The sequence below is a fragment of the Bubalus kerabau genome, chromosome 5 (assembly GCF_029407905.1).
Source record: "Bubalus kerabau isolate K-KA32 ecotype Philippines breed swamp buffalo chromosome 5, PCC_UOA_SB_1v2, whole genome shotgun sequence".
In the NCBI taxonomy this organism is placed as follows: domain Eukaryota; kingdom Metazoa; phylum Chordata; class Mammalia; order Artiodactyla; family Bovidae; genus Bubalus; species Bubalus kerabau.
This window is the reverse complement of record NC_073628.1, coordinates 423,787-545,682: the sequence shown is the minus strand read 5'-3', so window position 1 is coordinate 545,682 and position 121,896 is coordinate 423,787. Positions and strand designations below refer to the sequence as shown.

The window sequence follows — 121,896 nt, the reverse complement described above, 5'->3', positions numbered from 1 at the left end:
AGACTCTCAAGGTAGCTGAGCCTGAGTAGCTTCATCAACATGTCCGTTTATGGCATTTTGGGGTGCCAGCATTCAACACATAAAGAGCAGATTTCTATGAAAAATAAGAGCAGCGTGAATACGTGTCTTTACGAATCTCCCTGACGTCGGGCTTCCCAGCAGCAGCTGGACCTCATCCCCGTGCCCACCTTCATTCTGTTGGGGACACCATCCTGGTCGAAGCATCCAGAGAAAACCCGGCCTCGCCCGGACTCGTAGCTAGAAACCAGGAGCAGGTGAGCGGCCTTTTTGGGTCATCGAAGACGTTCTCCCCCGATCGACACTGAACCCCAGCTCGGGGTGTCTCTCCGGGCGGCTGCTGTCTGGACGGGGAGCCCACCCCGGGCGCAGCTCACTGGGGCCCCGGGGACTCATGGTCCCTCCTGCTCCAAGGACGGGTCTCTGGCCCCCATGACTCTGTAACATCGCGCATCGGTTGTTGGAAAATGCGGATTCAGAGCCTCCCTTTCCACGTCCACGTGGGACTCATAGCAGCATCGCATGCTCGGAGAAGGGCCTGCAGGTCGGGGAGCTGTCTCGCTGATGCTGGCAGGCTCTAAAACTCTAATTTCCAGTAGAGAGCTCGAATTTACCATGGCAACAAAACTGTCTGCTGTTTCTCTTGTTTGGGGGCAAATGCCTGCCAAGACCCCAGGTGTGAACAGCACGGCCGGCCCAGCGTGGGTCGGGGTTCACCCGTCGCCCGAGCGAGCGCTGCAGGAGGCTGGCACCCGAGGGCTCTTGCCGAGGGCCCAGACTGGAGTCCGCTGTGTCAGGGGCATTTGCCAGCTCACCCCGAGGCCCCGGGCTCGCTCGGGCACTTCCTCCCGGGGGTGTGTGTGAGGGGGTCCTGCCATGGCCACACCGGGATCCTCGCCGAGGAGCCAACAGCTTCACCCCCCAGGGCTTCTGCACCATCCGTGCCCGCCGGAGCCCCGTGGAAAAGGCGAATCACTCTGTACTAGTTTCTGAGGCTGTGGTAACAGAGGACCATAGCCCGTAAGGCTTCAACACCAGGAACTCGTTGTCTCGAAGTCCCGGAGGCTGGAAGCCCAAGACCAGATGTCAGCAGCTTGGCTGCGATCTTTGAGGCTCCTCGTGTTGTAGAAGCAGCAGCCTGATCCCCGCCTCTGTCTGCAGGTGACCTTCTCCTTGCGTGTCTATGACCAAGTGTCCTCTGTTGGTAAGGACAGTAGTCACGTTGGGTCAGGACCCATCCTAATGACCGCGCCTTATATGAACTGGGGGATACAGTCCAGCCTTTAACATTCCGCTGTCTTGTTATGACGCTCGTCTGGAGTTCAGGGCCCTCCAGGGGCCTGCAGACCCCGCCCGGGGGGATGCTCTGTGGGGGTCACTACGGAACAGGCCAGGTGCTCTTCAACTTTAATTCTGCCCCTCACGTTAGCCTAGCAATTCCCACAGCAAGCACTTTTGGGGGAGGGTTAATAGGGATCGTTTTATGTTTCTCCACACGGAGCTGTTCTCAGCAGCAGCGCCACCCGTGAAGCCGCCCTGCCAGGCGCAGCTTCCCCCGCTGACAGGCACGCGTTGTGCCTCTACTGTGATCCCGGCAGCTGACATGGGTGTGAAGACATCTTGCCTCCTGTGCTAATTTTGTACAGTAACCTTTCAGGGAGTCAAGTATTTTGAAAAAGTCAGAAAGAAATGGAAAAGAAGAATCTCCACCCAAAATGGCATTGGGCCCCACTGGCCTTTTGGCCTGGCCCGAGTCGGGGAGGAGACGGGGGGGAACCAGAGGCCCACGGGTGGGAAGGCGGCCACAAAGACAGCCTGTCCACAGCACAGAGCCGGCCTTGTTGGTGGGGACATCCGTGGGCAGCACAGCTGGGCGGGCGCTGGGCGAGATGGCCCGCTCTGCCTGTGGTCAAACCTCCGCAGCCCCCACCCTCCGCCCCAGGCTGTGCCATCAGACCCCACCTCTCCCCTGCGTGACCAGTGTGGGCTGGGGGCCTCCCAGGCTCTGCCCCTCTCTGGGGCTCCAGGCAGGGACCCTGGCCCTTGTGCCTTGTCTGTGCCTGCTTCTGGGGCCGAGATCGCTAGGCCCCAGGGAGGGAAGTGCTCAGTTACCCCCTAACCTGGCAGCCCTGCAGAGTGACGCCCTGGGGTAGGAAGCACAGGGATTCCTCGCAGGGACCTCAATAGCTGAGTGACCTGGGCCCTGCACGTGTCTGTCCTTGGGGGACAGGGAGCCCTGCAACCTGAGCAGACCCCTGGGGCGGGGGCGCCTCAGAACCAGCAGCTCCTGGTCAGGAAAGGGGGGCCTGGGAGCTGGGGGAGTGGGGTCCCCTCAGGCTGCCCAAGAGGCAGGATGGGCCAGAGGGGGCTGTGGCGGGAGGTGGCCTGTGGGGGGAGGAGGGAGGCTGGGCAAGGAGGCAGGTGTAGGTTTTGGGGCTCCCAAGAGACAACTAACCCAGCCTAGAGGCAGGGTCCCCAAAGTCCAGGCCATCCAGCTGATGACAGCGCCTGGCTGGGGGGGACAGAGGGTGCGCTGGGGCTGCCCTCTGACCTCCAGGTCTAGCGTGGGCACCCCTGGGCCAGCAGAGGCTGCCCCGGGAGCCGGGGGGGAGGGGGCTAGGGTGCTCAGGCTTGCTCAGGGAGGGTCTCAGCCAAGCAGGGGGGCTGGCAGTCCTGGCCCAGCGGGGGCTGTGCTTTCTGATGGGAGGGTGGATGCCCAGTTCTCCCCTTTTCCTCTTGAGCTCCTTGTCTGTGGAATCTTGCCCAGGCATGGGAACAAGGACACTCCTCTCAAGGCCTGGAGCTGGAGGGAGCACCTTCCTTTCCCAGGAAGAGGGCTCCGTGGTGGTCAAGTCTTGATATTGCCCAGAAGGCACCAGACACCCCCAGCTGCCCTTGACCCGGCCGGGCTGAGCCCGACAGACGTGGCCCAGCATGGCCCAACAGAGCTGTGAGTCATCAGGGCTTCTGAAGCCCAGCCCGGCAGGGAACAGCCCCCTACTACCACCATCTCCCACCCTGAAAGGCATAACCAGCCTCTGTGCCCAAGCGTCCTGTGGTCGCCCACCAGGCAGAGACCCTGGAACCCCGGGGGGTCCTCCCCCAGCTTTAGGGGTGCAGGGGCAGGTAGCAGGTGCACGCCCCCTCCTGGCCTGCCGGTTCGCAATGCGCACAATGGCCAGCAGAGGGCACCACAGGCCGTCGCCGAGGGTGGGCCTGGTGTGGTCTCGCCGCCGGCCAGGCGCCCTGTGCGCGCCCCTGACCCCTGCCTTCAGGGCCCGCAGTCCCTGCATCGGCCCCACCCTCGCCGGCTGCCTGCCCCGCCCCGCAGGCCCCACGCCCTCTCTGGGGCCCCTCCCGTGGCTTGGGGCTCACCCTCCGAGTCTAGTTTCTAGTTTCGATCTTGACCCCGTGACTCATGCCCCCTCCCTGCTGGAGGTTTGACAGACCTGCTCCCACCCCTCCCATCCGGCCTTCCGGACCTCGGGGCTGGGAGAGCTGCGGCCCTGCAGTGGGCACACAGCCACAGCTCTCAGGAGTATCCTCTGGGCCCTCTCGCCCGGGTGTGGAGGGGTGAGCAGCCTCAAGGGAACGTCCCCAGCCCGGCCTGGCCACTGCCTGCCTCTGCCCAGCAATTCTTCCAAACGTGCAATCCCAGGGGGGCTCCAGAACCCACAGCGACCCCAGCGCACCTCCAAGACACAGACACGGGGCTGCTGGGAGACTGAAGTGGTTTAATGGTGTGGATCCCCGAGCCTTGGTCACCTCTCCTCCTTGGGGTGTGATCGCAGAGTCCAGGGCTCCGAGACTCACCTCCCACTGCACAGCAGGCCAGGCGGAGCAGGCCTAAGACCGGGTCAGAGGAAGCTCTGAGCGCCTGAGCTACGCGGAGGGCTGGGGACAGGTGTGGGGGGGAGGAGGGGGCCCGCTGGGGACAGGTGTGGGGCGTTGAGGGGTTCCCAGGGCCAGTCCTCTGGTGAAAGGGGTTCAGTCCGTCCTCAGTCCTCCAGGCGGTGAAGGAGTGCCCCAGGCACACCCCACTCCTGGGGGGAGCCCCCCAGGCCACCCCAGGAGACCAGAGGACTGGGTGAGTGCTGAGGCGGTCTAGGCCCTCAAGGGGCACCAGCCTGGCCAGCTCAGAGCCAAGGGCAGCGGGGTGGCTGAGGTCTGCTGCCCTCGGCCCGCAGCCGGCCTTTGGGGGGCGGGGAGGGGGTGCGGGGGCGAGGCCTGAGGAAAGGTCCCTGACGGCTCTGGGGATTCCTGCGGCCTCGGGAGCAGGGAGTACGGGCAGCGCTCCGGGGTCAGGGGGCAGGCGGAGGAGGGGCTGGCACCGCCTGGCGGCAAGTTTGGCTGCGGTGAGTGTGGGGGCGGCCCGGGGGGCGTGCGCGGGGGCAGCGCCGAGCCGAGGTCAGGCCCCAGGGGCCCCAGCCAGCGTGACTGTCCATCCGAGTCCTGGGTCCGAAACACGTCAGCGAACAAAAATAACACTCCAGCCGCGGGGCGCGTCCCCAGCCGCAGGCCTAACTGTCCTCCTCTGCGCGCCTCTGGGTCTTGGAATGGAACTTGCTCATGAGCTCCTCCAGCTCCGACCCACCCTGCTGCTTCTGGGGGAGAGGGGACGTCGGTCAGGGTCCCGCCAGCCGCCGTCCCGGCACCGCGGGGCGGACGGGCTCACCTCCAGGAAGGCCTTCTGCACGGTGAGCTGGCTGTACACGCGGGCGCCCTCCTCCCCGCACACCTTCCGCAGCTCGTCCTTGTTGAGAGAGAAGAGCTGCGGGCCGGTCAGGACGCCCAGGTGCTCCACGACCCTGCGGGGCGAGCGCCAGCGTGAGCGCGGCGAGGGCGCGGCCCCGACCCCGCGCGCCGAAGGCCTGGGCCTCCCTCCCGGCGCGGACCTCGCCCCACCGCTCACCCCACCCCCGCTCACCGCGCGCTGAAGGCCTTGGCCTCCAGCCAGGCGCGGACCTCGCGGGGCCCGGACGCGTGGGTGAGCGGCGGGGCCGCCGGCTGGCTGCGCTCCACCCGGAAGGGCCGCGCCGGCTGCGCGCGGATGTTGCTGATCTTCTTCACCAGCTCGTCGTTGACTTCATCCATGTGCTGCATCAGCTCTGCGGGTGTCAGGCGCTCAGACCCGCGCCACCTGACCGAGGGCTCCCCTCCCCCGCCGCCTCCCGACGGGGTGCGGGCCGCTGGGGTCCAGGGGCCCCATCCCTCACCGTCTTTGTTTCCGGCAAAGCTGGGGGGCAGCTTGTGGGTTGGGCTGGCAGGACCCCAGTATTTCACTCCCTGCAGGGGGAGGGGGGCAGAGCACGGGGTGGGGGCGCCGTTAGGTCAGCTCGGCATCCCTCCCCAGGCCTCTCTCCCCACTCCCCGTTCCTCCCCCCACCCCCAGGACCTGCTCGGAAGCCCCACCTTCCCACCCTGGGCCCAGACCCGGGAGCTTTCATCAGTCCCCGCAGGGAGGAGTCCGAGCTGGGTCTTTCGCGACCTCACCCCGCCCCTGCCGACCGTAGTGGGACAGGGCAGACCTCCCCTCACCTGCTCCTGGGGGGCGTCCTCCAGCCGGGTCTCTGCCAGGATGTTGCCGGGCACGTAGCCTGCCTGGCCGCTGCGATTCCGAAGCTCCCACCACTGGTGGCCGTCCTCCAGCACCTGCAGGCCCCGCATCCCGCCATCGCCCTGGTCCTCAGCCCCCGCCCCCGCCCAAGCAACGGGGACCAGTGTGGGCTTTGGGGACCACCAGGGGGAGCCCCTTTTACCAACGGGCCAGAGCGGGTTCTGCAGTGCCCCCGAGCCGGCCCATGCCCAGTCCCGTGATGATGACCACATCCTGGCCAGCACCCCTGGCCCCTGGCCTCCCACTCTGCTTCCAGTCCCCCTGGGGTGTCCTGAGCCTCTAGCCTGACTGTGGATATAGATCACTCCCCGCCCTGAGCCGCTCCACTTTTTAGTGGGTGGCCTGGATTCAGGACTGGCACGAAATACGGGAAGTGCCTTGAAGGGGCTCCCGGGTGGATGTGAATGACAAGGCTCTGCTGGGTTGGGGGGTTCCTCACCCAGCACAGGGAGAGTCCTCCTTTTTCCTGAGTCCTGCCCAGCTCAGGGGCCCTTAACACCCCTCTGAGATCCCCAAAGGGGATCAGCCAGGCTGTGCTGGGGGTGCCAGGCTGAGGACCCAGAGTGGAGCCCCGGGGCCAGGCAGACGCCTTTTCTGAGACACCCCCCCCGTAGCCCCCACTCACCTCCAGGACCTCGTCCCTGAGTACCGACAGTTCGTTGGCATTGCGGGCCGTGAAGTCATAGAGGACCTTGACGTACTTGGCCATGGCTGGCACAGACTCGTAGCCTCTGTGTGGGACAGGAGGGACTGAGGCCCTGCACTGGGCTGGGGTCTCTCCTCGGCCTGGGGCCGGGCCGGGCACAGCTTCCCAGGTGCGTGGCTGCCTCCCGTCTGCGGCGCAGAGGCTGCGGCTGTCAGCTGGGCTGGAAACTGTGACAGCCGCGTTGCGTCTGGGGCCCCCTGCGTGGGGGGGCAGCAGAGGCGGGTGGCACGCGGGGGCCTGTGGGCACAGCAAGGCCCGCCCCAGCCCAGGCCCCCTCAGGAGTCTCCAGGTCCAGCCCCCAGGGGACACAGCATCAGCTGACCATCCGGGGCCGGGCAGAAGCTTTCAGAGCCACAGCCCCTCTGGCGCTGCAGACAGCGCATGGACCCGCACCACACGGGGTGTCCCGGCCCCTGGAAGGAGCAGGCCTGTGCCTGTCACCCGTGCTGGGCCATCCCTCCTGGACAGCCTGCTGCTAGGGCACAAGGGCACCGCTCACACAGGTGTGGGCTCAGGACCCGGGCACGTGGGGGGTGGGGATGCGGTGGCTCCTGGGGCCCTGGCTGGGGGTGTGTCAGGATGGGCTCGGGTGGACCAGCCAGAGGCTGGAGATCAAAGGATGAAAATGTTTCTTAAAGGTGACCCTAGGCCAGGGACCAGGGGCATCAGGCGGCTGATGTGGGGCAGAAGGAGGGGCACACTTGTCTAAACATGGATTCCAGCTCCTCCCTTCCTGAGACTGAATCCTGGGGTCTGGGAGGTAAGGTGCTCCCCACACAAGTCTAGACCAGGACTGAGAACAGAAGAGGAGAGGAGGGGAGGAAGGACGGGGACTCCCCTAGGCCCTGGGGCTGGGAGATGTGGTCCATGGAAACGCGTATGGAGCGGGGAGGAAGGCTGTCCCCATGGGGACCCTAAGCCTTCTCCTCGGGCTCTGAGGCTGGGTCTAAATCAGCCCCGACTGGGTGGCTGGGATCGGTGAGACCACTTAAGTCCAGTGGTTTAGTACGTTTCTACAAGTTTCTAAAGCATAAACATGGAGACGGGAAAAGGTGACGTATCAGGTGGTGGATTTACACGTGCTTTCCACGTTTTCCCAACCGCACACAACAGAGCTGAAAGGAAACGCTGCTCCAGTGCGGAAAAGGCTGGTGGTCGGGACGCGCCTCTGGCCGCCATCTGGTGGCAGGAAGCCACCGCAGTCGTCCAGTCGCTGTGAACCGCGCACACCAGGCTTCCCTGCCCTTCACTCTTCCCCCAGTCTGCTCAGACTCCTGTCCACTGAGCCGGTGATGCCGCCCACAGCAGAGCCTCGGTGACTGGAGGGGTGAGCGGCGCCCCGCCTCACCCTGAGGGGAGCTTACCTGTGAGTGTGCTGGGAGCTGACCTGGGGGAGGACGTCTCCTGGGGGCGTGGGCTCCGGTACCAGGCCGTGCTTCGGGGAGTTTCTAAAGGACGGTCGGCTCACCGGAGCCGGCTGTGGGGAAGCAGGCGCCTAGGTTTGGTGTGCGGCAGGGGCTGAGCCAGGAGGGCGGGCAGTGAGCGGAGGGCAGAGGTGGGGTCGGAAGGGGCTGCAGGAGCTCTGACCTCGTCGCCAGGAGCTGCCAGCCCCTCCACCTCCCAGGGGGCGTCCTGCAGCACGTCCAGGGGTGGCTCCCAGCCACTGTGGAACCTGGGCACGTATGGGGGCGCCTGCGGCTCCCGTGGCCACTCAGAGCTGGGGCGGAAGGGCCTGGGGTGAGCTGCGCCCGCTGACCGAGCCAACCCCGCTCAGGACCCCATCCTGGTGTGCCCCGTGCAGCTGCCCTACCGGGGGCGTGTCCAGGTCTCCCCCAGGGATTCCCACAGTGCCATCTCCTTGGGGACCAGGTGGCCACGCAGGAAGCCCACAGCGTCGCGGGACAGCAGGGGCCTGGACACAGAGCGAGCGATGTTCGGGCCACCGCAAGTGCTGACGATCTGGGGGGCACAGCGGGGCTCAGAGGGGGCTGCTGGCCGATTCCCCCCTCCCCCAACCCCTCCCCCACTCCCCTCCCCTCATCTCCCAACCCCTCTATCCCCGGCAGCGCTACAGGCTGGCCCACTGTGTCCGCAGCTCTGAGCGTGGATGCCAGCCCCAGCCAACTGCCCAACGTGGGCACCTGCTTCTCCCAGTCACCGGCAAGCCCCCAGGTCCCCGCTTCCCCCAGCCCCAGGCACCAGGTCCAGAGGTCCGAAGAGGAAGTGCACCAGCTCAGCCGCGCTGGGATTCTCGATGTGCTTCTGCAGCTTGGCCTGGGGGAGGGGAGCGGGCACACGGGTGGGGGAGGGCAGCGGGCACACGGATGTGGGGGGAGGTGGCACCGCGGGCAAGCGGGACCCCATCCCCCACGTCAGCTCGGCGGGACGGGGCGCCCCTTGCCCTCACCAGCAGGTTGAAGGCCAGCTTAGTCTTCTGGAAACAGTCCACAAACTCAGCCTCCGAGGGGGGCCGCGCCCGTAGCGTGAGGACGCCCTCTGGACGGGGGCCGGAAGTTAGCCTGGCTGGCCCGCTGTCGCCGTGCCCGGCGGGTCTGGCCTCAGCCTGAGGCTGCCCACCAGCTCGGCCGCACCTTCCTCTGTCAGGGGTCACTTTGCCCCCCGCCCCGCCCCCGCGCCCGCCCCTGCCCCGCACCTGCCGGCCCCTTCTTCCCCTTCTTCTTTCCCTTCTTGCGCTGGTTCAGCTGCTTGAAGGCCTCCGCCGCCTTCTGCAGCCGCGCCACGAACCACTCAATGTCGTCCAGGGCGCAGTTGAGGATTTGCTGGGGTCAGATTAGGGCAGGGGTCAACCTCAGGCGGCCCGACCCGCCGCAGGGACACCCCCACCTGCTGCCTCTTGGCCCCCGGGCCGGGGGAGGGTGTGGTTGGGGGGCTGGTCGAGGGGCCCGGAGTGCCTGGGGCGCCCCGCGCGAGACCCACCGTCTCCTTCTCAATCCTCTGCGCCAGCGCGGCCCGCGGCTCCTCCTCCAGCGACTCGCGGCGGCGGAGGCCTGCAGGGGGCAGAGCTGCGGCTGACCGGCCCGCTGCCCCCCCTGCTGCCGCCCCCAGCCCCGCCCCGCGGGGCCCACCTAGCTCTCCCAGCGGTGTCAGCAGGCCCACTCGGTTCTTGGTGGAAGGGGAGTCCCCGCCGAAGCGCTGGAAGGGGATGGGGGCCGGGCCCGGGGCCGCGGGCAGGATCGACCGCCGCTGCCGGATCTTCTCCAGGTGGCCCCTGAGGCGGACGAGGGGCGGCTCAGCCCGGTGCAGCCCCCGCCCAGGCCCGCCGCCCCAGTCCCTCCGAGCCCCTACTTGAGGGTCTGCGGCCGCATCTTCTTCCCCAGGCGGCAGTCAGCCAGCGCGCTCTCGATGTCCTCCTGCACGAGCTCCGCCTGCGGGGTGGGGCGGGGGGGGGGGTCGTCAGGCCGGCTCTGAGGAGGGACGCGTGCCCCCGCCCCACCCCCGAGCCCACGGCCGCCCGCCTCACCTCCACCTCGTCGCAGTGGAAGAAGTGGACGTCGGGCTTGCTCTGGTCCGCGTCCTGGCACACGAGCAGCAGCACGGACGGGTAGCGCAGCTGGTTGAGCACCGTCTGGCTGTGCCGCACGCTGGGCAGAGGGAAGTTCTCCAGCTCCTCCTGGGGGACAGGAGGCTGGGACCGGCTCACGGGGGCGGGCTCAGGGAGGGGGCGCCACGGACACGGGCTGGCTGGCCTGGCCTGTAGCCTTCACGCCACAGACACGGCCCAGAAGGGACCGGCGCAAAGACGCGGCCGGCACCGGCGAGGTCCACACCACTCGCCCGCCTTGGTCCAGCCCTGGAGGGCTCTGGCGAGAGGGGCGTGGCCCTGTGGGCGGGGCTCCCCTGACTCCAGCCCGGCCTGGTCCACCTGGCCTCTGCTCTCCGCCTTCAGGTTCCACAGACAGGCTCAGCGCGCCTGGGTCGCTGCCGCCACCCGCCTGGCAGAACCAGCCCGCGCCCTCCTCCCGCCGAGGTACCTGCGACTCCATATCCAGCAGTCGCAGCGACTGGTCGTTGACCTGCAGCAGCATCTCCTGTGTCCAGATCTTCTCCTTGGAGCTCAGCTGCACCAGCTTCCGGATGGCGTCTTCCACAGACGTGATGGCCTCACTCTTGTCCATGATGAACGTAGCCAGGTGCTGGGTGGGTGGGCAGGGTGTCACCCTGGGTGCAGCCCTCCTGGTGTCAAGGGCCAAGGGGCTGTGCCTTGGGGTCTGAGGGGGCCACGCCAACCCTGGGGCTCTGAGGGGAACAGCCCTGACCTGGGGGTCTGAAGAGACAAAGCCCCACCTTGGGGCTGTCTGTGGAGGCCACAGACAGGCTCCGGTGAACCCCTTAGCAGCCCTGCACACATCCCCCGCAGCCTCGTCCGCCCGTGGCTCGGGGATGCAGGCCCCCTGGTCCCCTGCAGCCGGGCGGGGCCTCCACTCCTACTGTCTCTGCCCACCTGGCTGCTCCCAACTCACTCTTCCTTCCAGACGCTCCTGGGGCGCTTTCCTCCTTGACTGCCCAGCCACAGCCTCCCTGTCACCACCTCCCTGACCTGCCCTTTTGTTTATCGTCCTGATTTACGTGCGGTACCACGCGCTTCTCTGCCGCCTGCCCGCTGTCTCCCGTGACAGGGCCGGGCCCACGGCAGGCCCCCGGGGAACGTGTAGGGAGGAAGTGAGCAGCCCACAGGGGCCCCCGGGCGGCCAGCCCTGCCCACCCCCTCCTCTCTCTGGAAGCCTGGCTCAGGTGCCTTGTCCTCCCAGGAGCCCCCGAGTGTCTGTGCCAACCTTTGCTGAATTCAGGAAATGGTGCTGAGACAGCTGGGTGAACACTGACATAAACTCTTAAGCAGGCAAGGCTTAGCCACAGAACTGGATGCGTGAAGGGTGACTTCACATAACCTCAGACAGGCTTCTCCCCCAGGGGACTTTGCTAAGCCAGGAAGAAAACCCAGATACTCAGAAGATCAGGACTTCCCTGGGGGTCCTGTGGCTAAGGCTGTGCTGCCGCTGCAGGGGCCACAGGTTCGATCCCTGCTTGGGGAGCTAGGATTCCACGTGCCACACAGCATGGCCACAAGACAAAAAAAAAAGGAAATAAAAAGACAAAACCCATAAATTTGACCTAAAAAAACATTCTGCTTGTGAAAAAAATACCACATACAAAGTTCTAAAAAAGTGAGAAAACACAAAATAATAGCTATAATAGATTTGATGCAGACTAATTTTTTTTAAATAGAAAAAGATTGATCTGTATTACAATGATAGTTCTTACTTTGTTAAGAGCTCTGTTTTGTTTAATAATTAAGAACACCAACAGTAAATGAATAAATAATGAAAGCATACGTAAATAAGTATAAAAGATTAACGGCCCGATTGAAAAATTGACACAAGGCATGGACAGGGAGTCTACAGGGAAATAGACATGGAGGAACCCTTTGGTTAGAAAATTATATGCCGGGGACCCCCCTGGCAGGCCACTGGTTAGGACTCTGAGCTCTGACTGCCGAGGATCCAGTCCCTGGTCTGGGAACTTAGATCCCACAAGCTACATGGTGCAGCCAAAAAAAAAAGAAGAAAATTTTATGCAGACTCATTCAATACCAGAATTGCAGATTGAAGCCTCATGAGACTATTCCTTTAAGAATGAGTTTCCCCCATTCGGTTGCTCTTGTGGGCGACGCTGGCCGGTTAAGATGTGGAGAAAGGGGGCCTCGCCTGGCAGCTCCGGGAGGAGTTGGTGACACCGGGCCGGGCCAGGGGCTTCCCTCTCATGTCTCCACCCAGGCAGCCTGCACACGTGCAGCTGCAAGCCCGCTCCCCGCACAACCCAGAGGCCGGGCTACAGGGCCACGGGCAGCTTCGAGAGGGAGCAGAAGCATGCAGAGACTGTCAGGCAGCCAGTCTGTCTGCAAAGCATACCAAGCATACCGCCCGTGCGTTCCGATCCCCTGAAGACACAGCCTGTGTCCTCTGACACAGTAGGGTTAAATCAGCAATCAATATCAGACTCAACTGAGAAACCTGCTAACCAGAAATTGAGCAACATCTTTCTAATTACTCTGGGTCCACATCTGTGGAAACTGAACAACACACTTCCAGACAGCAAGTGAGTGAAAGGGAATCAATCACCAGGAAAATAAAATAGCCGGTGACCAAGAACAGACACGAAATGTACCCAAACTTATGGGATGTAGCAAAGGCAGCGCTAGAGGGAACTCACGCCCACAAATGTTTACATTGTTAAATGCTTAAAAAGAAGAAAAATCTAAACAACCCATGGGCCAAAGAAGTCACAAGGAAAAGTAGAAAATATTCCAAGTTGCATCAAGGTGGACAGGGTTAGAGATTATCACAGTCAGTGAAGTAAGTCAGACAGTTGTCTTATGATGTCACTCATATAGGACTTCCCTGTAGCTCAAGTGGTAAAGAACCTGCCTGCGAAGGAGACCAGGGTTCAGTCTCTGGGTCAGGAAGATCCTCTGGAGAAGGGAATGGCAACACACTCCAGTGTTCTTGCCTGGAGAATCCCATGGACTGAGGGACCTGGTGGGCTACAGTTCGTGGGGTCTCGAAGAGTCAGACACGACTGAGTGACTAACACACATCACTCATATGTGGAATCTAATTTTAAAATACGATACAAATGAACTTACTCACAAAACAGAAACAGACCCACAGATTTCAGAAACAAGCTATGGTTACCAAAGGCAATAGCAATGGTCTGAGCATTCTTTCTTCTTTCTTTCTTTATTTTATTTTTATTTTTTTTAGCATTCTTCTTAAGAAACTAGAAAATGACAACCAAATGAAACCCTGTGGGACTTCCCTGGTGGCCCAGTGGCTAAGACTCTGCAGGGGCGGGTGTTCAATCCCTGGTCAGGGAACCAGATTCAGTGAAGATGGAAGATCCCACGTGCTGTAGCTAAGGCCTCTCACAGCCGCGAAAATAAAAAAAGGAAACCAGAGCAAGTGGGAAAAAGGGAATCACAGCCGCAGAAATAAATGTTAAAAAAGGAGACCAGAGCAAGTGGGAAGAAGGAAATTAAGAGCAGAAATCAACAAACTAGTAAAACAAACAGAAAAATCAACAAAGCCCAAGGCTGGTTCTGAAAGGATTGATGAAATTGATAATCGCTTAGCAAGACTGATCAAGACAAAAATGGAGAAAACACAAATGATCAATAACCAGAAGGAAGGAGGGGACATAACTAGAGATCGTACAGGCATAAAAGTGAATTCATAATAAAAGAAACCTTGCCAGAAAGAAAACTGTATATTCAGGGCCTCACAGGTGAATCCTAACAAATACTTAAAGGAAAAAGTCACAACCTTCCATTAACTGTTTCTGAGGACGAGAGGAGCAGCAACATCGCTCCACTCATTTTATAAGGCCAACATAATTCTGATACCAAAACCTACCAAGGGCTTTGCAGGAAGAGAAAACTATAGACCAGTGTTCTAATAAATATTGGTGCAAAAAATCCTTAACAAAATATTAGCAAATTAGTCTTGCCAACACATAAAAAAGATAATAAACCATTAATAAATGAAATGTATCCTAGAAATGCAAGGCTGGTTCAACATTTTAAAAAAACAGAGTGATTCAGGACTTTCCTGGTGGTCCAGTAGTTAAGAACCTGCTTGCCAAAGCAGGGGACACAGGTTCCATCCCTGTTCCAGGAAGATCCCACACACCAAGGGGCAGCTAAGCCCATGTGCCCCCGCTACTGAACCCGAGTGCCTTAGCCCGCGCTCTGCAACCAGAGAAGGCATCAGAATGAGAGGAAGCCCATGTGCAGCACAGCAGACCCAACGCAGCCAAAACACCCAAAAACCCAGCACGATTCATACGTTAACAGGACGGCAAGGACATCTCAATTGAGGAAGCACTTGATAAAATTTGACAACTTTCGTGATAAAAACTCTCAGCAAACAAAAGAATGGAAAGGAACTCTCCCATTCTCGTAAAGGGTACCCACAGAAACAGGCAGCTTATAAACCAGGGAATTCGGAACACTTTCTCCTGGACTGGACACAGGCAAGGCTGCCACTACCATTATTCTGGAGCGCCATCCTGAGGGCTCTAGCAAGGGCAACAAAGTAAGAAAGATGGAGTGCTTAAAATTAAGAAATTAAGTACTGTATTTGCAGACAAAACGACTCATAAAAAATCCAATGAATCTACGAGCAGTTCCTGAAACAAATAGACGAATTCAGCGAAGTCTTAGGATACTCAATCACTTTACAAAATTCAGTTGTACAAAACAAATGCTACAAGACAACTGGAAAATTAAATTTAAAAAATGATATAATTTATAACAGTATATCAAAATCAAACACCTAAGGAATATTTTAACAAAGAGCTGTGAGACCTCTGCAGTAAAAATCACAAAAAAGGCCTGAGAGAAATTAGAGAAGACCTTTAAGTGAAGAGCCGCCATGTTTGTGGGTGGGAAAGACTCAATGTTAAGTCTCCCTAAACTGATCCTTGGACTTGACTCAGTGCAAATCAAAATTCTAGCAGGCTTCTGGGGGGAGGGGTGAAAATGGACAGTTTGATTCTAAAATGTAAATGCAAGCCCAAAGAACTTAGAATAGTCAAGAAAACCTTAAAGAAAAAGAACAAAATTGCCTGGTTTCAAGATGGTTAATAAGTAGGAAGAGGTAAAATTGTATGAAGCACAGAGAATCCAGGAACAGACCCATCCAGACCCAAATAGTCGATCTTTGACAAAGGCACCAAAGTGCTTATGAGGGAGAAAAAATAGCTTCCTTGGAACTGCACTTCCCTACAGCGAAGGTTAGCCTTGAGTCTCAAACCAAAAAATGAATTTAAAATGGGTTATAGCTCTAAAAGGTGGAAGTGGTGACAGAATCCCTCTTCGTGGGCTCTAAAACCACTGCAGATGGTGACTGCAGTCATGAAATTGGAAGATGATCACTCCTTGGCAAGAAAGCCATGACAAGCCTAGACAGTGTGTTAAAAGGCAAAGACATCACTTTGCCGAGGTCTGTATGGTCAAGGCTGTGGTCTTTCCAGTAGTCCTGTACAGATGTGAGACAGGACCATAAAGAAGGCTGAGCGCCTAAGAATTGATGCTTTCAAGCTGTGGTGTTGGAGAAGACGCTTGAGAGTCCCTTGGACAGCACGGAGATCAAACCAGTCAATCTTAAAGGAAATCAACCCTGAATACTCATTGGAAGGACTGACACTGAAGCTGAAGCTCCAATACTTTGGCCACCTGATGGGAAGAACTGACTCAATGGAAAAGACCCGGCTGCTGGGAAAGACTGTGGGCAGGAGGAGAAGTGGACAGCAGAGGATGAGATGGTTGGATGGCATCACCAATGCAATGGATATGAACTTGGGTAAACTCCGGGAGATGGAGAGGGACAGGGAAGCCTGGCGTGCTGCGGTCCCTGGGTTCTCGAAGAGTCAGACGGGACTTGGAGACTGAGCAACAGCAACACAGATCTAAATGTAACAGCCTCGACTACAAAGTGGGGCTTTCCTCGTGGAGCTAATGGTAGAGTCTGCCTGCCAATGCAGGAGACGCAAGAGGCCTGGGTTGGATCCCTGAATCGGGAAGATCTCAGCCCGTGGGGTCACAACGAGTTGGACATAACTGAAGCGACTTTAGCACACACACAAACTACAAAGTATCTATAAGAAAATGCAAGACGTTTTCAGAGCCTTGGGTCAAGCAATGACCGAAGCAGATAAGACTTCTCAAGCTCCCCAAAGCAACCTGACCATGAAAGAAAAAAATGGATGTGACTGGAAGTCATCAAAATTAAACATTTCTACCCGCTTCAACACAGTTAATGCATGTGCGTTGACAAGCCAGACTGGGAGGAGGTATTTCTTATCCATACACCTTTAGCTGAATGCGAAGGACCCCCCACTGTTCAACAAGGAGCCTATACATCTGACGTGGACACAGGCAGCACCCCACGAAGGTCCAGGGGCCAGGTGGGGCTTTGGACCTGGAGAACTCTTCCGTACACACAGCATCTTTGAAATAAGTTTACCAAGCAGAAGAGCAAAGATGCTTGTAAACGCTAACGAATTCAGTTTTAGAGGATTCTCAAAAACGCGGAACTGCAGGAATGGAGGGCGGAGCAATGCGGGGTGGGGGCGGGGGCAGCCACAAAGGACAGGGCCGTCCGGTGTCCTGGGCGCGCTGGTGCAGAACCTCACGCTCCAACCCCCGAGGCCAGCTTCACAGGCTGCTGCTGCTAAGTCGCTTCAGTCGTGTCCGACTCTACGCAGCCCAAGAGATGACAGCCCACCAGGCTCTCCCGTCCCTGGGATTCTCCAGGCAGGAACATTGGAGTGGTTGCCACTGCCTTCTCCACACGGTGTGTTAGTTTGGAATAAAGAAACAAATCCACAAGCCTTGGGCACCCCCTCCCATTGCCAGGGTCGGTCTGATCTTGTCGCCACCTCTCTCGGCTTCAGTTTCCTCATCTGGGTGGTGGTTTAGTCACTAAGTCGTGTCCGACTCTTTGCAACCCCATGGACTATAGCCCACTAGGCTCCTCTGTCCCTGGGATTTTCCAGGCAAGAATACTGGAGCAGGTTGACATTTCCTTCTCCAGGGGATCTTCCTGACCCAGGGATGGAACCCATAGACCCGCATCTCCTACAGGCAGATTCTTTCAGTTCTGAGCCACCAGGGAATGCAGGCGGGGCCACAAATCACCCACTTCCTCAGCCCTGCTGGCTGCTGAGTGGGCAGAAGAGGTGTCCTGAGCTGGGGTCCTTCAGAGGCTGCTGCTGCTAAGTCGCTTCAGTCGTGTCCGACTCTGCGCGACCCCATAGACAGCAGCCCACCAGGCTCCCCTGTCGCTGGGATTCTCCAGGCAAGAACACTGGAGTGGGTTGCCATTTCCTTCTCCAATGCATGAAAGTAAAAAGTGAAAGTGAAGTTGTTCAGTCGTGTCCGACCCACAGCAACCCCATGGACTGCAGCCTACCAGGCTCCTCCGTCCATGGGATTCTCCAAGCAAGAGTACTAGAGTAGGGTGCCATTGCCTTCTCCGCCTTCACAAGCTAGTTTGGACTAAAATCTAGGAGAAGGGCTGGGAGGCCCCAGTGACCAGGTGGCTCCTCACCAGGAGGGCAAAGTCCCTCTGCGGAGGGCTGCCCTGGGTGCTGAGCCAGCAGCAGGCACGAGCTGGCTGAACAGAGGCCTCCTGGGCAGGCTGGCACGAGGGGCTGATCACAGCACAGCCCCGGGCAAGAGCCCTAGGACCCCCTTGGCTCAGTGGACCCGCTCTCTAGACAAGAAGGCTGAGGCTCAGAAAGCAGTGACTCCCATGGCTTCTGGGGCATGGAGGGTTCTATGGGGAGGAAGGTATTTACCTTCCTGCTTCAGGGTCTCCCCCATCTTCTTGCTCCAGGACCCCCCTACCTTCCTGCTCCAGGGTCCCCCCACCTTCCTGCTCCGGGGTTCCCCAACCTTCCTGCTCCAGGATCCCCCACCTTCCTGCTCCAGGATCCCCCACCTTCCTGCTCCAGGACCCCACCCTCACCTTCCTGCTCCAGGATCCCCCACCTTCCTGCTCCAGGACCCCACCCTCACCTTCCTGCTCCAGGGTCCCCCCACCTTCCTGCTCCAGGACCCCCGCACCTTCCTGCTCCAGGACTCCCCCACCTTCCTGCTCCAGGGTCCCCCCACATTCCTGCTCTGGGTCCCCCCACCTTCCTGCTATGGGGTCCCCCACCTTCCTGCTCCAGGACCCCATTCTCACCTTCCTGCTCCAGGACCCCCCCCACCTTCCTGCTATGGGGTCCCCCACCTTCCTGCTCCAGGGTCCCCCACCTTCCTGCTATGGGGTCCCCCACCTTCCTGCTCCAGGACCCCACTCTCACCTTCCTGCTCCAGGTATCCCCCACTTTCCTGCTCCAGGGTCCCCCCACCTTCCTGCTCAGGGTCCCCCCCACCTTCCTGCTATGGGGTCCCCCACCTTCCTGCTCCAGGACCCCACTCTCACCTTCCTGCTCCAGGTACCCCCCACTTTCCTGCTCCAGGGTCCCCCCACCTTCCTGCTCCGGGTACCCCCCACCTTCCTGCTCAAGGTCCCCCCCACCTTCCTGCTATGGGGTCCCCCACCTTCCTGCTCCAGGACCCCACTCTCACCTTCCTGCTCCAGGTACCCCCCCCCTTCCTCCCTCCTCATCCTTTCCCAGCCCTCTTGTCCTACAGGTTTGGACAGTGACCAGGAACCAGGAACTTGCCAGCTGCCAGGAACAGGAAGGTCATTTAAAAAACATGTTTCCTGGGTTCTAAATGTGAACTAAAACTGACCCGGGAGCAAAGGCCTCCTGAGCTGTCAGCTGGTCTAGAGCTCTCAGATGGTGCGGTCGCCCATCCTTCCCAGCTCCATGGGAGTGGCTGTCAAGGCCCCCAGGAGGAGCTGAGAAGCGAGTCTGATGGCTCCACCCTCCCGCTCCAGCCTCCGCTGTGGGGCCAGGAGGACAGTTTTCTCCCGACCTGGCCCTCCGTCTGAGGGCTGCAGGGGCACCCAGAGCCCATCCTCTCCCTGACGCAGCCCCAGGGCTCCTGCGGCTCTCACACTGGGAGCTCCCAGGACGGGAGGGGGGCCCCCCACTTGCTGGGAGCTCAGAATGTGGCCTGCTGCCGGACCATGCCTCCCGGGGCTTCCGTTTCCCTACTGGCCTGGGGACTTGGGAGTACAGAGCAGAGGAGCGCCCTGCGGGGTGGGGGGCTCACCTGGACGTGGTACTGGGAGGTCTCGTGCATGATTACGTTGGAGTTGGAGTACTTCTTTCTCTGCTCTGAACAGGAGACGCTGTCATTCGGCCCAACAGGCAGGACCCGGGCAGGGCCAAGGGGAGGCCAGAGCGCAGGCTGCCTGTGGGCCCCTCATGACCGCCAGGACGGACGCGGGCACGCAGAATAGGGGGCGGCCTCTCCTGGCAGAACCTGGGGTTCCCTCTGTCCACAGGAGGGATCCCCAGCTCCGCGAGGTGAAGGCACGGCTGTGCCCAGGTCTGCCCTGGAGCGGGTGTAGGAGGCTCAGCCTCTCCCCGCGGAGGCCACGGGCCCACCTGCCTGGGGAGGGGTCTCGTCCAGGCCTTGCCCCGATTCTAAGAGCTGCCAGAGACCATCTCCCTGCCCCTCCCGGGGCTCCTTGCTTTCCAGGGCCTGCATGACTGGGGGAAGGTCAGAGCTGGGGAGGGGGCTGGCCAGGCCCCGCCCTCCAGGAGCAGACACCTGGCACTCAGCCCAGCAGGAGCCCCGGCACCCTCCCCCCCGGAGGATCGGGTGGCAGAGAGGAGCGCAGAGAATCAATATTGATGCTCCCTGAATTATTCCTAAGGCCTCTCCCCTTACCGGCCCACTGGGGGAGGGCTGTTCTGTGGCCAGAGTTTGGAGGCGGGGCCTGAGCACCTGTTGGTTGGTTTGGGCCCAGGAGCCTCCTCTGGGGGCCCAGGCTGATCTGTCTTCCCCGGTGGGGGCCTGGCACAGCCCTGGGGAGGGCCGTAGGGGAGACCCTCCCCGCTGAGCTGTCCCCAGCCTCCTGTTCTTACACCTCACTCACCAAACAGGTCCTTGGCACTCATCTTGGGCACACCGTCAGACCGGCCCAGGCTGCCACTGCAGAGGAGGGGCTGGTGAGGGTGGGGCCATGCCACACCCCTCCCTTGGGACGGCGGGGCGGGTGGGGGTGTTGGGGGGGGCGGGTGGGGCGGGGGCTCACTTGGCGGCACCCGGGCAACAGCTCACGGACCCTGCTTGGCTCATGGTGTCCTCGCCGGTGGCTGGCGGGAAGAGGGCAGACCTCAGTGTGGCCGGAGTCCAGGGCTTGGTGCCCGGCCCACACCTGAGGGGACAGGGGAATCAAGCGACCCCTCGGCCGGACCCGGCCGGGGCCCTGCCGCTCCCATACGGGGCCTGGGTCTCCTCCTCCCCACCCCCCAGGCCAGGGCCTGGCCAGATTCCGCAGGGTGCCTGGGCAGGTGGTCCTCAGGGAGCAGAGCCCAGCCTTCTGGACACAGCAGGCCCAGTCCTGCTCCACGTCCCGGCTGGTGCTCAGGGGCCCCCAGGGTGTGCCAGCAGGGGGGCCCCAGCCCCAGAGGCTGTCTGGGGTAGAGTTTTGAGGAAGATGTCCCGGGGCTCTGCAAGGGCCTCAGGGGAAGCAGGCACCTTCCAAGCAGAGGGAATAGCAAGTTTAAAGGCCCTGAGGCAGGTCAGAGCCAGACAAGGCAGCAGAGACTGAGGCGATAGCCTGGCGAGGGAGGCAGGGGCCTAGGGACACAGAGCCACCCCCTGGGTGCCAAGCACAGCCTGGCATCCCTGGGCCAGGATGACGTGCCCTGTGGGATTCTGTGCTCCGTGGGGACACCGGGGCCCACACTTGCACCCAGCAGATGTCACCGGTGACACCATCCATCTGTGGCTTTAGTGTTAGGGGCCTGCAGGGTCGGGTCACAAGCCAGGGGTGCTGGCATCCAGGGCAGGGACTGCCTAAGACTTTCTGGCTTGACCAGGTTCTACCTACAGAGAAGCTCCCAAGAGGGTTGAGGGACTGGGGGCTTCAGGTCACCCCCCCACATCCCCAGGGTCTGGACTTGGCAAGATTCCTCTGCCCATCTGTCTGTGGAGAATGTCCGGAATGCTTCTGACCTCAGTAGGTGAACCGGAGTGTTTGCTTAGTGGGATTCCTGGCGGGCTGAGCTGAGGGTGCTGGGCACGTGTGTCCAATACACACACACACACACACACACCGCTGGGTGAAACCCAGGCCTGTGGGCGGACACCTGGGTTGTTCTCTGACTCCCTGGGGTGGGGTGGGGGGCTCAGGGCTGGCCAGGAAGGTGATTCTAGGCGCTGGCATCTGGGCTGGGGAGCAGCTGGGGGAGGGGCTGCCTACAGGGCGGGAGTGGGGAGCACGGGCTTCGGCCGGCTGGGGTGGGGCCGGCACTGGCCCTGAGGGCCACGGGCTGCACTTCGGTTGCACTGTGGCCATTTTCCGGGTGCACAGGGATGACCGCATATTGTGCCGGTCAGGCCTGGAGGGGAGGAGGCCCCAGCAGGGCAGGGAGGGCGGAGGGACCAGCTCCAAGTTCAAATTCCAGCTCCCAGAAGAGTGACCTTGGGGAGGAGTCAGCTTGAGGCCAGGGAGCCAGGTGGGGCCCTGGGACGGGGGAGCCCCTCCGGCTGGGCTGTGCCCAGGTCTGGACGCTGCGGGCACTGCTGGGTGGGGCAGGAGTCACTGCTGCCATGGGCAAGGCTGGAGCGGAGTAGGGGGTCCCAGGGTCAGCTGCCCTAGCGGAGGCCGGGGCAGAGGAGTTGCCCGCCAGGCCCTGCCTCCCAGCAGAGCTGGGGCTGACTATCTGGGGGCAGGGACACAGGTGGTCAGTGGGCACTTCAGAAGCCCGGGAGCCCTGCCCACCGACCTCCCCTGCCATGGCAGACACCTGAGACACAGGGGCTGCCCAGGCCAGGCCAGCACAACCCAGACTGGAGGCACATGGGCCGCACCACGGGGCCCCCAGCTCCCCCTGCCCTCCACCTCCCACACCCTAGACTTGACCGAGTGCCTGACCCTGGACTGGGGCTCACTCCCCGGCTCCCACACCCAGGAAGCCGGCCCCAAAGGAGCCCCCAGCCTGCCTGGCATCGGGGTCGGGGGGCGGGGTCCAAGGCCTTTGAGGGGCAGGAGAACCCCCTCAACACCTTCTTCACTGGAGGAGGGGCTTCCTCCTACTGAGCCCAAGGTTGGGAGGGGCTGTCTGACTCAGAAGCCACTGGCGTACAAACATCCCCAGCTCACGGCGCCGCCCCAGGACCAGACGGGGCAGGCCAGGCCGCAGGCCCCGCTCCTGGCCGCCAGCCCAGGGAAAACCCCGCGGACCCGGCGCGGCCCCTCTCGCCTATGCCCCGCGCGGCCCAGCCCGGCCTGTAGACCCAGGCGGAGCCCCGCGTCGTGCCGCCACCTGGGGAAACCGAGGCCCGGGGACCCGCCGTCCGTCGCTCCAGCGCCGAGCCGGTGCGGGCTCCGAGCGGGGTCGGGGCGCTCACCTGCTTTTCTCGCAGCCCCGCTCCTGGCCGTCCGTCCGCTGGTCCCTTCGTCCGCGCGTCCGCCCGCCCGTCTGTCGGTGCCTGGCTCGGAAGGAGGGAGGGGCGCGCGGAGGGGCCGGGGCGGGGCGCGGGGAGGAACCTGAGCGGCAGGTTAGTCACCTCGCGCGGGCTGGCCCTGGGCAGGGGCGGGGGCACGCGAATGCCCCGCCCCCGAGGCTCCCGGGACAGTGCCCCCACCACACACGCCTTCTACCTGCGCAAACCCCACCCGGAGAGCGGGGCTGCCGGTGGGCGCGCGGGCGGGGCCGCGAGCCCGTCCCTCGCGGGGGGTGCGCAGGAGGGCGCACCTTGAGGTTTCGAGGTCCTGCCGGCAGGCCGAGCTGCCTGCAGATCCCCGGGGAGGGCAGACGTGCCCCTGCTAGGTGCCCCCAGCCTCAGGGCCCCAGGACTCGGGGACCGAGGCCCATTCTCTTCGCCTGGTGCCCCTCTGGTCTGGAGGGGGCGCCAGGGCCGTGTTTCAGTCTATGAGTCTCCAAGGTAGGGCCATTGGCCAGAGACCCTGCAGTCCTGTGCCCTGAGCCGGCCAGGTGGGGGGTGGAGAGGCGTCCTCCTAAGTCTTTCTTCACGCTGCCCAGCCCAGGTGGGCACTCCGTGAGGGGTGGGGTTGTTCCTTGGCGGGGGTTGGGATGCCTATGGCCCAGGCTGTCCTTGAGTGGCCAGGCAGTCGGTGTGAAGGCGCTCCAGGCAGCAACCCCTGGCCTCAGGCCAGGCCCCAAGCTCTGCCGGTAGTTGTCTTTCCTCCTCCTGAGCTGACCCCCCCAGGATGCTGCTGCCCACCAAGCTGGGTGAAGAGGAAGTGAAGAGGAAGGCAGGCACCCCCAGGGCTCTCCTACTGTTTCTGGGTGGGGGAAGCAGGAAAGCGTGTGTGAAGCGTCGGAGTCCCAGGGTCGAGGAGAGCTGGGCAGCTTGCCAGGAAGCCCCGCGGGAGGAGGCACCCTGTCCTGGAATGTCGGTGGCACTGCCCCTTCCCACACTGTGGGGACCTCCCTGCCCATGGCCTGGGGTTCCAGGCGAGCTTGCACAGGGGCGCTGGGAGTGGCTTCATCCTCCAGCCCAGCCCTGCCCCTGAGCCCTGGCTTCCTGATTCTCCCCATCTGCTGACAACCCCGAGGGGAAGGGAAGCCTGCCCTCGCCTGCTCTTCCTGGAGGCTGAGCCTGAACAGGCAAAACGGGAGAAAGGAGCCGCCCAGGTGGGCACCCTCTGCTCTTCAGAGCAGGAGAACTGACCCCCTCAAGGATGCTGCTGGGAGCCTCGAGTCCCAGACTGCCTGTGGCTACCTCCAACATGGAGTGACTTGTGGCCAAAGCGATGGGGGTGTCTAGGGCCTGGCCCAGATCCTTGGGAGGGTCGCAAACCCGAAAGGCATCTTGCCACAGGGAGTGGCTGTGGCATCCTTGGAGGCTTCCGGAGCGTATGCGGGGTGCAGGGGGTGGGGCTCCGCTGGACGCAAGGAGGGCTCCACAGGAGGGCACCTCGCCTGCCCTCGGGTTACAGGTGCTCACGGGTGCTGAGCCCAAGGAGTCAGGGGGCAGAGAGGCGCTCCCGCGCTCACTCGGCCCTGAGGACAAGACCAGTGGGATGATAATTCGGCCCCCCTCTCTGAGGCCAACCCCGAGGAGGCCCAGGCCGGTGGAGTGCTGCTCCAGAGCTGCTGGGCCTGGGCCCTGATGGACCTGAACTGGGTGGAGGGAGAAGCCTGGAGGCAGGTGGCTTCAGTCAGGAGTAGTTCAGGGAGGTATAAACGTTCCTTTATTCTAAAGATACAATGAAGAGAAAATATCTAGATATTCAAACACAGTGTTATTCGAAACAGAGAAAATGTGCAACTGAAACAAATGCAGGAAGGTCACTAGAAAACACCAGCTCAGATTCCTCCCGGGAACACTCACCGAGGATCTGTGAATGGCACAAATCCCCAGAGAACGCTGCCGCCAGCTCCCGCAGGTCTGCAGCGTCCAGATCACCTTTCCTCAGCACCTCCGGGGAAAGGGGGATTAGGCAGCCTGCGAGTACCTCCTCTGGGAGGCAGAGCCCAGGACCCCCAAGCTGCCCTGCAGCTGCAGGGGGAGCAGAGAGCCGCAGTCCCTGCCTGGGGTGGGGTGCCTTGGACCCCGGGAGGCTCTGACCTGGCCGCCTGCTTTCCGAAGGGCCTCAACCCCCTCCGCACCCCAGGGATCACCAGCCAGAACCAGAACCCTCTCAGGTTCCACCCCCACCCTACCCCCCGAGCCTGCCCAGGGCCCCTGCCGCAGCACTCTGTTCTGTCCTGGTGCCCAGCCCCACCTCTGCCGCGCACACCCCACTGCAAACACCCAGTCTCTCTAACACTGGGGCCGGTGAGCACGAAGATGCCTTTCCTGCTCGAGGGGACAGCGGGGGACCATCTGCCCTGAGGAGGGCTCCTGTCCAGGGCTGTCCCACGGGGCTGGCACTGCTCACCTAGCTGACGAAGGCAGCAATGGCCACCACCTGCAGGACAGCCTCCAGGCCGTGGACTGCCAGGAGCGGGGCGCCGAGGGCCGAGTCTGCACGCAGTACCAGGGTCTGCCAGAGCAGGAAGTAGGCAGACAGCAGGGCGCTGCCCACGGTGAGGACCAGGCTGGTGGCCAGTGGCACCTCAGCCTCCATCAGGTTGCCCATGGTCCCTGCAGAGCAGAACTGACGTGATGGGCGGGCAGGGCCTTCTGGACATGGGCGCCTGGGAGGGCCCTGGTAGCGCGGCTGTGAGACCAGAGCCAGTTTGTGACTGTCATGGGCCATCTGAAGGTGTCAGGGGGCGACCCCGAGTGACCATCACGGGGGACAGGAGTGCCCGCATGAGGCCCTGCTCTGGATGACCATCAAGGGGACGGGAGTGCTCTCACTGAAACCCTCCTGAGTGACCATCACGGGGGACGGGAGTGCCCACATGAGTGACCATCAAAGGGGAGAGAAGTGCTCTCACTGAGGCCTAGCTGTGGGTCTCCAGGTCAGCAGTGGTGGGGCAGCAGCAGTCTCGATCTCTGAAAGTGATCCCAACTGTTTTCTGACAGTTTTTCCTAATTCCACATGGACTGAGAGAATTTTCTTTAAAATTTCCAAAACCGTTTTCCTCTACGCTGTCATTCTGGAAGATGTCACACACACTCACAAGACGACAAAGCGGCTGCACGTCTCACAAACCAGCGGCAGGCACTTAAGATGCTCACCTCCAGCTGCCCCAGGTGTGAGGGGCACACAGAAGATGCCCAGGGGCCCCGGGGGTGAGGGGCACCGGAAGACGGGCGGGGGCAGAGGCCGTGTCTCGCCCGCCCCCTCCCGCGTCACATGCCCGGGGCCCCGGGGGCGAGGGGCACCGGACGACGGGGCGGGGGCAGAGGCCGTGTCTCGCCCGCCCCCTCCCACGTCACATGCCTGGGGCCCCGGCGGTGCCCGCTGTTCTCTTGTATCCGCCGCTCTGGCAGCAGGAGGGGAGCACCCTAACCCTAACCCTAACCCTAACCCTTTAAGAGACGTGCTTGTGTCTGTGTGCCTGCGATCGGAGTGGGGAGGCTGGGCGCTGGCGGTGAGCTGTGAAGCGGGCAGGGGGACACAGTTCTATCAGGGCTTCTACACTGTGGGGGCCTTAGGGGATGAACTGTGATACAAAGTGACGAATGTTTAAAGGTTCCGTGTGAAGCTAGCAAGGCTGGTGTCTCAAGTACTATATGGTTTTCAGTCAACTCACCGAAGTATAACCGAATCGCTTCCAGAATCCCCATCAGAAACAGCAGAGTCAGGTCGAGGACCAGGCAACTGTGAGGATAAGTGAAAACCTGACCTGGAGACAAACCAGCAACAGAGCAGAGATCTCGTCACAGGCGCCAGGGCGCCCACACCTTCGCACTGCCTCTTCCCACATGACTCACTTTTATACATGAGCAGCAGGAACGTAGCTAGGAAATACAGGGCGTAGTACGTTCCACTCAAATAGAGCAGCATCTGCAGCGGGAGCGACGAGAGCTGGCCAGCGGTTAAGGACTCTCAGGCCCAGGAGACAGCCCTGCCGGGGCACCCGCCCCAGGGAGGCCAACAGGAGGCTCTGACGTCTGTTCGGAGGCCCTGTGGGTGGGTAGGTCCAGCCCAGGCCCCTGTGGGTGGCCATGGACACCTGACCACCGGCCCCTGCCAGGCTTCCAGTGCCGCCTCGCCTGGCAGGGCCCCTGTGGGATGGGGGGCGGGGCTGGGCTTCCCTCCCAGGACACCGTCGCCTGAGGACCCAGCACACCTCTGGTGACCGTAGGCTGGAAAGCCTCGGCTTCCTGGGCTTTCCCAAGTGCATCACCCTGATCTGGGTCCCAGTTATAAGACTGAAAGCAGAAAGTGACTTTTCCTCATTTTCTTCAAAGAAAATGTCTTTCTTTGAGGGATGGGGGCGGGGTGGGGGGGACAGTTAAATTTTTTGCCCAGAGCTTTGCTCAGCTCCAAACACTTGTCGTTTCTCTAAGTGTCCCAGGCGAGGGTTTTCAGCTTCCTGTGCCTCCTGGGTGGGAGTCAGGCAGGGCCAGCGCGGGGCTGAGCAGGAGGCAGCGGTGGAGGAGGTCTGTCAACTCTTTCCACCTGGCAGAGGATGCCCCCCCAACTCAGAACCCACAAGAGAGGTGGGGGTGGGGCTTAAAGGAGCAAAAAGCAGGAGCCAGGAGCCAACTGCAGGTGCCCTGTGTGGAGGCCTGGGTCCTGGGCTGACACAGGGCCAGGGGACAGAGCAGCAGGATACCACCGTGGAGGAAGCTTTCCCTGGAAGAGAAGGAACCAGTCAGGGAGGCCCCAGGTCTTGGCCTGTTCTGTTGTCCAGCATCACTGGCCCACAGCGAGGCTCCTTTCCGACACCTCTGCACCTGTCATCCCTCCAAGGAGGATCTGACCACCTGCTGTGCTGAACCTGAGGCGGGGAGGCAGGGCGTCCTGACGAGATGAAGCCTGGACGCACGCTCGACACTAAAGGCCAGGACAGGGGGATCTGCTCCATCGCCGGGGAGGAGCCAGACATGCAACTTTCTTGTCTCCTGTGGCTTCTGCACCTGGCCCCTCGTGTGCAGACGAAGACCTTTTCTGATTCAGGTCTTTGTCGTTGATAAGAGACATTTGCTTTTCTCTGGAATTTTACTCATAAAATTAAATCTCTCCCCAAATAAGCATTTCCTAAGCTAGCAATCCAAGTTCTTTCCACCCACTCCCACCGCACAGCAGTTACGCATTCTCCCTGCATCCTGAGATGAGCGTGGGCCTCAGAATCTGCCAGCAGCAGGTGGGATGGTGCTCTCTCCCACACCACATCCTCCTTAGTCCCAAGCAGGCAAGAGAGAAACCTTTGGCCTGACTGAGCTCTGGGGGTACGTCAAAGGGTTAGACCCTGCTTCCTGGGCAGATCCGGGGTCCTCTAGCGAGTCTCACTTGGGTAGAGGTCTTAAGTGGTTGGAATGGGACATGGGCGACGGAGAGGCAGCAGGTGCTGAGTGCAGGGGGCCAAGGTGGGTGCCAGCCCCATCATTAATAAAACCCGCGTGGCCATACAGGAAGAGTGGGCTCTATGCCGGATGCGCTCTTTTCCAAGCCCGGGGAAGCTCGGAGGCCTCACTACCTGTCACCATTTGGGTGGACTTCTCGCTAATCAGGAGTTTCCTCTTTTCCGACCCTTCTCTTGACACTGTGCTGCAGAACTTCAGATCTGCCGCCTGATCATTGTTACAGACTGAGATGGTGGGGCTCAGGGAAGATACCTGTAGAAAACCCGTCAGCTATTTGGGATTTAAACAATGAACGGCAAGGGTAGCTACAATCAGATACGGTGTTCCAATGATTTCGGATCTACAGAAAGACGCTCATTCTGACAAGACAGCCGGGGCTTTTAGGACTTCACATTTTTGTCAATGATCTAATGCATTAACAATGCGGCTGTGAACAGGTGTCCATGTTAGTCACTCAGTCGTGTCCGCCTTTTTGCGACCCCATAGACTGTGGCCCACCAGGCTCCTCTGTCCATAGGATTCTCCAGACAAGAGTACTGGAGTGGGTTGCCATTCCCTTCTCCAGGGGATCTTCCCGACCCAGGAATCGAACCCGGGTCGACTGCAGGCGGAGTCTTTCCAGTCTGAGCCACTTGTCAGAAGTGGGATGCAGAAGCAAAGAGAACACACGTCTTCCCTTTGGTGACACAGGAAGGGTGTGAAGGGACCGTGCCCTGGTGGGAACGCGATTTTCACCGCATGAGAACGTGCAAACTTCACACCGGCGGCCCGGCACCAGTCCGCGCTTTGGAACTCCGCGGCCGGGAAGCCCGGCGGGCGCTCAGAGCACGGACAGCGCCGCCGGCGGGCTCGGCGCTCCAGACCCCCGGGCCCGGACGGCGGTGCGGAAACGGCTCTTCCCTCGCTCGGGTCGAGCGCCCCGGCCGCCGGGAGTTCGCACGGGCCCCCGCGCAGGGCGCCGCCGGGCCAGGCTAAGCCGAAGCGGGGAGCCCCCGCCTCCCGGCCTCAGACCAAGCCGTCCCGCTCGCTGCTGGCCGAGACGCACAGCGGCGCCCGTCTGGGTCGAGGGGCGCCGCGCGTCGCCCGGGGGAGCCGGGACCGCACGGCCGCGGGCCCGGGGCGGGCTCTGCGGGCGGCGGCCTCCCCTAGTGAACACGCTGAGTCCACTGGTTAATAACACGCGCGAGGTGTCCCCGCACCGCGAAGAACCGAGCCAAGCGGACCGCTCCCCCGGGGGCCCTCTGGGACCTCCCGCCCCCGCCCCTCAAGCGCCGCCAGCCGCTCACCTCGCCGCGGGGCCGCCATCCTGCCCCGGGCCCCGCCCCGCTCCCGCCCGCCCCGCCCGCCGAGTCCGCCGCGATCCCGGCAGCCTCTCGGCGCGGGGCGCGAACGGAATGCCTTCGGCCATTTTCGCTTCTGCTCCCGAAGGGGCTCGACGGCGCCGCGTTTCGGGACTTGATTCCGAACCGTGGCCGAGGCCCGATTAGCCTGTCCGACAGCGCTCGGGCACTTTCGGCCAGGAGGAGGAGGCGAGCCGAGACGAGAGAGGATCCCGGCTCGGGAGCGTTCGGCCCCTCTCGGCTCCTCCTCGGGCGGGCTCGGCTCCCTAGGCGGGCGGAGCCGGTGGCGCAAGGGTTTCTAGGCCGGGCCGCGCCGCGTCGGAGGCCGGCAGAGGCGGCCTCACAGCGGTGCCTTCGCCGGCTGAGGACACGCCGGCGCGGCCTCCTGAGCGCGGAGGAGGACTGGCGCGGAGTCGCTTGGAAACCCTCGGGCGGCCTCGGGCCAATTCGGGCTGACTCGGCGCCACACTTCGGCCCACTTCGGCCCAAGTCGGCCCTCGTCGTTTCTAGACTGCAGGCCTCGGCTTGGCTCGACCGGGCCGCTTCGTGCCGGTTCGGCTCCCGTTCGGGTGGCGCCGGCTCGGCTCGGCAGCCGGCCTCGGGCGGCCTCGGCTCGGCTCGGTTCAGCTCGGCTCGGTTCGGGCGACCCTCCTCTGGAAGGCTCGGCTCGGCTCGGCCCGGCTCGGGCGGCCTCCTCGGGCGGCGCGCTTCGGGCCCTGTCCCGGCCTTCGGGCGGCCCCGGCCGGAGCTTTCGGGCGGGCTCGGCGGAGTCCGGATGGAGGACTCGGACTCGGCCGCCAAGCAGCTGGGCCTGGCCGAGGCGGCGGCGGTGGCGGCCGCGGCCGCTGTGGCGGCGGCGGCCGCGGCCGCGGCGGGAGGCGAGGCGGAGGAGCCGGTGCTCAGCAGGGACGAGGACTCGGAGGAGGACGGAGACTCGGAGGAGGAGCGCGAGACGCGGCGGGTGACGGCCGTGGCGGTGATGGCCGCCGAGCCCGGGCACATGGACATGGGCGCCGAGGCCCTGCCGGGCCCCGACGAGGCCGCCGCGGCCGCCGCCTTCGCAGGCAAGTGCCGGCCGCCCGCGGTTCGCGCCCACCTGCCCGCACCTGCCGCGCGCCCGCCCCGCTCTCTCGTCCCCCGCGCACACCTGCCCTGCCTCCGCCCAGCACACCCGCGCACGCACGTCGTGTGCCCCGTGGTCCCTGCACACCTGCCCCGGGGAGCGCCCCGGCCCTTTCCTGCCGCACACTTGCTCCCTGAACGCCTTTACCTCCTTTCAGGATTGCGTTCCTTCCGGAACCTTCTTAGCACCTGCCTCTTGCCCTGCCCGTTCTCCCCTCCTTATGTCCTGGTTGCTGGTGACACGGGGGTCAGACCCAGGTCCTGTCCTGGAGGAGCGCGGGGATGGGCGTATCTGGTCACCTAGAATCCTGCTGGCCGGGTCCAGATGGGACTCGAGCCCTGGGGAGTGAGGCGTGCTCAGCCAGGGAGAGCCCGCAAGCGTTGGGGGCACTGGCTCTAGAGACCAGGACCCTGTTCCTCAGTGCCCCCTCTGGCCTGTCCCCATGACCCCCCCCCACCCCGCCCATTTCCTTGATGGGTCTTCCCTTCCACATTTTTGTTCTTGATGAACAGAACATGCTCATTCTCAAGGTTCCTGAGCCACGCCCCAAAGCGCCCTTTAGAGGTTGTGCCTCCCTGGGACACCATCCTGAAGGAGGTAGAGACTTTCTCAAGTGACGGTCCCTCCCACGTGAAGCTCCCGGTTGGCCCACAGAGCCAGGCGCTGGAACCTTTGGGGAGTGTCCTGGGGCTCTTCTTCCAGAAGGAACCTCGTGGGTTTCAGAACTGGACAGCGGCCTCCGCATCCAGGTTCTCCTGCGTTTATTTGGCACTGGAGGTGCTGGGTGGGGCCAGCTCCCCTGCTGCCCGCCTTGCCTCTGGTCTGCCTGTGCTGTGGTCTTTTGGGATTCTCGCAGAAGCATGGGAAGAAGGGTTTGTGGCCCTTAAACAAGGGTTCCAGTTTCATTGCTAAATTGGTTTAACATGGAGATCTTGAATACTTAGGCTTTTCTTCAGGTTTATGTTGTTTTTTGCACACATCTTTCTGAAGGCGGAAAAGAACTATGATGCTGTTTGTCCTAATATCAGAGAAATGTATTGACATCAGGTTTTTTTTTTAATTTTTGACTTTTGATTTTGCTGGGTCTTTATTGCTGCGCGGGCTTTGCTGCTGCTTCACTGCTGCTGGTTGTGAGTAGAGGCTGCTGTCTAGCGGTGGTGCACAGGCTTCTCATTCCAGCGGCTTCTCTTGTTGCGGAGGTCGGCTTTAGGGTGTGTAGGCTTCAGTAGTTGCACCTCCTGGGCACAGGCTCAGTAGTGGTGCATGGGCTTACTTGCCCTGTTGCGTGTGGGATCTTCCCAGACCAGGGGTCGAGTCCCTGTCTCCTGCGTTGGCAGGTGGATTCTTCTTGAGCCACCGGGGAAGCCCCAGTGTCAGGTGCTTGTTTTTTCCTTGCACAGTTTTAGAGTTGTGTTTTTTGAGTGTGTTAAAACTTGTTTGTTGTAAAAAAAAAAACAAAAAAAAACTTGTTTGTTGTGAGTTACTGAGGTCAGGTGACTCCTGGGTTTCCGTAGCTCAACAGGACATGTGCTGGGCTGAGGCTGCCTCCTCTGGGCTGCTGGCCAGGTGTGTAGACCTGAGCATGGGCTCAGGCCCCTTAGCCCCAGGCTCCCTGGGGAACGGTGGAGAAGACACACGGGAGAGGGATTTTCAGAGCAATTCAGTGAGCACAGGTCGACAGGTTGTGCGGGACCCTCTGTCAATCTGAGCACCTCTGCCAGGCACAGGCCCAGCTAGGCTTGGGACATTCTGGAACACAGTGCCACCCCTGGAGTGGGGCGAGCATCAAGGGAAGGCTGTCAGGGCAGCCTGTCAGGTGTGGGTTGTGGGGGGGCGGTGCAGGGAGGTGGGGTACGCAGGCTGCTGGGAGGGGCCAGGCTCCATGTTGGGGGGCGGGGGGCACTGGCAGGTCGAGGTGATGGAGGGGGAGGGAGGGATGGACCTCAGCCAGAACCATGCTGACCCGTGGGGTCTGGGAGGGTCCCCACAACAAGGGAGGGGACTCTGGGATCTGAAAAGCTCCTTCTGGGTGTTTTTTTCCCCCAGGAGGGAGCACAAGGCCAGGGCAGTTTGGCAGAGCTGTGACCAGCTCAGTGGGTCTTCACCGTGCGTGACAGACTGCAGGGACAGAGAGGTAGCCTCTTATCCTTGGAAGGATCAGGTCGATCAGACTGTGTTCTGGAAACATTGGTCGTGCATTTCATGCCCAGGGTTAGGCCTCCCTTGGCAGTTCAGGGACCTGCCGTGGCAACTGCCCACCACCCTGTCCCCTGGTGGCCTCTGGCTCCGGCCAGGTGCTGAGTCAGGCTCCTGTGTTGCAGAGGTGACCACCGTGACAGTAGCCAACGTGGGTGCCTCGGCAGACAACGTCTTTACCACGTCTGTGGCGAATGCGGCCTCGCTCTCAGGCCATGTGCTGGTAAGACACTAGGGCCAATTCCGGCCCCGAGGAGGGTGGCCTGTTCCCCAGGGACCCTGAGCCCGCCCTCCGCCGAGCGCCCAGGGCGGGGGGAGCGGGAGCATGCCTGGGGGTCTGTACACTTGGAAGCAAAGTTGTCACTGGGACAGCGACTGGCAGGAAGCTCGCTCGCGAGTGTGAGGGCAGCAGGTCAGTGGAGGCCTAGGGGACACAGGTTTAAGAGCGTGGGTTTATATGCTCTGGTGCCCGGAGACACCGGCCAGTAGCCAGGCAGCAGCTCCATGCCTCGGGCCGGTGTCTGACCCAACAGCGGGCTCTCTGGTCCTAAGGGTTGGGAAGTTAGGGCGCCCGCGTCCAGAGGCTCTGATGACAGGAAGGCCCGGAATCTGGTGTGACCTTCCTGGACACCGACAGGGAGAGGGTGGCTCGAGTTTCCGCGCGTCCCACCTGCCTTGTTAGAAAGACCCTTTGTGGCTCTCGAACCAGCACAAAACGTTCTGCTTTTCTGCTCCAGAGTCGCACGAGTCCAGCGACTCACACTCAGGCAGGGCCGACGCCCTGACTGAGGCAGTGACCCCGCAGGTCTGTGAGAGCGGGCTGGGTGTGCGTGTGCCTATGGGTGGGAGCCCTCAACCCCGCGGTCGACTCCTCACCTCCTCTGGTGTGAAGGCAACGTTTTCAGAGAGGAGCAAAGGCCTCTGCCTCGGCGTTTCCCTCTCAGCGTGGTAGCAGGAGCACGTCCCAGACCTTGGCGTGCAGGGCCCCTAGTCCACTGCAGGGCTATCTGGGCGAGGCCATGAGGTGTGCCTGGGGGCAGTCGGGGTAGGCTCGGCTTCCTCACGGGCAGAGTGGGGCGTCTCACTGGCCGGGGGAAGGCAGTTGAGGTCACAGCAGCATACAGGCCCGTGGGGAGGCATGTGGGCAGTGTGGCTTGGGAGGCCCCTTCTCTGCGTGGGACTTGGGCATGAGAACAGGTCCCGTATCAACCGGATCTTGGCTCCTGTACCAATGGACTTGGCCTCTTGGAGACTGTCCCTTGAGACCTGTGACCTCGTGAGAGCTTCCCAGGCAGAAGAGAGAGCCTTTCCTGTGCCGGAAGCGTGTTTATCTCTTAATTTGGAAAAGCCACATGAGCATTTGCTCGGGGCCACGCAGACCTTGCCTCTGCTTGGTCTTGGCTCAGTGTCTGAAAGAGGCCCCCCTGGGGGTGGTGTCATCTGGAACCTGTCTGGGGGACCACAGCCTGGTACACAGGGGTGCCGCGGCTGTGCCTGAGACAGTGGGTGTTCTGTCCTGCAGTCGGGCAGGACAGCCCTTCAGATTGGGGACAGCCTGAACCCCGAGAAGGCCACGCTCATCGTCGTGCACACGGACGGCAGCATCGTGGAGACCGCCGGGCTGAAGGCGCCTGCAGCCCCTCTCACCCCAGGTACCGTCTGCCTACCCCAGGCCTCCGGGGCCAAGTGCCCCCTGGGCTGCTGTGTATTCCTAGGTGAGCTTCTGTGTTTTGTGGGGAACTTGAATATCGAATACTGATTAAGTAGAAAAGTTCCAGGCAGTGAGAGTCGCCCAGGACTGGGGGGGCCGAGCCGAGGAGGGCCTGTGACGAGCTGTCCCTGTGCTTCCCTGCGGTCCAGGCCGCGCTTAGGGTCTCTCACAGCGCTTTCTTTGCTCAAGGACCTCAGTCTCCTCCCACTCCTCTGGCTCCCGGTCAAGAGAAGGGTGGCACCAAGTACAACTGGGACCCGTCGGTGTACGACAGCGAGCTGCCCGTGCGCTGCCGCAACATCAGCGGCACCTTATACAAGAGCAGGCTTGGCTCAGGTGGGTGGGGCCGGCCCAGGAGGATGCGGGTGGGCCCGGGTTGGGGGGGGCGGCCCAGGAGGATGCGGGTGGGCCCGGGTTGGGGGGGGCCGGCCCAGGAGGATGCGGGTGGGCCCGGGTTGGGGGGGGCCGGCCGGCCCAGGAGGATGCGGGTGGGCCCGGGTTGGGGGGGGCCGGCCCAGGAGGATGCGGGTGGGCCCGGGTTGGGGGGGGCCGGCCCAGGAGGATGCGGGTGGGCCCGGGTGGGCGGGGGCAGGCCCAGGAGGATGCGGGTGGGCCCGGGTGGGCGGGGGGCAGGCCCAGGAGTATGCGGGTGGGCCCGGGTGGGTGAGGGGCGGGCCCAGGTAAGTGAGGGGTGGGCCCAGGTGGGTCTGCAGCCTCCACATAAGCTGGGGTCAAGGAAGGCTGTAATGGCATAGACTAGTTAAACAGGCACTTTGAGGGGGCAGTAGGCCTGGACCATGTTTCCTGAGGTTTTGGGTCCACTTGGTGTCTGGTCGGCAGGAAGCTCTGCAAGTGGGCAGAGGTCATCAGCTCCACGAGGGAGGGGGTCGAGGCATGGTGCCCAGGGCATCAGGTGGACGCTTGGGCAGGTGGTCAGATGCAATGCCCGTGGGTGTGGGTTCATGGCAGGGTGCAAAGGGGCAGCTGGCCTGGTGTGAGCAGGGACCACAGCAGGTGGCCTGTCCTTTCAGGAGGCCGGGGTCGCTGTATCAAGCAAGGGGAGAACTGGTACAGCCCCACCGAGTTTGAAGCCATGGCAGGAAGGGCCAGCAGCAAAGACTGGAAGAGGAGCATCCGCTATGCGGGGCGGCCACTGCAGTGCCTCATCCAGGTACCCCAGCGCTCACCTCCCCACCTCCCGCCTCCCACGGTGTCAGCTATGGGGCTCTGAAGGCCGCAGGCCAGAGTCAGACAGACAGAGTTTGAGTCCTCCACTTACTTGCTGTGTGACCTGGGGCAAGGTGCTTAAGCTTTCTGTTTCCTTGTGTTTCACACGGGATGTTGAGGAGGTTTGCACGGTGCCTTGTGCAAGGATAAGGAATGGATGAGGCAACACAGCTTCCATTTCAGTGAGCGCACGTGAGTTTAGTTATTAACGGGAGAAAATCAAACGGAAGTTTAATAACGTGTGTGGCGGAGAGACCCAATAAGACTGAGTAACTCTGTGACTTTCTGAAAGATACCAACCGTCTCTCTCGAGCTTATCCAAGGGGAGAGGGCCCCTGCTCCTGTTTCCAGTTTAGCTCCTGGGCTTGGCAGAGGTGTCACGCCTGTACTCCCTGGATGGGAGAGGTGGATGGTGTGTGCAGAGAGGTTCTGGAAACAATGGGTTCCATCCTCATGGTGGGGGTCAGGGTGGAGCTGGTTGGAGCCTGGGCCTGTCGCTTGAGGGCCACCCTCTCATTTGTTGTGGTGTCTCAGATCCTCTCCCGTGTCGCGGTGTCTCTGAGACCCTGTTCCGTGTCGCGGTGTCTCTGAGACCCTGTCCCGTGTCGCGGTGTCTCTGAGACCCTGTCCCGTGTCGCGGTGTCTCTGAGACCCTGTCCCGTGTCGCGGTGTCTCTCACGCCCCCTCCCGTGTCGCGGTGTCTCACGCCCCCTCCCGTGTCGCGGTGTCTCACGCCCCCTCCCGTGTCGCGGTGTCTCTCACGCCCTCTCCCGTGTCGCGGTGTCTCACGCCCCCTCCCGTGTCGCGGTGTCTCTCACGCCCTCTCCCGTGTCGCGGTGTCTCACGCCCCCTCCCGTGTCGCGGTGTCTCTCACGCCCTCTCCCGTGTCGCGGTGTCTCACGCCCCCTCCCGTGTCGCGGTGTCTCTCACGCCCCCTCCCGTGTCGCGGTGTCTCACGCCCCCTCCCGTGTCGCGGTGTCTCACGCCCCCTCCCGTGTCGCGGTGTCTCTCACGCCCTCTCCCGTGTCGCGGTGTCTCACGCCCCCTCCCGTGTCGCGGTGTCTCACGCCCCCTCCCGTGTCGCGGTGTCTCACGCCCTCTCCCGTGTCGCGGTGTCTTTTGAACCCCAGGATGGCATCCTGAACCCGCATGCGGCGTCCTGCACCTGTGCCGCCTGCTGTGACGACTTGAGCCTGGTGAGTGCCCCGCCCCGTCGGCCCCGCCCGGTCGGCCCCTCTCCGGCTGCTCCCCATTAATTCCCCCTCAGACTCTGTTCTTCGGCTGGTGCTCTGGTGGCTGAGGCCTCAAGTGGGCCCCTGGACTGCTCAGAGGACCCGAAGGGGACCTTCCTAGATAAAGTAAACCGCGTGACGTCCCCGTCCTGCCCCCCCAGGCTTTTCTCACGGTGATGACGATGCGCTATTTTACGTGTTGCATTTTTAACATCATTTTGTAAAAAATACCACGGAACTGCTTTGTCTAGAGAACACTAATGTCTTCTCAAGTCTTTCCTTACCCGGGCCCCTAACTGTTAAAGGCGGGCGTTGTCCCAACTGACGCTGCTGAGCGGCTCAGCGTGAGGCCAGCGTGCCGTGTGTGACCCACCAGCTTTGTTTCAGGATTTCTTAGTGTTGAATATCATTTTTAAATGTCTCAGAATTTAAAAACCTGCTTAATGAGGTTTGCTCTTAAGAATTTTTTTAAAGGTTTTTTTTTCAGTACTTTTAAAACATGTATTTACTTTTGGTTGCCCTGGGTCTCCGCTGCCGTGCGGGCTTTCTCCAGCTGCAGTGGGCGGGGCCGCTCTGCTCGCAGCGTGCGGGCCTCTCGCTGCGGAGCGCGGCTCTGGGACACGCAGGCTTCAGCAGTGGCCGTGCCCAGGCTCAGTAGTTGTGCACGGGCAGGCCTCTGGCTGCAGAGCGCGGCTCTGGGACATGCAGGCCTCAGCAGTGGCCGTGCGCGGGCTTGGTAGTGTGGTGCACGGGCTCAGTTGCTCCACAGCATGTGGAATCTTCCCAGACCAGGGATCGAACCCATGTCCCCTGAATTGGCAGGCAGATTCTCATTCACTGTACCATGAAGGAAGTCCTCCTTTTTAAAGTTCGATTGCGCATCTGGTTAACTATTAGCAGCTGTGGAAGAAAGCCAACTAAAGAGACGTTCTTGACTGGGAAAACTAAATATTCTGAAACTGTCTAGTTTGTGTACAGATCACATGTGATTCCGGTAGAACATTGTTGTTCAGTCACTAAGTCTTCTTCGACTCTTTGTGACCCCACGGACTGCAGCAGACCAGGCTTTCCTGTCCTTTACTATTTCCCAGAGTTTCCTCAAACTCATGTCCAGTGAGTCGATGATGCCTTCCAACCGTCTCATCCTCTGTCACCCCCTTCTCCTCCTACCCTCAGTCTTTCCCAGCATCAGGATCTTTTCCAGTGAGTCAGCTTTTGGCATCAGGTGGCTGAAGAATTACCCAGCAGGATATTTGTGTGAGAATAAAATACTTTTAAAGTTTGCTTGAGGGGACCGGCAGGTGATGTTCTTGGATATCCTGCAGGGGTCAAAGGAGCAGAGCAGGAGGTTTGCCCCGTCAGAAGTGTGGAACACACAACAGGGTTGTCTGTGGTCTCTGCAAATGCCGAAACCCCAAGGTGTCACCTGCGGGGCGAAACCTGGATGCTGAAAGCTAGAAGCTGCCAGAAGAGAACTCAGGGATGCTATGGACCTGTGGGGTGGTAGCCTCTGTGTGGGGAACGTGTTCTTCTCCCCAAATAGATCTACAGGTTTGACATGGCTCCCTTCACAGCCCTGGCAGGATTTTAAGGATTCTAAGGTTTCTATGGAAAGGCAGAGGAAATGGAATTGCAGCAGGGCTCTGAGAATGAAGACTAAGACTGGAGAGGCCACAGCTCGGGGCCCCAGACCTGCCAAGTGGTGTCCTTGGGTGAGAGTGTGTGGTTTTGCGGAGGGGGGCCTGTCAATCTAGGGGCAGACCAGCCACCCACACTCGGACTCAGAAGGTGTGGAGCCAGTCGGACACTGTAGGCATAGAGTGACCCTTGACCCAGACGTCCTACTTCGTATACCAGTGAATTAAAAGTGGATTCTAGAGTCAGATTTGTTGAAAACAAAATTAAAGTTTCTAGAAGAAAATCTGTGATCTCAAGGTAGACCTGGGATTTCTTAGACATGGAACCAAAGGTGCAGTCCATGAAATAAAATCTCGTACATCTCCTTCATCAAATGGACACATTTTGGCTTCTGAGTCAGGAACGGTGGTCTGCAGAGCTCCATGGACCAACCCCCAGAGACATAACCCTCATTGGCAAAATAATGGAAAAAACCTGCTTAGGATCTCTGAAAGCTGTCCTGGTGGCATATAGCAAAAAATTTTTATCCAGGAGAATTTTGTGAGTCTGGTGTGTGAGCCAGGGCCTGTTCCCTGCCCGCGGCCCTGCTCGGCTGAGGGGAAGCTCCGTTCCAGGCCCCCGGGCCCATCGTCCCGGCCCCGGTTGCCCGTACCCCACGTGGTGGAAGTCCCCGCGGTGGAGCAGCAAGAGGACCGTGGAGTTAGGCTGATGCCGCGAGTGCTGCCCAGGCTCCGCTCCAGGGCAGCGTGCGGGCGGATGCCAGCTAAGCGACTGTCCTGGGGCGTTTCCTCTACATGTGTCCCAAAAGCCCCCAGCACAGAGCCCCAGGTGCCTGGATCGCACAGCGGAGCAGTCTGCAGAGGGTAGCGCAGTCGGCTGGAAAGAGCGGAGCCAGCAGCTGGTGCAGCAGCTTGACTGCTGCTGCCCGGAGGGGCCTCGGGGGACAGCTCGTGCAGGACTCCAGCCCAGAAGCCTGGAAGAGAGCAGCCGTCTGCACGGCGGCTCAGTACAGCGCCCAGGATGTCCAGCTTCAACAGAAATCACGAGACGTGTAAAGGAACGGGGGTGTGTGGACCCCACAGAAGAACAGCAGCAGGCAGTAGACCCTTCCCGTTGTAGCAGCAGCTGACGGGGCTTCCAGGCAGGCTCTGTGTCTGCAGGGCGGAAGCGTCCCCAGCAGGGGTCTCGGTCTCAGTCTGCGGGGCCGGGGCGGGCACCATGGCCTGGGCGCCACCGCCAGGCACCACTCCCAGGGCAGCAGCAGCACACTGGGCTTTCTCACAGCTGTGGAGGTGGCAGCCCGGGTCCCAGCGCTTGTTTACTGCTGGCAGGGGTCTTCTTGGCTGCAGGCTGTCACTCATGTGGCAGTTAGGGCGTGTTCTGGCGTTTCCTCCTCCAGGGACACTGATCCCACCAGGTTAGGGCCCCCCCGTCCTTACTCCTAATGCAGCCACACTGCTGGTTGAGACCTCACAGTTCAGCCCAGAAGGTGTGACGACATCTCATCACATGGAGAAAATCACAAAAGGGAGGAGCCCAGCGGAGATCCTGGGGTTGGAGAAGAAAGTCCACGCTTGGGTCCACAGCACATGCGGAAGGGCAGCAGGGAGGGCCAGTTAGCCCACGGGGTCTCGGGCACGAGCTGGGAGGCTCCCCAGCCTTCCCCTTGTCCTGCCTTCGTGCTCCATCTAGGGCCTCTGCTCCTGCACACCTGGGCCTGTGGGGCGCCCCCTGGCCTCGTGGGCCCCGTTTGTTTTCTGTCTCCTGGGCATTCCTAAAACTCTGATGTGGACGGCGCTCACTGCTTGAAGCGCTGCCACTCACTCGGTCTCCCTGAAAGCACCTCTTCTGTTACTTCGAGGCGCTGGCGGCTGAAGAGAGCTAAGAGCTGGGCATGTCCCTGCGTGGGTGCATCCCTGTGCAGGGCAGCCATTGGGACAGAGTCGGGTGGTTCCCTCACATCTCCCTCTGTCCCTCCACCCCCTAGAGCGGCCCCGTCAGGCTCTTCGTGCCCTACAAGAGGCGCAAGAAGGAGAGCGAGCTGCCGGCCACGCCCGTCAAGAAGGACGCACCCAAGAACATCACCCTGCTCCCCGCCACCGCCGCCACCACCTGTGAGTGTCCGCACAGCCCTGGCCACCACGCGTGTTCTTAGTGCGTGCTGCTCACGTGTGTGGCCAAGGGCATTGGGTCTAAAATGGCACAGCTCCTGCTCCCAGAGGCTCCTTGGCCTCCTGGGTCCCAGCTTCTCCTCCGCATTGGCTTCATACCAAGTGCACAAGTCTGGGTCTCAGGCAGCCCCCCGCCCTCAGAGGCTGTGTACGCCCCAGTGGGCAGGTGAGGCTGGTAGGAGTTGAGGGAGGAGCCCCTGCTCCTGAAACCTTGAGATGGTGGGTGGGGGTGGAGGGAAGACCCAAAGGGAGGGAAGGTCTGGGGGCTGATGGGTCCTCAGAGACTGTCCACGACCCAGTGGGTCCTTCGGGCCCTGGAGGACATGGAGCTCTGAGATGCTGGGAGGCATGGCTGCTGTTTCTCTTCAACTTCAATGAGTGTTTTCCTTAGAGAGGGTACACGCATGTGCGTGTTTAGGATCCAACAGCCAGAGCCGCCTTGGGGGGCGTGGGCCTTGCCCTCAGTGGCACCAGGCGCCACCCTGCGGAGATGGGCTGGGGGGCCCCCGGGCGCTGCTGTGCACCCCACGCCACCCCTGCCCCATTGCTGGGTTTCCGGCTGGCCGAGTAACGGCTGCCCTGCCCTTGCAGTCACCGTGACCCCCTCAGGACAGATCACTACCTCGGGCGCGCTGACCTTTGACCGGGCGTCCACCGTGGAGGCCACTGCGGTCATCTCGGAAAGCCCAGCCCAGGGCGACGTCTTCGCAGGAGCCACAGGCAAGTTCTCTTAGCCCTGGCGCCGTGGCCCCGAGAGATTCCCCTCTCACCGGCAGGAGCCATGGAGCCCCGAAGGAGGGAGGGGGCTGGGGGCTGGCCGGTGGTGGCAGGGCCAGGACCTGAAACGCGGAGGCTGCTGGTGGAATGTAGAGAGAGCCGGCGGGCAGAGGCGCCCTGTGCATCTGTAAGCTCTGAGGCCACGTTAGGGAGCAAAAGGGAGCAGCGGGAGCCCACCTGCTCCTGTGCCATTCTGCCCCACTCCGGGCCCCGCGCGTCGTCGGTTCTGGTTCCCTCCGGGCCCCGGTGCGTCGTCGGTTCTGGTTCGCTCCGGGCCCCGCGCGTCGTCGGTTCTGGTTCCCTCCGGGCCCCGCGCGTCGTCGGTTCTGGTTCCCTCCGGGCCCCGCGCGTCGTCGGTTCTGGTTCCCTCCGGGCCCCGCGCGTCGTCAGTTCTGGTTCCCTCCGGGCCCCGGTGCATCGTTGGTTCTGTTTCCTTCTGGGCCCCTGCGCGTCGTCGGTTCTGGTTCCCTCCGGGCCCCGCGCGTCGTCGGTTCTGGTTCCCTCCGGGCCCCGCGCGTCGTCGGTTCTGGTTCCTTCTGGGCCCCTGGCGCTGTTGTCTCGACAGTCCACTTCCTCCACTTGTGAGCTCGGGGGCTGCCTGGCTGGGCGCGCAGCAGCGGGGTCACGGGCGTGGCGCCCCTCTCCACACAGTGCAGGAAGCGAGCGTGCAGCCTCCGTGCAGGGTCGGCCACCCGGAGCCCCACTACCCCAGTTATCAGGACAGCTGCCAGATCACACCGTTCCCCGAGGCCGCACTGCCGACATCTCATCCCAAAATAGGTGAGTGAGGAGGAGCCCCCTCCCGAGGTCTGGGGAGGCAGGGCTGTTTGTAGACCGGAAGCTACTGCCAGATGCTAGGTGGGGCAAGGCTGCTCGCCTAGCACCCTGTGCCCTGCAGAGCCTAGAATCTGCCGGGCTCCACCCGGGACGCTGCTCTGGGTCAGTGTCCCTGAGGGCACTTGTCCCCTGGCTTCAGGTGTGAGAGTGTGCGTGTCTGTGACTCACCGGCCTGAAGCTTGCCAGGATGTCCTCGTGTGTGTGTATGTGATTGTCACTACCTGCCTCCCCGACCCACCTCCTAAAGCCTAGCCCCAGCTCCAGCAGAGCCCCGGCAGGCCACAGCCAGCCTCAGGGGTGTCCACCCCACGTGGCCATGGCACTCCTGCCTACTTGCTCCTTGCTGATTCCAGTGTGGACTCGGGGTTTCTTGTTTCCTTCAGGGCGGTGCAGCCTGTTCCTGGGGTGATCGTGTCGGGGTGGGTTCTGGTCTAGACCTCGGGGCCCCCGAGAGCAGCTGCTGCCCCTTCTGTCTGCCCTGTCCCACTGCCCCTCCCCTTAGGTCCAGCACAGCGTGGGCTGGAGGCTCGCCTCAGGGTCCTATCTTCCAGACCCCGTGCTTCCGCTCCCGGGGCGGGTTCACAGCCGAGGTCTGGCCGCTCTGTGGGTCTGGCTGCCGAGCACTGGCTGCATCTCGTGCAGCTCTTGTCTGTCGGTTCACCTAGGAGCTGAAAATGGGCCTTGGTGGGGCATTTGCGCCAAGGACTCAGCCGGTGCTCCCATCAGGGCTTTTCCTCAGAGGAGGCCGACGTGCACAGCGAGGCCTGGGTGCACGTGTCTCCCCCGGGGCATCTCTGCCCAGGTCCCTCGGGACAGAGGTGGGCAGGCCTCGTGCATCCAAAGTGTGAATCTCCATGTCCTGTCCAGAGCCAGCGTCGCCCCATGTTCCCTTTCCACCCCCGTGATTTCTTCTGCAGCTGAGAGGAACCTGCCCCCCGCCAGCCCTGATCTGTGCCCCAGACCCCGTGCCCACAGACGGCCCTGAAGTTTTCTGTGTGAGCAGAAATGAAACCAGGAGGCTTCAGCCCCTGCTTGCAGTTGGTGTGCCGTCGGTGGTCGGGCAGCTGCAGCCGCAGCAGGGGTTAGAGGGGAGCCGGGGGCGAGGGCGTCTCTGCACCTGCAGCGCCTCAGGTCCCCTCTGGGCCTGCGCTCTGTGCACCAGCCCGGTCTCCCACACTCGGTGGGAACACGGGGGCCCTGGGAGCCAGGTGACGTGCTGACTCCTTGCTCTGTTTTGCTTCCCTCGGGCTAGTGCTGACGTCCCTGCCGGCCCTGGCAGCGCCGCCCTGCACCCCCACCAAGGCTGCCCCCCCCGCGGCGGTCAGCGGGCTGGACGTGTCGGAGCCGCGGAGCTGGCTGTACCTGGAGGAGATGGTCAACTCCCTGCTCAGCACCGCGCAGCAGCTGAAGACGGTGTTCGAACAGACCAAGCAGGCCAGCTCCTACCGGGAGGCCGCCGCGGCCCAGGCCAGAGCCCAGGCGGACGCCGAGCGGAAGGAGGTACCGTCCGTGCCGCGGGTCTGCGTCCGCCTTCCCGGGCAGGGGCGCCGGGGGCGCACACGCAAGTGAAGCTTCTCTGCTAGCGAGGCAGGCATCTCCCTCGGGTGTTCAACTCGCACACACGCTCCAGTACCACCTGTGGCAAACGGCGCTGGTCCCGTCAGGCCAGTCTCCCCGGCGACCGTCTCCTGTGACGCGGAGTCGCGGGGGCAGCGGGGGTGTTGCCGGTCACAGTCGCTGTGGACTGTAGTTTGTAAACGGACCACGTTGATTTTTTCTCACCAAATCTATATAAGAAACATTTTCACTTTATTACTACTTTTTGTAGACAAGAGGAAAGAAGGTTTTACCGCATTCTTAATTATGCTTTTGTTTTGCTGAGGCTTGCAGAATCGGGCGGGGGCTGGGGAGGGCTGCCACAGCCAGGGGCAGTGGACTGAAAGCCCACCTGTGTCTTGCGGAGGCCCCTTTACTCCGATCGGTCCCGAGCGGCTGCTTAGCACTGTCGCCTGTCTGCTGGCGGCTGATTCTGACCCTCTGGTCGTCTCAGGATCCGCTGTGTGCACGCCTCCCCTTGCACCTGGGGACACCCTGCTCCTGCTGGTTCCAGGTACCTTGATTCCAGGCAGAAGCTCTGAGCTCTGCTGGGTTCTATGTGCTCACCTGGCAAGCGCTGGACTTGATCCTTATGAGCAGCTGAGCTGGCTGCTCCCCCACCCGTCGTGCGGGGATCTGTCTCGGCTTCCACGGCTGGGCATGGCTGTAGGCCTGGTCTGGGCAGGACGGGCGTGGCCTTGCTGCTGCTCTCATGCGTGAGGCTGCAGGCTCTCCTGGAGGGGGTGGGGGCACTGTGGGCACAGCTGTCTGGCCCATTGTTTCTGCTGGCTCGGCCCCGTGCTGGCTCCCTGGGGACGCCAGGGCCTGTAGCCGCCGTGCATGGCATGCATTTCTTTGGTTTCTGGCCATCTGCAGCTCCAGCCTCAGCCTTCTGCCCACAGCCTTCCCTCCCCTGCCCCAGGTTCAGCGTCACCACCCCCCTCCCCACCAGTTCCTGCCCCACCTGCCAGGGCCTCACCCCAGCCAGGCCCCCTCCATTCCTGCCGGCTCTCCTTGCTTTCCAGACCTCAGATCGCTGCCTTCTGGCTCCCTGGTGACTGTTGGGAGGGTCAGCCTGCAGGCTGCTCTGGTGACCGAATGACAGCTGCCCCTTTTGCTCTTTGGCTTGGGAGGTTGTTCGTCTGAGCCACGGTGGTCTTGTGTTGCTCAGAGACTAACTTTTTAATCATTTAATATTTGCATGTTTCACATTTATAAGCATTTTACTACTTTTATTTTTTAAACATTTATTTGTATCTGTTTTTATAGCCAGTCTCCGTTGTTCTTGTGTGCTCATGTGTTCACATATTTATGATCTTATACTTTAGACAAATCCCTAACATGCATGATGAAAGCGTGTTCTTTTTCGCGCTGAAACCTGGTTCACATGCTGCAGGACTCACCGCTTTAAGGTGCGCAGTCCAGGAGCTGGCTCCCACACTCGTGCAGTCCCCATCGATCCAGGGCTCTTCACCTCCCAGGGAAGCCCCGGACCGTGAGCGCCACCCCGCCCACCCCCAGGTCCCTGCTGCACTCACCCGCTTCCTGTTCCCACCCACCCCAGACCCCGGCTACACTCACCCACTTCCTCTCTCTGACTTTGCCTGTTCTGCGCATTTCTTGGAAACGGGAATCACACAGGATGTGGTCTTTTGTGTCTGGCTCCTTTCCCTGAGCAGTGTTTCCACGATGCGTCCATACTGTGGCCTGGATCAGCGTTTCACTCCTTTTCACGACTCCGTGCCCGTCGCCGCATCCCGGGCTGCTTTTCGCTCCTCTGTCAGTGGACGCTGCCAGTGTCTCTGCCCTCTGACCTCTGTGCACAGCCGTCTGCGTGGATGTGTGTGCTGTCCCTTCTCCAGGGGGTGAGGCTGGGAGCCCAGCCTCCGGGTCCGTGGAGGCTCCCAGTTCACTCTCTGAGCAGCTGCCAGCCTGCGTGCCCCTGTGGTTGCCTGTCCGGCGTCCACCATCGTGTGTGCCATCCCCCTGCTGAGCCTGGGGACTGTGGGGGAGACCCTTGTCCTTGTTTAGAGTCCAGGGCCGGGAGTGCAGGTGTGGGGAGACTGCTGTGCACCCCCCAGCTCAGCAGTCAGACCAGCTGGACAGTGGGCAGGCGGCTCGGGCTGCTGACCAGGGCCTCCTCCCAGGAGGGAAGTGCAAGAGGAAGCGGTTTAGCTTTCAGTTTGACATTTTTCATAGATTTTCTTGGACTTTCTTTCAGAGAATAAAACTACAAATAAATTCTGTGAAAATTCGCTGATGACAGATGGGCTGAAAGAGAAAGTATAGGTTAGGATGCAGCGTGGGGTTCCCACCTGGTTGGGTCGTGCGGGTACTTTCAGGGCCCTGCGCTGGGCCAGCTGCCTGGGTTTTGTTTCTCAGATAGGACCAGCCCACAGTCACGGCCGGGCTCATCCACATGAAGGGTGCAGAAGCTGAATTCCTGCCGTGCAGACCTCCTGACATGCATGCCCGGCGGGTCAGCAGGAGCATCCGGCGGGGTCGCTCAGGCCCCGCCTGTGAAAGGCTGGGTTGTGCATCTTGTTTGTGATTTCATGTATTTCTAGGAAACAAGTGCGACATGCGATGCCTTTACACTTAACAGTCCTGTTTGGTGGAAGATGCTCAGCCTCTAGTGAGAGGCTTGAGCCTCCTCCTCCACCGGGACATCATCACATGTCCATAGCCTGAGTTCCGACACCGGTGGGGCTCACAGGCAGGCCCGTTCTCTCTCGGGAGCCGTTGGTGTGACATGTCCTCACATGGCTGTCCTGTAAGCTGGACACACGGCCAGGGGAAGCAGGCATCCTCTGTTCTGGCGTCACTGGTGGGTGGAGCCGGTGCCGTGTGTACTGTGTCCACTCTGGTGGCTCCAGGCTCCTCAGGTGACCTGGTTCTGTTTCCTGCAGATGTGGGTTGACCACCCTCTGTACCTAGTGTGTTCACCTTTGTAACTGCTAATGTGTCTGAGCCATGGCCCCTGCTGGCCACAATGCCTGGACGCTGGGTCTTGGGAACCAGACTCCTTGGGGAGCCTTCGCCAGGATCATCTGGAGACTGAGGGGTCATGACTTGACTCATGCGAGAGAAGCACCCAAATGTGCCCCTGAAGCAGGTGGCGGCAGTGAGGAGTGGCCTCGGTCTGGGTGGAAGGAGCCAGGAGGCTGGGGGGTGGAGGGGGCACGGGTCTGTCATGGAGGGGCTTCTGGGCACCTGACAATCCCCCTACTCTGGATCACATGGCAAGAGGCAGGCACCCCACCCCAGATCGCACAGAGAGGCCCCCCCACCCCGGATCATATGGAGAGGCCTCCCCACCCCGGATCACACGGAGAGGCCCCCCCACCCCGGATCACACGGAGAGAGGGCCCCCCACCCCACGGATCACACAGAGAGGCCCCCCACCCCACGGATCACACAGAGAGGCCCCCCACCCCGGATCACACGGAGAGGCCCCCCCACCCCGGATCACACGGAGAGGCCCCCCCACCCCGGATCACACGGAGAGGCCCCCCCACCCCGGATCACACGGAGAGGCCCCCCACCCCGGATCACACGGAGAGGCCCCCCACCCCGGATCACATGGAGAGGCCCCCCCACCCCGGATCACACGGAGAGGCCCCCCACCCCACGGATCACACGGAGAGGCCCCCCACCCCACGGATCACACGGAGAGGCCCCCAGAGGAGCTGTTGCTGTAGAGCCTGTTGGGAGGCACCCACAGCGTGCTCTCAGCTCCGAGGGCCGTGTGTGGTGAGGAGCAGAGAGTGAGGCCGCACGGCCCACGGAGGGGCTCCACGTGAGACCCCGGTGCTTGCCTCCCAGGGAGGGAACCGGGGTTGCCTTCTTGGATGTTTCATGTGCAATTTCTTAGAAAATCAAATTTTAGCCCAACTGAACCATCAGAGAGGTTTAGTCAGTTTTACCCATGGGGCATTTGTGTTGCATGTGTATAATTAGCTCAGCAGAGATTAAACAGGGCAGAAGACCAGACGCCCTTCCCCTCAAGGACACCACGTCCAGCAGAAACCAGCCATGTGGCTGCAGGGCGCTGGGCCTGTGCTGTGGCCCGTGTCTGTGTCCCTGGCTCCTTCTCGGGCCTACACTGGTCATCCGACTTCCCGTCAAGAGGGAAGTGTGGTCAGAAGAGCCGCTGTGCTGAGGGCTCCTTCCAGTGCCGCGGGCACACAGCAGACAGTGTTCTCAGCACTGGCGGAAGCCCGGTGCCGGTGGGTCAGTGGTGCCGTCTCTTCTGGCTGCAGGTGTGTTTCCTGTGGCTGCTAGGGGGAAGGCTCTCGGCCTTTCTCTCTTCTCAAGGCCTTATCTCACCCCAGGCTCCAGCTTGGCACGTGGGCCACGTTGGAGGTCCCAGCTGTAAAGTGCAGCAGTCCCCCTTTTCCCCACTGGGCACACTGGCGGGGGCTCCTCCTGGACAGGGCTGGTGTAGAGTGTTTCCAGAACCCTCCCCCGCAGGTTGTCTCTAGTCCCTTTGTGTCTGAATGGACCCAGGGGGCCCGTGTTGTGGGCTTCACTCAGCTTGTTGCATCTTAGGCGGCTGGAACTCTCTCAGTGTCTCCCAAGTCCCTTACCTGGCCCTCTGAACTGCTTCCTCCTCTCTAGGACTAGAAGACCCCCCAGGCCCAAACTGGGGGCTCCTTGCCCCGGCCCTGTTGTTGTTGTTTAGTCAGTCAGTCGAGTCTGACTCTGTGACCCCACGGACTTCAGCACTCCAGGCTCCTCTGTCCTTCACTATCTCTGGGAGTTTGCTCATGCTGCTGTTCTTTGAATCGGTGATGCCATCCAGCTCCAGGCCTGGAATCAGCCGTGGAGAACGAATGGTCTTAGGCACCAAGATCTGGGCCTTGCTGGCCGGCAGCGCGGAACCATGCGGGTCCTGGCAGGCGTGTGCAGACCTTGCCCCGGGTGCTCTCCGCTGTCCGCTGCCCCCTGCATGTGTGCTGATGTGTCTGACTTGGATTCTGGGCTTGTGGTTATTTTGGGTTAAGAAATATTTTTCCCAAGGGGATACGTTGGGAAGGCCCAAGGGATTGGAAATACTTTCTGCACACAAGCAGCGCCTGCCCCCCGAGGTTCATCACCATGCAGGCCTTTGCTTCAGGTGAGAGGCATTTACTTAGCGCCTACTCTTGTCCAAGGACAGCCCTGGTGCTAGGAGCACAGCCAGGGTGGGCCCAGGTGCTGATGGAGGTCGGGGTGCGGTGCGAGGGCTCCCAGACGAGAGGCAGGAGGGTCCTTGGGGCCCCAGACCTCGCAAGCGGCTGCCGGCTGCTCCATGCCCAGTGCCGAGGGCGCTGCAGGACCTCTGCTCTCCCCGGAGAATCTCTTTGTCCTGGAAAGGAGAGGCAGGGATGAGCCAGCTTACTGCCTCGGAGCCCCTCTGATGCTGGAGTTTCCTGAGGAAGTGGGGGGTGGCAGGTTATAGGTGGAAAGTATTGGTCAGCATTGTGGTCAGCAGAGAAGGAAGCTGAATCCAGAACAGGAACCAAGACACAGCATGCTGTTTTTGCCCACACAGTCCCCCACCGGCCAGAGCAGGGGTCTGGCCTACAGCGTGCCTACAGAGGCGGTAGGGGGCAGTGCAAGGGGTCCTGGCTGCCTGCCACCATGTGCCGCACACACGGGCCCGGCCCCGTCACCCCCTTGCACTGCCCCCTACCGCCTCTCCCCGCTCTAGAAGGAACAGCGTCACGCTTTGTGGGAAAAGCACATAGAAGGCCCAGTTCACGGGGCCCAGCTGGTAGGCTGGGGGCACCTGGGGTGCAGAACAAGGGGCACCCAGGCTGTTAGTGGGGGTCCAGCTGGGGGCCTCCAGGGCCTGGCCACTCAGGGGCTGGTCCTGATGCCTGAGAATTCTGGTCCTCCCAGGTTCGCTTTCTGCATACGGGGTGGAAGTGAAATCCCTGCAGTTTGGAGCAAGGTTGGCCTGTATGTGATCCAGCCCCCTGCCTCCTGCTCAGAGTCTGTAAGGCAAGGGCAGGAGATGCGGGTCGGTCTGGTCCCGGTCACCAACCCCTCTTCTGTGTCTCTGGGCAGCGTGCCCACCACTGACACCCTGTCCTCTTGCAGCAGTCCTGTGTGAACTGTGGCCGCGAGGCCCTGAGCGAGTGCACCGGCTGCCACAAGGTCAACTACTGCTCCACCTTCTGCCAGCGCAAGGTAGGCCCCGCCCCCGCCCCGCCTTCGGCACAAGCTAGGCCCCGCCCCCGCCCCGCCTTCGGCACAAGCTAGGCCCCACCCCCGCCCCCGCTCCGCCTGCCGGCGCAAGGTAGGCCCCGCCCCCGCCCCCGCTCCGCCTGCCGGCGCAAGGTAGGCCCCGCCCCCACTCCCCTGCCTGCGCAAAGCTAGGCCCCGCCCCGCCCCCCGCGGTGTCCCCGGGCCCCAGCAGGGCCCCCAGGCAGCCTCCTGTGCCGCGGGCTGTGGCCGTGGAAGCCGCTGCTCACCCGCTGCCCGGACCTCATCGCGGTCAGCATCCCCAGCCTGGCCGCCTGGTCACAGGTCCTGGCTGTGTGCGCGGTTGCACGCTGTGCTTCTGCTTCCATCCCTTGGCCTTTGACCCTAAGGAGACTGGAGAGAGGAGCACTTGCTGGCTTTCTGGCCCTTACTCAGAGTGCGAGGCCTAGCAGTGGGGTGGGGGCCTGTGGGGTTCGCCTCTCCTGGAAACTTTCCACAATGAGAAACAGTAACGTGATGGGTGGACACACAGTGACACATGTCGTCCTTTGTGTTGCCCGGGGCGCCCACAACTCCCGTCCTTAGATGCCCTCCAGCGAGAAGTGGGCAGGGATGACCCCCACGACCAGGGTGTGTGGGACCTTCCTCCTCTGCATCTTAGGGCTGCGTGGGGTGCTGAGGAGGTTGGCATAGCGTGGAGAGCATGTCCATGGCTCCCAGCTTGCTCCTGGGCCCTGCCTGTGTGTCGGGCTGGACACTTGGGGAAGAGACCCACGGGTTTGCTTCTCCCTGGTCTCACCAGTGGGCTGGGCACTGAGGACAGGGCGCCTGCTTGCCCGCTGTGTCTGGGGCTCTGCAGGGAGCTTGGGCTGCCAAGAGGAGCCAGCTTGTGATCCCAGAAGGCAGCTGACGGCTGGCGTCCCTGACTTTGAACCATCCCAGGAAGATTCGTGGGTTTATTTCTTGACGCAGTCATTTTAGCTAGATGCCACCTTGACTACAGCAGCCGCACTCTTACTGAGCTGGGCACTTAGGTCTTGGGTATAACCTTCTAGACGAAGACTCCCCTTCTCCGCTGACCGTGTTAGATTCGTCCCCTTGCAACACGCTGCCCTCATAAAGGCATGGGCTTTGGAGTACAGTGAATTTCAGAAACGCTGATTCTCACGTGCAATCCAAAATGAACACTCGGTAGGACCCGCACTCCTTGTGATAAACGCTGGTGCTGGCAGTGAGGCTTCCGGCCCGCGCTCTGCGCCCTGAGACCTGGGGGTGCTCGGTGCCGCCTCCCTTCCTATGAGTGGGACCGGCCGTGAGCTGTGCTGCTCTTACGTGCAGACTCCATTTCTTTTCCAAATCCCATTTGGGGGGGGTGGGTGGGTGTGTTTTATGCCTTCACTGAGGGAGGCAGGATTCACAGACCGTAAACTCCACCAAGTTTAAGCGCACAGTTCAACGATTCACAGTTAAGTCTGCCATTGTGAAAACATCACAGCTCAGTTTTAGGACCTCCCATCACCCCCAAAAGCCCCCTCAGGCCGACGCTTCCGGGCACTGGCGACCAGGAGCCTCTCCCTCCATCGCTCACCCGCTCTGTACACTGGCCACAGCAGACTCGTGCTGCGTGTGATCTCCTGCGTCCAGCTCCCCCGACCAGCTTTCAGGTCCACCCTGTGGGCCCGGGTAGTCTGCCCGGTGTGGCTGGACCTCGCCTGTTTTCCAGCCATCACCTGAGGGACGTCTGGACAGCCCCCACTGGGTGAGTGTCGGTGGACACTCAGGAGGGACTCGCCGGAGGGCAGGTGCTTGTCTCGGCTGCATTCACATGTACATTTTAGGCAGACTTGTGTGTGACTCTGTTAGGAACTCAGCTTGGCCAGCAGCGAGTCCGCCCCACCTGCAGCGCTCACTCGTGCCCTCTGGTTGTAGCCCTGCCACTGGGTGTGGCAGGCCAGTGGGTTTAGTTTGCGTCTCCCTGATGACTGATGACGTTGAGCAACTTTCTGTGTGCTTACTGGGTAGTTGGATATCCTTTGGCCAGAAATGTCTATTCAAATCTTTTGCTCATTTTAAAATGGGATTATTCCTCTCCTTATCAAGTGTGGCAACGTCTATGTGCAGTCTGGATACAAATTTGAAGCCCAGCTTTTAAAAATTTTTTATTCTTTATTTTTGGCCATGCCGTGCAGCTTATGGGATCTTAGTTCCCCAACCAGGGATTGAACCCGTGTACCCTGCAGTGGAAGTGTGGAGTCCTAACCACTGAATGGCCAGGGAAGTCCCAAGAAGCCCAGTTTATTAAAAATGTTTTAATGGAGACCACGCTGTTGGTGTGGCATCTCAGAAAGTTGGCCTGACTCAAGGTCAGGGAAATCTGTTTTTTCCTAAAACATTTATAATTTTAAGTCTTGAATTTTTATTTTCTTTAATTCATTATTATTTTGGGGACTGCACCACACACACAGCTTGGTGCATCCCAGTCCCTCCACCAAGCGCTGAGCCCTGGCCAGATCCTAACCTCTGCACCATCAGGAACTCCCTGTTTTTAGATCTATGATCCATCTTGAGTTAATTTTTATGTATGGTGTGAAACATTGTGGGGCCATGCCCGTGGGGCCACCCAAGACGGGCGGGTCATGGTGGAGAGGTCTGACAGAATGTGGTCCACTGGAAAAGGGAATGGCAAACCACTTCAGTATTCTTGCCTTGAGAACCCCATGAACAATATGAAAAGGCAAAATGATAGGGTACTGAAACAGGAACTCCCCAGGTCAGTAGGTGCCCAATATGCTACTGGAGATCAGTGGAGAAATAACTCCAGAAAGAATGAAGGGATGGAGCCAAAGCAAAAAGAATACCCAGCTGTGGATGTGACTGGTGATAGAAGCAAGGCCCGATGCTGTAAAGAGCAATATTGCATAGGAACCTGGAATGTCAGGTCCATGAATCAGGGCAAATTGGAAGTGGTCAAACAGGAGATGGCAAGAGTGAATGTCGACATTCTACTTATCAGCGAACTGAAATGGACTGGAATGGGTGAATTTAACTCAGATGACCATTATATCTACTACTGCGGGCAGGAATCCCTCAGAAGAAATGGAGCAGCCGTCATGGTCAACAAAAGAGTTCGAAATGCAGTACTTGGATGCAATCTCAAAAACGACAGAATGATCTCCATTCGTTTCCAAGGCAAACCATTCAATATCACAGTAATCCAAGTCTATGCCCCAACCAGTAATGCTGAAGAAGCTGAAGTTGAACGGTTCTATGAAGACCTACAAGACCTTTTAGAACTAACACCCAAAAAAGATGTCCTTTTCATTATAGGGGACTTGAATGCAAAAGTAGGAAGTCAGGAAACACCTGGAGGAACAGGCAAATTTGGCCTTGGAGTACAGAATGAAGCAGGGCAAAGGCTAATAGAATTTTACCAAGAGAATGCACTGATCATAGCAAACACCCTCTTCCAACAACACAAGAGAAGACTCTATACATGGCCATCACCAGATGGACAACACCAAAATCAGATTGATTATATTCTTTGCAGCCAAAGATGGAGAAACTCTATACAGTCAGCAAAAACAAGACTGGGAGCTGACTGTGGCTCAGATCATGAGCTCCTTATTGCCAAATTCAGACTTAAATTGAAGAAAGTAGGGAAAACCACTAGACCATTCAGGTATGACCTAAATCAAATCCCTTATGATTATACAGGGGAAGTGAGAAATAGATTTAAGGGCCTAGATCTGATAGATAGAGTGCCTGATGAGCTATGGAATGAGGTTCCTGACATTGTACAGGAGACAGGGATCAAGACCATCCCCATAGAACAGAAATGCAAAAAAGCAAAATGGCTGTCTGGGGAGGACTTATAAATAGCTGTGAAAAGAAGAGAAGCGAAAAGCAAAGGAGAAAAGGGAAGATATAAGCATCTGAATGCAGAGTTCCAAAGAATAGCAAGAAGAGATAAGAAAGCCTTCATCAGTGATCAATGCAAAGAAATAGAGGAAAACAACAAAATGGGAAAGACTAGAGATCTCTTCAAGAAAATTAGAGATACCAAGGGAACATTTCATGCAAAATGGGCTCGATAAAGGACAGAAATGTTATGGACCTAACAGAAGCAGAAGATATTAAGAAGAGGTGGCAAGAATACACAGAAAAACTGTACAAAAAAGATCTTCACGACCCAGGTAATCACGATGGTGTGATCACTCACCTAGAGCCAGACATCCTGGAATGTGAAGTCAAGTGGGCCTTAGAAAGCATCACTACGAACAAAGCTAGTGGAGGTGATGGAATTCCCGTTGAGCTATTTCAAGTCCTGAAAGATGATGCTGTGAAAGTGCTGCATTCAATACGCCAGCAAATTTGGAAAACTCAGCAGTGGCCACAGGACTGGAAAAGGTCAGTTTTCATTCCAATCCCAAAGAAAGGCAATGCCAAAGAATGCTCAAACTACCGCACAATTGCACTCATCTCACATGCTAGTAAAGTAATGCTCAAAATTCTCCAAGCCAGGCTTCAGCAATACGTGAACGGTGAACTTCCAGATGTTCAAGCTGGTTTTAGAAAAGGCAGAGGAACCAGAGATCAAATTGCCAACATCTGCTGGATCATGGAAAAAGCAAGAGAGTTCCAGAAAAACATCTATTTCTGCTGTATTGACTATGCCAAAGCCTGTGACTGTATGGATCACAATAAACTGTGGAAAATTCTGCAAGAGATGGAAATACCAGACCACCTGACCTGCCTCTTGAGAAATTTGTATGCAGGTCAGGAAGCAACAGTTAGAACTGTACATGGAACAACAGACTGGTTCCAAATAGGAAAAGGAGTACGTCAAGGCTGTATATTGTCACCCTGCTCATTTAACTTCTATGCAGAGTACATTGTGAGAAATGCTGGGCTGGAAGAAGCACAAGCTGGAATGAAGATTGCCGGGAGAAATATCAATAACCTCAGAGATGCAGATGACACCACCCTTATGGCAGAAAGTGAAGAGGAACTCAAAAGCCTCTTGATGAAGGTGAAAGAGGAGAGTGAAAAAGTTGGCTTAAAGCTCAACATTCAGAAAACAAAGATCATGACATCTGGTCCCATCACTTCATGGGAAATAGATGGGGAAACAGTGGAAACAGTGTCAGACTTTATTTTTTTGGGCTCCAAAATCACTGCAGATGGTGACTGCAGCCATGAAAGTAAAAGACTCTTACTCCTTGGAAGGAAAGTTATGGCCAACCTAGATAGCATATTCAAAAGCAGAGACATTACTTTGCCAACGAAGGTCCATCTAGTCAAGGCTATGATCTTTCCTGTGGTCATGTATGGATGTGAGAGTTGGACTGTGAAGAAAGCTGAGCGCCGAAGAATTGATGCTTTTGAACTGTGGTGTTGGAGAAGACTCTTGAGAGTCCCTTGGACTGCAAGGAGATCCAACCAGTCCATTCTGAAGGAGATTGGCCCTGGGATTTCTTTGGAAGGAATGATGCTAAAGCTGAAACTCCAGTACTTTGCCACCTCATGCGCAGAGTTGACTCATTGGAAAAGACTCTGATGCTGGGAGGGATTGGGGGCAGGGGAAGGGGACGACAGAGGATGAGATGGCTGGATGGCATCACTGACTCGATGGACGTGAGTCTGAGTGAACTCTGGGAGTTGGCGATGGACAGGGAGGCCTGGCGTGCTGCAATTCATGGGGTCGCGAAGAATCGGACACGACTGAGCAACTGAAGTGAACTGAAACATTGTGGACGTGAGCACAACACAAGTTAAGTTTTATGTACTATATGGATCTACATAGTCAGGTAATTTTCAAATTAAAAATTTATTCGAGTCTGAAAAACAGCAAATGCTGAAGAAGATGTGGAGAAAATGGAACCCTCCTGCACTGTTGGTGGGAATGTAAACTGGTCTAGCACAGTGGAAAACAGTATGAGGTTTCCTTAATTTAATAAAATTAGAGTTACTGTATGACCCAGCAATCCTGGACATATATTCAGACAAAATTCTAATTTGAAAAGATAAATGTACCTAGTGTTCACAGCACCAGTATCTACAGTAGCCAAGACATGGAAGCAACCTAAGTGTCCATCAGCAGAGAAACGGATGAAGTTGCGGTGCACACAGTGGGGTATCACTCAGCCATAAGAAGGGGATGAAGCCGCTTGCAGCAAGATGGGCGAACCTAGAGCTTTGCACGTGAGGTGACGTAGGTCGGAAAAAGACGAATATCATATCACTCATGTGGACTCTAAACAATGATCCAGATGATACTAAAAATGATACTAAAAAAGTATACAGATACTTACTTACAACACAGAAACAGGCTCACAGACACCAGGACAGACTTGTGGTCGCCGAGGAGGGTGGGGCAAGGGGGGTGACTGGGAGTTTGCAATTAGCAAAGTGAGGATGGGTGAAGAAAGAAGGCCCCACTGTACACAACAGGGGCTGTATTCAGCGTCCTGTGGTAGACCATGATGGGGAAGAATACGCCAAAAAAATACGTGTTTAACAATCACTGCTGTACGGCAGAAATGAACATTGTAAATCAACTATACTTCACAAACTTTCGTCTATTCTTTTGATACGCAGCCAGACCTTGTTTTTCTGCACTTGTCAGGTAACTGTGTTTACAAATGGAGGGTCTGTGGCCTCCGTGCAGCGACAGGGCACGGTCAGCGTTCTTAGGAGTAGAGTGGCCTTTGCGTTAGGTCCATGGACACTGAACAGACCGCAGTGCAGCGCAGCCCAAGCAAGCCTGGGATGGCTGAGCCCAGGTGACTGGCTCAGTTGTGACGTTTGCTTTATTCTGGAGGTGAACCTGCGCGCTCTCCCAGTATGCCTGTAATGATTTGAAATTTCACCTTTTTATTGTAAAAATAAGGCACACTCATTGTAGCCAATACGGAAGCAGAGGACAGCACGGAGGCAGGCAAGCAGAGCCTGCTCCCGGGGTCACCCTGGCCTCTGCTCCTCCACGCGTGTGTGACGCTCGTTCACGTCTTGTGTTTCACTGAACCCTAGCCTCTCGTGTGTTTGGGGTCCACGTCTCCACTAACCACACCCCGTCAGGCCCTCGGAGCCTGTGAGCGGCGGCAGCCTCTCCTATCCTGACGGCAGGTGTGGGCCGTCTTCCCCAACCTCCTGGGGGGCCCGGTCACCCAGCCCCTCTGTGGATACGCTTAGTGTTCTCACTTGGGCGATGATCAATAACACGGTGGGCAGCGACGTCAGATACAAGTATTTCTCTGCAGGTGTGATTGTGTTTGCTTGATCCCAGGGAGGAAGCCGCCAGATCAGAGTGTGGACGTGTTTCCAGGGTTGTCCAGGCTGTCTGCCTCTGAGCGCGTTCCTTAAACAGGGTTGTCGAGGCTGGGCGCCCCTGCCCAGGAAGGCTGGCTGCTCAGCACGTGCAGGACTGCGGCCTCGGGGGGCGGCCGCTCCCGGAACCGTGACTCGGCCTGTGCTTCCTTGCAGGACTGGAAGGACCACCAGCACATGTGTGGTCAGCCTGCAGCTGTCACTGTCCAGGGGGACGACGTCCACGTCGGCGAGGGCGTGATCGAGAAGGTCACCGTGTGAGGGCCCGTGGGGCCTCTGCGGCCAGGAAGGACCCTGGAGGACAGGGGACTCTGAGGACAAGGAGGAACTTGCTGGCCAAGTTACGAGTGGACGTTGGGCGACCGGTGCCCTCAGCAGCACGCTCCCGCTGTCGAACTCCGGGGGCGGGCGCTGGCCCCTCCGTGGCTGCTGGTGGACACGGCCTGGGCCCCGATGCTCGTGGTGCTTTTTTTAATCCCTTGGATCATGAGCGTCCAGTCTTCCCTACGGGTGTGTCGTGTTCTGTAACACGCGTGTACATATATGTGTCTTGTCAATAAAGTCGACACCCCTGGCCCACCCGGACAGGTGACGCCAGTCCTGACCTCCCCAGGGCGCTGTTCTTGGTGCAGCTCAGAAGCCTTGAACAGAAGGGGCCCCGCCCGGCAGGGGTCCCAGAGCCACCGGCCAGGAAGGCTAAGCCCCACTGTCCAGGCTCGGGGGAGACAAGGCGCCCTGGCCTGCCACCCTCCTCTGCAAGGGTGCACCGGGCCACTGGGCACCTGCCCAGCACGGCTGCTGCCCAAACCCAACAGTGCCACCCAGCACGGCAGCAGCCTGGGGCCTGGTCCCCACGCCTCCCCAAGCCCGCCTGTGCCCAGTGCCAGTTCTGGGGGAGCCCTGGGTCTGCAGCGCCCCCCCTTCTGTGCACTGAGGAGATAGGGGCTCTGCCCCAGTCACAGACTCTGACCCCGATGCTTGCCCCCTGGTCGATTCTTCCACGTTCATCTCCCAGCTCCTGTTTCCAGAAGGTTCTTCTCAGTCCATAGCACATGGCCTTTGGGGATGCCACTGGTTCCGGGTGAGCCCGGGGGTGGCCGGAGGCCTGAGGGAGGGGGCTGTGAGCCCAGGAGCCCCAGGGCCTGTCCCCACGCCCAGCCTGGCTGCAGGTGATGGAGGGCCCTGCCCCCAGAAGCCTCTGCCGGCGCTCTGCTTGGCCTCCACAGGCTAAGTGGGTTTATTCGGGTTTTATTTAACTGGTCTTCACTCCTCTCCACTGTCTCAGGGAAGGCCAGCCCCGCCTCCTGGGGTTTGGAGAGCTAAGAGGGCTGGGGAGGCATGTCAGCCTCGGCAGGAGGGGCTGGGGATGGCTGCACCCCTGGAAGGAGTCCCCCCAAACATGAAAAGGCTAAAGCGGCAACTGAGGTGGGCATGAAGCCCACAGGCAAAGGGTGCCAGGTCCTTCCCTTGTGTCCAGCTCTGGCCAGGGGCCCCCTTCAAGCAGTGCAGCGGTCTCTGGACCAGGCCCTGCAGGGAGGCCGTCCTGGGCAAGGGTTTCCTAGGATAGGGGCAGCTTCTCCTCAGGACGGAAGCCTTGGGACTATGTGTTTTGGGGGCACTTTCCAAAATGTATGGTTTCTGAGCCTGTGAAGCTGTCTCTGGGTCGTGCTGGACATCAGGAGGTTTCCAGAAACTCCACGACACCAAGCGTGGGTTGCACCCTCACTTCCATGTCAGCACTTCTGACAGCATCGCCTTCTGACCGCGCCTCCTGCCAACCGCAGCCCCCAGGGACAGGGCAGGCTCGGCATCTGGCAGCACAGCGCAGCAGCCATCAGGATGCTGGTCCTCTACTGAGGTGTGGAGACGCGTGGCATCAGTGGGCCTGCCCAGTGCTGGGACCCTCGAGGCACCTGCTGGGGCCCCGGGTCAGCCAGACTCCGGCACCTGCACCCAAGCCCACTGTGCCCCTCCCCTGCCCAGCTTGCCCTCCATTTCCAGCTTGTCCCCCTCTTGGGAGTCTGTGCACAGGGCCAGCGGGGATGGCCCAGGGACAGCAGCAGGCTCCAGCGCATCCACGTCCCCGCCCCCACGAGAGGTGCACTTGCTGGCCTGGCCTATCAGGGACGCGGTCACCCTGTCCCCAGTACAGATGAGAAGGGTGCAGAGATGGGGACGTGGCCTCTCTCCACGCAGACACTGGGGGGTGGGCAGAGCAGCTGGTGTCCACACTGGGTGTGGCTGCTGCCAGCGGAGATCCTCTTGGCAACAGCAGAAACTAGCTCTGACCACCGGAAGTGACCACAGAAGGCCCAACAGGTACACGGCAGAGATGGGCTTCAGGGCACAGGTGTGGCATGTGGACCTGCGGGATGTGGAGCCAGGCGGCAGGGCCAGTGGCCACAGTCAGGGCCCCTGCTCCAGTCCCGACCCTGAGTCTGACCCTAACCCTGCTGTCAGCCCAGTGGGTCCCTCCCTGGTCTTCGCTTCAAGTCTGAGGTTCTCAGAGGGATCATCAGCCTAGCTCTGGAGCAGGCATCCTGCCCAGTCTCGGTTGTACCATCTGGGGCCCTCCCTGGGCACTGGGGCTCCCCTGGGTTTGGGGGACCCTCCCTGGGCACTGGGGTTCCCCCTGGGTTTGGGGGACCTTCCCTGGGCACTGGGGCTCCCCCTGGAAGAGACCCAGGGTAAGTGCTGTGGCCATCCTCTTGTTTCAAAGGGGCGGAGCTGCTGGAGGCTGGAGCAGCCCCAGGGTCAGGGTCCCGCCCAGGGCCCTTTCCCTCTGTGTCAGCCCCTGTGGTACAGGCACACAGCATCCTGCATGGGCCCCCCGTTCCTCAGTGCTCGGCTCCCTGAGGGCAAGTCTCTCCCAGGGTGATATGGACAGACTGGTCCTGCAGGTGGTCAGGGGAGGCTTCTTGGAGGAGGTGGCAGCTGAGCCCTTGAGGAGGAAAGGGTGCTCACCACAGAGGGGACGGCGGCCCCCCTCTTCATGGAATAGTTTAACATCCTGAGGTTGGGCCTGACGCTGTCACCTCACAGCCCACAGGAGCTCCTTCCAGAGAAGGACTTGGCACCCAGTTGTGGCCAGCTCGGTGGTCAGTGTCCCTGACCAGAGCGCTCAGCCACAGCACTGGGGAGCAGCGTGGCGCCCACGACGGGGGACTGAGAGAGCCCAGGTGAAGTCCAAGAGGGGCTGCCTCAGGTTACGGGGGTCACGCTGTGGCGGGGGGCGGGCGAGTAGCTAGCTGCTCTGGCCCTGGTCCTGGCCACGTGGCAGAGGATGGCTGAGCGCCTTGCGGGTGTGTGCTTGGCCCTCCCTGAGCCCACCCAGCCCCCTGGCCCCTCTCCTGGGCTTCGGGCATCGGGTGGCAGGCAGGGAGCTGCGTTCTGACCTTGAGGGGGCTGCCAAAGTGGGGGCAGGGCTGGTGCCACTGGCTGGGGAGCAGAGTCGGGTGGAGTGTGTGGGGGAGGGTGTGAGCCCAGGCAACCTTCCGAGGTCACGGGCGCCCCTGTTCCCCGGCATGCACCTCCCTGACGCCCCACTGCTCAGCCCAGGGCTCAGCCAGGACCTTCCTCGAAGGAAGGAAAGGGTTAACTGACCAGATGGGGCCAGTGGGGATGCCTCCTCCTCGCCCCCCAAAGCCTTCCCAGCAGGTGACCCGGGACCTGTTTAATAACTCCTACAAAGCCCCAGGCGAGGCGGGTCCCCGCCAGGGGAGGCGGCGCCGGCGCTCGGTCAGCAGCAGAGGCGCAGAGCCTTGCGAAAGACGGTGCGGAACTCGGCATTGAAGATGGTGTAGATGACGGGGTTGAGGGCGCTGTTGACGTATCCCAGCCAGGTGACCGCGCTGACCAGCCGCGGGGACACGGCGCACGCGGGACACAGCGCCCGCGTGATGTGCACCACGAAGAAGGGCGTCCAGCAGAGAAGGAAGGCCCCTGGGGGCGGGGCGGAGTCACCGCCACGCCTCCACCCTGGGCACCGCCCCCCTCCGCCGCGCCCCCGGGGCCTGTACCCACCGACCACCACCGGCAGGACCCTCATAGCTTTGCGCTCCCGGCCTGTGATCTTGGCACGTCTCCTGCGGGCCTGAGGCGGGGGTTCGGCCACAACGGCGTCCGGGGCGGGGTCGGCGTCCGGGGCCGGGCCGGAATCCGGGCCGGGGGCGGCGTCGGTGGCCTGGCTGGCGTCCGGCGCGGGCGGGCCGGGGCCGCTGGGCCGGCGGGGCGCACGGCCGTGCAGCTTGGCGCGGCGGGCTGCCTCCCAGCGCCGCAGGCCGCGGAACGTGGCCCAGTAGAGCATCAGCATGAGCGGGCAGGGCAGGAAGAAGGAACATACGGACGAGTAGACCACGTAGTCGCGGTCCTCCAGGCGGCACACGGAGGGGTCGCGGCCGCGCGCGTCGTTGAGGCCGCACAGCACGGGCGCCGCCACCGCCGCCGACAGCAGCCACGTGGCGCCGATGAGCAGCAGCTGCCGGCCGCCGCTGCTCTGGCGGTTGTAGCGCAGGGGCACGGCCACGGCCACGAACCTGAGGGGAGAGCGGTGAGGGCGGCGGGGCGGGGCGGCCCGACGGGGCGCGCCCACGGCCACGAACCCGCGGGGAGCGCGGTGAGGGCGGCGGGGCGGCTTACCTGTCCACGCTGATGGCGCACAGGTTGAATATGGAGGCCGTGCACAGCATGACGTCCATGGCCATGAGCGCGTCGCAGAGGCCCGGGCTCAGCAGCCACACGCCGCCCTGCACCTGAGCACGGGGAGGAGCCGCCGCAACAGTAGTCAGGGGACGCTGACCTTCCCCGGCCCCGCCCGCGAGATGTCTTCCTGACCCCCGCCGTTGCGGGCAGCGAGGGGGCTGAATAACAGAGGAGCCGCTCCGCGGGAAGCAGGGCGGTCCTCCCCTCCCCTCAGGCCGGGCGCCGAGAGACCTCCCATCCTTCCTGTTAGAACTGGGAAATGCCTTCGGATTGGAGGGGTGGTTTGGGGGCGTAGGCAACGGCTGGCGGTGATCCCTGATGCTCAGGGTCCGCGGGGCCCCTCCCTGCAGGTGGGGACCTTGCTGCCCTAGAGCGTGAGCCCAGCATCCACCCCCGTCTCCAGCAGACCGCGCAGTTGGCCTGTCTGCTGAAACTCTGTCTCTGGGACTCTGGACAGGTCATCCCACTCTCGTCCCCGCACGCCTGAAGTGAGGGCAACGGTAGCATGCACATCATTGTTAGGAAGTAGCAGCCTCGGCCCTCTGCCCAGCGCCCCCACCAAGGGCAAAGGAGCAGACAGCCGCCCCTTCTAAATCTCCTGCTGATTTGGGACGATTAGGAGCTTAAGAGCCGTCACTGTGACGTCTGTCTACAGCTCGGTTGGGGGGGCAGTAGGTCATGCCCGTCCCTGTCCTGCTGGCCTCTCTGCCCAGCCCTGCCTGGACTCACCCTCCACCTTAGAAAACCATGCCTCCCCTCCCCCCACAGCCCGGGACACCGCGTCCCCAACTCCGCCTAAGCAGCTTTTCTCTGCCCAAACTGCAGAGTGGACATGGCTGGCACCAAGGGGGATCCACCCGAGGGCCAGACCTGACCTGGGTGTGGTGGTTCCCGGACCCAGGTTCTGGCAAAGGGCCTTCCCCAGCCCGGGTGGGCGTCCCCTTCCTCCAGCCAGGCTCCCTGCCCTGCACCTCCCGGAAGCTGAGGGTCCCTCCTGCTGTGAGACACGTCAGCGCAGGAGTGAGGGTGCCCTGCCCGGGTCGTGCTCGTGTGTGCACGCGTGGCTCTGTGTGGCTGTGGCCTCGTGGGGTGACCTCTGTGTTTCTGCCCCAGGGGAGCCGGTGTGGGGTAAGCCTGCCTCTGCCAGTCCATCCAGCTGGCTCCCCCTGGGGGGACAGGAACCCAGCGGAGGGGGCTGGGTGGGGGTCTGGACTGCGAAAGCCGCCTGTTAGTGGGGTCTGTGCTTGAAGAACAGAAGCATCTCTTGGGTAACAGATAGAGAAAGCGAAGCGGAGAGAGGGACAGAGCGGGAGGGCGGACTGATCGCGGAGCGGACAGACGGACCGCGGGATGATGGGGGGTGGGGGAGCGAGGTTCAGAGGGAACCCGGCTCCGGTCGTCCTGGGAGCTGCACAGCGCCCAGCTCCAGGATCCTGAGAAGCCAAGCGGCGGGGTCAGGCTCGGTCCTCCGTGTGGCCAGGACAGGGGACCCGGAGCGGGCGAGGGTGCCCTTGAGGGGGCGACGCGGGCTCACCTCGGAGTAGACGAAGAGAGGCAGCACCAGCAGGGCGAGGAGCAGGTCGGCGGCCGCCAGACTCACGATGAAGTAGTTGGTGGGCGTCTGCAGGGACCGCTCGGCCGCCACGCTCATGCACACGAGCGAGTTCCCCGCAAGCACCGCGCCGATGAGCAGCACGCCCCCCACCAGCGCCGCCGCCGCCCCGGGGCCCCCGGCGCCGACGCCCGTGCCGGGCGCGCGCTCCTCCAGCAGCCCGTCCGCGTCTGCGGCGCTGCGGTTCCCCATGGCGCCCGGCCCGCGCGCCCCGCCGGGTGCTCAGCACCACGGACAGTCCCGGCCGCGCGCCGGAGCCCCGCCCCTAGGCCCGCCCAGCCGGGCCTTAGTCCCGCCCCGGCCGCCCGGCTCCGCGGACCCCAGGGCGCTCCAAGCTGCACCCAGTTTGGGCCCATCTTGGACTTCGACCCTAGGGCCGGGCAGATGGACAAACGCGCCGGCCCAGTGAAGGGATGTGATTGGCCGGGGCGGGTCCAGCATCGCTCTCTGCCACGCAGGGTTGCGGGACGACACGAGGGTCAGCGCCCAGAGAAACCCACAGGATGAAAGGGCGACCCAACCATCCCTCGAGACTTGCGGGCACTCACGCCAGTGCCACCAGGTCCAGCCTCAGAGACCCCCACGACCCTGCATGGGCCCAGGCTGGGCGTCCCCCTCCAGAGATGCTTCTGCAGACCCCCGAGGCAGTGATGGAGCCGCGTGGGGGGCATCCTTTCCAGGCTGCTTCCAACAGACGCCTGCACGGCCCAGCCCAGGCTCCCCCTCCGTCCCTCCAGGCGCACTCCTCTCTACACCCCCACCCGACCCGGCCTCTCTGCCCCTTTCATTTCCCCCCCGCAATGATTGCAGACCCCAACCTGGGCCCCTACCAGCCTGGACCACACTCAGTCACTCTCCAACCCACAGCCACTGCCTGACCCTTATCCTCCCCCAGCAGTTGGGTAGGCAACCCTGATCCTGGCTCCATCACCCTGAGCAAGCTGTGTGCCCCTCTGAGCCTGAAAAATGAGCTCACCCCACAAAGCCTAGAGAGGCTGTAAAAGGAGCCAAGGCCGCAAGAAGGCCACCGGGAGCTTAATCTTACCTGAGTCTCATCGTTCTCACAGAGAAGAGAAGCCCCACAGGAGAACCCTGTCAACCTGCACGCCCTACACGCAGGGAAGTTAAAGAGAAGACAAAGACCCTGAAGAGACATACTGTGATGATACCCACAAGGGGCAAAATCACAGGAGACCTGATAATGGTCTGAAGACCAGTAGGGAGACTCAGTGCTTATCAGAGGCTGGGCTGGCCTCAGCGTTGAGTCTCCCTCCTGGTCCTCAGACATCTGCCACCATTAAGGGTGAAAAGGCAGCCCAGGGACTTCCCTTGGTGGTCCAGTGGTTAAGAATCTGGCTTCCAGTGCAGGGAGGCAGGTTTGATCCCTGGTCAGGGAACTAGATCCCATATGCCTTGAGGCAACGAAGCCCACGAGCCGCAAGCCCCAACTAAGACCTGTCACAGCCAAATAAAAGAAATAAAAACAGGCATGTGATGCTAAGAAAATGGAAATCTGCATATAAAGAGAATATATTTTGTTTAAGAAGAGTGAAAAGGTAGCCCAGATTGGGGAAAGAAAATGATATAGCAGCAGTATGCTGTGTGCGCGCTCACAGTCCTGTCCGACTCTTTGTGGCCACATGGGCTGTAGCCCGCAGGCTCCTCTGTCCATGGGATTTCCTAGGCAAGAATACTGGAGCGCAGCACAGCAAAAACAAACAAACAAAAAATCACAATGACATGTCTTGCAGACAAAAATGGGGAGAAATGTCAGATGTGTAATTTAAAAATATTTCCTCCCAGACTGTAGAGGAATATTGTCTCTTCATTCTCCTAACAGTGTATTTGAGGTGTTTTTTTTTTTATCTGTAAGGTATGATCTGATGTGATTAATTGATTAATTTTTCTTGCCTGTGGATGTCTAGTTATCCCAGCACCACTTGTTGAAAAGACTTTTCTCTCCATGGAATTGCCTTTGAACTTTTGTCCATGAGCACTTGATCATATTTCTGTGGGGCTATTTCTTAACTCTCAGTTTCATTGTCCACATGTCTTTCAACAATAGTACAGTCTTGATTATTGTGACTTTATGGTAAGTCATGAAATCATGCAGTGTGGGTCCTCTAAATTTTATCCTTCACATAATTGTCTTGAGTATTCTAGTTCCTCTGTCTGTATGTATGAATTCTATTTTTAAAATATTTATTTATTTACTTGGGTGTACATGGTCTTAGTTGTGGCATATGGGACCTAGCTCCCTAACCAAGGATGGAACCCCAGGCCTCCTGCGTGGGAGTTCAGAGTCTTAGCCAGTAGACCACCAGGGATGTCCCTGTGTATATGAATTTTAGAATCAGCTTGTCCATATCTGCAAAAAAAGTCCTGTTGGGAATTTGATTGGGGGGAAATTGACATCTTAACAATATTATCTTCCAACTCATGAATATAGTACATCTCTCCATTTATTGAAATAGTCTTTGATTTCTTTCATCAGTAATTCTATGAAACTGTGTCTTTGAATAGCATTTCCCTGAAGTCATAGGGCATCTTTCGTGTGCTTCTTGGTCATGTGTACAACTTTTTTGGAAACCATTGCAAATCCAAGGCCATGAAGATTTGTCCCTGTATTTCCTTCTAAGAGTTTTATTTTATTTTTTTGTAAGACCTTTTTTTTCTTCTCTTTTCTGTCACGTGTGTGGCTTGTGGGATCTTATTTCCCCGATTAAGACTGGACCTGGGACCTTGGCAATGAGAGCACAGAGTCCTAATCAGTGAACCACCAGGGAATTTCCAGTTTTATAATTTTAGATTAAATAATTTAGATTTTTGACTCATTTTGAGTTAATTTTTGTATATGGTATGAGGTAAGGGTTCAGCTTCATGGGTTTGCATGTGGATATTCAGTTATTCCAAAGCCATTGAAGAAACTCTTCTTTCCCCATTAAATAGTCCTGACATCTTCATTGAAAATCAATTGATGGGACTTCTCCAGTCGTACAGTGGCTAAGACTCCATACGCGCAAGGCAGGGAGCTTGGGTTTGATCCCCGTTCAGGGAACTAGATCCCACGAGCCCCAACTAAGAGCTCAGTGCTGCAACTACAGATTCTGTGTGCCACGGCTGAAGCCTGGCACAGTCAAATACTTTTTTTATTTAAAGTAAATTGATAGCAGATGTACGGGTTTATATCTGAACTGTCGTTTCTATCCCACTGATCTTTATGTCTGGCCTTAACACCAGGACCACACTGTGTTGATTTCTGTAGCTTTGTAGCAAGTTTTGGAATCAGCCACTGTGCCAACTTTGTTTTTCTTTTTTAAGAATGCTTTGGTTATTTGGATTTCCTTGCAATTCCATACAAATTTTAGAGTTGGATTTTCCATTTATTTAAAAAAATGTCATTGGGGTTTCAGTAAGGAGCATATTGAATCTGAAGATCATTGCTGAGCAAAGGCATCTTAACAATATTAGGTCTTCCAACCCATGAACATTCAGTTCAGTCGCTCAGTCATGTCTGACTCTTTGCAACCCCATGAATCACAGCACGCCAGGCCTCCGTGTCCATCACCAACTCCCGGAGTTCACTCAAACTCACATCCATCAAGTCAGTGATGCCATCCAGCCATCTCATCCTCTGTCATCCCCTTCTCCTCCTGCCCCCAATCCCTCCCAGCATCAGAGTCTTTTCCAATGAGTCAACTCTTCGCATGAGGTGGCCAAGGTAGTGGAGTTTCAGCCTTAGCATCATTCCTTCCAAAGAACACCCAGGGCTGATCTCCTTTAGAATGGACTGGTTGATCTCCTTGCAGTCCAAGGGACTCTCAAGAGTCTTCAACACCACAGTTCAAAAGCATCAATTCTTCGGAGCTCAGCTTTCTTCACAGTCCTACTCTCACATCCATACATGACCACAGGAAAAACCATAGCCTTGACTAGGCAGACCTTTGTTGGCAAAGTAATGTCTCTGCTTTTGAATAATAGCAACCTACTCCAGTGTTCTTGCCTGGAGAATCCCAGGGATGGGGGAGCCTGATGGGCTGCCGTCTATGGAGTCGCACAGAGTCGGACACGACTGAAGCGACTTAGCAGCAGCAGGTTGGTCATAATCCTCCTTCCAAGGAGTAAGCGTCTTTTAATTTCATGGCTGCAGTGATTTTGGAGCCCCAAAAAATAAAGTCTGACACTGTTTCCACTGTTTCCCATCTATTTCCCATGAAGTGATTAGACTGACATATTATGCCTTCTTTAATCTCTTCCAGCAATGTTTTTTGCTTTTCAGCGTACGAGTCTTTTACCTTCTTGGTTAAAATTTATTAGTAAGAATTTTATTCTTTTTGATGCTATTGCAAATGAATTACTTAAATTTTTTTTACTTCTCTCTTTATGGCTGCACTGGGTCTCTGCTGCTGCATGAGGGTGTCCAGTCCCCACAAGCAGCGGCTGCTCCCTCGTTGCGGCGTGTGGGCTTCTCGCTGCAGCGGCTGCCTCTGTCGCAGAGCACGGGCTCCAGATTGTGCATGAGCCTCAGTGGTTGCAGCACTAGGGTGTAGTTGCCCTGAGGCACGTGGAATCCTCCTGGACCAGGAGATTGAACCCATATCACCTGCATTGACAGGCAGATTCTTAACCACTGGACCACCAGGCACGTCCCATGAATTATTTCCTTAATTTCATTTTTGAATTGCTCATTGATACTGTGTCAAAGTATAACTCATTCTTATATTTCAATCTTATATCCTGAAACTTTGCTGTATTTGTTTATTAGTTCTAACAGGTTTTGGGGTTTCTGTTTCTTCCCCCAGTGCTCTCTGTGTATAAGATCATGCTATCTGCAAATAGAAATAGTTTCACTTCTATTTTTTGTAAGTTTGGCTGTGCCAGCCTTAGTTGTGGCACACGGAATCTCGAGCTGCAGCGCCCGAGCTCTCAGTCGGGGCTCGTGGGATCTAGCTCCCCTGCCAGAAACTGAACCTGCGGCCCCTGCATGGGAGCTTGGTTGTCCCCGGACCACCAGGGATGTCCTCCTTTCCAATTTTGGAAGCCTTTTCTTTCTGTTTCTTGCCTAATTGCTCTGGCTAGAACTTCCAGGAAATGTTTAATAGAAGCGACAAGGGTGGGCACACCTGTCTTTTTCCTGAGCTGAGGCCGAGTTTTCAGCCCCTCCCCGTTGCGCGCGATGTCAGTTGTGCTTTCATATAAGGCCTTAATCGTGTGAAGGAAATAGCTTTCTGTTCCCGGTCTATTAAGTCTTTTTATCATGAAAGTGTGTTGATTTAATCAAATGCATTTTTCTGCATCCATTCGGATGATTAAATGTATTTCTCCATTCTATTAATGTGATGTACTACACTGATTGAGTTTTGTCTGTTGAATCACCCGTGCATTCGTGGGATAAATCTCCATTTGGTCTTAGTGTATAATCCTTTAAAAAGTGCTGCTGGATTTGTTTTGATCATATTTTGTGGAAGAGTTTTGTAATTCTAAAATTGATCCAACAATCTGATGCAGTTTTCATTAATCTCCTAATAGTCTTTTGTAAACCTTGACGAGTAGATCTTTGAATTTATGTGGAAATTCAGAAGGTCAAAGCACCAAAGAATTGATACTTTTGAACTGTGGTGTTGGAGAAGACTCGTGAGAGTCCCTTGGACTGAAAGGAGACCAAACAAGTCAAACCTGAAGGAAATCAATTCTGAATAGTCATTGGAAGGACTGGTGCTGAAGCTGAAGCTCCAGTACTTTGGCCACCTGACTGGAAGAACTGACTCATTGGAAAAGACCCTGATGCTGGGAAAGATTGAAGGCAGGAGGAGAAGGGGACGACAGAGGATGAGATGGTTGGATGGCATCACCAACTCAATGGACATGAGGCTGAGCGAGCTCCGGGAGTTGGTGAAGGACAGGGAGGCCCAGCGTGCTGCAGTCCATGCGGTCTCCCATCCAAGTACTAACCAGGCCTGACCCTGCTTAGCTTCCGAGATCAGGCGCGTTCAGGGTGGTATGGCCCTAGACAGTTCATGCAGTCTCAAAGAGTCGGACATGACTGAGTGACTGAACTGATCGCAGAAGGTCAAAAATAGCTAAGACGCTCTTGAAGAAAAGCAAGGTGAATGAATGTGATCTGTCAGATATGAAGGCTTATAAAAGAACTGTAACTATGATGGTGGATGAACGGGGGTCTGGCAGCCAAGGCAGGAGGAGGGGTGCCGGTCGGGCGGAGGGCATGCGCGGAGAGTGTGGCCATGGATCTAAGTGCATAGAGACGGTCGGCCCACAGCGGCAGCGACGCTGAAAGACAGCGGAGAGGCGCGAGGAAAACAGCCAAGCCTCGTCACTGCTTAACACCACGCGCAGCACAAATCTCAGATCTGTATCCGAAATGTAAAATAATGACGCTTTGGAAGGTAATAGATGGGGGCATCTCCCGTATATTATGTTGTTAATTACTCAGGAGACAAGAAATAGGAAAACATTTTCAGTTTCCTCACATTAATGTGAAGAGCGTTGTCCCCCCGTGCTCACCAGTCCTAAACTATTCACAACGTTTTCTCAGTGCCTATCAGTTTCCTGCCTTAAAAGACCCTTCTTACAGCAACTGCACCCTGTGGCAACCTCCCCCGACAGCCCGTGGACTGTTCCCAGCCCCTGCCCTTCCTGGCTCAGGTTGGATAACTCAGATAACTCGGCTTGGTTGATCAGCCAGACTCCCTGACGATCTCTGTCGGGTAGCTGACAATCCACAGTCGTTACCGTTTTGAGATACATACTGAAATCCTCATAGGTGAGCTGATACAAGCTCTCAGATCTGCTCCAAAATTAAGTTGAAAAAAATAGAGAAAGTCATAGGGGTAGGTAAGAGTGGTTGTAAATTGTTGAAGCTGAGTAATGGTACCTGGGAGGTTGTCTACTTTTGTATGTCTTTAATTCTCTGTAAGGAGTAATGTGATTTTTCTTTTTCTGCTCTGTAAAAGGGGACGTTCATTAAAGCCACAGAAAGGTTACAGTCTGTTACACAACGTAGCGACTGAACAAAAAGTTTGGGCCCCAAGTTCATATCCTGAAGCGCTCAGCCGAAGGTAGCCTAAGGCGCACTGCTTCTGCAGCTCTGTGAAAGAAGAGGTCACAGATTTGAAAGAATGAATTCTCTCCAGTGCCCTCCTGTAACACCCCTAATGCAGAGCTAAGAGTAGACGCCATTCAACTCGCCATTTAAATCTTAGCAGTAGCAGTGTTAGCCGCTCAGTCGTGTCTGACCCTTCACGACCCCATGGGCTGAAGCCTGCCAGGCTCCTCAGTCTATGAAATTCTCCAGGCAAGAATACTGGAGCGAGTTGCCATTTCCTTCTCCAGAGGATCTTCTCGACCCAGGGATCGAACCCGGATCTCCCACATTGTAGGCAGATTCTGTACTGTTTGAGTCACCAGGGAAGCCCATTTAAATCTTAGTTAAAATCCCCCCAAAAGGAATATTTTTGGTGATTTAGTATTCAGAGAATAAAACTGTGTCACAGTGAGATATATTCTTAGGCCTTGAATATGTTTCCTCCTATGTTCTACTGTGAAAAAATAAAGCTGCTTTTTCTTCCTCACAATCTTGGACCCTGGGAATTCCCTGGTGGACCAGTGCAAAGGACTCTGTTCTCACTGTCGAGGGCCTGGGTTTGATCCCTAGTCAGGGAACTAAGATCCAAGCCTGCCAAAAAAAAAAAAAAAGAATCCTGGACCCTGAAACTGGCCATTATTAGGATCCCACACACAGAATGATGTCTGATCCGAGGCTTTGAATAGCTATTCATGTAACCTGACTGCTTTCTGTGTGCCTGTAACGAAGGCCCAGCCGGGCGTGGCGTCCCGGGAAACCCTGGGGCTCTCCCTGGAATCTGGGGGTCCACGTGGTGTTCTGTCATGTAGCTTCTGTCGCAAAGTAGGGTCCAAACCAGGCCAGGCCTGAGCCACCCTTTGCTTGCTTCTCCAGTTCCCATCAGACGCCAGTCCACATTGTCTGCTGCCTTTCAGCGTGAAGTGCTGAGCCGGCTACATGTGGATGTGGAGGACACTGGCCAGGAGCCGTCTGGAGAGAGTGCCAGCAGCAGGCGCAGCGGGGAACGGCTGTTCAGATGCGATGGGGGCAGCTGGTTACAAACTCCCCTATGACTGGCACCCGCAGGGCTGCCTGCCCCTCCTTGCCTCAGCCCCGCCCGGCTCTGCCACTCAGGCCTCGCCTCACTCTGTCTGTCCTTCTGCACTGGTGACCGCTTGGGACCGGGAGCCGCTGTGACCAGAGCAGCGGAGGACAGTGGGCGCGCCCCAAGCTGCTGCCCACTAAGCTACTGCCGCTCAGTCGGTGAGTCGTGTAACAGAGTGGACCCTTTCTGTGGGCAGCAGGAGGCAGTTCTTTGGGGCGATGGGCTTGTTCTGTATCCTGATTATGGTGGCAGTTACTCGATCCAGACATAAGTCATAATTCATCTTTTACTGTATGTTAATTGTTTAGAAGTCAATATGCCTGCATGCTGATTTTTTTTTTTTTTTTTTTTTTTTTAGGATAGGAAGATCCTTTCTATGAAGATCTGCCTGGTCACTTAAGTGTTTGGGGTGCTAAAAAATCTGAATGACTACTCAGGGTTTTGAGTATTCTCATGAATGTGATTAATTGGTCAATGCTGCTAAAGTTTAGGTGTTGTAATCTGCCATATTTGTGCAAGAAGAGGCCACAGCAGCTGTTTAAAAATACAGATACAGAAAACAATGAGATACCACGCCTCACGCCCCATGGGAATGCGAAGCTGGTGCAGCCACTCTGGAAGACCATTTGGTGGCTTTCTGCAAAGCCAAATGTACTCTTACCATGCAATCCGGCAATCACGGTCCTTGCTGTTCACCCAAAGAAGCTGAAAACTTACATCCACACAAAAACCTGCACGAAGATGCTTACAGCAGCTTTACTCATAATTGCCAAAATCTGAAAGCAACCAAAGCAACTCAATGTCCTTTAGTGGGTGAGTGTATAAACTGTGGTGTATCAGACAATGGAATGTTGTTCAGCACTCAAAAAGAAACGAGCTGTCAGCCCATGGAAAGACACGGAGGAAACTTAAATTTGTGTAAGTGAAAGAAGCAGATGAGAAACGGCCACACACTGTGACTCCACCACGGACATTCCTGAGGAGGCTCCCGAGAGGCCCCTGGGCTGCGAGGAGGTCCAGCCAGCCCATCCTAAAGGACGTCAGTCCTGGGTGTTCATTGGAAGGACTGATGCTGAAGCTGAAACCCCAGTACTTTGGCCACCTCATGCGAAGAGCTGACTCATTGGAAAAGACTCTGATGCTGGGAGGGATTGGGGGCAGGAGGAGAAGGGGACGACAGAGGATGAGATGGCTGGATGGCATCACCGACTCGATGGACAAGAGTTTGGGTGAACTCCGGGAGTTGGTGATGGACAGGGAGGCCTGGCGTGCTGCGATTCATGGGGTCACAAAGAGTCGGACATGACTGCGCGACCAAACGGAACTGAACTGAACAGAGACAGTAAAAAGGTGAGGTGCTGGGGACAGAGGGATGAACAGGCAGGTGGCATGAAGGGATTTTTAGGGCAGGAAAGCTCTGTGAGGTAGTGTCCACACTAGCGGATTCGTGTGATTATACATTTGTCAAAGCCCATAGAATATGTAACACCAAGATTAGTAACGGCAAATCCTGGATGTAGTTAACAATAATGTACAATATTGGTTCATCATTTGTAACAAATGTCCTAAATGAATGTCCCGTGCTGGCGAGCCTGGATGTGTGTGTGTTTGTGCATGTGTGTGAATTCGTACTTTCAGCTCGATTTTTCTGTAAACCTAAAACTGTTCTAAAAAACAAAGTCTGTGAACTACTTTTAAAATGCACATGAAGTTTAACACAAGAGCCGCCGGTTTATAACTCCACTGACTCGATTTGCAGTTTCTTTGTCAGGATTTCAGAGGTGCTGGTTGTAGAAAGGCCGACCGAGGTAGTATCAGATCTCCCGCATGCAGAAACGCACACGAAGGCCCAGGCGCCCCAGGCCCTGGTCTTGCGCGGCCGCAGGCCCCCACCCCCAACCTGCCCGCAGCTCCCCGCGCCGTGCCGCGTCCGAAGACTGGGGAAAGGTCACTCGGTCCGCGGCTTCGGTGGCCTCGGCCTGAGTCCCCTCCAGGCCCTCTGGACCGCCTCATCGGGCCTCCGCTGGCGCCTCTAAGCTTCGCACAGGCCGTTCCCCTGCAGGTTCCTCCCGCTGCCCCCACCGGGGTTCCCTGGTCTCCGGGCGCCCGGCCCCCGCCGGTCTGCCGAGGGGCGCCACCGCGGCGCTAGGGGCGGGCGGGATGCCGGGGCGACAGCTGGGGGGGCGGCCCTGACCTTCCCGCGCGATCGATGGGGCGCGGCTCTGGCGGCGCGGAGCCGGGGCGGCGCTGACCCCCGCCCGCCCTCCCGCCCGGCTCCCGCTCCGGACGCCGCTATAAAGGGGCCTGGGCCTCGCGGCTGCTCAGCCCGGACCGGCGCGCACCATGGCTAAGCTGGCCCTGCTGCTACTGCTGCCGCCGCTGCTGCTCGGGTGCTGCGCCGCGCTCCCCGCGCCCCCCAGGTGAGCCTGCGGCCCCGGGGCCTGCGCCCACACCTCCAACCCATCCTGCCCCCGCCCGGCCCTGACCACCCGCGGCCGCCCTCCCGTCCTCTCCGCAGGGCCCCGCGACACTCGGACGGGACGTTCACGAGCGAGCTCAGCCGCCTAAGGGACAGCGCGCGGCTGCAGCGGCTGCTGCAGGGCCTGGTGGGGAAACGCAGGTGAGGGGCGGGGCCTGGGGGGGAAGGCAGGTGAGGGGCGGGGCCTGGAGGAGAAACGTAGGTGAGGAGCGGGCCCTGGAGGGGAAAGACAGGCGAGGGGCGGGGCCTGGTGGGAAACGCGGGTAAGGGGCGGGGCCTGGTGGGGAGCACCGGTGAGGGCGGGGCCTGGAGGGGGAAGGCGGACGAGGGGCGGGGCCTGGAGGGAAGTGTTTGTGAGGGGCGGGGCCTGGAGGGAAAGGCGGGCGAGGGGCGGGGCCTGGAGGGAAGTGTTTGTGAGGGGCGGGGCCTGGAGGGGGAAGGCGGGCGAGGGGTGGGGCCTGGTGGAGACCGCCGGTGAGGGGCTGGCGGGGGACAAGCGACGCGGTGGGGGATCCCCCCGACTCCAGACTAATCCTGACTTGGGGTGGGGGGCAGCGAGCAGGACACAGAGAACAGCACAGCCTGGACCAAGTCTGCGGAGGGCCCGCTATGCCTGCTGTGGTCGGATGCGCCCGCCCTTCAGGCTTGGTGAGCAGCAGCCCTCCCCATCCCTCCTCCAGCGCCTCCCTCCCTGAGGCACTCTGGGTCTCGGGCACAATTGGACACAACCGCGGTCCAGGAGCCTGGGAAGGGGAAACTGCCGGCGCTGGTGACCAGAGAGGCCTGCTGTCCCCAGGTGGGCGTGGTCTCCCGCGCCAAGACCCCAACCCTTAACCCGGCTGTCTCTGCAGGACGCCCCTGAGGCCCCCCGAGGATCAAGCCTGGTCTTCCCAGCTGCCTCTTGCACTGAAGGCAGGGGTCATGGTGTCCAAGCCGGCCGTCCCCGCTGCTGAGGGGACCCGATGAGGCCCTGAGGAAGAAGGACCCTCCCGAGGCGGGCCTGGACAGGGGAGGGGGTGGGAGGAGGGGGATGGGTTGCATCTGGCACCAATAAAGGAGGAATTCAGACCCTAGCCCCGCGAACTCTCTCTGTGCACTGCCGTCTGGTACCCTCAAAGCACCTGTGGGGTGCGGCTGTCCAGGGAAGGAGGGTCCTGTCCTCCGGAGTCTAAGACCATGGCCACGCCCAGCTGCCCTTTAAACCTGGGAAGCCAGCGGGGAGCTTCATCTGCCCACTTCCTCATCTGCTGCCTATCCCCTGGGCTCCCTGGGAGCTGGCTGCACCCCTGTCGTCCACACAGCAAACATTCAGAGACCGTGGAGGGCTCACATGTCCCCCAGCTCCTTTCCCAGGGAGGCAGTGGTGAGGGGGCAAGGTTGTTGTTCTTCAGTCACTCAGTCGTGTCTGACTCTTTGCTATCCCATGGACTGCAGCGCACCAGGCTTTCCTGTCCTTCACCATCTCCCAGAGTTTGCTCAAACTCATGTCCACTGAGACAGCGATGCCATTCAACCATCTCATCCTCTGTCATCCCCTTCTCCTCCTGCCTTCAATCTTTCCCAGCATCAGAGTCTTTTCCAGTGAGTCAGTTCTTTGCATCAGGTGGCCAAAGGATTGGAGCTTCAGCTTCAGCATCAGTCCTTCAGTGAATATTCAGGATTGATTTCCTTTAGGATTGACTGGTTTGATCTCCTTGCAGTCCAAGGGACTCTCAAGAGTCTTCAACATCACAGTACAAAGGCACCAATTCTTGAGCACTCAGCCTTTTTTATTGTCCAGCTCTCAGATCTGTACGTGAAAAACCATAGCTTTGACTATATGGACCTTTGTAGGTAAAGTGACGTTTTTTCTTAAAAAAAGACGTCTCTGTTTTTCAATATGCTGTCTAGGTTTGTCATAGCTTTTCTTCCAAGGAGCAAGCGTCTTTTAATTTCATGGCCACAGTCATTGTCCAGAGTGCTTTTCAAGCCCAGGAAAATAAAGTCTCTCATTCTTTCCATTGTTTCCCCGTCTATTTGCCATGAAGCGATGGGACCAAATAAGCAGGGTAACAATATACAACCTTGACGTACTCCTTCCCAATTTTGAACCAGTCCATTGTTCCATATCTGGTTCTAACTTGCCTTTTGACCCGCATACAGGTTTGGCAGGAGGCAGATAAGGTGGTCTGGTATTCCCATCTTTTTAAGAATTTTTCCAGTCTGCTGTGATCTGCACAAAGGCTTTGGTGTAGTCAATAAAGCGGAAGTAGATGTTTTTCTGGAACTCTCTTGATTTTTCTATGATCCAATGGATGTTGGCAATTTGATCTTTGGTTCTTCTGCCTTTTCTAAATCCAGCTTGGACATCTGGAAGTTCTCGGTTCACGTACTCTTGAAGCCTAGCAAGGGGCAAGGACGGGGCAGGGAGGCTCAGCCAAGCAGGAAGAGGGGACAGGCAGGAGATGTCCCACAGGAGGCCGCTCCCCAGTGGAGGGAACTGAGCATGAATCTCGGCCTTGTGTCCCGGCCCACCGTCTGGCTGAGCGCCTTGACCACCCGGGGCCTGTGGGGCAGGGCTGGTGACGACAGCCCAAGAAGTGCCGGGGTTGCAGGAGGCCTTGGAGGACTAGGGGTGCAGGCAGGGCTGCTCCAGGAAGGTGTTTCAGGCCAGGAGGCGGGGAAGACTCCACCCCACGCCCATCACGGCAGGCCCTTCTCCCCTTCTGGACTGCACCCACGGGTGTCTCCCACCTACTGAGCCTAGGTGGCCAAGGAAATGGAGGCAGGATGCTTGGGGGCCTGGGCTAAGGTTCCTCACCAGGATGCCCCTCTGTTGGCACCCAGGGTGCCCCCCCAGAGCTGCCAGCTGCCCCTGGAACACTCCATCTCTGTCACTGTGGGCTCACCCAGCCTTGCCTGGAGGAAGCCAGCTTGTTTCTGGGACAGGCAGGGGAGCCCTGGGACACAAATAACCTTTCCCTTTCCTAGAGGGTTGAGTACGGAGAGGAGGTGGGCCTGGACCTCACAGGGCTGACTCCCGGCACTGCGCCTGTTCATTCTGGCAGAGGAGCCCAGCAGAGGTGGGTGGGGGAATACAGCGAGCACAGAAGCCAGTCCCCCTGACCCCCCAGTCCAAGCCCCGGTTCCCGCTCCCCCTGCCCGGCTGTGAGCTCCTCGGGGTCTGTGGAGTGAGCCCCGTCAGCCCCTGCACGCGGCCTGGATCTGATCTCCCTCTCCTTGTGGTCAGAGGGGCCTGGCCGGCGGCCGACGGGGGCCCCCTTGGTGGAGGCCAGGCCTGCGGGTGGCGGTTGTAAAGGACCATAAAGTGGGGCGGCGCCTGGCGGGGCGAAGGTCACTCGGGAGGAGAAAGCGCCAGGCAGCACCCGGGTGGCTCAGCGGGTCCTGGACACCAGACGGGCTCGGACCCTCCACGGGCCGCCTGCCGCCACCACCCAGATGGGGACTTGGGTCCTGCTGCTCCCGCTGCTGTTCGTGGCTGAGGCCCAGGCCCAGGCCCAGGGTACAGGTGTGGCGGGGAAGGGGGCTGAGCGTGGCGCGGGGGGGCTGGCCAGCGGGCAAGGGGCTGGGCGGGGCGTGGGCAGGGGGCTGGCCAGCGGGCAGGGGGCTGGCAGCACCGACCCTTCCTCCCCGACGTCCAGTCTGCTCCGTGGACAAGACCTCCTTCACCGTCAAGGAGAACACGAACCCCGGGGAGCCCCTCCTGGACATCTACGTCCCCCAGGGCCAGCAGGTGACCCTTGGACCGTCGTCCACCCTTTTTGCATTTCGGATCCAGGGGAATCAGCTGTTTCTCAACGTGACCCCGGACTATGAGGTGTGGACAGCGGACCCAGGCTGGCTGTGCCCGTGGGGGCGGCAGGGACCCCCCATGGGACCCACCTGGGCACTGACAGTCCTCCCCAGAGAGGGGCTCTCTGGGGCTCTCTGGGTCTCAGTTTGCCCAGGGGGCCTCTTGGGCCCCCAGGCTTGGCTGAGGGCCTGGTCTCGGGGGTGGACCTCTCAGGGAGTCAAGCTGCCGGGCCCTGACGCCTGCTGGATGCAGGGCGGGGACATGGACCCCGAGCCAGCACCTGCCGCGCTCCGTCTCCTCAGCTGGGAGATGGGGACAGTCGGCGGGGCCAGCCGGTCAGGTGAGTCCCACGCCCACCCCCTCACAGGTGAACACAATGCTGCAGGCTCACCTGGAGTGCAGGAGCGGTGACTCCGTGGTGAGTGCGCCCCCAGACCCCTCCCATGACCCCCGAGCCCACCCTCTCTGACGTCAGAGTGCCCTGGCCTGGACCTCTGTGCTCCGCCCTGCCTGGCCGCGGTCACTCCCTGCTGACCCCGCCTGGTGGCGTGTTCAGGCGTCACAGGCACACTGCCTCCAGCAGACTGTGCCTTGAGCTCCCAACCCCAGCCCAGTGGGTCCCCCAAGCCGAACCGGGAGGCACCCCTCCCGCCAGCTCCGTCCTCCCCTCCCCCGTCCCTCCCCCGCGAATCTGCTGCCTCTGCCTCAGGCCAGGTCCTGCCCACCCCGTGCATCCACCTGGGGCCTGGTCAGCAGCATCTTCCAGCGGGTCCTTGACTCCCCCCATGGCCCCGCCCAGCCCAGGGCGCAGCAGGAGAAATACTCTCTCCAGTAAAGGGAGACTCTCTCCAGCCGGGTCCCCGCCTCCCGAATGAAGTGAATCAAAGCAGAGCGGTGCCCCGCCCCGAGCCCGCTCCCTGGATAGACACGTCCTCGGAGAGGCATCCACCCTCGCGCCCCCTCCAGCGCGCCAGTCGGCTCTTCGGTTTTCCCTGAGTCCCGTAGGTGCCCCCAGCCGATATCACAGCGCACCACGGAGATTTCAGAATGAGCCTCTAAAAGATAAGGCTGCTTCTTAATGGCTCTGCTCCCACGGTGATGCCGTCACACCGGGGAAGGCAGGGACCCCTCAGCAGTGCGACACCCCGCGTCCCCACTCCCCCGGGGCCAGAGGCGTCTGTGACAGTTTCTTGCCTGAATCGGGTCCCCAGCAAGGTCCACCTGGAGCAGCTGGCTGAGGTTTCTCTCAGGTCCCTTTCAATCTACGGGTTTCTTGATTTCCCCCGAGTTTTATGTTTGAAGAAATTGGATTGCTTTGCCATTTTCCTCATTTTGGGGCTCTGCTGGTCGCACCCCGCAGGGCCTGTGTTATTTTCCTCCAGGCCATCCACACCTCTGTCTGTACTCTTTAGTTTTAATCTTTATTTTTGTTTATTTGCCTGCACCAGGTCTTAGTTGGGGCACACGGGGTCTTTAGCTGCCGTGTGTGGGATCTGTTAACAGTTCCCTGAAAAACAAGAAAGTGAAAATCGCGTCTGATTCTCTGTGACCTCATGGACTATACAGTCCATGGAATTTTCCAGACCAGAATACTGGAGTGGGTAGCCTTTCCCTTCTCTGGGGATCTTTCCAACACAGGGATTGAACCCAGGTCTCCTGCATTGTGGACAGATTCTTTACCAGCTGAGCCACAAGGGACTGGGGATCAAACCCGGGCCCCCTGTGTTGGGAGCTCAGAGTCTCAGCCACTGGATCACCGGGGAAGTCCCGCACTTCTGTGCTTTTAAAATCACTTTCTGTTCCCTGTCTGTAATGCCTGGAGCAGAACCCCCCAGGCGGAGAGCTGTCTGGGGTGCACCCCAGCATCCGGAATGAGCTCACCCGGCCTGGCCGTGGACCTTCTCCCTCCCCCAGGTGACTCAGCTGAGGGTGTTTGTGTCAGTGCTGGATGTCAACGACAACCCGCCCAGGTTCCCCTACGAGACCAAGCTCTGGGAAGTGCCTGAGGTGAGCGAGAGGGGGCAGCGGCCGGTACCATCTGGGGCATCTGGAGGCCGGGTTCTAAGACTGGGGGTCGGGGTCACGGCCAGACCAGCCCCTCCGCCCCCCAGGACACTCGGGTGAACACCACCGTCATCTCAGAGACAGAATTGGAGGCCCAGGACCAGGACAAAGACGATGTCCTTTTCTACACCCTCCAAGAGGTCACCCTGGTCAGTGCTCCCAGCTCTTTGCTCTGGGCACCCCTCCCCTGTGCGTCCTCTCGGGCTGAGTCCCCTACCTCCCCAGGGTGCCAGCAGCTTCTTCTCCTTGGTGGGTGTGAACCGCCCAGCGCTGCGGCTGGACCAATCACTGGACTTGGAGAGGTGGCCAAACATGACCTTCCGGCTGCTGGCCCGGGTGAGCAGGCCACTCCCACTCACGGCCCGAGCGCGGCCTCGACCCCAGCGCCCAGGCCTGACTGCAGGGCGGGCTGTTGCAGGACACACAGGAGGAGGCCATAGAGCCCAGCCACACAGCGACAGCCACCTTGGTGCTGGGGGTGCAGCCCGTCGACCTGCGGCCCCCCTGGTTCCTGCCCTGCAGCTACTCGGATGGTTTTGTCTGCATCCATGCCCAGTACCATGGGGCTGTGCCCACCGGCCACAGACTGGTACGGAGGACCTCAAGGAGCAGGGTGGCAGGGGCGTGGGGCCTGCCAGGGGGGCCGGAGTGGTTGTAATTTTCAAGGAAAAGTGAAACTTCTTTCGTAAACCAATCTTGCCCCACGGCGTGGTGGCCAGGGCCTCTGAAATGCCAGTGAGGGAACTGGGTCCAGTTGTCCTCAGGGCACAGCCAGACAGCCCCCTGGGGCCCAGCGAGTGGGCAGTGAGCTGGGGGAGGATGCTGGGGAGGCTTGGGGGCCTGGCACGGCCTCCAGGTGCGCCCTCCCATCCTTGAGTGCTGCCTCTTGAGACAGACGTGCATGTTCAGATTGATCCAATGTCTCTGGGCAAACTGATTCATTAGCCCCAGATCCAAGGAGCTGCAGTGGAGAGTCGTGCTGGACGACTGGGCTGTGTCCTTGGCTGCCCACTGGTAGCGACCCCGGCCTCCTGGAGGGGCGCAGGAAGGCCAAGCAGCGGCCACAGCACCAGCCCCACGGGGTCCTCGCCCCTCCTTGTTCCCACAGCCAGGCCCCCTCATCCTGCATCCTGGGCCCGTGTATGCCGTGGATGGGGACCAGGGCATCAACCAGCCCATCAAGTACAGCATCATCAGTGGTGAGTGGGCAGCAGCTCCCAACTTCCCTCTCCAGGGAACACCTTGAACCCATCCCTATGTGGGGAGACCTCAGGCCTCCAGAGGGGACCCCGCCCAAACACTCCCTCCGTCCTCTCAGGAAACGAGGACAGCACATTCTCCATCAATGTCGACTCGGGCAACCTCACCATGACCAAGAGCATCCCCAATGCCAAAACCTTCCCTCTGGTGGTCAAGGTTGGTGCCTGCACAAGGCCCTGCTTGGGCCCACAGCTACAGAACATGCAGTTCAAGGACCAGCTGGTCACTGTTGTCTCCCAAACCCCCAGGGCGAGCAGGCTGATAATGCCCGATACTCCATGACCCAGGTCACGGTGGAGGCCCGGAACGCCAGCGGGAGCATGCCCCACTTCACCCAAAGCCTGTATCGTGGCACTGCAGGGCTTGGTTCTGGGGTGGGCGTGGTTATCAAGGATGCAGCTGACCCTTCCCAGCCGCTGAGGATCCGGGCCCAGGACCCTGAATTCCCAGTAGGCACCACTTGGTCCTTTGGTCTGCCTGGCCTCCTGCTGGTGAGGGGCGGGGGCGGGGGAGGAGCGGTTTGCAGAGCAGCCTGGGCTCCAGACTAACTGGGGCCACGTCTAGGACCTCAACTCAGCCATCACATATCGAATCACCAACAACTCTGACTTCCGAATGGACGGAGAAGCAGTCCTGACTGCTACCTCACTGGAGCATGCCGGGGTCTTCTACGCCGAGGTGAGAGGTGGGCGGCGGTCTCAGAGGGCCAGGGGTCCAGCTGGAGCCCAGGAGGGACAAACCCCCTTCCTGCCCAGGTCGAGGCCAAGAATACAGTGACTTCAGGCACCGCGACCACGGTCGTGGAGATTCAGATTCAGCCCTCCCCAACAGGTGAGCCTCCCAAGGACCCCAGGTTGGCAGGGGGAGGGCCCCTTGCTGGGGGCAGTGGCGAGTCCAAGCCCTGTCACTGGCCCCAGGCCCCCCAGGTTCCCCCACGTCCCCAGAGATGGCAGGAACTACCAGACCCTCGAGCGGCACCACTTCGGAAGTACCCCGGCCCCCTGAGCCCTCTCAGGGGTCCTCCACAACCAGCTCTGGAGGAGACACGGGCCTGAAGCCTTCCCCAGGCACCACTCTGAGGTCATCAGCCTCCTCCATGCCTGCGGGGCCCCCCAGTGTGGGAACCAACCCCTCCCCCCCAGCAGCCTCACCCAGCGGGGGCTCAGCAACCAGACCCTCGAGCAGCCCCACTTCGGAAGCCCCCCAGCCCCCTGATCCCTCTCAGGGGTCCTCCACGACCAGCTCTGGGGGGGACACTGGCCCACCCCCCCCCTCAGGCACCACTCTGAGGCCACCGGCCTCCTCCACGCCCGCGCCTGCGGGGCCCCCTAGTGTGGGAACCAGCTCCTCCCCCACAACAGCCTCACCCAGCGGGGGCTCAGCACAGACCTCGACGCCGATGTCCCCTGGGCCCAGCAGGAACACCTGGACACCAGGTAGCACCCCCATTGCCCTTGAGTCACCCTCACGCTCCCCGACTCATGACTGGGTCATCACTGTGGGGCACGGTTGACCCCAGGTCAGCCCAGCATGACCACGAAACCCCAAGGGAGGTCTGTTCCGGTCTGGGGGAGAGACAGGTCCTAAGGGTGCCAGGAGTTAAACTGGGGAAGGTGTGGGGGTTGGGGCAGAGCCCAGATTTGGGGTTCAGTGACCCCCCAGTTCCCAGCGTCATTCAGTTCACAGGCCCCGTGCTGCCCGCATCTCCTTGCTGGAATAGTGGCCCCCTCGGCCTCCCACTTGGAACTGGTGGGCACTGACACCCCCTCCCCGCCCTCTCCAGCAGGCCGGCCTATTGGGCTCCCTGTGGGGGATCAGTGTACCCACCCCTGGGAACCGCGGCCCTTGGTGTCAGGCCTGGCCTGCTCTCAGGGTGTCCTGAGCTTCCCGCAGTTCAGCCTGGGAGTGCTTGGGGTGTGAGAGTAAGTGGGCAGCAGTCACATTGCCCGCAGGGACACCTGAAACAGACCGAACAGAAGGCAGGCCAGACGGAGACCAGGCTGGGGACCGGCGCTTCTCGGAGGCAGAGATGGCGGTACTGGGCGGGGTGCTGGGCGCACTGCTCCTCCTGGCTCTGATTGCCCTCACGGTCCTGGTCTACAAGAACTACGGCCACCGACTCATGTGCGGCTCTGGCCGAGCGCTGGTGAGGCTTGGCATGGGGGCAGGAGCTGCCCGGTGGAGGGCCAGGAGAGAGGGTTGCAGAGTCGGACTGGAGACTCAACCGAGAGCAGCCGGAGACGGCGGGGCAGTGGAGAGGGGGCAGGATGGAGAGCTGGGCAGCGTGAGGCAGCAGGCAGCGTGGGAGATGGAGGGAGGCCAGTGGTCAGAGTGGGAGATGGGGTGCGAGGCGAGGAGAGCAGGGTGGGGACGCCACTAAGACTGGGGAGCAGGGTGGAAGGGCAGAGCGCCCGGCCCCCCAGTGTCGGGGGGCAGGGTGGCCGAGCCCAGCTGGCCGCTGACTGACCGCAGGCTCCTGCCGGCCCCCAGAAGCCCCAGCCTCAAGGGTTTGACAACCAGGCTTTCCTCAACGACTCGGACCACGCCAACTGGGCGCCGGCGCCTAGCCCTTCACCCAGCCACGCCCTGCCGGCGCCCCAGGAGCCCGAGCCCCCGGAGCCCGCGCCGCCCAGCCCTGAGACCCCGCGTCGGTTCCCAGAGGCTCCTGCCAAGGCCGCGGACGGGGGCAGCCCGGCGGCCGTGAGGTCCATCCTGACCAAGGAGCGGCGGCCTGAGGGCGGCTACAAGGCCGTGTGGTTCGGAGAGGACATCGGCGCCGAGGCCGACGTGGTGGTTCTCAACACGCCAGCCTCGGAAGCGGGTGGCGCTGGCGACTCTGGCAGCGAGGGCAGTGGCGACGAGGCTGCGGATGCCCAGGACGCGCCTGGTACCGACTCCATCCAGTTCTAACGCCGCCTCCCCCCAGAGTCTGGACCCCGAGTCGGCTTGGTGGCTGTCCCCACACTCCACGGCGCAGAATAAAATACATTTTCGGTTCTGCGGGGACGCCTGCTGGCCGCCAGGGGCGCTGTGGGAGCCGCGAGGGGCGGGCGGTCCGGGCACTGCTTTGAGCTCTCGGCGCCGTTTCCCGGAAACCACCCGCTGCGCGAGGGGCTTCCCAGGCTTGGTGCCAGCTGGTGGCCAGGAAGTTCCTCTCCTGGTCTGACCACGGCCGACTCGACATGGACAGTCTTCGTCTGGGGGAGGCTGAGGAGCCACTTGGCCAGAAACCCCCCTCAAGGACTCGTGTGGGAGGGTGTGGGCCCCGGGGCCGTCCCGAGGGCCCCCCTGCGGCACCTGTGGGCACAGTGAGGGCAGTAAACTCTCTGGGGCGCTCGCGGAGGCACCTGGTCCAGGCGGCTGGACTGATGGGCGGTGGGGGGTGTGGCCCAGCACCACGGGGGCCACGAGCCTAGGGCGGCACGTGGGGCTGGTGGGTGCACAGAACAGAGGCTATGGACGGACGGAACCCAGAGTCACGGAGTTGGGGCCTGAACCCCCTCCACTGGCTTCCTCGGGGCGGCCCTCAGGCAAGACTTCCGCACTCCCCCCCACCCCCATCACTACCGTTCCTTCCGGGTGGCCGGTGTTTTTCCATCCCTACGAAGTATTTTAATCTCGACAGTATTTGAATATTATTGCCTGAGGAACTGTCACTGGTTAAGAATCCAAAGAGCGCGGCCGCAGCCCCTCCCACGCGCCCATCGCCCGCTCTTCCGCTCCGCGATGCGCCAGGTTTTGTTTCTGGAACCCCCGGCTTATCCCACGACCTCTCCCGGGAAGCTGGTTGCTGGCCCCTGGCCCCGCTGCGCTGGTTGAGCGAGGGGAGCAGCTGGGCCGCATCGGGGCTGGGTCCAGGGTCGCCAGGACCCCCGTGCCGCCTCCCGCCGCGGCCCAAGACCCGGTCCTGCGCACCTGCGCTCGGCCCGGCTCCAGGCGCACGTGACTTCCTCCCCCGCACCTGGAGCTCCGCCCCTGCCCGGCCCCGCCCCCGCCCCCATAAAAGTGCTTGCTCGTGAGCCCCAGGGGAGCAATCTCCCCACGGGTGACTCCGCGTCCTGAGACTGAACGCGGCCCGAACCTGCGCCAGGTACTGGGGAGACCCAACCCGGGAAGAACCCAAGTGAAGGCCTCGTCGGACTCCGCGGTCGATTCTCGGAGCAGTGACCACGGAGGTCGGTGGAAGGCACGGGTCCGGGATGCGCTTCGCAGAGCAGTGACCAGGAGGGGGCGGGCTGCACGGATGTCGGCGCGGGGCCCGGGTCCGGAACTCGGGGACCTGGACGGGGAGGTGGCGGTGACGCGCGGGGCGTGGCGGGTTAGGTTTCGTTTTTCCGCAACGCCGGGTTTCGTTTTCCTGCGGCCATTCCCGTCGCGCCCCCGTAGGGCCCAGCCCGGACGCCGGCTCAAAACCTGTGACGCTTCGTGCGCGCGCCGGCCACATCTGTAGCCACATCCAGCGCCGTCTTGGCCAGGACTCACCTGCGCAACGCCGTGACGGGAAGCCCGCGTCTGTGACCCCCCGACACCCGGGACTACCTGTGGAGACTCACAGACAGCCCTCCTCTCTCTCCTGCGCCAACCCCCGACCGCGCCGCGACCCCAGCCCTCTGCGCGCAGGGCGTGCCGCTCTCTCCAGGCCCAGCCTTTGCGGAGGGACCAATGGCCGAGGCTCCAGACCGGTGAGCCCGCCTCCCTGCCCGGTGCCGGCCCCACGCCCCCCCGGCGGCCCCCGTGCGCCCTGACACCTGGCTGCTCCGCCCGCAGGGGAACCCCGCGCGTGCTCTTTGGAGACTGGCTTCTGGGCGAGGTCAGCAGCGGCCGCTATGAGGGGCTACGGTGGCTGGACGCGGCCCGAACGCGCTTCCGCGTACCCTGGAAGCATTTCGCGCGGAAGGACCTGGGTGAGGCCGATTCGCGCATCTTTAAGGTGAGACCCTAGCTCTGCCCGGGCGGGGGAGGGCCGCTCAAGCCTGCAAGTCCAGGCCACGTGTTCCACACTCTGTCCTTCTCAGGCCTGGGCCGTGGCCCGCGGCAGGTGGCCGCTCCGCAGCGGTGGAGCTGCCCGGCCGATCCCTGAGAGTGCCCTGCGGGCCTCCTGGAAAACCAACTTCCGCTGCGCTCTGCACAGCACGCAGCGCTTTGTGATGTTGGAAGACAACTCGGGGGACCCTACCGACCCTCATAAGGTGTACAAGATCAGCTCCGAGCCGGGGTGCCGAGGTGAGGAAGGCCGGGGGCGAGGGGAGGGGCGCTGCCGACAGGGGGACTGTGCTGTGTCCTGGGAGTAGCTGCTAAGTCAGATTTTAGGGTTTAGAAACTGGCGAGGGAGAATCTGGCGCCAGTTAGCCGGGTGGCAGCACTGGAGTGAAGGGGGCCGCTGGGGCTTGAAGGGCAGTGCAGCCCAGCTTCCGGGACCAAGGGGGCGTTGACATCCCTCACTTCAGCGTTTCCCCAACCCTAATTCTCCCTCAGAAGGCCTAGGCTTTGACCAGGGGGAGGACGAGGCCCTAGAAGATGCCCCACCTGCAAGGGTAAGGCCCCTCTGCACTCTTGCATCCTGGGCTGAGGCTGCTCCCTCCCTGGGCCTGGGGGCAGCTCGTTTATGCTGGTGCTGTCCTCTTCTGCAGGGTGGCCTCCTGGGGCCATGTCTGGCAGCAGATACTGGTGAGAGCCTGGGGCACCGGCTGAACCCTGAACCCTGCCCCCCAAGCCTAGCTGGAGATGCCGGGGACCTCTTGATCCAGGCGCTGCAGCAGAGCTGCTTGGAGGACCATCTGCTGGATCTGACCCCCTCAGAGGTTCCTGGTGAGGGCCTCTTGCAGGGGGTGGGGGGTGCTCCACCCTGCAGGGACAGGCAAGACAGCAGAGTGCCTGGAGAGCGAGGGCGGCCCGGGGGAGGGGGTGCTTGGCAGGGATGGTGCTGGTCACAGCTGGGCCAGTATAGCTGGGCCTCTGCAGGGTCAGAGCCCTCTGCTTGGGAGCTGTACTTGCCACAGAGAAGGTGGTACCTCCAGCCTCAGGCCACAGTCCCAGGAGCCAGGGAACGTGTGGGAAAGGGAGGACCTGTGGGCCCAGGTGTCACCTCAGGCTTCTCTTCCTTTCCAGATGCAGGCCCACCCCCAGAGCCCTGGCAGCCCCCAGAGGCAGAGCCCCACATGGGAGCCTCTGCCAGTGCCTGCATGCCGATGGCAGGGGAGCCGCCCCTGGCTGGCCCTGGCTGCTCACAGCTTGGTTTGCAGCCAGAGCCCAGCCTAGGGGCCCTGGACTTGACCATCCTGTATAAAGGCCGAACGGTGCTGCAGGAGGTGGTGGGGCGTCCAAGCTGTGTGCTCCTGTACGGCCCTTCCGGTGTAGCTGGAGAGGCTTCAGGGCCGCAGCAGGTAGCCTTCCCCAGCCCTGCCGAGCTGCCCGACCAGAAACAGCTCCACTACACGGAGAAGCTGCTGCAGCATGTGGCTCCTGGCCTGCAGCTGGAGCTCCGGGGGCCGTGGCTGTGGGCCCGGCGCCTGGGCAAGTGCAAAGTCTACTGGGAGGTGGGGGGGCCCCTGGGCTCAGCCAGCACCTCCAGCCCCGCTCGCCTGCTGCCCCGGGACTGTGACACGCCCATCTTTGACTTCGGCACCTTCTTCCAAGGTCAGTGACACACCTGCCTTGGGGCTCTGGACCCTCTGTGCCCTGCCCCCTCACCAGAGCCCTGTTCCGTAGAACTGGTGGAGTTCCGGGCCCAGCAGCGCCGCGGCTCCCCGCACTACACCATCTACTTGGGCTTCGGGCAGGACCTATCAGTGGGGAGGCCCAAGGAGAAGAGCCTGGTCCTGGTGAAGGTGAGGGGCCAGGTCCCAGGGAGGGGGAGGCTGCACACAGCCCCCACCTGGCCTGACAGCACCCTCCCTGCAGCTGGAGCCATGGCTGTGCCGGGCGTACCTGGAGGCTGTGCAACGTGAAGGTGTGTCCTCCCTGGACAGTGGCAGCCTCAGCCTCTGCCTCTCCAGCTCTAACAGCCTCTACGAAGACCTGGAGCACTTCCTGGAGCACTTCATGATGGAGGTGGAACAGGCTGCCTAAGCCAGACCCCCAACCCCTTCCAATCCAATAAAAAGATATAAGGGGACTTCGCTGGCGGTCCAGTGGTTAAGACTCCGTACTTCCAATGCAGGGGACACAGGTTCAGTCCCTGGTTGGGGAACTAAGATCCTACATGCCACACAGCTTGGCTAAGAAAAAAAAAAAAAGCTTCTAGGAACCATGCCAGTGTCCACTGGGGGTAGGCTTGAAGCTCAGGCTCTGGAGGGGCACCGTGGATTCAGCGGATCACACTGTGGCCCTGCCCCCACAGGCCCCTGTGCATACCCCTTCCCTCTTCTACTTCACAGTGAAAGCTCTGGCCACGCTTTAGAGCCAACAAACTGCTCGGAGTGCACAGACGTCCCCCCCAGTGCCAGAGAGGCAGCCCCTGGGCCCCTCTGCTGTGAACGGGGACTCTGTCTGCTGTGCCCAAGGCCTGTTTCTGGCCAGTGGGAACTGCCAACGGTGCCACCTGGGAGGTGGGGGAGCCAAGTATAAACTTGAGCAACTATCTATCTGTGAAACACAAGGGAGCAGAAGGCTCACTAGGGGTGAAGTACCCCGCCCAGGCCCACTCTTTCTCACCATCTTTCAAGTACTGAGCCAATCAGACATTTCTAAAGAGAATCCATTTTTGATAAATTAGAACACAATGGGAACAGTGTGTATCTATAATATACATATAAAAAAGTCCAGTTTTAAACTATGAGAGAAACAGGTGCACAGACCACATGTGATCACAGGAACCCTGAAAACGGGAGGGCGGGGTGTGTCCCGTGTTCTGCTCCAGCTGCTCCTCAGCCCTCGGCGCTCTGGGCAGGCGGCTCCTCGCCGGCCTCGGCCCGCCGGTGTCTGCGCATGTGCCTGTACTTGTCCACGTAGGCCTTCACCAGGTTGCCCACCTTCACGGGGTTGATCTCCCCGCTCTTGCTGTGGCAAATCTGGGGGAGGGGGGAACAGTGACCCAGACATCCCTTTGCTCCCCACATGGTCATGGTTCATGGGGACCAGGCCCTGGGGACCCTGTGAGGGGCGGCGGGCAGGCTGACGTGCGTCTACCTGCTCTGCCCACCACAGGGTGGCTGACAGCCCTCTTGAAGCAATCTGACATGTCCGCCTCTAGGGGTCTCATTTTCCTAGCCGTGAGTGGGGTTAAACGTAGTGTAGCTCAACCTCTTTAACAACTGCTCACAAACAGCAGCCTTCACACCCCAAGCACCTAAGTGGCCGGCTACAGCAAGGGGGTGTGGGGTGTGGCCACGCAGCCCAGGGCTCACAGGCCCCGCCCACCTTCTGCACTGCCTTGCGCAGGATGTCCTTATACTCCTCCTTGGTCACCTCTCTCTTCTGGTAGAAGGGCTTGATGGCCAGCTTCACCTCCTCCACGGCCCGCTCCTGCACGTGCAGCTTCTTCATGTACTGGGGGCGAGGACACTGGTGAGGGCTTGGCACCAGGCCACCGGCCTGCGCCTGCCCCTGGAGGAGGAACGGGGGTCTCACCTCCTCATTCTTGGCCTTCTCTGGGGCCGGCCTGGGGGGGGCCGTCCTCTCCTCCGAGCTGTTGGCAGCAGCGGTGTTGGCAGCGTGGCCAGCTGTCTCTGAGGCTGCAGTCGGGATGCTGGGCACTGGGGCCACGCTCTGGGCCACCCCGCAGCCCGGGAGGGGCAGGCTCCCCTGGAGGAGGAACTGGACCGCGGGCTGGCTGATAGGTGCATACGGCGGGACGCCCGATGGCAGGGCTGGGCCGGGGGGCAGGCTGGGGCTCTGTACCTGGGCAAGAACACAGCCTGCTCGGCCTCTGCACACTTACTACCCCGTGCCCCCAACCCCCACTTCTGAACCCTAAGAGCCCAGGCAGCAAGGGCTGGTGCGTGCGGCTCTCAGCCCCAGCCCAGCCCAGCCCACATAGCCTGGGTGCAAGGCCACACCCCTCCAGCTCAGGGGCCCACCTGAGAGGGGTCAGTGTGGGGGAAGCCAGGCTCTGGAAGCACGTAAGCAGGGGCAGGCGGCTCAGAGAAGGGTGCCTGCTGGAACCCAGCCATGGGGCCCACGTCGTCCAATTCCCAGACTCCTTCCGGGGGCTTCTGTGGCCTGTGAAGTGGTGTCCCTGGGGGCCAACATACGGGAGTGGGTGTTCTGGGGCCCTCTAGGCCACAAGACTGCCTCCTGGCTAGAAAATTCCAGAAAAGCGTCCTGGAGCAAGGACCCCAGGGCAGGCGCCGCCATCCCACCCCCAACGACCAAGGCAGCCTGGGAGTCACCCAAGGATCACTCCCCGCCCCCTCAAAGTGCCTACTCACACAGGCCTCTGTCATTGGCCGGGGCCCCGCACTCTGCCTCCTGGAGGTTCCAGGTGACCCTCTTCACCAGCGCCTTACACCGCAGCAGGGGGTTCTGAGAGGGGCCTTCCTCCTTCTCTACAGGCGTCCCGCCCGGGGCCTGGGCTCCCAGGGCACAGGGCACTGTGGCGGCCTCGTCTGCGTCCTGCTGGAGCAAGTGCTTCTCCTGGGGGCCCTCGGTCCCAGGCGAGGGCTGTGCCACATCTTCACCGTGGATCCGAGACACCTCCCTCCGGATGACGGCCATGGCCAGGCTGGTGTCGTGCTGGGGGCCAGCTGGGGGCACGGTGGTCTTGGGCAGAAGGTCACGCTCCGGGGAGGAGTCCGTGCTCTCCGGGGAGGGCGGGGAACTCATATCATCAAGCTGCATGAAGATGGTGTCACTGGAAAAGTCCTCAAAGAGGTGCCCCGCCTCCACCGAGTCACCATAGTCCACGTCCTCCGCTGGACACTCGGCCAGCACCTCCGGAACTGGGGCAGTCTTGTCCACTTCGGGCCCTTCTGGCAAGCCGTCTGCTCCCGCTGAGGATGGGGGTCTAGCCGGGGACTCCCTGTCTGGCCTGGGCTCCCCCTGGGGAGTGGGTGCTGCAGAAGCCTCCTTCGGGGCCAACTTCCGCTCAGGGGAGTGGGGGCGGGGCCGCGAGCGCTTCTCCCGGGACCGAGGCCGCCGGTGCGCCCGGGGCCGGTGTTCCGAGCTGGGGGACCTGGACCTTCGCCGCCGCCTCTCGCGGGAGCCGCGCCGGTCTCGGGGCCGCCCCCTCCTCTCCCTGGGGTGCCTAGGGGGCGAGCACTCCCTCCCCCGAGACCTGGACCCTGACCGCCGCCTCTTCTTCCTACGGCCCTCGCGGTGCTCGTGGGATGAGCTACCAGGGCTCCCAGAGCGGGAGCGGGACCTCCGACGGCCGCGGCCCCAGGAGCCTCTGCCCCGCTCCCTGCTCTTGTCCTTCGCCTTCTTGCGCTTGGCGCGCTCGCGGCTGCTGGAGCGCTCGCTGGAGGACCTGCGGCCCCGGGCCTTGGGCCGGTGTCTTTTGGGCTGGTCCTCGCCCGCCGGCGGCGAGGCAGACCTGGAACTCCGGTCTCCTGAGCGGGACGAGCGGGAGCCTGAGCGGCCGGCACGGTGCTCCCTGGTGGCCGCCCTCGGCTGCGGGCCTTTCTTCCGGCTGCGGGAACTGGAGCGGGAGTGGGAGCGGGAGAGGGAGCGCAGCTCCACGACCCTGTGGGTGGTGGCAAGCGGGGCATCGGGGCTGGGCGGTGTGTCGGGCTCCACCACAGTCACGCAGGTCACTGTCCGGCCCTCGGAGCCGAAGAAGGAGCTGTGGGGAGGCAGCTCCTCATCGCCCCAGGGCTCCGGGGGGGACGGCCGCTGAGCCTGTGCACAGGGCTCCTCGTCCTGGAGCTCGGGCAGACTGGAGGGCCCCTGGGGGGGCTCCAGCTCCCTCCCCGCCCCGGTCTGCACTGTGTAGGAGGTGACGCAGCGCACGGGGGGCAGCACTGGGGCCTTGGGGCTGTCAACAGAGATGGTCCGCGTGATCTCCGAGGGCAGGAGGCCCAGACGCTCAGGGCTGCTGTTGGCGGAGCTGGAGTCGGAGCCCGTGGGGTTGAAGGGGTCATAGATCTCGCTCTTGAGCTGCTTCGTCTTCCTGACAGAGAAGAGGGGCGAGGGGCTCGCTCTCCTCTGCACCTTGCTGTCCACCGGCCGGAACGTGTTACAGAAGCCGGGGCTGAGCAGTCTGCCAGAATGGGCTGTGTTCCCAGGAATGTTGATCCTGAAACTCTCAAAGGTGGAGCCAACAGCCTTCCCCCGGGCGGGCCCCAGCGGGCCGGGGGGCTGGGGGCCCCCCCCCGAGTGCGTGCTGGGCTCCTGTGCGCCCCGGTTGCTGGGCTCACCCTCCACCCGGGCCCCGCAGCCAGGCTGTCCGGGGCCCTCCCTGCCTGTCAGCCGGCTGATGCAGGAGCTGGGGAGCTCGACGCCCTGCCTACTGGAGGGGCCCTCGTCCCCCCGGCTGCTGTCTCTCCTGATCTTTGGTATCCTGGGGAGCTCGGAGATGTCTGTCCGCCTGGGAGCTGGTCTCGGGGCCTGGCCCGGCATTGCACTCTCGGAGGGCGAGTCAGAGCTGCTGTGTGAGGCCTTCCACGCCGCGGGCCCAAGAGGCAGAGACTGCTTGCTGTCACCGTTACACCGGCCACCCTCACTCTGCTTTATACCAGGTCTGCTCTCGCTGGACAAGGTCTGAGACTGGCCCAACCGAGGGGTAACCGAGGAGTCCGGCTTCGCCGCTGCCCCCGATGTGAGTGCAGGGACACGGGTAGGGGCGGGGGCGGCCCTGCCCGGGCAGCTGGGCCCCAAGCTCTGTGGCCCGCTTCCTGACTGACACCCCCCGGAGCCTTCTGGTGCTCTGGATGGACCAGCTGAGTTCTGCTGAAAAGAGACTGGCACTGAAAGACACAAAGGCCAAGCCGTTGGTCCCGCTGGCCCCACAAGGGGCTCCACCTCCCCCAGGACGCCCTCCCAGTGCGGCGCTATCTCCATTCCTGCTTCCTCAACACTGCGGCCTGGGGGGCGGGGGCCTCAGGCTCTCTGTGCTGCGGTCCACGCCCACTTCTGTTTCCTGCACTATCTTTATGCTATTTGTGGATCAGAAAGGGCCTGGGCTCTGACAGACCCTTGAAAAGGGAGCAGCACCCCAGGTTACCACTGACTGCAGCTGCGAGGCCTGGCCTGCCCTCTATGGCCAGATCCACCCCAGCCCTGAGACCCGCCGGGGCCCCGATCTGTGGAGAGGGCCCTGCGTGGGTCCCTGGGGCTGTGAGAGCAGACAAGCAGCTGTGCCGCAGGAAGGAGGGCCCGTGGGCCGCCTGGAAACCCCACCACCAACTGCGCTATCAGCAAGTGACGGAAAGACATCTTTAGCCTTTAGCACCCTCACCCACTGCTTGAGAGTAAACCCTAGGGCTGCTGGGTTGGCCACACACAGACTGCCTTCAGGACGTGTGGCCCTAACCCCGGGTGTGCGGAGGGCGGCAGGAGGCCGCGGGCACAGCTGCTCACCTGCCCTCTTGGCGCTGAGGGAGCCGTCGCGGTGGATGATGATGTCGGCACCGTTCATCATCAGAAGGCTCTGGCCAGACAGGATGCTCCCCAGCAGGTCAGGGCTGGGCTCCGTGTCCACTTCCGGCTGGGGGGCCATGGCAGGAGCACCTCTCCTGCAAGCAGACCAGGCACACCCTGCTGTCTCAGCCCCTCCAGCCCTGGTGCCCCATGTGCAGGCAGGAACCCGAGAGAAGGAACAACACCCACCCTCCCAGGAGCTCCCACCAACAGATGGCAGGGCGAGGGGGTAGACGCGTGCGAGGTCCTTGGCCCCAGCTCCACCGACAGGCAGAGTGCACGAGCAATGCTGCCTGGCTGGGCTGATGGACTGTCAGCCGGGAGAGAAGGCTGGCTCCTTGCCCAGCCCCGCCCTGCCCCTGCGCGCCCTCCTTGTCCCCATGCCCCATGCCCCTGGCCTGGGACTGGCTGCAGCTCTTCCTCACCCACCAGCCGGGGAGAGGCCACAAGAGGCCTCAGGGTGCCGTGTGGCAGAGCGCCCACCCGCCGTGGGGTCCACTGTTCTTGCGGGCCTGGGGCCCACCTGCACCCCATCCCATCCTGCCCCCCAGAACACACCTGGAAAGCCCCATGGAGATGGGTCTGGCTACAGGCTGGTGGGAGCGCAGAGCTGACCGGGACAGAACCCTCCTCTTGGCGCTCAGAGGGGAAGCAGGGCTTGCAGACGCCTCTTCACTGCTGGGGAGGAACACAGGCCAAAGGGCAGGTGGGCCTGCATGTCCAGGCCCGGGAACTCCCTCCCGCCCTCCACAGTGAGCGGCCCTCGGCAGGCCCCGTGACTCAACGCTAAGCCGGGGCCTGTGCAGGGACCTCGTGTCAGCAGCTGCCCCAGCCTCTGAGTAGGGAGGGATGGGGCCAGACACGCCAGGGGAGCACGGAGCTCTTTTCATTCACCACCTAATGGGGTCTGAGAGCTGAGAACTTCACAAACACAAACCCCGAGAGTGAGCCAGGCCCCAGCAGAAGTGGTGTGTCCACTGGCCTGAGGGAGAGAGCCCAGCCCCTCTGCACCCACCTGTCAAAGGGGTCCAATTCATAGGGGTCTCCAAACAGGGAGAGGGAGGCTGCCCCGATGTCGGCTCGCATCAGCCCCAGAGACGGGTCTGCAGGCTTGTACACGGAGGGGGTGCAGGCTCCACAGGCCGGTCTGCAGAGGCCCAGCGTCCGTGCGATGCGCGAACGAGCCGTGGCTTCATTCTGAACCCAGGGTCAGAGGGAGAAACGACAGGGCTGAGATCCATGGCCTCCAGAAATGCCAGTTCAACTAGGAACCCACGGCACCAAACACGGGGCAGAGGGCTGGCCGCCCCAGAGCCTGAGGGGCGCACGTACTCATCACACAAGGACCCCGCCCAGGCCTCACTCCACCCGCCTCACACCAGGTGCCTGCTACCCTGGGCACAAGAGCCCAACAGGCGGGGGCCTGTCCCGCGGGGCCCTGTGGTTCCAAAAGCCACTCTGCGGTGCCCTGAACACACCTCGCTTCAGGCCCGTCTGCAGTCCACGCTGCAGAAATGTGCATTTTTATCGGTGAGTCTTCAAGTAATTACAGAGATGCTCCTTCCACGCCTCCCACTGTCCCCTCACCACACACAGGCCCGAGAACCCGCCTAGGGAGACCCCGTCCCGGGCTACCTTTATCTTCTGCGCTTTCCTCTTCTTCACACGACCTGGGCGTTTCTTCAACCTTGCCCCTGAGCTCCTGCTCTTGGCAGACGATCTGGACGGGGCTTTCTTTCTTCCTGACGCTTTCTTCCGTCTTCCTGCCAAGAGCACGTTGACAGCACTCGCTTCGCTGTCTGCCCCACCCCACTGTCCCCCGAGGCTTGGCTGACCAACAACTGTCCACCCCGCCTGGGGGCACTGCTCCCTTACTTCTTATTATGGGGTGTCCACACGCTTCCCCACGGGGGGTTGGGGGGCAGCACACAGCGAGGACGGGGCAAGTCTGAGCCTACGCTGACCTCCAGACCTGATCACTAGAACCAGCAGGGAGACGGTTTACACCACTACGGAACAACATTAGACCAGAGGACGCGAGCCGCTCAGCAGTCTCACCCTGAGGAGTGCTCCCAGAGGCTGGGGAACAGAGAACTTCACAGTACGTTTCCAGCAAACATATCCCGAGGACGACCCTGCACAGCCAGCAGCCACCTGGGTGCTCTGGGCGACGGCAGGAGCCCCGGCAGCCACAGGGGGCCCGGAGGCCACACTGCTCCTGCAGCCCTGGAGCACTCAGGAACCTCAGCCCAGAAGTGGGTTCCAAGGAAGACAGAGATCCACCCTTGTGACTGTGCGGTGGAAACGTGTACACAGAGTCTGGGTCCCTGAGCCCATGATGAAGCTGAGAGCCCTACGCGATCTCCACGGGAGGACGCTGCCGCCGCAGCTCAGGGACAAGAACTAGTCAACACAGGAGCAGGCCGGGCGTCAGTGAGGCTGCACCGGCTGCTGAAGCCACGCTCCGCAACACGGCCGGGAGGGAGGGAGCCACTCCGCCATCTCCTCAGTGACTCGCTGACTTGAGCCTGACAGAACTCCACCCACAGCTGAACCAGCCTCAGGCCTCCAGCCACCCAGGAGGTGAGATCTGCCCACCAAGAGACCTGCTTGCTCCACCCCGTCAAGAGGACAGAGGCGCGTGACAGGCAGCCCCAGCGCAGCACAGAGCTTTGCTCCAGCTCCACGTAAACTGCTTTAAAATTCCATCATGTCTGTGACACAATTAGAACTTCCGATGCTGACAGGCTGCATCATGAGGCTGTGGAATTACTACTCCTCAGGTGTAACAACGGTCTCGGGGTTAAGCCAGAGAAACCACTCCCTCTCTTCCAGAAACGTGCTGCGAGACATGCACACGGAAGACGAGGACGTGCTTCAGAGTAACGCAGGAGGCAGGGGGGCACGGCCACACTGGCCGAGAGCAGCCAGGCTCCGGGGAGGAGGTGACGGGGCCTGTGCCCGTGCCCCTCAGCCCCCACAGCTGTGACCACACCTGCAGACACGTGACAGCCGAAGATGGGGAGGGACACAGCAGAGGCGAGCCTGCCTCTCCAGGTGCTGCAGAGGAAGGGTGAGCTGCTGGGACTGAGATGTGAGGTCCTGGATGTGAGGGGGGCGAGTCAGGAGGAAGACAGGCGAAGTGGAACCTCTCACCTGAGCCTGCAGCTCAGGGATCAGCGTGACCTCCGGGTGCAGAGAGCCATGACCGACCCACCGGTGGCCCTCAGGTCTCGTCTCCACACCCAGCCTGTCCTCTGGGGAGGCCCGGGAGCGCGGGAAGACGGGAGGAGCTGGGCAAGAACGCGGCACTGCTGCAGGGCACACTGCCGCTGGGAGCGGGGTGGGCACCTCTGACATGGCCCCTCCTGCGCCAACCAGTCTCCTCCTATCTACTGAGCCAGAGCAGCGGGCACACCCACCCACGGGCACCCATGGGCAAGGGTCTGCACAGCAGCTTCACCGCGGAACAAGCCAGATGCCCGGCACAGGCAGAGGGACGAACCACGGCACGCCCCGCACCAGGGAACGCAAGTGAACCCACACCCCCGCCACACGGTGACAAACCAGGGCACACACTCGAGACCCTCCCGAGCGGGAACCACGGACGCAGAGACAGCACCAACGGCAGGATGGCAGGCACCCGGAGGGGCTGCCAGGGGCAGGGCCCGGCTGGAAGGCTCGCCGGCCTCACTGGGAGCCACGTGCCCGGAGTGGATGCCCTTGTCACAGCAAATATGTCTCAATAACACTGGTTTTTAAAAGACCACAGATTGTAACCCACTCAATGAAACAGGAGTCCACGTCTTCTGATTCACACAAGTAGTCAAGCAAAAGAGCCAGCTCCTCTACGGAGCAGAATTCTGACCAGCAAAGACAGACAGAGCACGGAGCAGGAACCGCCAAGGACGCTGACCTTCGGTGAAAGCTTCTCCCTGGGAGAAATGAACCGAACTTCCTGGGACAGAGTCACCAAGACTAAAACAGAAAAGGCCCAGAAAACGTGAGCAGCATGGCAGCGGCACAGATGCTGAATTACTTCAACGGCCTCCACCCAGGAAAGCCAGGCACAGGGCTGCACTGGCGGGCTGCCCTAGCCAAAGAAAACAGCGCGAATCTCCACAAGGCCCCGCGGGCTCTTCCCGACCCACTCGGGGAAGCTGTGTCGCTCTGATGCACGTTCGGGGTGCTGCCACACCAACAGCCGCCCAAAAGGGCGTTCAGAGGGACTGCTACTGCTGCTAATTCGCTTCAGTCGTGTCCAACTCTTCGCGACCCCATAGACTGCAGCCCACCAGGCCCTTCTGTCCATGGGATTTTCCAGGCAAGAGTACTGGAGTGGGGTGCCATTGCCTTCTCCGTCAGAGGGACTAACCAGACCCAAACCCCAGGCCTGCAGGGCCTCGGATGCACATGGAGACCAGGCCACGCCACTGCAGGGACCGGAGGCAGGGGGAGCCAGGAACGCCTACCTCCTTTCCTCCTGCGGCGGGCGGGGGCGCGTGGCCCGGGGCGCTGGTACACGGCCGTGCTGAGCCCGGCAGCCACGGCTTCAATGGTCTCATCCAGCAGAGAAGACATGAGGTACCTGGGGACACGCTGCACAGCACAGGATGGCATGGTTGGGGGCGGAGTCGCCTCAGACTTCTCGAGGGAGCCCGGGGACCCGACAGACAGCAGGCAGGCTGCGGGGGCTCCCGAGTGCCCATGGGGAGCGGGGTCTGGGAAGGCCTCCCGAGGGGCAGGTAGGGCACGAAGGCAGGAGGAGCGCTCCTGGGCCTTGAGGAGAGTGGACTGCAGGCCTCGACGGTGGGGTCCTGGGCCCAAGTCCGCCATGAAGTCCTCAGCCCTCCGGGTTGGCACCACGGCCCGTGAGTGACAGCGGTGCCCAGCACCCCCAGGGCCAGCTCTCCGCTGCTGCCGCCGCCCCGGGCCCCTCAGCATCGCTCGCAGCACGCAGTCAGCGTGGAGGGCCACAGGGACCCACCTGGAACCTCCTGGCCGTGGAGATCCGGTTCCGGTTCACTGTTGCTCGCACCCTCTCGCTCTGCCGTGTCCTGGCGATGGCCCGTGTCCTCCCCGTGTGGGGCCGAAGCCGGCTGGTGGTGGGCACCACATCAGCCAAGAGCAGGGAGACCTCTTCCTCACTCACAGGACCCGCATCTTGGAAGAAAACACCCATGGCTGACGCCCTGGCCCTGGCAGGGGGACTCAGGAATGGAAGGCAGGGGGCACCTGCCTGGTGCCTGGGCCCTCAGAACCCCCCATTGACCAACCGCATGCCCAACGTGCCCACCTGCCCTCGCATTGGAGTCCAACTGAAAGCCACCCCTGCCAGACAGCCCGATGCCATCTCCCTGGGCCGAGGTGTCCACCCCCACAGAAAGGGTCTGGGCTGCCTGAGAACAGGCAGCACGTTACCAGCGGCAGAAGCAGCCCCGGGGGCAGCACATTCCGGACAGAACCACTCATCCACTGGAACCTCCTGGAGAGGGGGGTCCAAGCACTCCATGTGGTACCTGGGGGACAAGAGGGTATCTAAGCCTCACGACAGTGCCCCCCACGTGGTGCTGTGCTCTTGTACCCCCCACCCACGCTGGAGCCCTAACCCTGCAACGCAACTGCGTCTGGAGATGGACCTGCAGGGGTGGTGAAGTTAAGTGAGGTCACCAGGGCACACTCCAGGCCCCGGGACGGGCGTCTGAGAAGAGAGAGGAGACGCAGCGCCCACCCCCATGGACAGCAGCACTGGGCCCCGCCTGGGCTGCCGCAGAGGCCCCTCCCGAGGACGCAGGGCAGGCGACTGTGCCTGGAGCCAGGGACCCGTCTGCTCCCTTGCCCCAGGCACTCTGGGCGGCCAGACCTCCTCCATAGGCCTCGGGGCACCTCGGCCCTATGGAAGGGTCCCAATAGGCGCTCAACTCTCCCCGGGGCACATACTATCTGGAGCCAAGAGACTGGCAGCTGGAAGCTGGCAGCTGTACGGATGGTGCCCACCATTCCTGGGAGGTGGTCTCCAAGAACATGTCATTAGGAGGTCCTTTCCTGCCCAGCACCACGGAGGTGGCCCCGCGCCCCCCAGCCCTGAGGAGGAGCTGCATCAGCACCAGTCCCGCCCGGCGACACCTGCCCCACAGGGCTTCCTCCCTTGTCCTCAGGGGGCAGCTGGGGAGGAGCCGCCAGTGCCAGCGCCCTGGGGCCTGCAGACAGTGCCCAGGCAGGAACCAGCGCCAAGCCCACGCTGCGCCCCCGAGCCCGGGCTGGACTCCTCTGCAAAGCCTCCTGCCGCTCCCAGCCCTGCCCTGTGTGAGGTCGCAGGGAGGCAGATCCTGCCCCGATGCCCAGGCTGGACCTCACCCGAACACCCAGTGGACAGATGCCACAGGCCGACCCCAAGCACCAGGGAGCACCCAGAACCCAAACCAGATTTCAGCCTGAGAAATCCCCCTGACGCAGTCAGTCTCAAGAAGACCACCCAACACTGAGTGGCATCTCCAGAACTGAGAGCGGTTCAACTGTGTTCTCACCACCACACCCCAGGATCTCGGAGCAGAGGCTGGCGGGGGTGATGTGGGCCCCTCCTGCCCAGTCTGCACCCACAAATCCCTCCACAGAGAAGACAGCTGCAGGCTCAAGCCCGGGAGACCCCCGTGGCCGCTCCTCAAGGACGCCTGCAGCGCTCACACGTCTACAGGAACGACCCCCACCCACGGCCAACAGCACAGCCCTGACATGGAGAGGTCTCCACTCACGAGTACCGTTAAGTCAAACACAAATAGGGGGAATCCCTGGTGGTTCAGTGACCATTTCACTGCCAGGGCCTGGGTTCAACCCCTGGTTGGGTAACTAAGGTTCCACAAGCCCCACGGTGCAGTCCCTATTCCCCCAGAGGTAAAAGCTTAAGAGAAAATCGAAGCTTGGCAAATGAACACCCCAGTCGGGGCTCCCCAGTGCCCCAGCATCCGTGAGACCACCAGAAAACGCACAGGCTGGCTTCAGGCTCAGGGAAGCCAGAGGCAAGGCTGGTAACTGTGGCTATGCCAGGGCCAGCCTCGCCTTCCCCTGCGGGTGGCCTCCCAAGCAGCGTCCCGCAGTCCCAGCGCCTTCCTGCACAGCCACCCGCACTAGGGACGAGGACGCGGCCTGCCCTGCATCAGACAGTCACAGTACGTGACGGCAAGATCCGTGGGCGGGACACCAGGGCCCCGCTTCTGCCCTCCAGATCCAGAGCGACAGCGGGCTAAACGTGACTCCCCCAGACACGGCCAAGCTCCGGGACTGCCGCGGGGCAGGCACAGCGTGGTCAGACCTCTGGGGCCGTCACAGGACACGGATGCGGCTAACAGCCACAAGGAAGGAGGGAGGTCCGTGTTCTCAGCGGTGTGAGCCCCAAGGGGGACTGAGAGGCAGGTGGAGGTGCGGCCAGGCCCTGAGACAAGGCCCTGCTGCCGGGGGACAGGGAGACGGCAGGAAGGGGCCCTGGCGGGTGGCCCAGGCAGTCTGCACCGCCCCATGGGCACCAGTCCTCCAGGGCCCACGCTGCTCCAGGGTGAGGAGCGTGCCTGACGGGAAGCAGGAGCCCCCACCGCGTAGACGGACGACACCACAGGCTACCGCGGATACAGGACGGCTGGCAGCCCTGCTGGAAGCCCATCCTGCCCACCTGCCCTGCCGGGGAGGCTCCCATGGCCTGGCCTTGCACGGCGGGTGGGTCCCGCCCATGTCCACCCTGGCCTGGCCGGCCCACACTCCCGTTTCCCGCGTCTGCCCTCCGTCCTGAGCTCTAAGGTGCACCTCTGCGAGCAGTCTCAGGAGATGGTTGGGAACGGGGAGGGTGTGAACAGCAATGAGAGAAACAGCCGCAGGGAGGGTAGAGGGGATGGAGCACGTGAGCTGAGGCCAGGCCGGCAGGTGCAGCGGCAGACGCTGGGGTTCAGATGACCTGTGGGGGCTCATGGCGCTGAGCACAGCCGGGCAGGCCCGTGGGGGTGGCGTGCGGAGCAGCGGCGCACAGGCTCCCCTCTAGCACATGGGCCCACTTGGAGCCAGGCCGGCGGGGGGGCTCACCCAGCGTCGCAGCCGTCACAGAGCAGCAGCCGGTCCTCCCGGTCGCTCCGGCCACACACCTCACAGAAGGTCGGGTCTTCATTCTCGTCCTCCCCAAGCTGGGCACTCTCTACTGGAATCTGGGGACAAGAGTGCGCTGAGCACACAGCAAGCAGGATCCAAGCCCCAGAGCCATTTGTATCGTTTGAATCGATCCAGAGCAGATTTGCGCGCACGGCTTCCACGGGCCCGGGGGCTCTGAAGTAACATACGTGGTTTTAACATTCCCTAACCATTTTAGGACAGCGAGCCCCAAGAAAGAAACGACTCAACGGAGAACAAGGTGTGCGCTGCAGAAGGACCCCAGGGCAGAGGAACAACGAGCCAGCCGAGCCCACGGGTGGCGCTGCAGAGCGGGGAGGCGGCGGGCACACACAGACCCGGCCTCGAGCGGGTGCTGCCCCTCGACGGTCACGTCTGCTCCCCATGGTGCCGCCAGCAGGCACCATCTGTGGGGGGCGGGCCGCCTTGGTCTCCTGCCCCGAGTCCCACCCGGGGAGCAGCGTCTGCTCCTCCCTCCCCGCCGTGCTCCCCAGCTCCGCTCCCACGCCAGGCAGGCACTCAGGGCCTCCCCGCGCCTCCGGGCTCTCTGCCGGATCCGGACCTGCTGGTGTGAGGGGCCTTGCACCACCTCTGCCTCCCCACAGAGAACAGCTCAGGGCCTGCCCTCACTCACAGCTACTCAAGCAGATCCAGCCTGCAAGGAAATTGCCCGCGCTCCCAAGGCCTCTGGGCAGAACAGCAAGAGTGTGGGCAGGCACAGGAGGGTGTCCCTGGCACGATGGGGCCGCGTTGCCCACACAGACTCAGGGAAGTCTGCGTCCCCAGAGCGGAATCCCCGCTGCCTCTGGCTCCACAGTAAAAAAACAGATCTCTGGCTACAAGCAGCCCACTGAGAAGATGTGCAGCCAGTCTGTATGCGCCATCCTCCCCGGCAGCACCCCGAGGCTTGCGAGGACCTCCCTGACCAGGGCTGAACCAGGGCCAGACCGTGCAGGCAGGGAGTCGCAACCACCAGGCCGCCAGGGAACGCCTTCTCTGAGACTCTCTAATGCTGCTGCTCAACAAAAGGAGGCCTGCAGAGGCCCCAACAGCGAGGAAGACGCCCGCCCTCAGCTCTCCTGGCCCTGCCCTGTGCCTTCAGAAGTCTGGTCCCGAGCGCTGGCCGCCTCTCCCAAGCCTCGGGTCCAGCCCAGCCTCGCCCACGTGGCTGCTGTGGCTCAGGAACGAGGCAGCTCGGAGGTCAGGGGCGGCGCACGGAGCGGAGGGGAGGGGTCAGGGACGGAGAAGCAAAGGAGCGGAGGGGAGGGGGTCAGGGGCGGAGAAGCAGAGGAGCGGAGGGGAGGGGGTCAGGGGCGGAGAAGCAGAGGCGGCGCATGGAGCGGAGGGGAGGGGTCAGGGGCGGAGAAGCAGAGGCGGCGCATGGAGCGGAGGGGAGGGGTCAGGGGCGGAGAAGCAGAGGAGCGGAGGGGAGGGGGTCAGGGGCAGAGAAGCAGAGGAGGCGCACGGAGCGGAGGGGAGGGGTCAGGGGCGGAGCAGCAGAGGAGCGGAGGGGAGGGGGTCAGGGGCGGAGCAGCAGAGGAGCGGAGGGGAGGGGGTCAGGGGCGGAGCAGCAGAGGAGCGGAGGGGAGGGGGTCAGGGGCGGAGCAGCAGAGGAGCGGAGGGGAGGGGGTCAGGGGCGGAGCAGCAGAGGAGCGGAGGGGAGGGGGTCAGGGGCGGAGAAGCAGAGGAGCGGAAGGGAGGGGGTCAGGGGCGGAGCAGCAGAGGAGCGGAGGGGAGGGGGTCAGGGGCGGAGAAGCAGAGGAGCGGAGGGGAGGGGTCAGGGGCGGAGAAGCAGAGGCGGCGCATGGAGCGGAGGGGAGGGGTCAGGGGCGGAGAAGCAGAGGCGGCGCATGGAGCGGAGGGGAGGGGTCAGGGGCGGAGAAGCAGAGGAGCGGAGGGGAGGGGGTCAGGGGCAGAGAAGCAGAGGAGGCGCACGGAGCGGAGGGGAGGGGTCAGGGGCGGAGAAGCAGAGGAGCGGAGGGGAGGGGGTCAGGGGCGGAGCAGCAGAGGAGCGGAGGGGAGGGGGTCAGGGGCGGAGCAGCAGAGGAGCGGAGGGGAGGGGGTCAGGGGCGGAGCAGCAGAGGAGCGGAGGGGAGGGGGTCAGGGGCGGAGAAGCAGAGGAGCGGAAGGGAGGGGGTCAGGGGCGGAGCAGCAGAGGAGCGGAGGGGAGGGGGTCAGGGGCGGAGAAGCAGAGGAGCGGAGGGGAGGGGTCAGGGGCGGAGAAGCAGAGGCGGCGCATGGAGCGGAGGGGAGGGAGTCAGGGGCGGCCCTGACGCAGAGCCCATACCAGCCAGGCACAGGGCACCACCGCCAGCCCGGGCTTCAAGCCTACGGCTGCAAACGGCATTTCAGCGGATTTCTAAAGTGCATGCAACCAATACTTCAGGAGAGCAAATCACCTTTTGAAGGAAGGTTTTCCCATGAGACAGGGACCAACGTAATATATATAAGGGGGCACCTACACCTACCTTCTTCAAGATTTTACCACCAAATTGAGCTCGAATACAAATACACTTAAATGTAGTTCGATCAACTGGACAGGAATTGGCATTCTGTAAAAAAAATAAAAAACGTATTATAATCTTGAAGAATCACTGTCACTGTTAACACCATCTCAAAACGATTTCTCTTAGAAGTTGAGAGCTCCTTTCACAAAAAACACCCAGTCGTTGACTCAGTGCCCGTGCGCACCAGGCCCCGTGCGAGGGCCGAGAGCACAGCCGTGCGGAAGAGAGAAGCCACGCCCCCGTGGCGTGGGGCAGCTCTCCTGGGGAGCCGACACATGAACCGTCAGTGCCCAGGCAACAGGGGCACGGGGCAGCAGGCACACGGGGGGCCGGGCAGGCAGCCGGGCACGGACAAGGTGGCTCGGCACTCGAGTCGCTGCCGCCACCGCCACCCTCGCTGCGGAAGGGCAGGTGCTGCGCGGCCAGACCTGCCCCCGCTCCAGGGCCCACAGCCATGACAGAGGGAAGTGGGGAGCAGCAGGCGAGGCTGGTGTCCTGAAGCACGGCACGGGCTGGAGCTGCGGCACTTGTCCTTGGGCTCACGCTTCTTTGAGTTTTTTTCACAAAGTTCAGAAGAGGGGCGGGCAGTGCTTCCAGAGCCCACCCTGCAGCACGCACGACCCCCGAGTGCACCACTGCCGCGCGCACGAGTCGGGCTCCGTGTCTGTGAGCTGGCCCCTCAGCACACGCCTACCAGCCAGCTCGGCTGGCCGGCAGCCCCGGGCCGCCTGGGGTTTCTGGCCCATAAACCCCTCTCCTTGTTCTGTGCTCCCCAGAGTGAGTGTCACCAGCCACCCAAGGGCCCGGAGCGCGGACAAAGCAGAGACCAGGCTCGGACACCGCCCGGGGCTCCAACCCCTGCCACCAAGCAGAGACCCAGAGCCACGAGAGGCCGGCCAGGGGCTGGTCACCCACACGGAGCCCAGCCCGAAGAAACGCCACGCACCTTGGACCACTCCACGATGCAATCGAGGCAGAAGTAGTGGGCGCAGTTCTCGGGCGTCCCCACAGCCTGCTCCCTGAAAGCGTTGAGACAGATTGGGCAGCTCTCGGAGTCGTCGTCAGAATTGAAGGCACCGCTGCCTTCCAGCGTTCCCTGAGAATCTGCCGCCGCTGCTAAGGCGTCCAGGTCGTCACCATCGTCCTCAGAGTCCTCGGAACCTTAAGAGGCAAGGTTACAAGTCTGTGAACTGGCGCGCAGGAGGCACGAGGCCCCAGCTGCACTTGGAGCCGAATCTGAACCCCCGCAGGAGGCAGGCGGCTCCCAGGGGCCAGTGCGCCTCTGGGCGTAGCGCAACTGCCTCTGGAGGACACCTCACTCCAGCAGCACCTTCTCAAAGCTGTCAGGGAGCTGCCACCTTCAGGGAAGGCCTCTCCTTTTTCTTTCCTCTGGACCAGAGACCAAAAATACCTAACCAGGCAAGCTGCACACCACAGCCCTGATCAACCTCTAAAAGTTTTCAAGGCCATTCAGCTCACACAAAAGTCAGTATGTGCTTTAGTTTTCTCTCCCCACTGAACGCCAGTGAATAAAGATCCAAGTCACAGCGAGATGCAGACGAGAGGCACGGTGGGCAGGGTCCTCAAGTGCCCAAGACCCTGCAGTTATGTGACATAACCACATGAGCTCTGGAAGAGCAGCTTCCTCTGGCCCCTTGTACAACCCAAGAGAACAAGAGGCTGATGCACCCTGTCCACCGAGGGGTGGCCTCCAGGACCTGAGCGAGGAGGAGAGGGGGTCCCACCAGGGCAAAGACAGGATGAGAGCCCCACATTGCAGGGCCTGAAACCCGGCAACAAGCCAGACCTTGGAAGAGGACCCTGAGCCTAGATAGGAGCGGTGCCTCTGCGACCTCTTGATGTCAACTGGGCAAGACCTGCGCAGAGGACTGGCCGCTGGTATCTGGACTACAGACGACACTGAGACACCGTGTGCTCTTCTCAGCTGCTGTGTGTGACAATCTGTTACAAAGCAAGAGAACTAAGCTGGGCTCCACAAAATTCTGGAGAGTGCTTTGGCTCAGATACATGCCTGGCTGAGGCCAAGGGCGCAGCAGCAGGTGGAGCATGGGAACCGGGTGCTCTGGTTCTTCCTCCAGAATCCCAGAAGAGCAGGAGCTGAGGGGCAGGCAGAGAGCCGGCCCCTGGAGGCCGCCCCGAGTCCCTAAGGGGCAGCAGCCGCCAGCCGTGAGGCGCCGAGGCCGAGCCAGCCGCCCGCCCACCTCATCCCGGGAGCTGCACGACCACGTCCCAGACAGAAAAGGGGGAGCTGCACGACCAGGTCCCAGACAGAAAAGGGGGAGCTGCACGACCAGGTCCCAGACAGAAAAGGGGGAGCTGCACGACCAGGTCCCAGACAGAAAAGGGGGAGCTGCACGACCAGGTCCCAGACAGAAAAGGGGGAGCTGCACGACCAGGTCCCAGACAGAAAAGGGCCCAGGAGGAGGAAGGTGCAGACACGGGTACCAGCCCAGAGTGGCAGCTGCTAGCACGCCTGCAAACCCAGGCAAGATGAGGGCGAGGGCCCCGTGAGCAGGGCAGGACCACACAGGGAAGAGCTGAGAGCAACCTGTGGGGAGGGGCCGCTCGGGGAGGGGCGCACGGAGCAGACCAGGAGGGTGCGTGTGCACCACCTGGACGGCTGGTGAGGCCGCAGGTCAGAGTCCTAAGTTCTCCTCTTTCATCATAAGACTCGAATAGACATTTCTACAGCTGAAACCTGAGCAAACAGCGACACAAGCAAGTGACTTTCGGGAATCAACGCCATGGCAAGAAAAGCAACAAGATGGGTAGAAAGAGCTGCACGCGAGGGGCTCGGCCGACACAAGGCTGTGAGGATGCAGGTCGCTTCTCGGAAGGCAGGCCCCCCGAGCCGTCTAGGTTCTCACCAGCTGGAGACCCCCTCCTGCCCCGCCTGTTTCACAGACTGGCGCTGGAGAACACAGGGTGTACAGTGGCGGGTCAGTGCCCCTCAGCTACAGCTGTGGCCTCCAGGTGCCTGCTCTCCACCAGCACCTCCTCATCGCCCACAGGACTCGGCTCTGTGCCAGCTGTCCCGCCAGCACTCTGCCCGCCCCACACGCACCACCGCCCAGCTAGCTCTCCTGCCCTCCAGATCACACCTGAGACCTGTCCTTCTGGAAGCTTCTCACCAACAAAGGACCAAAGAGCCCGAGCCCACCCCCTTCTCCTGATGTCCCCTAAACAACACCCTTGGCATCTATCCCCCTGAGCTAACCGCTTCTTTGCGCGCTGTCTCTGCCCCTGGATGGTGAGCTCCTGCCCATCTTCCAGCCCCCTGCACCCAGCCCCTGTCCACTGGCATCCACAGGCCCTCTGGCCTCTGCTCCAGGGCTGAACCTCAAGGACCTCACGTCCTCTGCCGCCAAGCCCCAAGTCTATCTGCAGAAACGAGTGGAACAGCCCCATCGTGACCTGCAGACTCGGCCCAGAGCCGCCGGTGCCTGCAGGGAGGTTACAGTCCAACCCTGGGATAATGCATCACCAATGCATGCAGACTCACGCTGCTCCTTCATAGGCGCTGCCCCAGACATGAGGGCTTACCTCTCTGGAACATTCTAACGCTCATATCCACGGAGCTCCACGGACTGTGACAGACCAGGCAGATGCCTCAACATCCACACAGGTCCCAACAGCGGCGTTGGAAGGGAAGCGGTGGTGAGCCAAGCTCCTGAAGCCCAGCGCCACACGGGGAAGGGCCCACAGGCCACGTGCCAGCCAGGGCGGCCGGGAAGTCCAGGGAAGGCAGTGCGGCAGGTGCGTGGCACTCGGGGCAGGACGTGCACACAGCAAAGCTCCCGCACCTAAGTTCTGAGGTGCAGACTGAGAGCCTTGTAGCAGTCGGTCCACGCCTCTGCCGGCTCTCTTGGGAGTTTGGGAACCAGGGCTCAGGCTACCCTTGCTCTCTAACGGGCTCCGGGTCCACCCTGCCCACAGGTCCATCCAGCCGCACGCTCCCTTCAAACGCCCTTCACGCTGCTCCCTGTTCTCAGGCCCTTTACCCTCCCGCTGCCATCAGACAAGAGACCTTCCCACTGTGTCGTCAGCCCAACCACATCAATGCGAGCCAGCTGCCCAGCTGAAGACAAAACCCACTGCAGAGGACTCCCAGAGGAGGCCACCGTGTTAGGCAACATCACCCTGACAGCTCACAGCCTCCACTGGCGGGTATGCTGAAGGCGGCAAGCTCACCAAGGCAGCTCCCGTCACGGCGCGAGGAGACCTGGGGCCCCGAGGACACCCGTGTTCTCACCAGATCCGTCCTCCAGGTCCCCGTCCGCATCCTCCTCATCGCTGTGCTCGCTGCCAGAGTCGTCCTCGGAGGCGTCGCTGTGGGCACCGCTGCTTCCGTCTAGAGTGACAGGGAAACAGGCCCAAGCGGCAGCGTCACAGCGAGGCAGCAGAGAGCAGGGCCGGGAGGCGGTGCACGGGCGCTCGGAGCACGCCTGCCAACAGGGCCCCCGGCAGCACCCGGCCCCGGGCCAGGCGGCGAGGGCGAGGGGTGCGGGTGGAGGCTCTGGGCTTAAGAGCGCGTTTGTGTTGAGCGCGTCAACAGCACAGAGCAGACGATGCGCTGCTTGTGCGCGCTAAGGGCAACGCGGAAAGGTCACTCCCCGCTCTGGGCGGAGGCGCGGGGCGGCTCACCAGCATCGCTGGCCAGGGCGGCAGGACGGAGTCTGGGGTGGCCATCGGGCCCCGGGCTTCGGTCCACAAGCTCGTCCAGGCTGTCGTCATCCATCGCTGGACATGGGCGTTCAGCTCTGAAAGAAGCGAGGGTCGAAAAGTCCCCTCTGTCCCAGGCTTTGCATTAAGCTCCCCCCCGAGAGAGTGACAACCGCTATATGTCACACTCCTGCCGACATGTGTCCCACCGCAGCACAGGAGACAGAACTGGCCCGGAACTGTGAAGCACACACAGAAGACTGGCTCCTGTCCACAGAGCCACGTTCACAGCCAGATGCCAACTTACAACAAGCCTAATGTAGCCTCAGACCAGCCATGTCCTTGTTCAGCCACCTTCCACACCTCAACACTCCCCAGGTACCCAAGGCCAGGCTTGAGGGAAACGGCATATCACAGGCTGAGGCAAAGTGGGGCTTTCAGCGGGGGGTGGGTGCCAGAAGGTCCAGGTGGCAAGCTGGCCCTCTGCCCACACGCCTGTGGCACGTCCCCCTCAGCCACGGCTGGCCAGCCCAGCTCCGCACACCTGCCCCCCACAAGAGGCCACAGGCTCCAGCTGGGGCTCCTCTGACCTGGCCTCAGCCCCTCCAGGAACATGGCCAAGTCACCTGCCTACCCAGGAGCAGCACGGGGCCGTGGGGAGCAGGGGCCGGGCTGCCATGTCCACCTGCTCCTGGGCTCCTGGTCACCACCTGGGGGTGCCGAGCCTGCCTGCTTCTGCCAGGGTAATGGCGAAGACCGAGACCGGTGACCTCACAGACATAAAGGGACACAAGCACCTTCCTGCACCAGGGCCTCCGACTTTGGTCTCGAAACAAGGGTTCCTTTCTCATCAGGGCTCCTCACTTCCCTGGTGACCCTGAGAGGAGACCCCCCCCCCCCACCCCGCCGTGGCACAGTGCGTTTCTGAGTCCAGTCTGCACATCTAAAGAGCAAGACCAGAGGAACGGAAGCAAAGCAAGAACCGGGGCAGGAGGTGAGGCGGACAGCAGCGAGCCAAGAAGGCAGGAAAGCCTCTCACTCCAGGATCCTACATGTGGGCTTCTCTCCCGTGGGTCACACGCCGCGCGCTCCACGCGCATCAGCCCAGCACCCGGGGCTCCTCTCCCGTGGGTCACGCGCCACGCGCTCCACGCGCATCAGCCGGGCACCCGGGGCTCCTCTCCCGTGGGTCACGCGCCGCGCTCCACGCGCATCAGCCGGGTACCCGGGGCTCCTGTCCCGTGGGCTGAGCACCCGGGGCTCCTCTCCCGTGGGCTGAGCACCCGGGGCTCCTCTCCCGTGGGCTGAGCACCCGGGGCTCCTCTCCCGTGGGCTGAGCACCCGGGGCTCCTCTCCAGTGGGCTGAGCACCCGGGGCTCCTCTCCAGTGGGCTGAGCTCCCAGGGCAGGCGCTACTGCCACCGCCACTGCACAGATGCTCCTGAAGGGTGGTCCCTGATGGCGCTGAGGCCGGGGTCACAGCCAGGGTGTCTCACATCCCAAAGCCCCAGGCTCTGGAATGATGTCTTCTAAAACAGTGAAGGCATATTAATTTCACTAAATCGCCACCTGCCAAATGATACGTCTACCTGGAAACAGTCAACGGAAATTATGAACCCCCTAAAGTCACCACCTTTTTTCTACCTAGTTCCCTAAGGTTGAGAAAATCAGTCAGTCCTGCTCAACTAAGGGTCTGCACGCCCCTGCTTGGTGAGTCAGCAGCACGGCAGGGACCTTCACTGTCTTCCACCCAAGCCCCGACCACAAGCACCGCTGGAGACACCGGCCGTCGGACGAGATGGCGCCGCTGCCCACCCAGGAGCACGGCACCCTCCTGTGCGCATGGCGGCGGCAGGGCCACTGCAGGTGGACGACCTGTAAGCCTCAGGCTGCACCTGTGACCAGATTCCACATCGCCAATCCTACGACACCTGCCTACCGTACCTACCTTGCCCGACTGTGTGCGGCATGGGTCCTGCGCCGGGGACGCTCAGCCTATGGCTGGGGGGGGGGGGGGGGGGTGTCAATGTTCACACCCAGGAAAGTACCAGGGCAAACTTCAGAAAATGTAATCCTCCAAGGAGACCACAGAGCACCCTCAGGGACGGTTCACTTGCACAAGGTCAAAAGTACAAGTAACCCCTGGCTTCTCCCTCAGTAACTGAGACCGAGGCCTGCCTCAGAGAGCTGTCAGAAGAGGTCAGTGTGGCCACGATGGGGTCTGGCTCACGGGGACTTGCCTGGGGTTCAGTCCCTCAAGCCCTGTGCTTCGCCATCACAGCCAGGGAGGAGACTTTCCAAAGGCCACCCAACACCCCTCTCCCCTCCTGCACGGTTACACATAGTACCTTCTGGCAGCACCCAGGGAGCAGAGCCCAGGAGTCTCTGGTACTTCCCAGACCAAGCAGCTGTGCAAACACTAAATAAGAGACCAACATTAGGGAACCCCGGCACCCCGTTTCTCCGTGAGGAACGCTACACTCAAAACACTGTGGGAATGTGACCCCGGCTCAGGACCTACCGGCCCCAGTTCAGATGTGCCTGCCCACACCCACGATCCCCACCTCCGCTCTCACGTTCCCGACCAATGCCCGGGAAGCCCTTTCTGCAGGAGGCGCACGGCCCCGCCCGGCTGCTGGCCGCCTCCGACAGTGCAGGCAGTGGTCTACAGCTTTCCTGCTCAGTCTCCAAACTTGGGGGAGCCGGGGGAAAATTTAAACAAAAGTAGTATTTCCCTCTATTTTCAAATCCAGGGACTGAAAGCACCTTTTATCCCAACTAAGGAACCAAAAGGCCTTCCGGTGTGGTCACTGGCAGCTGTGCCATGACCAGAACCTAGGTGCCCGTCCCCGGGCCCTGGGCAAGGGTGTTAGGTCCAACGGCTCAGGTCCAACGGGCTCAAATCTCATTTTTCATTCATCGTCTGCCAGAGCAGCTACAAGACCTTGAAACTGTAAGCTGCAATACAAGTCAAAAAGCGAGAGCCCAACCTCCCCACCACCAAAAAAAACAACAAACTAGAGTCCAGTAAGGTCTTAGCAGGGTTGAGAGAGAGACCAAGAGTGCATTACAGGGGGCTGCTGGGAGAACCAAAGCCAGGCTGGCTCTGTCAGGGCCCTACCACCAGCCTGGTGCAAAAGAAGAACCAGCTATTGTCATTCTGACTCAACATTCTTTCCCTAAGGAAAAATACCAATGGTTCAGGGAGAGGGCAGGCATGCTAAAGCCCAAGTCAAACCTCACTTCAGCCTTAGGTTCTGTCCAAGTGACCAATGGCCAAATCGTGGCTCACCAGGTGACTACTATTCTGTTGTTACAGAAGCAAGAAGAGTATACAAACGCCACAAAGTTGACAACGATGTAACACAATCCTTGTTACAAAGAAAAAAAACAAAAAACAAAAAACATGGGCCAGGAATCAGAATCAGGGCTTAGGTTAACCACCAGCCCTGGCTCGGCACTCAGCAGCTGTGTGACGTTGGCAAGTTCCTTAACATCTCCGAACTCCAATCTACTTATCCGTAAAAACAAAAAGGCCAATACCTACTCCCGAGAGACTGCTATGAAGACTACGTGAGTTAAGCAACAGGAGACCATCCCAACCACCACACGGGCCTGTCGACACACAGGCGAGACCAGTAAAAGCAAAGACGACGAGGCGTGGAGACGCGTTAGCCAAGTGCCATTCTCCGCTCTCGGAGCGGGGAGAGCGACAGCACAGGGGCGGCTGCCACAGGACGCGGCGGAGGGCTCCTCGCCTCCCAGGAGCCCGCCTGCAGGCGGGCCGCCCGGCCTCTGCGCGAGGCCTCCAGCGCCCGCAGGAGGCCGCCGCCGCCGTCAGCCCGGGGCCTGAGCAGCGCAGGCCTCGGACCGCCGGGCAGGCCTCAGACAAAGCGTGCGGCGCCCGCAGCGGCGCCACGGCCGGGGCGCTACTGAAACCCGGGACGCCGCGGCCCGCACGTACCCGGAACCGTGCGCCCCGCCGGCCGCTCCCAGCCGCTGCCGCAGGCGCCGCCACAGCAAGAGTCACACCTAGGCCCAGCCGCCACCGCCACCGTCGCCTCCGCCGCGCGCTCCTTGACCCGGAAGTACATGGTGCCGGCTTCCGGGGCTTTCCCGCCCCGCCTGTTGGTGGGTACCATTGGGACGAGGGAGGGAAGGAAACGTCTGAGGTAGGGGAGGGCGCCGCTACTTGAGCTCAGACATCTCGAAGCCTTGGGAACACCATTGAATACGTTGTTGTTGTCCAGAAGGACCAGTTTATTGGAAGATCTTGGAGAGTCTAAGCCCCCTCCTCTGGGCTGTTCCGAGAGGTACGCCCCCGTCTGGAAGGTGGTACAGTCCAATCCTAGCTCACTGCCCAGGGCGAATGGGAGCGGACGCCCGGCACACCTAGGGCCCCGGCCCCAGACCGGGCCCCGCCCCGCGCGGTGGCTCCGCCCCCACGCATTCACCGGACCCGATCCCCATTTCTCAGACCCGGAGAGCGCGAGCCGAGGAGAGCTCTCCCGGATCAGCCTGGCGGCGTCCCCGGCCCAACAGCTTTGCGCCGTCCGTTCACGCCACCGAACACTAGCGGACCCTGTGCGCGGGCTCCGCCAGATGCTGGGCAAGAACGAGCCCCCAGCCCAGAGTCCCGTCGGGGCCGCACACAGTAAACAGTGAACCATGTGGATGGTGCGCCGCTCGGTGTGTGAGAAACGGATTCGTGCTCTGATAGAAGAGCCGAGTCCCGGACTCGGGAGCCAGGAGGACTCGCCGGTGGTAGTGGGTGAGGAGGGACCTGGCCGAGAGGGGCTGGCGGAAGGGGCAGCGGGGGGCAGAGCGCGAGAAGCTGCCAGGACCCCAGAAGCGGGGAGCCCCACCGGCTGGGTGGGGGACAAACGCTGGCTTCTAAGAGCCCCGGGCGGCGGCGGCGGCGGGTGAATTGAGTGGACTGGCCGGGGCGGGCCGCGGACCAGTAAGAAGCCCACTTCAGTAACCCTGCAACCCTCAGATCAGATCAGTCGCTCAGTCGTGTACCGACTCTTTGCGACCCCATGAATCGCAGCACGCCAGGCCTCCCTGTCCATCACCAACTCCTGGACTTCACTCAGACTCACGTCCATCGAGTCAGTGATGCCATCCAGCCATCTCATCCTCTGTCTTCCCCTTCTCCTGCCCCCAATCCCTCTCAGCATCAGAGTCTTTTCCAATGAGTCAACTCTTCGCATGAGGTGGCCAAAGTACTGGAGTTTCAACTTTAGCATCATTCCTTCCAAAGAAATCCCAGGGCTGATCTCCTTCAGAATGGACTGGTTGGATCTCCTTGCAGTCCAAGGGACTCTCAAGAGTCTTCTCCAACATCACAGTTCAAAAGCATCAATTCTTCGGTGTTCAGCCTTCTTCACAGTCCAACTCACACATCCATACATGACCACAGGAAAAACCATAGCCTTGACTAGACGAACCTTTGTTGGCAAAGTAATGTCTCTGCTTTTGAATATGCTATCTAGGTTGGTCATAACTTTCCTTCCAAGGAGTAAGCATCTTAATTTCATGGCTGCAGTCACCATCTGCAGTGATTTTGGAGCCCAAAAAAATAAAGTCTGACACTGTTTCCACTGTTTCCCCATCTATTTTCCATGAAGTGGTGGGACCAGATGCCATGATCTTCGTTTTCTGAATGTTGAGCTTTAAGCCAACTTTTTCACTCTCCACTTTCACTTTCATCAAGAGGCTTTTGAGTTCCTCTTCACCTTCTGCCATAAGGGTGGTGTCATCTGCATATCTGAGGTTATTGATATTTCTCCAGGCAATCTTGATTCCAGCTTGTGTTTCTTCCAGTCCAGTCTCATGATGTTCTCTGCGTATAAGTTAAATAAACAGGGTGACAATATACAGCCTTGACGTACTCCTTTTCCTATTTGGAACCAGTCTGTTGTTCCATGTCCAGTTCTAACTGTTGCTTCCTGACCTGCATACAAATTTCTCAAGAGGCAGGTCAGGTGGTCTGGTATTCCCATCTCTTTCAGAATTTTCCACAGTTTATTGTGATCCACACAGTCAAAGGCTTTGGCATAGTCAATAAAGCAGAAATAGATGTTTTTCTGGAACTCTCTTGCTTTTTCCATGATGCAGTGGATGTTGGCAATTTGATCTCTGGTTCCTCTGCCTTTTCTAAAACCAGCTTGAACATCAGGAAGTTCACGGTTCATATATTGCTGAAGCCTGGCTTGGAGAATTTTGAGCATTACTTTACTAGCATGTGAGATGACTGCAATTGTGCGGTAGTTTGAGCATTCTTTGGCATTGCCTTTCTTTGGGATTGGAATGAAAACTGACCTTTTCCAGTCCTGTGGCCACTGCTGAGTTTTCCACATTTGCTGGCATATTGAGTGCAGCACTTTCCCAGCATCATCTTTCAGGATTTGGAATAGCTCAACTGCAACTCTCAGGGACCACAAAGATGTAGGCTCCATTGGGGGAAGCAAAGGTGCAGGAAGCAATCCCCTTCTGGTAGGTTATGAAGACAGAACCTAGGGGATAAAAGATGCTCAACGTCACTCCTCGTTAGGAGAAATGCACATCAAAACTACAAAGGAAAAAAAAAAACTACAAAGGAGTATCACCACACTGGTCAGAATGGCTATCATCAGAAAATCTACAAACAGTAAATGCTGGAAAGGGTGTGGAAAAAAGGGAACCCTCTTGCACTGCTGGTGGGAAGGTAAATTAACACTGCCACTATGGAGAAGTAAGGAGATTCCTTTAAAAACTAGGAACAAAACTACCATATGATGCAACAACCCCACTACTGGGCATATACCCTGAGGAAACCATAACTGAAAAAGACACGTGTGCCCCAATGTTCATTCCAACGCTATTTAGGAGGCTAGGACATGGAAGCAACCTAGATATCCATTTACAGATGACTGGATAAAAAAGTGGTCCATACATATACAGTGGAATATTACTCAGCCTTAAAAAGAATGCATCTGAGTCAGTACTAATGAGGTGGATGAACCTAGAGCCTATTATGCAGAACGAAGTAAGCCAGAAAGAAAGATCATATATTAATGCATATACATGGACTATATAGAAAGATGGTACTGATGGTACTGAAGCTATCTTCAGGGCAGCAAAGGAGACACAGACGTAACAGACTTGTGGACGCGGGTGGGGGAAGGACAGGGTGGGACTAACTTATATATTTGAAACATGCATTACCGTATGTGAAATAGATAGCCTGCGAGTATTTGCTGTGTGATACACAGAGCTCAGATCCAATGCTCTGTGGCAACCTAGAGAGGTGGGTGTGGGAAGGGATGGGTGGGAGGAGAAAGGTTCAAGAGCGAAGGGGCATGTGTATACCTATGCCTGATCCATGTTGATGTATGGCAGAAACCAACACAATATTGTAAAGTAATTACTTTCCAACTAAAAATTAATTTTTTTAATGGAAAAAAAACTGAGGTTGGGTTAGCTGAGGGGTTGGATGTGAGATGGCAGGTAAAAAGGGTGACCAAGGCGGGTTCCTGGACACGTGGAGGGTGGGGGACAGCACGCCAAGTAGGACACCTGGGTGGAGCGAGGTGGAAGTCACCAGGGACCCAGAGGATACCAGTGCTGGGGGGCAGCTGGAGGCTGCAAGGAGAAGCCAAACTGCTCATCGCCAGGGAGTACCAGTCAGGGAGACGAAAGTGGAGGCAGCAGAGAAGGAGCCCACTGAGAGAGGGTGGTTTTGTTTTTCTGTTTATGGGGAAAATAACCCGTGTGTTTACAAGCTCTGGAAAGGACTTTGCAGAGAGGAAGAAAGAATGGTGCCAGAAAGGTGAGGGCCTCTGGAGCAAATCTCTGTGGTAGTGTGTGTGTGTGTGTGTGTGTGGCTGGCACAGCATAGCACCTCTTGGGTGTCACCCCAGCCATGTACCCAAATGCAGGATACTTCTTAAAAGTTATTTGTTTATGATCGTGCAGGGTCTTTGCTGCTGCACGTGGGCTCTCTCTCGTTGCGGTGCGTGGGGCCGCTCTTGGTTGTGGTGTGCAGGCTTTTCATTGCAGTGGCTTCTCTTGGAGAGCACAGACTCAGGAGCATTCTGGCTTCAGCAGTCGTGGCTCCTGGACTCTAGCGCACAGACTTAGTACTGGGTGCACAAACCTAGTTGGCCCTCGGCACATGGGATCTTCCCAGGCTAGGAGTTGAACCCGTAACCCCTGCATTGGCAGGTGGCTGCTTTACCACTGAGCCACCAGGGAAGCCCCAGGATACTTTGGCTCTCTGCTTAAGTATGGATGGCATGACCTTGCGAGAGTTTCTCAACCCCTCTGTGCCTCTTTGCCTACAAAATAGAGATGTTGAGGGCCGGATGGGTGAGTACAGGAACAGAACTTTGAATCGGGGCCAGCAAAGTAAATGCCCTGCGTCGGACACCTCCCTCTCCTCCTTAGCTTACTCTTGGCAAGTGTGGGCCCTTCTACACACACCTACCTGCCAAAGACCACCACCCACCAGAGGGTCCCAAATGGGGGTAGGAACATGCCACTAAAGCTCCAGGGAAAGAGTTGGACAAGCAGCTGTGGCCATCTTAGAGCCCCCTTGGAGTGGGACCAGCCCCTCCACCTTCATCCGCATCTGCTGTTGGAGGCTGCTGGAAAACGGTCATCCATAATAAACACATGCACCCGTGATGAGATGTGAACAGGTCCTCAGCAGGCATCTTCGGATAGCATACAACCCACCCCGCCATGCCAGCCTTTGCTCACACTTGAGATGTGTTCCCATGAAACCGCCCAGAGCCAGTGGTCTGGTCCCAAACTGGGCCAAGGTGAGAGCAGAGGCACACGTCTGTACCTGCACCTGCTGCTGCGCCTTCTTCCACGCCGACACGCGCACCTCACACTCCTACACGCTGTCGGCATCGTCCCTCTGTCCTTCGAGAACCCCGTACCCTGCAGCCCTTAGGGGTTCCTTGGCGTTCGCTGGCACACCCTGCTCCTGCTCCTCCAAGGCCCAGGCAGGCCCAGACGCGGGATCCACACTGCTCTCCTCATGCCTGCAGGAGGGCACAGCTGGACAAGGAGCTGCCTTGGTTCTGTCCAGCCCGGGCCAGCCCTTTCCCCCACCATCAAGCCTGCATGAACACACAGGGCCAGAGCTGGGGGCAGGAGACAGGCAGGGCTATGATCCCTGACATAGGAAGGCAGGGGTATCAGTGTCCTAGGGCACAAATTTTTTCTCTCTCAGTCCCAAGCGCCAGAAATCCAAAATCTAGGTTGACACCTGCGTGTTCTCTGAAATCTGTTGAGAGAACCCTTTCTTGCAGCTTCTGGGTTTTGGTGCTTCAGGCCTCCTCGGCTAATGGCAGCGTCTGCCTCAGTCTCTGTGTCGCCTTCCTCCCTGTGTGTCTGTACCTTTCTGTCTCTTCAAAGCGCACTGGGCGTTGGATTTAGGGGCCACTCGGATAACCTGGGATGACCTCGTCAAGCCGTGAAGCCCCTTTTTCCAAGCAGGGTGACAATGCCCAGGTCTAGGCATTTGGGATAGGGTATCTTTTTTTGAGGGAGCACCATTCAACCTACTGAGAGGGTAGTAAGGGTGCATTTGGAGCCAGCAGGACTGGAGGGGACCCTGCTGGGGGTCAGACCAGCAGGGTGAGGCAGGAACTCGGAGTCACCCTGACTTCCGGCCTGCCCCTGTCCCGGAACCCCAGGCTTCTCCCCTCCAAGCCTCTGCTCATCTGCCCGTTGCCAGTCATGCCCTGTCCCAAAGCCGTGGGCCTCCTCAGGGGTCCCACAGGTTCCTAAGGGTTCCTTCCAGATCCATACAGTCCAGGCCTTGCTGACCCCCAACAGAACCAATCAGGCTCCTCGCTCCTTCCCCACCCACAGGGGGCCACCCCCCACTACACCCAGCTCTTGAAATCCGATACTCAGGCTTCATACTTCTGAGGTCCCAGGCAGAGTCAGACACCTCCTGGAGCCCTGCACTTAGCCACCTGGGCAACAGATTTGAAGGAAGAAGTGAAATGGCCGGGGTGGTGGGAAGGGGCAGGAGGGGCCCATGCAGGTTTGTGCCCTCTGGTGGGTCCAGCCCAGGCCTCTGTGAACTCGAGAGGGCGAGGGGTGGGGCGGTGAGCTGGGGGCAGGAGGGCTGTAGGAGGCAGCCAGGGTGGCTGAGGCTGCGGAGATATCGGGGAGCTCTTGCTTTGGAGGGGAACCCCAGCCCTAACTCTCCAGACTGGACGGTGGAGAACAAAAGGGGACAGGGCACCTCTCTGCCTGACTAGGGATTCCAATAACCCATTATTCTGCCTCTGAGCGGCTGAGAAGGGAGTGTAAAGAGCCCGGCCTATGACCATGCTTCCCCCGGCTGCCTCCTTGGGGCTTCACCAGGAGGAATTGACTCCAGGGCTGAAACGGACCTTTCCTTTGGTTTCTACCTTTCCAATGCCCGGACAGAACGGGGCAGAGGACGGGGCCAAGTCGCCCAGGGCCCTGAGCCCCGTGCAGTGGGGCCTCACGACGAGAGAGTGGCCCGGAGTTCACAAACCAGGCAGAGCCGGAGCCCCCTCCCCGCCAGGCTGACCGCCCCGGAGTGGGTGCGCAGGAGGCTCGTGCACTAAGTGGTCGCAAGCGCACCGCCAGTGCGACGCGTGCCGGAGCCCGGCGATCCAAGGAGGCGCCCAGCTCGCGGGGGGCTGGGGGCGGGGGGTGCCTAGGCCCCCGGGCCGTTCCACCTTGGGCCGGCGAGGGAGCGCCTCGGGTCGTACCACCCGCCGGCGGGGGAGCCGCCCAGCGCCTGGCAGCCTCCGGGCGCCGCAAGCCCCGCCCGGCAGGTGGCGGCCCCGCCCCGAGGCCGACGTGCGGAAAGGAACGCGCCGGCCTCGCCCGCGAGGGGCCGCTCGGCGGTGGGCGCGGCGTCCCGTCTCCGGCTCGCGTCCACTGGCTGCGGCCCGGCAGGGCGGGCCCGGCTCGGCCGACCATTGGTCGCGAGACCTGGGTATTTGCATACGGGCCGGGCGCGGGGTTCCGGGCTGGCGGGGGCGCGAGGGGGCCGCTGCCGCTGCCGCAGCCGAAGTTGGGCCGAGAGCCGGCGACGGCCCCGCGCAGGGTCGCAGGTGACGCGCGAGGGGTCCTAGGCTCGCGGGCGGGAACTTGGGCCGGGCAGGGGCGGCGGGCTCGGACCGCCAAGCTGGACGGGAGGGGAGGCGGGGGTCGTGGGTGGGGGACGACTCCTCCGCCCGCACGGCGGTCCCTCCAGGCGCAGGGCAGCCACTGCCCACCGCACACTGCGCTGCTCCGGACCCACTGTGCGTGTGACAGCGGCTGATCTGTCCCTGGGCAGCGCGACCGCCCCGCCCCCTCTGTGACCCTGTGGGGCACGGGACGGCCACGTCGGGTCAGAGGGAGCGTGACAAGGCGGGTGGTGGGCGAGGGCACTGCACGGACTAGGTGGGCCTGTCTGCACCCGGCAGTGGGCCGGGTGGGGAAAACGAGGGACATTCAGAGGCCTTTGCTGCCCTTCACATGCGGGGCCTCAGGCCGGAGCAGATGCCCTCTTGGAGGGAACTCTCTTCTCCCTGTGTGTCTCAGGATGCCAAGGTGTGCAGGGCTCCTGGGACGGTCTTCCTGATGTTGCCAAGCTGAAGGCAGCCCTGGGCACACACCGGTGTCATTGTCTGACCCTTGGACATCAGGACAGAACCTCCTGAACTAGCCTCTTGAGGGCCACCTCCAGGAACTTTCTTGAGGAAGATAGTGGCAGATTTGGCTTTCCTGTGCCCTCTGCCATGTCAGCGAGGCCACTAAGGGAGTCAGGACTGTGAAGACACATTTGCAGTGCCCACAGACACGCCCTCCCAGGGGTGTGGGTTCCTGGAGGCCTGTCTTCCCTGTTGGGTGTTCCTAAGTTCACCGTGAAAGTCTTATGGTTGTGGAGCAGGCCCAGAGCAGCCTCTGGGCCTGCAGATGCCACAGTGGCAGGTTCTGTCCCCTCTCCCAAGCAGTCTGGAGAGAAGGCCCAATTAGCTGGGCCCTTGTGTGGACTTGGACACCCCTCAGGAGGGACCCTACCCTCGTTAGCGGTTGATATGGTATGGTAAGTGTCGCACCCAGCAGACTTAGCAGGCAGGCTCTGCAGGTAGCAGGGAGGCTGTCAGCAGCCTTGGGGTTGAGAACCAATGGTGCGGATTCGCTGCCACTGGCCCACGACCCTCTGTGAACCAGCCCCTGGAGGATCAAGTAGGAATCTGAGGCCAGGCAGGGCACCGGTGCCTTCCCCCAAAACACAGTCTGGCCTCAGAGCAACCCTGAGGAGGGCTGCCCTGTACTCACACTGGGCAGTGTCCTGCCCTGCCTTCCCCTGGCTTGAGGGGAGCTAAAGAAGAGGGAAACAGAGGATAAGATGATTGGATGGCATCAGCGACTCAATGGACATGAGTTTGAGCAAGCTCCAGGAGACGGTAAAGGACAGAGGAGCCTGGCGTGCTGTGGTTCATGGGGTCGCAGAGATTCAGACACGACTGAGTGACTGAACGATCACTGGCCTTTCCTCCCCTCAGCACACCTCACAGTGTTGTTTTCAAAGTACAGTTTAAAACTCAACAGTAAACCTTTCAGCAACTCAAAGATTTGCTTAGTGATCTGAAGC

The 121,896-nt window shown here is 60.6% G+C and overlaps 8 protein-coding genes across 18 annotated transcripts; 4 read left to right on the top strand and 4 right to left on the bottom strand.

Moving 5' to 3' along the window:
- Window positions 1-3,732: 3,732 nt before the first annotated feature.
- On the bottom strand, window positions 3,733-22,456 carry EPS8L2 (EPS8 signaling adaptor L2). Its single transcript, XM_055583265.1, has 21 exons — window positions 22,405-22,456; window positions 20,081-20,141; window positions 19,922-19,977; window positions 19,090-19,154; window positions 10,334-10,495; window positions 9,823-9,972; window positions 9,648-9,727; window positions 9,428-9,570; window positions 9,279-9,349; window positions 8,995-9,121; window positions 8,749-8,837; window positions 8,541-8,615; window positions 8,152-8,300; window positions 7,929-8,058; window positions 7,706-7,818; window positions 6,261-6,366; window positions 5,527-5,670; window positions 5,235-5,304; window positions 4,946-5,126; window positions 4,694-4,826; window positions 3,733-4,622 (listed from the first exon to the last, which is right to left on the bottom strand). Exons 2-21 carry the CDS (start codon window positions 20,122-20,124, stop codon window positions 4,539-4,541), a joined length of 2,172 nt encoding a protein of 723 aa, XP_055439240.1. The 5' UTR covers window positions 20,125-20,141; window positions 22,405-22,456; the 3' UTR covers window positions 3,733-4,538.
- Window positions 22,457-24,010: 1,554 nt separating this feature from the next.
- On the bottom strand, window positions 24,011-29,283 carry TMEM80 (transmembrane protein 80). Of its 3 annotated transcripts, none has more exons than XM_055580442.1 (6): window positions 29,238-29,283; window positions 27,201-27,220; window positions 26,353-26,446; window positions 26,172-26,264; window positions 24,905-25,110; window positions 24,011-24,361 (listed from the first exon to the last, which is right to left on the bottom strand). In XM_055580442.1, the coding sequence occupies exons 1-5, from the start codon at window positions 29,254-29,256 to the stop codon at window positions 24,905-24,907; spliced, it is 432 nt and encodes a 143-aa protein (XP_055436417.1). In that variant the 5' UTR covers window positions 29,257-29,283; the 3' UTR covers window positions 24,011-24,361. The 3 variants fall into 3 exon arrangements, with proteins under 3 accessions (XP_055436417.1, XP_055436416.1, XP_055436418.1); XM_055580441.1 differs by having other exon boundaries at window positions 24,019-24,442; XM_055580443.1 differs by lacking the exon at window positions 29,238-29,283 and adding an exon at window positions 28,065-29,186 and having other exon boundaries at window positions 24,021-24,442.
- An 82-nt stretch (window positions 29,284-29,365) lies between these two features.
- On the top strand, window positions 29,366-57,921 carry DEAF1 (DEAF1 transcription factor). Of its 5 annotated transcripts, XM_055580436.1 has the most exons (14): window positions 29,369-30,355; window positions 32,736-32,833; window positions 34,133-34,262; window positions 34,511-34,657; window positions 35,353-35,492; window positions 36,679-36,744; window positions 40,406-40,532; window positions 41,181-41,309; window positions 42,018-42,146; window positions 43,456-43,703; window positions 44,254-44,313; window positions 48,822-48,918; window positions 49,887-49,976; window positions 57,474-57,921. In XM_055580436.1, the coding sequence occupies exons 1-14, from the start codon at window positions 30,067-30,069 to the stop codon at window positions 57,875-57,877; spliced, it is 2,154 nt and encodes a 717-aa protein (XP_055436411.1). In that variant the 5' UTR covers window positions 29,369-30,066; the 3' UTR covers window positions 57,878-57,921. The 5 variants fall into 5 exon arrangements, with proteins under 5 accessions (XP_055436413.1, XP_055436412.1, XP_055436415.1 ...); XM_055580437.1 differs by lacking the exon at window positions 48,822-48,918 and having other exon boundaries at window positions 29,368-30,355; window positions 57,474-57,729; XM_055580438.1 differs by lacking the exons at window positions 44,254-44,313; window positions 48,822-48,918; window positions 57,474-57,921 and adding an exon at window positions 51,602-52,287 and having other exon boundaries at window positions 29,366-30,355.
- Window positions 57,922-61,056: 3,135 nt separating this feature from the next.
- On the bottom strand, window positions 61,057-63,822 carry DRD4 (dopamine receptor D4). Its single transcript, XM_055583264.1, has 4 exons — window positions 63,553-63,822; window positions 61,956-62,068; window positions 61,341-61,852; window positions 61,057-61,259 (listed from the first exon to the last, which is right to left on the bottom strand). The coding sequence occupies exons 1-4, from the start codon at window positions 63,820-63,822 to the stop codon at window positions 61,057-61,059; spliced, it is 1,098 nt and encodes a 365-aa protein (XP_055439239.1).
- A 10,296-nt stretch (window positions 63,823-74,118) lies between these two features.
- SCT (secretin) lies at window positions 74,119-75,313 on the top strand. The gene is made up of 4 exons (XM_055583263.1): window positions 74,119-74,236; window positions 74,335-74,436; window positions 74,851-74,943; window positions 75,147-75,313. The coding sequence occupies exons 1-4, from the start codon at window positions 74,160-74,162 to the stop codon at window positions 75,259-75,261; spliced, it is 387 nt and encodes a 128-aa protein (XP_055439238.1). The 5' UTR covers window positions 74,119-74,159; the 3' UTR covers window positions 75,262-75,313.
- A 2,420-nt stretch (window positions 75,314-77,733) lies between these two features.
- On the top strand, window positions 77,734-84,322 carry CDHR5 (cadherin related family member 5). Its single transcript, XM_055583261.1, has 15 exons — window positions 77,734-77,797; window positions 77,937-78,112; window positions 78,456-78,506; window positions 80,003-80,095; window positions 80,200-80,301; window positions 80,378-80,488; window positions 80,571-80,741; window positions 81,261-81,351; window positions 81,471-81,568; window positions 81,661-81,861; window positions 81,977-82,090; window positions 82,168-82,243; window positions 82,330-82,848; window positions 83,365-83,558; window positions 83,903-84,322. Exons 1-15 carry the CDS (start codon window positions 77,734-77,736, stop codon window positions 84,320-84,322), a joined length of 2,481 nt encoding a protein of 826 aa, XP_055439236.1.
- A 1,111-nt stretch (window positions 84,323-85,433) lies between these two features.
- IRF7 (interferon regulatory factor 7) lies at window positions 85,434-88,527 on the top strand. The gene is made up of 9 exons (XM_055580435.1): window positions 85,434-85,587; window positions 85,799-86,094; window positions 86,180-86,342; window positions 86,428-86,635; window positions 86,888-86,946; window positions 87,043-87,220; window positions 87,521-88,048; window positions 88,121-88,239; window positions 88,313-88,527. Exons 2-9 carry the CDS (start codon window positions 86,075-86,077, stop codon window positions 88,478-88,480), a joined length of 1,443 nt encoding a protein of 480 aa, XP_055436410.1. The 5' UTR covers window positions 85,434-85,587; window positions 85,799-86,074; the 3' UTR covers window positions 88,481-88,527.
- A 575-nt stretch (window positions 88,528-89,102) lies between these two features.
- Window positions 89,103-113,349, bottom strand: PHRF1 (PHD and ring finger domains 1). Of its 5 annotated transcripts, none has more exons than XM_055580430.1 (18): window positions 113,230-113,349; window positions 109,249-109,364; window positions 108,857-108,955; window positions 105,530-105,744; window positions 104,545-104,628; window positions 101,996-102,114; window positions 99,350-99,447; window positions 98,916-99,091; window positions 98,401-98,527; window positions 95,564-95,691; window positions 94,944-95,125; window positions 94,487-94,606; window positions 93,869-94,023; window positions 90,781-93,255; window positions 90,430-90,650; window positions 89,981-90,250; window positions 89,771-89,899; window positions 89,103-89,421 (listed from the first exon to the last, which is right to left on the bottom strand). In XM_055580430.1, the coding sequence occupies exons 2-18, from the start codon at window positions 109,340-109,342 to the stop codon at window positions 89,278-89,280; spliced, it is 4,836 nt and encodes a 1,611-aa protein (XP_055436405.1). In that variant the 5' UTR covers window positions 109,343-109,364; window positions 113,230-113,349; the 3' UTR covers window positions 89,103-89,277. The 5 variants fall into 5 exon arrangements, with proteins under 5 accessions (XP_055436405.1, XP_055436407.1, XP_055436408.1 ...); XM_055580432.1 differs by having other exon boundaries at window positions 89,981-90,244; XM_055580433.1 differs by having other exon boundaries at window positions 90,430-90,587.
- Between the last annotated feature and the right edge of the window lie 8,547 nt (window positions 113,350-121,896).

Excerpts from the sequence above, each read along its gene's own strand:
- EPS8L2 (XM_055583265.1), bottom strand. The coding sequence starts at position 20,124 with ATGAGCCAAGCAGGGTCCGTGAGCTGTTGCCCGGGTGCCGCCAA. Across the intron at positions 8,838-8,994 it reads GGGGAAGAAGGGGCCGGCAG|AGGGCGTCCTCACGCTACGG; the intron begins GTGCGGGGCAGG and ends GCCCCCGTCCAG. Across the intron at positions 6,367-7,705 it reads AGCTCCCAGCACACTCACAG|AGGCTACGAGTCTGTGCCAG; the intron begins GTAAGCTCCCCT and ends TGTCCCACACAG.
- TMEM80 (XM_055580442.1), bottom strand. Across the intron at positions 26,447-27,200 it reads GGAAAGCTTCCTCCACGGTG|CTCTCGTCGCTCCCGCTGCA; the intron begins GTATCCTGCTGC and ends ACCGCTGGCCAG. Across the intron at positions 25,111-26,171 it reads AGCGATTCGGTTATACTTCG|GGACCATGGGCAACCTGATG; the intron begins GTGAGTTGACTG and ends TCTGCTCTGCAG.
- DEAF1 (XM_055580436.1), top strand. The coding sequence starts at position 30,067 with ATGGAGGACTCGGACTCGGCCGCCAAGCAGCTGGGCCTGGCCGAGGCG. Across the intron at positions 32,834-34,132 it reads CGCTCTCAGGCCATGTGCTG|TCGGGCAGGACAGCCCTTCA; the intron begins GTAAGACACTAG and ends TCTGTCCTGCAG. Across the intron at positions 35,493-36,678 it reads CACTGCAGTGCCTCATCCAG|GATGGCATCCTGAACCCGCA; the intron begins GTACCCCAGCGC and ends TTTGAACCCCAG.
- DRD4 (XM_055583264.1), bottom strand. The coding sequence starts at position 63,822 with ATGGGGAACCGCAGCGCCGCAGACGCGGACGGGCTGCTGGAGGAGCGC. Across the intron at positions 62,069-63,552 it reads CTCTCTTCGTCTACTCCGAG|GTGCAGGGCGGCGTGTGGCT; the intron begins GTGAGCCCGCGT and ends CCCCGTGCTCAG. Across the intron at positions 61,853-61,955 it reads TGCGCCATCAGCGTGGACAG|GTTCGTGGCCGTGGCCGTGC; the intron begins GTAAGCCGCCCC and ends CTCTCCCCTCAG.
- SCT (XM_055583263.1), top strand. The coding sequence starts at position 74,160 with ATGGCTAAGCTGGCCCTGCTGCTACTGCTGCCGCCGCTGCTGCTCGGG. Across the intron at positions 74,237-74,334 it reads GCGCTCCCCGCGCCCCCCAG|GGCCCCGCGACACTCGGACG; the intron begins GTGAGCCTGCGG and ends TCCTCTCCGCAG. Across the intron at positions 74,437-74,850 it reads GGCCTGGTGGGGAAACGCAG|CGAGCAGGACACAGAGAACA; the intron begins GTGAGGGGCGGG and ends GGTGGGGGGCAG.
- CDHR5 (XM_055583261.1), top strand. The coding sequence starts at position 77,734 with ATGGGGACTTGGGTCCTGCTGCTCCCGCTGCTGTTCGTGGCTGAGGCC. Across the intron at positions 80,742-81,260 it reads TGCCCACCGGCCACAGACTG|CCAGGCCCCCTCATCCTGCA; the intron begins GTACGGAGGACC and ends TTGTTCCCACAG. Across the intron at positions 82,244-82,329 it reads GATTCAGCCCTCCCCAACAG|GCCCCCCAGGTTCCCCCACG; the intron begins GTGAGCCTCCCA and ends CACTGGCCCCAG.
- IRF7 (XM_055580435.1), top strand. The coding sequence starts at position 86,075 with ATGGCCGAGGCTCCAGACCG. Across the intron at positions 86,636-86,887 it reads CTCCGAGCCGGGGTGCCGAG|AAGGCCTAGGCTTTGACCAG; the intron begins GTGAGGAAGGCC and ends ATTCTCCCTCAG. Across the intron at positions 86,947-87,042 it reads AAGATGCCCCACCTGCAAGG|GGTGGCCTCCTGGGGCCATG; the intron begins GTAAGGCCCCTC and ends CCTCTTCTGCAG.
- PHRF1 (XM_055580430.1), bottom strand. The coding sequence starts at position 109,342 with ATGGATGACGACAGCCTGGACGAGCTTGTGGACCGAAGCCCGGGGCCC. Across the intron at positions 105,745-108,856 it reads GGACCTGGAGGACGGATCTG|GTTCCGAGGACTCTGAGGAC; the intron begins GTGAGAACACGG and ends TTGCCTCTTAAG. Across the intron at positions 93,256-93,868 it reads CCTCAGCGCCAAGAGGGCAG|TGCCAGTCTCTTTTCAGCAG; the intron begins GTGAGCAGCTGT and ends TGTGTCTTTCAG.